Consider the following 106,164-nt stretch of genomic DNA (forward strand, 5'->3'; position numbering starts at 1 on the left):
TCCCACATTTGTAAGTGGCGTCCATTGGCAAACTTCCCTCCCCTTGAGGGGTGTGTGAGCTGTGATGCTGCAACAAACACATTGAAAAAGTTCCTGAGCGCAATTGCAGAACCATCTCAAAGTCACCAGAGTAGCATATTTGGCACACAGAATAAGCTTTTAAAATTCCATAGTGGGTGGAGCGAAACCCTTTTTAGTCTATACAGAAGGTTTAAAAAACAAGATGTGATGAAAGAGACAAATGACTTCTATAACTGGCATCTTGAGTCTGATGATCTTCCTTCACAATTTGTTCATGAGCCAGTATTCTTAAGCTTTGTAGGGAACAGATGATATATCAGCTTGCACAAAAGAGGCCAGCTGTAGATTCTGAAGTCAAAGACGCAATTATGTATACTTCAAATGCACTAGGGATCATTACTATACGGTTCACGAGAGGCCCCTTGTATAACATTTTCAAGAAATCTGGTAATTTAAAAGTTCTGTATACTCCAAAGGGGAAAAAAATAGATAGCAGCAGAGTTTAGTTGACAAAGTAGTTCTATTCTTTTCTTTTTTTCACATCTGTTGAGAAAGGCTTGCTTCATCTTTATCAGGCTGACCAAAGCTAGTAATTATTATCTTACCATTTTTTCTTCCTTTCCTCTCCCTTCTTGAACTGGCATAAATGCTCCCATTTAAATGAAATTCACTGTAGAATTTGTTTTGAAGCTGTAAAGCTACAAAATCATGATTTCTGAGAACAGTTCTATGGAGATGATGGCATAAATGTGAAGCACCAGTTATATCTTAACACAAACTATGATTCTCAGGGCAGGATGCCATTTTCTGATTCGCCTCAGGTGGCAAAATGTATTGGGCTGGCCCTGGGTGCAACCACCCTTCCTGACCATTGTCCATGCTTGCTGGGGTCTGATGCCTGGGGGGTGATGCTCAGAACATCCTGGGATCAAAGGGTGAGGAAAGCTGGTGTAGACAGACACATCACAAAGAAAAGAAAAAGATGAAATAATAATAATAATAATAATAATAATTTTGTTATTTATACCCTGTCCATCTGGCAGGGTGTCTCCAGCCACTCTGAAAAGACAAGGTTGTCCATTTTCTCCAAACATTGGGGGTGGAAGATGGGTAACAAAGAACTGGCAAAAAATGAGAAGAAACAGACAACCAGACAGTGTGTATTTGTTTATAGCTCTTCCTTTTTGCCAGGGCTTAGTGTCAAAACTAGTGCTTCACTTTCACTGAAAATGTATCTGTTGACTCATTTCTCCCCAGGCTTTGTTTAGATTTGTTACATAAGACATGCTAAATCAATTCTCTGTCATGAGATACATTAATCTGCTGGATGCATCTAACCTGCCGTTTTAAGAAGGACATGTAAACCGGCTAATCGCCATTGAGGAGCTAATGACTACGTGGAATCCTGCTTTCCATTAGTATGGATTCCAAAAGCAGCTTTTTGTTGTTGTCGTTGTCACAAAAAAAGTGGTTTCTCCCACAGCTACAAAATTGCTGAACGGCAAAAGGCTGCATTTTCTGTCCTCTTATGACACTGTCTGAAGGATCAGCCATGCCGGTTTCATTTTGCATTTCCAGAAATGGAAATGCTAGCTCAGCTCCCCACAGGAAAATCTTTCCAATCCTTGCTGGTAAAACTGCTTAATATATTCAAATTTACAACTAAAGCAAGATTTTCAACATGCAGCCTAAATCTCTCCCTGCTCCCACCACAGCCACCCCCACCACTCTGTTGGAAAAACAACCTCAGCTGATTCCCTTTACTATCTATAACAAGAAGCACAGGATACCTTCACTGCAGAAATATTGTTCTTTGTTCACATGTAGTCTGAGACTTTTTTAAAAAAAAATACATTTTAAAAATACTGAAAATTGGATATTAACACTGTTGCTGTCTTTGGTTTTTATGTGATTGGTGACTTAGTCAGTATCCTAAACCAATTCAGCTTGGCCACATATTCTGGCAACCAGGTGTAAGTTAAGCTAGAAAAAGGGACAATGTGTACCTCAAACTCTATTTTAAAACCTTATTTTCCCCTCCCAGGCTTAGTCTGACTCAGCCTGAACTGGTGTGCTTTACCCTAGCTTAATTTAAGGCAGCATAATTTATGTTCCAAGGGACGCGGGTGGTGCTGTGGGTTAAACCACAGAGCCTAGGACTTGCCGATCAGAAGGTCGGCGGTTCGAATCCCCGCGACGGGGTGAGCTCCCGTTGCTCGGTCCCAGCTCCTGTCAACCTAGCAGTTCGAAAGCACATCAAAGTGCAAGTAGATAAATAGGTACCGCTCCAGCGGGAAGGTAAACAGCGTTTCTGTGCACTGCTCTGGCCACATGACCTGGAAGCTGTACACTGGCTCCCTCAGCCAATAAAGCGAGATGAGCGCTGCAACCCCAGGGTCGGTCACGACTGGACCTAATCGTCAGGGGTCCCTTTACCTTTAATTTATGTTAGTTTCCCATTCTTAGGATTTCTCCCTTAGTGTGCACCCATAGTGCGCACATTGAAATCAATGGGCATTACTAACTTAATTAATTTGAACAAATCTACTATGAATACAACTTAGTTGAATACTAACCCCATATCTGGAAAAGGCTAATGTGCAAATCACTCTGTTCTGCCAGGGGGAGTTGTCCTTATGCGTCTGGAGGTAATAAGCACACTTTGCGGCAAAATTTTACAAGTTCTCTTAGCTACACAGCAAATATTGGACATAAAATGTTCATACACAATAACTAAGACAAACTACTAAACATTTATCGGAACATAACCCTTCTCAGATTATTTCATTCGTAGGTTCCATCACCTACTAGAGAAGTTCTATCACTCTCCATCACAAGATTTTGTCAGGACCTCCATCTATGATGAAATCGTTACATGTCTCTGGTCTCTGATCGCTTCGGTGCTCCAGTCTCCTGAATTTATATTATTTGGGCATGAGAATTTGGCAGGCAGCCATCTCCCTGTGGTCAGCCAGGCTAGGTACCAATGGCATCATCCCAGGTACATCAAAGGCTTGGCAAACTGCCCTCCCCACTATCAGCATGAAAATCAGTGGCTCCTGTCATTCCCATGGGCTTGATCCTGCAAACCCATGAATTAATCATCAGTCTTGGCATTCATCCCAGATTGACCTCATGTACTAATAATTCAGGTTATGCCACCACCTTATCTTTAAAAATAAGCTCACTTTCCATTATACGGCACTTTATACACTGTTATAATTAACCCCTTAAATGATGCAGCCTAAAAGGTCCAACGTGACTAGTAAGCAGATTCAAGGTCTTTCACAGCTCCTAAATAAAGCCTCAAAGAGATAATTGTTGGATATCACATTATCACAGTATCCTACTGGTTATTTCCATACAGCTCTTGCATCATTCAGAAGATGTTTGTGAATTGACTCTGTGAACACATTCATAGTATAGGGTGATGTTATGTTATTGCAGTGGTGGTGATGATACTGAGCCTTATTAGGAACGGTAGTTCTGTTCCAAAACTTATTATAATACTAGAGGTGTCTTTAGTCAGTTCCCTTAAGATAGGAGATTTCTGACTTCACTTGTATTCTAGACAAATAGCAGGCTCTTTTAAACAGGGACAGTATTAGATTCTTTAATAAGGCTAAGAATCTCATACCAAGGGAATAGCAAAGGAAAGTGTGAAAGAACTCTGAATAACAAGATGCACAAAACTGACCACCTGAGATTTCTTTTTCGTTTTTGGCTTGGATGTAAACAGAATAATCTTTGGGGGCCTCCAGCCTGTGGAACAAATTCCACACAGTAGACAGAGTTAATGACTCAGAAGCAGAACTGGGAAGCTCCAGCACCACTCCAAGTTTCAAAATTCACGCCAGTTTTCCAGAAACTTTGTGATGCCTGCAAACCAAGTGTCTGCATACGCATAATTTGCACCTGAAGGCAGCCTTGCCATAATTTACAGCCAACAGTGTAAATATCCCTGATCAAGAACACATCTGGCAGCCCAATGATGCCTATAAACAAAATGTCCTTAGCCAATTTTGCACAGAATCAGTATTTCACACAGAGGAATGTATATACCCCACAGAAACATAATCAAATGGCACGGAGACAATGGCTTATTCCAATTGCACCACGAACCACAGAAATTGGTTTCCAGCACTGGATCCAATCTATCCCTCAAATTTCTAAGAATCCTATTTTTTAAAAAGATTGTGCTATAGTTTCAGATTGAAACTGTGGCATCAATAACAATTCCAGACATTCAGTCCCCTCCCCCCCCCCAATTAGAATTGCATGAAGGAGAGAAAGGACAGGCTGGCTGTTTTGGTGCTCATGTTCCACACATGGTTTTAAATTGCATGCCATACCCAATGGAGGCCAGAGATGATAATGTAATGGAAGGGTGTGCAGCCACCCTCTTCTTCTCTGAACTCTCTCTATCACATAAAAATAATGCTTTAATAAATAATAATAATAATAATAATAATAATAATAATAATAATAATAATAATAATTTTATATCCCGCCCTCCCCAGTCAGGACTGGGCTCAGGGCAGCTAACATCAAAGTGTATAATACATTAATACATTAAAACATAAAGTCAAACAATCAATTAAAATACAGCTTAAAATCAAGTTAAGATCAGAATGAAATCAGATGGCAACCCATGAATTATATCTATGGGGTTGAGGCAATTAAGTGCTCACCAACACTTTTAGAGGATGGGGTTGAACTAGATGACCCTCTCAGTCCCTTCCAACTCTACAATTCTGTCACACACACACACACACACACACACACACACACACACACACACACACACTGTAGGAAAATGCAGTGGAGAAACCACTCTAACCTTAAAAAACTAATGAATATCAACATTGTTAAGTCCCTCTCTGTAAGTAAGACTCTTCTTGACCCAACATTTCAGTTGGGCAATGTACTTGTCAGGAGAAAGAGAACTGATGAGTACAATAGATCGAAAAACCAGATCTAGCCTATGACCTCCATCTCTCCTGCTGATACAAAATAGCCAGGGATTGTATGGTATGGTATGGAGTGAAATACAAAACATTCCAGTTTTGTTTTATAAGGGGCCTTCTCTGCACTCTTTCAAATATATGTATTGTGGCAGCACTACTCACTTAATTCCTGACTCTTTTTTCTTTTAAAAAGTTCAGCAGGGATGAATTGGGAAACATGCCAAAAACAATCCCAGTAAAACAGAAATTCTGTTTGAGCAACAGTTCAATTGATGGAGGCATGTACAATGAAATGAGCAACAGCCTCCAACTGAATATTCTCCAGTTGACTGGTGAAATTCCTGGAGAAAAGCTCTTTCTATAAGCCAGGTTGTAATTTGCAAAAGTGTCACTGACAAGAAGACATGGCCATGATGGTTTATTCCGCTGTTGCTGATATATTGTGAAAACTCTGGCACCTCCTAAAATGGGAAAGCATTGGACAGACAATGTACAATGTCTACTGAGGCAGTCTTCTCAATATATCAAGGCTTCTGTTATTTTCCAAAGCTAAATGTGGGCCAAAGACATGAATTTTATTCATGTAGTTCAGCCTTCCATGGGCAAGAGAGATGAAGGGAGAGTGAACCTTTTGCCCTGAGTCAAAACTGGGGCTCTCTGTGTCTTCCATGGATTAAGGAAGGGAAGAAGGCTCTCATTGGTACAATCCACTCATTGAGAAGAACAGTTGCACGGAGTCTCTGACTTGGATTGGGACAATGGCAGGAGCAAAGAGTTCAAGACTCCATCTTTCACGTCATGCTTTTGAACTGGGAGGCATCCTTGCTAGATATTTGTTGAAAATGAAAACATCAGCCATGCAAGGTCAGACAATAGGAGTAAAAGCACGCCTAGTTCGCCCTAGAACTGATGGTCTGTTTGCCTCTTCTTCCACCATCACCACCACTTCTTCCTCCCACTAATACTCAAGGAAGGCTGTAGTTCAGTGGTAGAGTACCAGTTTTCCATGCAAAAGATCCTGGGTTCAATCCCTGGCATCTCCAGGTAGGTTCTGGGAGAGAATGCCAGCATCCTGTTCTCACTGTGGCCGAAATGATGCTTGTGGGAAGACTGAAACTGGGACATGAATGCAACAGTGAATGCAATTTCTTAATACGCGGAAGTATTTTTAAAAAATGGATTGCAAGAAGATCAAACCTCTACATTCTTAAGGAAATCAGCCCTGAGTGCTCACTGGAAGGACAGATTGTGAAGCTGAGGCTCCAATACTTTGGCCACCTCATGAGAAGAGAAGACTCCCTGGAAAAGACCCTGATGTTGGGAAAGATGGAGGGCACAAGGAGAAGGGGACGACAGAGGATGAGATGGTTGGGCAGTGTTCCCGAAGCTACCAGCATGAGTTTGACCAAACTGCGGGAGGCAGTGGAAGACAGGAGTGCCTGGCATGTTCTGGTCCATGGGGTCATGAAGAGTTGGACATGACTAAACAACTAAACAACAACAACAATTTTTTTTAAAAAGCAATAAAAATACAATTAAAAACCGTACAGCATCTATTTGTGACCCATCTGATTTGTGACTAGTATGCTCATTTGCCTTCAGTAAATAATACTGGATGAAGCTGATTGCCTCTGAATTATTTTTTGGAACCCTGCACCATGTTTACTCTGCTAACTAAGTGTTGTGAGTTGCTCTGGATTGTTATGGAGCAAAACCACGACAGCCTCAGCCACTCTGGGCAGCTTTCCAACAAATATAAAAGCATAGTAAAACATCAAACATTAAAAACTTCCCTATTTATTTATTTTTTACAACAGGCAGAAAAAAATCATTAGGAGATCCACCAAGACCTCCAGCAATTTACAAGTGGTCTGTGGGGGCATTTGGGAACCACAGGACTACATGATCTTTGAGGTCCTTTCCCGATTTAGAATTGTAAGCATCTGGAATCCCAACCTCAGAACGTAGCTTGATGGGGTTCCTCTGCCAACAGAAGCTTTTTTAAAAAATAACAGTTTGCCAATTGCAGTTATCAAGATGAAGGAAAGAGCTTTCTAATGTTCTGTTTTTGAAACCGTGTTTTATGGCTCCAGTCAAAGAATTTTAAAAAGGTAATGGAAATCAGATGATCCACTGTTAACAGCAATTTCCAGGCATGACCCCAAAACTGATACTATTATTTGTTTTACATTGAGCATATTATCTTTGTTGTGGACAGGCTACAATTACTAGTTGTTTATTTTACACTTAACAGAGCTTTTCAGTGCTTGCCATGATAATTTTTTTAGCAACCACTAAATGAATTAAATTAAGACTATTATTGTGGCATGTTTTGCTTGACGGCTATACCCAGTTTGCATTCTTCCTGGCAAGTTCAAGCTAACCCAAAGGGGTACCAACATTGATTTTATTTTATTTTATCACACAGCTCAGTTTGATAAAAAGAACTTTGATGTATTTCTTCCCACTGTTAAAGTGATTCACATTAACAGTGGCCACACACACACACACACACACACACAGAGAGAGAGAAAGAGAGAGAGAGAGAGAGAGAGAGAGAGAGAGAGAGAGAAACTTTCGGCATGTCCAAGGGCTTAGTGAGCATAATTTTGACTATAAAATCCAGAACAGCTACAGAGGGAAATTTTTCAAGATAAAAATCAGTTCAACAGAATATTAAATGTGCACTTCTTTGCATTTGTGCTTAAAAAGACAAATAAACAATGTTGGGAAGTCACTGAAGAAAGACCCAGGCATTTTCTTTGGAAAATTAGATGGACTTTGCCTATGGAACACTGGTTAGAAGACTTCTAGGTCAAGAAGACAGTGGTAGCACACATGTCTAGTGATGAGGAAGGACTCTTCTTTTCCTCAGATTCTGGTCACATCTACACTATACATTTAAAGCACTCTTACATCACTTTAATAGCCAAAACTTCTCCCAAAGAATCTGTAGTTTGTTAAGGGTGCTAAGAGTTGTTGAGAGATCTTTCACAAACTACAGTTGCCAGGGTTTGGAGCTATTTCAATTTTTACCTGTGCTGGACATGCACATGATATTACACAACTATTTGGTCATTATTTGTTTTATGTTCTATTTTGAAGAAAGTTCTGTGAGCAAAGCTTTTGGAACGTATTTATGGATCTGGGCAATTTTTGTTCCAAGAGGAGTCAGCTTTTATTCATCCAATTGCTTCAAGCTACACGTTTTTAATATCTGAAATAGTTTTATCCTCATGGAATAAGACCTTCTCTTGGTTTATTTCAATGCATCTTAACCTTTAATCCAGAAGCTACCATTTCCTTGATTTGAGCATCTCTGGGCACATGCTTAAAAAAATGCCTTAAGTCAAAGCTTTCATATCCTAAAGGTTGTTAAATAGCCAGCTGCCCTAATCTGGTGAATGTAGAGTTTGTCTTTTGGAGGTGTTTCACAAAGTGTAGTTGGAAAAAGATTTGCTGGGGTCATACAGAATGCTGTGCTTTGAAGCAGATGGTTAGACTAGATGGTCTATTGGGCAAAGATCTGGGTTAAAGGAACAACCCATCATCAAATGTTAAAAGAAAAAACCTCTGACAATTATCTGCAGATCTGAAGTGGACAGAGGGTTACTCTTGTCAACCCAACATGCAGAGCAATTGAAAGCAGCGGGCCTAACGTATAAAAAAGACTAATGCCTGTTAAATACTGCAGTCAATGAAATAAGATTATCAAATAGAAAGCAAATGAAAGAGAAATTCCAGTGGAGTTGATTTTAAGCATCAATGACAAATCCGAAGAAGTGTGCTCAAGCCTGGGGAGAAGGAGTTGCTGGCAATAAGCCTGGGAAAATGAGATTAACAAAGAAATTTCTCAAACAGTTGTTAACAAATTTAGCAAGTGAGCCGAAATGCAACTAGACTGAAAATACAGTGTGTTGTATTCAGAATGAGAGCAGTTACTTAGTTCTAAATGGAACCCTAGCCAGTAATCTGGCTGCTTCAATTTGGATCAGTTGATGTTTCCGAGGTGTCTTCAAGGTCAGCCCTTTATAGAGTGTGTCGCTATAATGCAATGTGGAGCACAAGGAGTACAGTGGACAAGTCACCTCTGTCCAAAGGGGACTCTAGCTGGTGAACCAGGCATAGCTGAAAATAGGCACTCCCAACTACTTAGGACACTTTGGTCTCCAGGACTGTGCTGCATCTGGGACTACCAATAGTAATAATAATAATAATAATTCATTTATATCCCGCCCTCCCCAGCCGAAGCCGGGCTCATGGCGGGTAACAACAATAAAATAATACAACATTCTAAAATCATTTCATTATAAAATTAATTCAAATCAAATTAATGGCAACCATTGGGCTAGAGTTCTGTGAAGATTGCCAAAGGAGGGAGTCAGGCTGTGCCCTGGCCAAAGGCCAGGCAAAACAGCTCTGTCTTGCAGGCCCTGCGGAAAGATGTCAAGTACCACAGGGCCCTAGTCTCTTGTGACAGAGCGTTCCACCAGATCGGAGCCACAGCCGAAAAAGCCCTGGCTCTGGTTGAGGCCAGCCTAACCTCTCTGTGGCCTGGGACCTCCAAGATGTTTTTGTTTGAAGACCGTAAGTTCCTCTGTGGGACATACTAGGAGAGGCGGTCCCGTAGGTACAAGGGTCCTAGGCCGTATAGGGCTTTAAAGGTTAAAACCAGCACCTTAAACCTGATCCTGTACTCCACTGGGAGCCAGTGCAGCTGGTAGAGCACCGGGTGAATGTGATCTCGCAAGCTACAGACCTGCACATTCAAGGATAGTACTACACTATCCAAAACACACTTGTGTTCCCAACTCATAGACCTGAGAATTTGGAACACACAACACCTCTGCTTTTCAGGATTCAGCTTCAGTTAATTGACCCACAGCCAGCCCTTCACTGCCCCCAAATCCCGGTCTAGCACCTCACTTGCTTCAGATGGAACAGAAAGATGGTTGAACCTGCGTCCCTCAATAGTCATTTATGGTTACATTCATGATATAGTCATGTTCTTGCTAATGCTCCAGTTACATTTAGCATTCATGTTTATATTTAGTGCGCGGCTTGTTAAAATAGTTTGCCATACATATTGCACTGATCTATCTGCAGACTGAAAATGTATGTGTAACTTTTCCTGCATCCCTAGAAAGGGTTACAGCGCTGCCTCCTCCACAGAAACAGCATCAGGAAGGAAAGTTCCACTCCTACTAATAGATTCAGCAAAATGAATAAGAATCATGCATTTAATTATTTGGTTCTCTGGATCTATCCTCTGTAATAATGAGCTGAAAAAAAATCTCATTACACCGAGCACTGCATTTTACTACAGGATTTTAATTACTGCAAATCAACATGCAGAGAAAATCTTTAAATATGTAGAAAAAATTGATTGCAATTTCAATATTGTGCTTTTCCCCTCCAGGCTTAGGAAGCCATGCCAAGTCTCAATTGAATTTTAATATATTCTCTCCACTAAAATCATTTGCACAGTTAATTATTGGAAGGAAATCTTTTCAGATGACTACAAACTTTGCCCAATCACCCTATCCAGCAAGAGTGATCAATACATGTAGACTGGATTCTCGCTGAGTGCAGTTCCATAAAAGGGAAAATTGCTGAGTAAAAGAAGAAAGAAAAAAGAAACTTCCACTTACCACACCTCCCGAATTGTGTCCTCTCAGTGCAGTTTCGTGATGGTCTGGTGAAATCTGCTTTATGGACATGCCATGAACCTGTCCCTGTCCCTGGAGCCAATTGCTTGCACAGAGTGGCTTCTTGTTGGCAAGGCTTGGTGAAGACCTAGTGAAAGTTTGGTGCTTCTGGTCTGTACCGATATAGGCTAAGGCCCAGACTTATGCAGAAACATGGGAAGGGTACTTTCACAGCTATCTTGATGAGGAAACAAAGAGGTCAGTGTTAGTTCTGACAATATCAACAGGAATGGGAGCAACCTCAAGAACACTTTCCTTCTCCTCAGCACATGGCCAGCAGCATGGGAAGATCTTACAATGGAAGAACATGCAGTGGACAGCCTGTTCAGTTATTTTAGAAGAGGGCAACTTATTCCATGGGTGTTTTCAAAATTGAGGTGCTGTTTGTAGTGCCTTTGTTCAATAATTGCACTGCCTTACTTGGATAGGGACAGGCAATGTTGTACAGGGAATAGGGTGTTGGACTGGATCTGCAGAGGCCTAGATTCAAATATACACTCAGCCATAAAGCTCACAGAGTCACCTGTTACCCATTAATCCCCTTCAGAAGGATGAGTTTGGTTTTTTAAAAAAGGAAAATAACTTTCAGACCATGCAGAAATTTAAACTGGAGGCCAGTTTGTGTCTCCAGAAATTTGAGTAACAGATACTCATTACTCTCCTGTGGGAAAACTGGCAAATATTTTCAATACAAATATGTCCTATATAAATAATCTTGCTCTTGGAAAGCTCTCTCAAGAAAAAGTCTAATATAGGAAAGGGGTCAATGGAACTTTGTGGTGGCAAAATTCGGCAGCCTATGAAGAAACTCTATGCCCAAGAAATATATAGAGGATAAGATAGAGACTAGCTGACAGGACTTGATTTACATGTATCTCTTCTTCTAGATGTCAAAGCCATTCATTTATTTATGTTTGATATTTGCAGCCAGTTTCATACAGTTGACATTTAAAAAAGCACACACTCCAACAAGGAAGTTTGTTGCTTGTTGTGTGTGAGCTGCATGACAAAACAGAGCATCCCATTGGTCAACTTTTTGGATTTCACAGTCAACTTCCAACTCATAAGATCCCTGGCCTCAGCTAATCCTTATTTGGAGATTTTGTTTTTGTTGATCATCAGTAAACTAAAGGTCAGTCGGTTTTCATCTCCTCCTGTACTTGCATTTTACAACATTGCACTTGCATTGCTAGACAATTTCCTTAAAAATAAAGTTTGATTTAATTGGAGGAAGTGGAGTATGACCCTGGTTGTGCAAAGAAGAAAAGGCATGTGAATGATTTTCAGCAAGAGGAAAGCTGAGCTGTTTGTGATATACAACACTTTGAAATAATAAAAATAAAAAAAGTTTTACTTGTTATAGATGCACCCAGTGATGCTTATTGTGTTGGAAACAATTAAAAGGCAAGTCCTAGCCCAAGTGGGATGTGTTGTGTGTGTAAGTAAAACTAAATCCTAATGCAGACATTAAGGTTTAATCTGTAGCAGGTTGTAGAGTTGTGTGTTCCTTCTTGAAAAATTGTTCTACTTTACCTTCACATCATGTCTGACATTTCTTAACCCTGCTGAAAACGAAGGAGACTTCCAAACCCCTTTTCAAAACTGACTTTTTAACAGACAGTACAGTAAAGCCATGAAATATAACAAAAATATGGAAAAATAGTTTGGAAAAGCTTTTTTTGTAGTTATTGGGTTGAACACCTGACTCCTTGCTATTAAGTTTAAGCTTGTTTACTCAGAAAACTTCACCACAACGCAGACAAAGGCACACACTTTTAAATACTATTGATTTTATGAGAGAGTTAAGTGTGTATTTAACTTTCTCAGACTGAAAAACCAATGGAGCTGAAAACTCCCTTACTGTGGGTGGATCATGCCCTTGAATTTGTTCAAAATAAACCAAGCAGGAATAGGCAGGTAGCAAAAATAAACCTTGCAAAATTGATGTGGTTCTTCAACTATATTCCTTCCGTACCTTTTCTGGGCATTTGGTCATGCAATAGTTCCATTCATCTGTTCCTGTGGAAACTATGAAACTTTCACATTGGATCAGAAAATAACTTCTTTGAAGTTATGGGAGGATTCTGATTTTCTTCTCCTCAGGAGCCCTAAATAGAAATGCATTCTGCCCCACCTCCCCAATGCTGTGGCTTGGTTCCTTTTAGATTTAAAATAAATACAGAGGAATGATTTGCTTTTCGTTCACACAAAAATTCAAGAATTTATTTTGCTCACCCTATTCCTAAAGCTCAGATAAACCAACACTGTGTAAACTCAACCTCTATATTTTTAAAACTCTGTATAGGTGTAATGTCTGCTTATATTTTTATACATACTCATATTTAAATAGAAACGAAATGTACCAAACATAAATATGTACTGGGAATATAACTGCAGTCATTAAAATGAATTTTTCACATAAGCCATGGGGAACCTGCGGCCCTCCAAATGTTGTTGAACTACAACTTCCATCATCCCTGACCACTGTTTCCCTCTTGTCTTTCATCATGTCTGGAAGAAGTACAGAAGCAAAGGCTGATCTAGGGGAACACAACCAGTTTGGTTGCATCAGGCACAGCGCTTCTAGGGTGCTGCAGCGAGTGCTGCAACTACGAAGTTCACTGGACGGTGAGAGGCAGGGTGCAATGGATTTTGGCCTTGTGTAGGACATCACTGAAATTTGAGGTGCCAAGGTCCACCACTGACAAAAGTCTTGAGTTTAGAGAGTGGAGGCATCCATGATCCTTGCATCTGGAACCTTTCTAGAGCATGGTTTTGGTGCAGTTGCACAGACTTGAGTAATGATATGAAGGACTGGAAGCCAGCAAGGAGGTCAGCTTAGCCATTCACCATCCTCCCTGCCCCTCTTTTTCTGTTTGCTACTTACCTAGAAGCTGTGGAACAGATTAGACCAGATAAAGAGGTTTTCTAAGGAGCTTGCTGCAGAATAAATTTGACTTGAGGACTGCAGGTTAAAATGTCATATGTGGTGACCATGGAATTACAACTTTGTGTTTATTTTATTTTTAATTTTTTTAAAAAAATCAGGTTCACAGCATCCATTTGGAGTCAAGGCCAGAAAAGTGGCAGACCTAAGGCATCTGTGCCAGGAAAACATGAAGACTTTTCCTGCTCCTCACCTTCCATCCTAAGCCAGTGCAAGCAGCAGGGATCTGGATGTGGCAGCAGATCAGCCATTCTGCCAAGACTTGCGCCTCCCCACCAAGTATTAGGATGGCACCCTCAAAGTTATTTGTGAGGAAGTGATGCCAGGCAGGCCAATAGTTCCACCTTTTGACTACACTGGGGGATTTCTGTACATAGTTAAACCCAGGCACTTGGTCCCACAGGAGGCAGTCAATGACACCAACTTGGATGGATTTGAAAGAGGATTGGGCAAATTCATGGAGGATAGGCCTATAAATCGCTACTTACCATAATGGCTATGCTCTGCCACTGTGGTCAGAGGCAGTAATAATAATAATTTTTTATTTATATTGTGCCCTCCCTGGCCAGGGTGGCTAACACCAAATATAAATTACAATAAAATGTAATAGGAAAACAAACAAACAAAAACAGTTAATTAAAATACAGCTTAAAATGCAGCCTCATTTTATTAGTAGCCCATAAATAAAGACCACAAAGGGAGGAAACATCAGATACCATATTTTTCGCCCTATAGGACGCACTTTTCCCCCTCCAAAAATGAAGGGGAAATGTGTGTGCATCCTATGGGGGCAAATGCAGGCTTTCCAGGGCTTCCTGCAGCTCTGTGCCATCCTCCCGATCCTGGCGCGAAGCCACGCAGGGCTCCGGAGGGTGGCGCGGAGCTGCCTGCGCTCCAGGGCTTCCTGCAGCTCTGCACCACCTTCCCGATCCCGGCGTGAAGCCGCGCGGGGCTCCGGAAGGTGGCGCGGAGCTGCCTGCACTCAAGGGCTTCCTGCAGCTCTGCACCACCCTCTGGATCCTGGCGCGAAGCCACGCGGGGCTCCGGAGGGTAGTGCAGAGCTGCCTGCATTCCGAAGCCTGGTGCGCACTGAAGAGCGCCCCGGGCTTCGCGCACCTCTCCACAAGCCTGGGGAGACCGGCGCGGCTCCCTAGGCTTGCAGATAGCAGGCTGTTATGGGGGCTGGGGTCGGGGGAAGCTCGGGCTTCCCCCACGCCTGCCCCGTGCCTGGGGAGGGAAAAAATTTTCTATATCCCCCCCCAAAAAAAAAATTAGGTGTGTCCTATGGGGCGGTGCGTCCTATGGGGCGAAAAATACAGTATTCACCCGAGCCAGCTATCCATGCTGGTCCTACATGGGCCAGCAAAAAAGCCAAGGGAAAATTTCTATACCAAATCCCATATAAGGGGTCAAAGTGAGTCTAAGCCAGGTGGAACAGCTCCGTCTTGCAGGCCCTGCAGAAAGATGTCAAATCCCACAGGGCCCTAGTCTCTTGTGACAGAGCATTCCACTACATCGGGGCCAGTGCTGAAAAGGCCCTGGCTCTAGTTGAAACTCCTTGAAGCTTGGGACCTCCAAAGTGTTGCTATTTATGGACCTTAAGCTCCTCCGTGGGGCATACAAGCAGAGGTGGTCCCATAGGTATGAGGGTTCTAGTCCGTATAGGGCTTGACCCTGTACTCCACCAGAGTAATGCTTCTGAATTGCCGTAATGCTGGAAATCACAGGAGAGGAGAATATTCTTGTCCTTGAGTCCTTCTGGAGGGTTCCCCTCAGGAATCTGAGTGGTCCCTGTGAGTACAGGATGTTGGCTTGGATAGGCCACTGACCTTATTATTATTTATTAAATTTGTATACCACCCTTCATCCAAACATCACAGAGTGGTTTACAGCATAACAACACAAAATACATGATAAAACAAAGCAAAACCAATAAACCCTCCTCTCACAAACACATTTAAAATGCCATAGAATGTTAATCAGCCAAAGGCCTGGTTATAGACAAACATTTTCACATGGTAACTAAAGGTACCTAAGCTGATCCAGCAAGTTCTTATGTTCTAATGTTCAATTATTTTTCTTGAGCAAAACAAAACAACATCTGTGGAACATGATATATTGGAGCCCTGCCTGGAATGGTGATTGGCAGTGGTGACTTGAGTCTCTGTCAGGGAAAAAGGTAGGGAATAAATTATTAAATGATAATACAGTGGTACCTCGGGTTACCTACGCTTCAGGTTACAGACTCCGTTAACCCAGAAATAGTACCTCGGATTAAGAACTTTGCTTCAGGATGAGAACAGAAATCATGCTCCGGCGGGATGGCAGCAGCAGGAGGCCCCATTAGCTAAAGTGGTGCTTCAGGTTAAGAACAGTTTCAGGTTAAGAATGGACCTCTGGAACGAATTAAGTACTTAACCCGAGGTTCCACTGTACTGACTAAATGGCTGTTTGGTGGCTATGCAGACCATCATAGCCCACAGGGCTCTGAACTTTGGAACCATTATTATAAAAACAAATGTATTTAGAATGACTAAATGCAGAAGCAAAAGTATACACCATAAATCACTCATACTGGGGGTGGTGGTGGAATGAAAATAAAATTGTTCATTTTAATTTGGGAGCTCCAACAGTTATTCATTAGGGCCTGCTCAAACAGTCTGAAGCACTTTGCCTGGAGTTCAGTAGAGATTGTTTTAATAAATACAGTTCTTTTACGGTAACTCAGCTAGATGGGCCACCACAGGGTGCTGCGCTACCCCAACAGATCACAGTGTAATGCCAAAAATAACCTCATGGAAACAAAGATCACTTTCACGATCACACAGAGATGTTTGAGTTTCATAACTTGCAGCGTAAATCTTATTAAAAGAGGCCAGTCATTTGGTAGAGTTCACATTTAAAGGAATCTGGCCAGAGCTGAGAATCCACTAAACCAGTACTCTTTTGCAGTCTTTAGGAAATGGTAGAGTAGAAAACAACCAAGCTGCCCTGAAAAGTAGGCTAGGTTTCTTCTTACTGTAGCTTTCAGCAAGCTAGACTATTGCATCTTTTCCACAGTGGTGGCTTCTGATGTGGGGGATGCAAGACAAACAGCTTTTCTGAAAAGTAAAACGTTTGTTAAGATGTAAAACATTTGTCAATTTACCGAACACACTCCAAAATGTAATAAAAGTTATCATACTCTGCTTATAAAACAGAAACCAAACACTGCATATTTTTAAAAGCAGACACACCAAAAACTTTTCTTAATTTAAGACTTCTTTATTTTCCATAAAACATAGAAAATCTGTGCATTTTAGCACCTCAGGTTTCATGCTTCAACATTCTTTTTTTTTTTCAAGTGTAACCTTTAAATTACAAACAGTAGGCACAGCAGGAATAATTTTAAACTGATCCCTTAAAAAACAAAGGCAAGTCAAAACCCTGCACGTTTTATAAAAGAGCAACTTCAACTTCTTGATCTCCTGATACAAAATTCAAGTAAGAGTAGACAAATTTGGTTTCCCAAGACATCTTGGTATTAGAAAGTTTGCAAAAAGAGAGCTTGGATTTCCAGCACTGAACTGATGAAAAAAAAGTTGCAGAATAGTTCCCAGCCTGATCAAAGGACACTTGGTGAGAAGAAAAGATTTCCAAGTTGAGGATTTCTTCTTTTAAAGGCTTTTTTAAAAAAGTACCCATATGTGTATTTTTGCCAATGCTTTGCATTTATCTATCATTCACTTATTTCTTAGAAGAACATTCATAGATAGCTGGATATGCAAATATTTCTTTCTTTAATCAAGATATGTACAAAAGACATATTCATAATGTTATTGTAATGGATGGAAAACCCACGTGAAAAGTTTTATAGATCATTGGCATCAATGATTTTCATCTTTCCTTTTAGACTCCCTTTTCACAAGGGAGCAAAATTATAATTATTTAACTTTGCAACTCAAGGCTCAGATCAGATGCTTGAAGGTTTATATTATTTTTTAAGAGTTTGGGTTTCTTTTCCTGCTCATTCTTTTAGCCCAAAGCAAAGCAGCAATCTAGAAGAAGTTTCTTTTGTCACCATCTTTTGGGAGTAGAACTATAAATAAGAGTTTGTCATAGATTGCCAAACGTTGTCTGTAACAGGCCAGGGAAATAAGATTAAGGGTCAATAAATGATACTGCAATGTATCTTGTTCCTTTCAAAATGGGAAGTCCTTCATGTAAATGGGTAAGTCTTCCTGGATGCATGAAACTCCATCCTTTCCTGGGTGATTCTATGGAGCAGTTGTACCTCAGAAATTTGCATCCACCTCCCTATAAAAAATCAGAAACAAAAGTCTTTAAATCACCATCTGGCAGAACTCAATAGACACTGGGAGGGTTTTTTGGTATAAAGCCCAAGACAATAATCAGAAGTACAATCAATCCCAAGTGTATTAATTTACACCAGGAATATACTGCATTTGAACAACAACACACCTTAGCATTTCCCCATTCTAATTCATATATAGGTCAACATCATTGTGGAAATTGCATGATAGATGATACTGGCCCTGTTTGAATCAAATACTAAGTCAAACCATGCCTTAACATCTGTGATCCAGGAGCAAAGGTTGCAGCTACTACTACTCACCTGATCCTGAAGTTGTTCCACCCAGGCATAAGCCATGGTTTGGCTTAGTGTTGTATTCAAACCTGGGTGTGTAGTTTATCTATCGCAGAAAACCCTCAAGCAGTTAACCAAGAACAAACTTGGGTTACAACTCATGGTTTGTCCGGAGTGAAACAAATCATGAGCCCGGCTTTGGATGTAGCACTAACACAAACTATGACTTAGTGCTGGATAGCACAACAGCAGCAGCAGCAGCAGCTGTGATCTGCATGCCAAGAATCAACACATGTGCTTGTTTGTGCTAAGCCAGGCTTCCTCAACCTCGGTCCTCCATATGTTTTTGGCCTACAACTCCCATGGTCCCTAGCTAGCAGGACCAGTGGTCAGGGATGATGGGAATTGTAATCTCAAAACATCTGGAGGGCCGAGGCTGAGGGATGGAGTAGGCCTAGCGACCTCCCACTACTGATGTGTTACATGCCAACCAGGTCAATAGCTTTTCTAGTCTAGGCATCAGTAGTGGGAGGTCGCTAGGCCTACTCCATCCCTTCAAATGCTGTATCTGAAATCAGGTAACAACCTAGAGGAAAAAGATTGGAGGGGGTGGTTTCCAAGGCAACAAGTCATACCACTTGGAGAGACAAGGGAACTTTGCCTCTATTCCTTAAACTACCCTGTGCAAAACTGAGGGATGTGGTATCTACTTTGTTTTTACTGCTGCCATGTGCCAGCTACTGCAAATCATTCTGCAATCTACCTTCTGCTGGCCACTGTCTTAAACTATTTGTAACATGATCCTTCAAGAAAGCATTTTTTTTGGTGAGGGATCTTCTCCATCTCCTCCTCCAACAAGACACTCCTCAGAGGAAAATATTTCACCAGCCATACAAAATAATCCTATCACTGATTTCAATACTGAATACAGCTGTCTGCTTAAACTGCCGTATCACCGCAGCTTGATGCAATTATACTGTCACTGAAAGAAATGCTGTTCTAATACTTTAAAAGAACCAAGAATTATCATTGTGGTGTCATTTTCTTATTTGGGACTTCTAAGCAAGCTTAGTGGGAAATGAGTCAGAGAAGTTGAAAGTCATTGCTGGAATAAACAGATTTGCTCCAAACATACTTCAAAATCTCTTCCCACTTTGTTGAGAGCTATGTTGATAGTAAATGTTGAGGCGTCGTGATGAGGTCTGAGGGAACGTTGTCTCTCAGTAGTGTATTTCACAACAAAATTCAGCAAGGCATGGCCCTATAAAGAAATAACAGGACAGTTAAGAAAGGATAGCTCATGGGAATCCCTCAAGCCTACTCCCTGTGATGATAAATATCTGTGATTTACTGTCATGGATCTCCTCCCACCCACTGTTTATAATAACTCCTTCACTTCCAGATGTCCTCAACTTTTGTCTCTCTCTTCCTTTTTTAAAGATTCTGAGCCTGCAGACACAGAGTTCACCTAGCACATACTTCATAGGAAACTACTGATAAATGGAATAAATAATACTTAGCGTCTAATTTTGGCTCCTGAGCATGAGAACATAAGAAGAGCCTACTGGATCAGGCCAACAGCTCATCCTAGTCCAGCATCCTTTTTTCACAGCCGCTAACCTGATGCCTGTGTGAAACCTGCACACAGGACTCAAGCAAAAGAGTACTCTCCTCTCCTGTGCTTTTCAGAAATTAAATAATTTGCATGGTGCAGAAGCTGAAGTAGGGATAGGAGAGGCATGAATAGCTCTCCTAGTCTCTGCAATGCCCCCTCATGTTGCTTGAATGTTCTTGGTGCATCCACATTGGCAGAAGGACCTGTGGGGTGGACATACTTGGTCTGTCATGACTACTCTGTGTTTGGGTACTGCACCTGTTCTTGAGCCTTTAAGTCTTACTTTTTAATAACCATTTTAACCTACCTTTGTATAGTAGCCGGCAAACACTTTTAGTGTTACAGGCGCTATGTATTCTCTAATGAAATGTAGCCACACGCTATCCAGCCCAATTTGTTTCATGTGAATGTCGTCAGTTGGAACGTTTTCATATCCTCCAGAAATGCGGCTGTCCTAAAACAAGACATCACAGAGATGTTCAGATACATAGGGCATAAGGTTATGTTTTCAAATCATATGGGACACTTTGTAAAGTAGCACATGCCTGTCTAATTCTAAAGCTTTCATACTCCGGTACCTTGAGACACATCCCAGTGAACAAATATACTCGTCGTATGGCTTAGTTTATGGGACCAAAATGGCAATCTCTTCTTCCATCAAATGTATTGTGTAAGGAATTGGTACAACAATACATTGTTTTGTTCACCAGATAATTCAGTAGTGGCTGAATGCATCAATAGATGTTTCATTAAAAAAAAAACAGCACTTGAAACTACAGCTGATTATTAAAACCGTCTTAGATTAATGAAAAGGAGCTTTTTAATATACAGAAAGTGTAAACTGCCTTACAATTGAAGAAGATAGTACAGTTGAAGAAAATAGTAAAGATGTCCTTTCTTTTATCATTTGTTATAGTAACATAACTAGACCCACCCTGGGAACTCATGCTGAAGACTAAGTAAGAAACCTAATAAATAAAAAAATCACAATCTAACCCTTTAGATGGCGGTTAACAGATTGAGGTTGAATCCTGACAAGACAGAAGTACTGTTTTTGGGGGACAGGAGGCGGGCAGGTGTGCAGGATTCCCTGGTCCTGAATGGGGTAACTGTGCCCCTGAAGGACCAGGTGCGCAGCCTGGGAATCATTTTGGACTCACAGCTGTCCATGGAGGCACAGGTCAAATCTGTATCCAGGGCAGCTATTTACCAGCTCCATCTGGTACGCAGGCTGAGACCCTATCTGCCTGCGGACTGCCTCGCCAGAGTGGTGCATGCTCTGGTTATCTCCCGCTTGGATTACTGCAATGCGCTCTACGTGGGGCTACCTTTGAAGGTGACCCGGAAACTACAACTAATCCAGAACGCGGCAGCTAGACTGGTGACTGGGAATGGCCGCAGGGACCACATAACACCGGTCTTGAAAGACCTACATTGGCTCCCAGTACGTTTCCGAGCACAATTCAAAGTGTTGGTGCTGACTTTTAAAGCCCTAAACGGCCTTGGTCCAGTATATCTGAAGGAGCGTCTCCACCTCCATCGTTCTACCCGGACACTGAGGTCCAGCACCGAGGGCCTTTGGCAGTTCCCTCACTGCAAGAAGCCAAGTTACAGGGAACCAGGCAGAGGGCCTTCTCGGTAGTGTCGCCTTCCCTGTGGAACACCCTCCCACCAGATGTCAAAGAGAACAACAACTACCAGGCTTTTAGAAGACATCTGAAGGCAGCCCTGTTTCGGGAAGCTTTTAATGTTTGGTGTATTATAGTATTTTAATATTCTTTTGGAAGCTGCCCAGAGTGGCTGGGGAAGCCCAGCCAGATGGGCGAGGTATAAATTATTATTATTATTATTATTATTATTATTATTATTATTATTATTATCATTATTATCATTATTAATCAAATTTACAAAGTCAAAATGTCATATGGATTTGGATCTAAAGCTAATTGTGTACTTTGAGGTAGATGTATTATGAATGGACTTGTAACAAAAATAATACTGTATCTCCATTATTCCTATAATACTGTCATCATTGCATTGTGCTTGGTATTTTTTCCATAAATAAAAATAGTGACATAAAAGCAAAAGTGGTTTTTTTATAAGGTAGCCCAAAACTCTTAATATCACTGATTGAGCCCTAAGCTTTATTTGCCAATCTAAAATTACATTTTTCAGCCCTGATGGAAACATTGGGCACAATCCTGTCCCAACGAACTCCCCCTTAGATGAGTGTATGTGTGTACCTGCAATGACAGTCCCATGGGTGCCTCCCACAGGGGACATCTGCATATGCATTGTGCTCACCTTTTGTCAGCGGTCCATGCTTTATTTTCAAAAACACCCATATAAAAAATAAATTAAAAGAAGTTTCCAACTATTATGCTTACATGGTGTTTTCCACCTGACCAACGTCCATAATGTTCCATCTCCTGGACCAGTTCATCACAGGCTGTCTCAGAAAATATGGGGAACCAAAACACATCCGGGCATGGCTATAGGTGGGAAACATAAACCTGTGTGTTAGCATTTTGTGCTCCTTTGTGTGCCAGATAAAGCTGTTGCGTAGCTTATGCTTTACTTCTCTGAATCTAAGGTGGAGGAGGGCTGCAGGAATACTTGGTTCATCACTACAGCAACTAGTCTCACCCCTTTGATTTTGTTTTGTTTCTTAAATGTCATTTCTTGTCTTTTAGGTTGTGGATACAAGAGTTATGCAGCAGTTGCTCTGCATCATGCACTTGGCCAGCTACGTAAGAGAAAACACAGCGAAATCTCTAATTATCTGAAAGGAGAAACCATTTCAGTGGCTGCTTGGGTCAGTCACTGTAGAGCAGTTTCCTCTCATGTGCCCACAAATACCCACAGCAGAAGGTTACATTTGTACTGATCTACCCAGTGTTCCCATATTTGAGGAAGGGAACATTTTCGGCTGTGGTAATTTGGTTTCCCCTAGCAGGACTGGCACTACAATGTAGTGAAGAACAGCTGACCAGGCTTCCAGCAACTCCATTTCTCCAAGCTTATGGGACTCTTGATGCTAACCTGCTGATTCTTCCCACATACACATGAGAGAGAGAGCACAAATTGGCATGGCATGGAAAGCCAAGTCTGTTGAAGAAGAAATGGTTTTTCAGTGTCAAAGCAGAGAAGTATTGGGCCACCCCAATCCCAGGTGGTTTCCATTATTAGTGGTGCTGCTGCCAAGTTTCAGGTGGGTGTGGGAGTTACAGAAACACATACAGAGCCCATAAATAATTAGCTCACTCCAATCCAAGTTAAAACCCATTTGTATTTTAGTTCAGCTCATCAATGAAGTTCAGTCCCTTTGTGAGTCCCCAAATAGCGGTTTTCCTTACCTGTTCTACTATGCGCTCAGTGAAAATTTTTGAATAGTTGGGGTTTATGTAGGTTTCCTTCCAATCCTGAGAACAAAGATTTGTTTGTTAGATTAAAAATAGAAAGAGAGAACAACCCACACAGAAGTGCTTAGAATGTAGGGTTTCAGCAAAGGATAGTCCTACTCAAAGCAGACTCATTAAAATTGATGAACATGACGAACTTTGTTCCATTTCAGTGGGTTGGGTCTGAGTAGGGCTTAGCTGGATACAACCCATAGGATTATTATTTTTCAAATTGAACAATGAAGGTTAATGTTGAAAAATTAAATGGATTAAGATCCCCATGTAAGAAAGCATTTTGTGATTTGTTTGCTCACAAAAGAAAGAGGTTATGGGGGGGGGGTTTAAAGAGAGGAAAATAATTATATTGCATTCTTTGATACATACCACTGGATTTTCAAAGATCTGCCAAAGATCATTGTTGTAGTGAGATATATTGTAGTTGGCAGTTGATAGAAGTCTTCCAAATTCATGTCTGTTAGTGATGTACATAAAGACACCCTACCACCAGACAAAAAACATCCTTATGTTAGTTTACATTTAATATTTAGAAATACAGAAGAAACTATATTATCCAGTCTATATTAATACTCATCACCCAAACTCACTATCATCCCCATTCTGAATATACAAACTACAGTCCTCTTTATCTGAAATTCTAACTAAGCTGTACTGCCAACTGACCAGATATAGTCAGTAAACAAAGCATGGATTCTGATATGGGCTGAGGCAATTTGTTTCTTTTCTACATGCAGTCCATGCATACAGAGCATTCCCAATTCATGAAAATGTAGGGAGGAGAAGCCCTGAACAATCCATACCTGTATCAGAGACCCACACACAGCAATCTCGGTTATGTTCTTAATATCTATACATTTATATAACTGATGATGAGTGACCAGATTAATTTATGACGGAAAAGTGGGTATATTTTTGTCTACACATTTTTATGTAGTTGTCTTACATCCTAAATATTTAACTAATATTGATCTGTTGAATTCAGGTAAAGACATGAATAGAGAAGCAACTGTCAGAGCTCTATAGAGTGCCAATTTCAGCCCATTTCCTACCAGATCCTTTGACGAGTTGACCTGTAATGAAAAGGTTCCCCTTCAAATAGTTATTTTGATGAATATGATGAAAACAACAAACCACTGTGCAATGCTTGAAGAAGGATGAAAAGCAAAATGAACTGGAACAGTAGCAAAAGCCACACGATCCTTGTAGGACCGATTAACTTCATATTAAATTGAACAAATCAAATTAAGTAAATGGGGAAGGTATCTTGTTTTCCTTTTCAATATAAACAGGCCCACGTTTTCAAACTGATCAAAGATACTGTTGCGTTTGTCACAGCCCAATTGCTTGCCATTTTGAATAATGGTGCTTCAAGACATTTGCTGTTTCTGACACTTGTGGTTTTGTGAATGGCCAGCATGCTGGTCACCTACAAGCCAGACATCAGCCACACCAGTCCTCATGTTGATGATGATCTCTGTCCAAGCAGGCTAGTAGGACCAGCCAGGGGCAGCACCAATTGAACAAAATATGTAATAGTAACTTCAAACCTACATGGCAATACAGGCCTATCCTATAATGAGGTACTTCCTGGTTTGCTTCTGGGTCTGTGGCTACTGTCTCTAAGGAAGCAGATGTCTATGAGTTTCCTCAGTGATCAGGATAGGGCAGCCTTTCAGACCTGGAGCTGCTGTGATTGGCATTCCAAAACGTCTGAAGGCTACCAGGTAGACATAACAAATTCTGTCGCAGACCATGTTGTATAAGTAGTGAGGCAGATACACTATCTCAAGTACATAAGGGTTGGTTTTAAGTCTTTCGGGGGGATTCTTTTTTAATGTTGCAATGTTCTTTTTAAAAACACGAACATAATAAACATGTACTCAACCCATGGCTCTTATTAAACAATAAATACGAAAAGCTGAATCAAAAAAGCTCTGCCAAAAACAGTTAAGTGATGATTATGTAACACTTCCCTCTGCTACAAAAATACACCACACCACTGTCCAGTTTTATGCTCCATTACTTCCAATGGAGTTGCGTCAGCATAGAACTGTAGAAATACAGTGGTAAAGCATGCTTTTGCCAGTGGGTGTATTGAAAACCATGTTATTGCGTTAAAGACATAATTTCTCATGAGAAGTGTAGGGAAACCACAGTATGTTCTGTTTTTACAGCATGGGCGAGCTTCAGTTTTAATCATAACAAGATATTGAAAAATGTGCATTAGGGGAACAGGGAACAGCAAGCAACCCTTATTAAGCAATGGATTTTATGGTTCCTACAGCTACAGTGGATAACAGAGTGTGGGTAACTTTGTCTCAACAACAAAAAGCCATTGAATTACATCCAGTTTTAACTAGAAAGAGACCATTAAATTGTATGCAACTGTATGCAGTTTACGAATGACTGTTTGGTTCTTGACTTCAAGACTATTTCGGCATTATATTTCATTATTTTTTCTACTCTTCCATAAAAAAAAATCATTCTGAAATTTGACTTTATTATGCTGCTAACAGCTGTGGCTTCTTCTATTTGCTAATGGTGGGATTACCTCTCGAATGATGTGGAGTGGCCCCAATCATAGATTCATTCATTTATTAATTAATAGGGTCACATAATTTGGGTTCTACCAGCTGATTGTAAGGCTTCAGGGAATGAAAGAGTTTCCTGCAATTAATCCTCTCCCTGCAGCCTCTCTTCCCCTCTAAATCTGGGTTAAGAGTCCCTCTGGGGGTTTTGGAAAGTGGGACAGCGTGGGAAGGGAATTTCCAAAAATCCTTTCCCTCTCAATTCTGCCAGCAGAAGCTTTACTGTCAGCTGAGTGAAACCCATTGGATGCAGCCTTTTGACATCCAAAACAAGTGAAAGTGATATAGCTAAATGAAAGACAAAGAAAGTTCAAAAATGAAATCCTCAATCTCCATTAGTCTCAATGGAACATGAGCAGATGCCCACAATGAAATTAATGGAGACTGAATCTTAGAAGCAATGGTCAATGCTAAAATGAGTTGTTACTTAAGACGATACCACAAAATTTGTGATTCTCACATGTATATAACTAGGAAGCAGGGGCTTGTAGCACAAGAATGATTTGCATTAAAAAAATGAGGACAGGTTGATTTTTGGCGATTACACCACATCAGAATTTTGGGTGTATGTTTAAGTACACTAGCATATTGGTTTACAAACTCAACAATGTGGAAAACGTGCTACTGTTTGGGCTGAAACTTGCCCTCCTGCATGCCGAAGGCATCTTCTGCTCACTATTTTACGTGAAACACAGAAGAAGCAAAAAAGCATGTTCTTCCATTTGGACAAACGGCTTCACAAGGCTTTGGGCAACCTCCTATGCAAGCATAATAATGAAAACTGCCGATCAGCAGTGGTCACTGGAGTGGTGGCACTTACCTGACCTCCTGACAGCCCCATTGCTGGGGCATGCCACAGAGTAGGGACAAGGCAGAGGTGAAGTTGGTTTGGTGCACACCCACCAGTCAGAGAGTGCTAGATTGGCTTTGCCAGTATGTCTGCATCACAACGACCTTTCCTTTCCTAATACACTGTAGTGATGTGGGTGACAGGAGGTCAGGTAAATGCCGGCAGCCAATTGACCGTCATCTATAGAACCTACTCAACATATCCCTGTGTGAATTCTTGTACACAGGTTTGTGTGGGGCAGCACTGACAGCTGTTTTCCTTCCATTCGTGATTTAATCTTTTGAACGGCCACAGGAAAAAAACCAACAGATTGGTTTTTGCAAAAGTTGTATCCATGGGGCTAAAAGCTCAAGACAAAACAATGCCCAGTTATCACTGGGGTACAGGGAACGGAAGGAGATACCTCCCTCTAGGAGAGTAAAACCGCATTGTAATAAATGAGTAAAAAAATGAAAAGAAAGAAAAACCTTTGGGGGTCTGAGCATATGGAATGTTTCCGCAGAAGGGGAGTCTTTTTCCCTTTGTAAGGTCTAAAACGAAGGAGGAGAAGGACCACATCAGTTGACCTTTCATTGCTCTCTGTCGCACTGTTAGAGCTGCATTCGCTTTCTGCTTCCATGTTAGATAAACAAGATCCTTTAATCAAAAGATGGTATTCTGAAATACCATTTACGGACATCATGCAGCTCTAAGCAAAGCTTAAAACGTACGGGTTAAAAGCTTGAACTCTCAGCCTCTTATCTGCTGCAACAAATATATACATATATATGTATATGTATTTTTAAAAAAACATACACACAGAGACAAGCTCGTACCAGGCTGCTTCACAGCATAAGAATGAGAAAAAGAAGACTTTTTCTGATGAGCCACCAAGTCAGATTAGTTGAACGTGAGCACATGGTAAGCACAGATTGCAATAACTGATGCAGGAAAGGTTGAGAACAAGAGAATGTTGATTGGACTATTCTGCAGAACGAGTACAAACAAAAGAAAATCATGCCTTGTTAAAGGAGGGAATAAACTTCAATACTTGCCAACTTTTCTTGTTCAATTCAGCAAAATTATTTTTCAATGCTACATTGCCTGGAAATAGCTGTCATTTGATTCTGCTCTGGAACTAGTGTAGATATCAGTACAGATACAGATTTACATTTGTATTGCAATGATATTCATATATGTTCTCATAATGCTAGCATCCATTAAACACTAATAACGACAAGGAGCATTGGTCCTGTTTTGCAAAATTTAATCTGCCTTGAAATAACAAGATCAATCATTCCTGCCCTTGAAAAAGACAATTCTAAAATGCAATAATGTGACATAAGTTCTATTGTATCCTTCATACAATATATAGCATTTGCGATGGTTTATTAACTCAAGAACAAAATTTAGAAAAAATAGAAAATCAGTGCTGAGCTACAATTAACATTTGAAATAGGTATTGATTAAGTTCACAAGTCATTTTGCATTCAGAAACAGGCAGCACACAATATTTATGAGTGTTAGCCAAAAAGTTGTGATGTGAATTGGTTTAACTGCTGCCATTGTGAAGAGGTAACAAAGAGTCAGAAAAGTGATTGTAACTCACACAAAAAAATTGGCTAGTACTTTAAATTGGAAAGAAAGAACAACCAAAGTGTAGCGAGACATTTTCAAAGCTCATGCAACTCACCATTTCCCTGGCATTCCTGCAGAGGGCCATATCAGGATCCAATCTGTCCCTTGCAAAATAATTTCTCTCTTTCATCTCAGATCTGAGGGTTTGTCCTTTGATCAAATATATGTTAGCCACATAAGGGATGTTCCATACACCCCTGGGGGGAAATGGGAAAATGAGTTGGGTGTAAAATACACTTGGATGAATTTCATTCAAGTTTCATCATTTTTTCATCATTTGTTTCCTATGGTGAGAATTTTCCACTCATGAAACAGGATGAAAATACTATGGAGCATAATTCTTTTTTTTAATCATTTGTACTCTTGTTGCGGAGAAGCTCCACAAAGCTCCACTATACAGAACTGAGAGAACATTATCCATTTGTAAACAAGACTAAGGAGACCAATAAGTTACTGTGGAATATTTGCTAATGCAACCACATGGAGAAAGGCACAAACTGAACCATTCTAAAATTATATTTAACACCCAGCTGTAGAACCACATGTCCCAGAACGATACTTGACCCTGTGGCAGGTTTCTAAAGCTGGACAAACAATAAACAAGCAAAATCAATCATTTTTTGCTTGTTTTTCAGGTCAGGTTTCTCGCTCACAGACCCATATACAACAATAAAATCAGGAAATAGCTGAATTGAGAACATTCACTTTTAAATCTCCCTTCCATTTTTTATTCAATTAAAGCTATTGACAGAGCACATAGTCTTCAAAATCAGCTTATAAATTAAAATATATGGCAATTACAAGGAAACAGAATTAAAAGCAGCCTTTCCAAGAACCGTCTTTATATGTCACTTCTTTTATGGTTGTTTTTTTTCAAATAATTTTTTATTAGTTTTCCAATATTCCCCCAATAATAGCCAGCTTATACCAATATCAATTAATTCCTTCTTTTATGGTTTCTGGCTGAGGAAAAAGCCAGAACTGAAATATGTGGGAAGTATGGGGAAAGTAAATTGTTTGGGGTATGCTGAAGGAATTTACACAGTCAATGCAAGCAGTTCAAAGTAAGTGGGTCACACTATCAAGAGCCCCCCCCTTTTTTTGCAACCCAGGGTTATGCAGAACTTTACAAGTGTTAAATAAAGTCCTTCTTACTGGATTCTTCTTTGGTTTTTATTTTTTACTTTTATTGTGGGGCATGCATGGAGACGGGTTTTGAGGATATCCACAGGATATTTCAACATGTTACAGGGATTAGTTGGCCGAAAAAGGGCTGAAAACCACTCACAGCTGACTGTGTCTTAAAAATAACTCACTTTAAGAAATGTTCACTGAAGCAATAGTCAATACAGCCACCACAATTGTGTCCGTCCGTCCCCCAGAACCAACTTATTTAACACATACGTTGATGTGGCATGTTATGTATGTTTTATACCCCACCATTCCTCCAAAAAACTCAAGGAGGCATACATGGTTCTCTTCCTCCCCATTTCATCCTCACAACCACCATGTGAGGTAGGTTTGGTGGACTACAACTGGCCAAAGGTTACCCAGTGAGTTCTCTACTCAGCCACGAAGCAGCTCCTTGGAGCAAAGCTGGAATACAGTGGTACCTCAGGTTACAAACACTCCAGGTTATAGACTCCACTAACCCGGATGCAGTACCTGGGTTAAGAACTTTACCTCAGGATGAGAACAGAAATCGTGTGGCAGCAGCAGGAGGCCCCATTAGCTAAGGTTCCTCAGGTTAAGAATGGTTTCAGGTTAAGAACGGACCTCCAGAACAAATTAGGTTCGTAACCAGAGGTGCCACTGTATAGACATGATCAATACTTACATACGTGCCAAATCAAAAAAAGTATGAACAAGGTGGTTTTTCAACAACTACTATTGGGATAGCTATTGGATGTATGTGGAATTGCATGTGCCCGGGGTGTGCTCATGTGCAACTCTGGCACACTCGCGGTGTGCCAATGTCACTCCTGCACATCACAGGGGTGTGTCGATGTGACATAAACATGCTCCAGAGTATGCGCATGCCACCAAGTCGAATTGGAGGGGGGTAGCAGCCCCTTCATTTAAAATTTGTGGGTGCCTGGGCACCCACAGCCCCACATAGTCGGCACCTATGCAAAAGAGCAAACAGTTAACTTACACTCTGTTTCCTTGGACAATATCCACGTAGTCTTCAGACCGAGCATAATATCCATCAGGGCTCAGCGCCCCCCAAAAGTTTGACCAAAGCTTCCCATGGCGCAGTACAAGAGGGGCAATCATCTTTCTGTTTTAAAAACATGATTGCATTGAAAGTTAACAAAAAGATTGAAATGTGAGACAATCACAAGGAGACACTCTATAACTGGGGAAGAGACGGGTGTTAATAGCTGTCACTTATTCTAAATAGGCCTCTTTGCTTCCAGTCACTGCCTCTGGGATAGCGAGAAAAAACCAGTCTTTCTGAATTCTGAATTTGTAAAGCAACAACTGCAATGTGAAATTTCAAGGGCCATAGCTCAGCGAAGAGTATATGTTATGCATGCATGCATGCATACATAAAATCTTATATTCCATCATTCACATTCCCACTGAAAGGCTTCTGCTAGAATAGCGATGAAAGATCTCTGCCTGATGTCTAGGAAAGGGGCTGCCAATCAGGATAAAATGGATTAACGGTGTGAATGATAAAATAGCTCTTTAAAGCCTTAACTGACACATAGTGAAACTGAGTCTCTCTTGTAGACACATTGTCGTCAAAGTCAAGAAAGTTGACGTGATCAAAAAGCAAACATGCTGAAGGAAGTGCCTTTACTGCAATATGTGCAGAGAAGCATGGGGGAAAGGGTCTCCATCCCTGCAGCACATATCCACCAATGACAGAGCATTCACATGATTAAAAAGAGCCCCCTAAATCAGAATTTTAAAAAAAAGACTGGGAACCTTTTATCATGTATTTACAGAAATACTGTAAAGATATGGACTCCCTAGCAGGGTTTGATTAAACACTTACAAGTAAGAAAATAAGATCAACGGTTAAGGACAACATGGAATGAAATTGACTGTAAGATGTAATCATGAAAGAAAATTTGGTATACAACTGATAAGAAAATACAAATACTAAGGTATAAGATTATAAAAATAAGTTAATAAATACTCAGAAGTAGTAAATATTTAAAGAACCAGAAGGGGAAGTTGAGGGAAGTCACGGGGAGGGGGGGATTTCTTTTTCTTTTATATGCCAAATGTTATATTGTGCTGTTTTATTGAATATAAAACTGTAAAAATCCAATAAAATATATATTATTATTATTTTAAGAAAGAGCCCCCTAAATCATAGTGGAAGGCTAGTTTTCACATAAAGGAGTGCATTAATATTCTCCTCTGCCCGGACATAATGGCGCTATCCAGTGATGCAGAAGTAATTTTCCTCTCCTCCCCCGCTGCAGCTCTCCACAGTTTTTAGGTACAGAGATAGGAATGGGAAACACCACTGCGCAAATGGAAATCTACTCTACCGGCAGATGAACACCACTGGATGCCACCCGGTATATCTTCTTTCATGAGAAATATATTTCAAGGAATTACGAAACAAACCTGTAGTAGTAATAAAACAATCCAAAAATTGATAAGTTCCCCAACCCCTCCTGCCATAAGCGTACCGGTTCTGTTCTATCAAGAGTTTTAAAGTCCTGGGGTTCGTTAAAACAACATCCGCATCTATGCTGAAATAATAGTCGCATCCTTCGTTCTGCCGACAGATGTCCCTTGAAAAGGAAGATTCACACAAGGCATTAGCATTGCAAACATGTTCCATTCCAAAGAGATGATAATAGTTTTAAGCATACAGCTGCAGTGTGCATTTAAGAAGTTCCTTTGCTTAATAGCTACCTGAATTGGCAACTCGACTCCTGAAACAAGTCTACTTAAAGCAACTGTTAGTAGTTGAAAGTAATAGGTTTTATGGCTAATAATACAATCTGGGTTTCGCTTGATTTATCTATCCACCAGAAGGAAGTTTTTCAAAATACCAGTCTCACTCTTTGCACAGACGTCTTGGATTTTTGAAGGTGATGTTACTACCAATTTAGGGAAATTTGTCCATCTTCTGGAAGATTTGCATAGTGAAATTTCTCTGTTTCTCCCAGCTTTGGACAGCTACATTCCCAATATTTTCAAAACCCCAATTTTTTTCTAAATTCACTGTCATTAACTTGTCCCTTCCCAGTAAATGAAAAAAAAAATTTCTTAATAACAATGCTATCAGTTAATACAACTGCACACCTATATGTTGAAAATTAAATCTGACAATACAATAGCAATTTACGGATACCTATTTACCATACCTATTTCATACCTATTCCTGAATACATGAACGCAAATATAAATTACATATTAATACAACCATTGTCCTCTATGTACAGCTCTAATTTCTGTTCACAATATTATCCCCCACATGACAGACAGGTAGGTAAGTGGTAAACATAACCCTAGTTTACTGTTTTACTATTGGACTGGAGCCTCACCCAATAGCTCAGTTGTGAGGGCCATGGACTTGAGCCCCACTTTGGGCAAAATGATTCCTGCACTGCAGGGAATTAGACTAGATGACCCTATTGCAGTTAAGCTGTGGGTGTTAACAACATACTGACGTAGATAGCTGGCTGGTTTAATACCAGGGAATTCTGTTGGAAAATAAAATGTGATATTAAACTGCTGTGCTGCACTGTTAAAGTCAATGGCCAGTCCAGTGTGCATGTATGTGCGTGAGAGACAAAGAGATGTGATACCGGGATCTGATTATAAAAGCTATTGAACATAGATCATTCTGAAGGCTATGAACATTCTCGTTCCCAGAACTTTCATAATTTATAACAGCTGGATCTTTCCCCCCCCCCTGTGGTGCAACCTTTCAATGAAAGAGGAACCAGCTGTATGTATCCCAAACATATGTTGCAGGTCATACAATGATGAGGGAGCTATTCTGTTCAGTGGAAAGGTTGTTTGGGAGTGAAAGCCACATAGATTTTTTTTTCCAGGATGCAGCCCCACTCCACAGCAAAAAGACACTCTGTTGAGACGTGGCAGCGTCCACCTCTGCTAGAATTGCAACTAGCTTCTCACATTCCAGAGGCAAGTGTCTGGGCCTTGGGAGAGACAGTAAGAATTCACAGGATCAAGGTGTGCAGGCCAGTGAATGCTTGGAAATAACAAAACCACAGCTCACAAGCATGGTAACAGGCGCCTTCCTTATGAACATCTGAGCAGAGCAGCCCACACAACACTGTTAGAGATGGGTAGAGATTGGAGAGAGTAGTTTGGGGAGGGGGGTTGGTGGTGCGGACCAGTTCTGGACTAGTTTCCCTAGAGCAGGCACCCCCCAACTCAGTCCTCCAGCTGCTTTGGGACTACAACTCCCACCATCCCTAGCTAACAGGACCAGTGGTCCTAGGGATGATGGGAATTGTAGTCCCCAAACAGCTGAAGGGCCGGGTTTGGGGATGCCTGCCCTAGAGGCACACAGCTGCTGCCTTTGTTGTTAGTATCTTGGTGCAAGATCAAGACAGTTTTATCATCCTGAACTTCTAATAGATGATTTATTTTATACCTGTTGTTTCCCTATTTTTATTGCTAGTCTTTCTGCTTTTTAAATGCCTTTTACAACTGCTTTATTACTATTACTATTTTACATTACTTGAATGTAAATGCTAGATGTTGAATTTTAAAAGAAGTTAGCCAACCTTCTTAAAAAAAAACATACCTAAAAATAAAATAATGATCTTAACAGAGAGGCTGATGAATAATCTACAACATCTGCTGAGTTTCAACATGAACTATTAGTCTCAGCACTCTAAAAACATATGTTGGAAGTCTCAATGATGGATCATTAAATCTTTGCCAACAAGCAACAGCCCTACAAGAAAGCAGCAGGAATTGCTCATAAACACAATACATTGTTGGGGCCACTGCATCAATTATTTGGTTGTGTGTTCATTTTAATTAGACATCTTCCTGTCTAAATCTACACATTTCATTCCTGTCCATATATAGATCTGAGGAGATAAATCGTTAAAAATAAAATTACATTCCCATGTTCCTGGCATCAGCTTGACTCAGATATTCTTCAGGCCCCACAATTTGTATCGTTTTGAACATGTGCTTGGCTTTTTCCCAAAACGTCTTGATATGTCTTTCATGGTGAACTTCCTGAAAAAGTAATGAAATAATTAATAAATGAGAAATCGGTAATACCATGTAAAAATTAAACATGCAACAGAGCAGGCCAGTACTAGCCTGTGGTATAAGTTCTCCATCGAGGTGTAGCAGGTGCCTTCACTATACCTCCTGCAGAAGGGCATCCTTGACCTACGGACATTTGGTTCAAGGTCCAAAGTAAGGCTAGTTGCATAGACTTGCTTCGGACACTGAAACAGATGCATGCAGATTGGTGGTGGAGCCCCAGGCAGGAATGCCTCTCCTCCCAATACACAAGCTTGTTTCCACCAGGGACACCAGAAATCAGGAACAGTAAGAGAAAGAGACCCAGAGGAGAGGAAGATATACCATATTTTTCCATGTATAAGATGCCCCCTATTTTGGGGAGCTCCAAATTAAGAAAACACCCCTCAGCACAACCCATGTATAAGATGAGACCCAATTTCAAACCAAACTTTTTGGTAAAAAAAAACCAACCTAGTCTTATACACGAAAAAATACGGTATTTTCTTTAGCAAACAGAAAAAGAATCAGAAGAACACACAGACCAGCGACAGGAAAATACCAGACCTGAAAAAAGAAGGTGCTAGAGAAAATAATATTTTAAAATACTTTGTTTTAGCTGCAACACATCTATAACACAACTAAATCTCTGACAAGTGATTTTATATAGCTACTCATTTTTATAATGATGGTGAAAAAATAAGAAGAGCAACAATCATTCTAAAAAGTCAGTCCACCTTTACAGAGTTCCTCTTTAAATATTATTTCTCCTCAAATAAGTTCCACTTTGAACTTGGATGTTAGCACTTACTAAAAATATTATGATAATCAGCAGGAACCGTCACAGTAAAAAATAACACTGGAAATTTAGCAGCAGAATAAACAAGCCCAAGATCAACTACTATTTTAGGTCACTCTGGCTATTTTACAGATGTGTTAACTCCTTAGGCTCCAATCCTATAACAGCTCAACCTGAGTGTATGCCCCATTGAACACAATGGGAGTAAATCTGAGTAGACATGCATAACATTAAGCTGTTAATGTATTGGATTTTCTTATTCTTAAAAGAAGGTGGGTGGAAATGGAAGGTTGTAGCCAGTTTTTGTTAATTAATGTAGAATATATGGTTGTGATCTTTTTGCCCATGGCATTACCTTCTATACTATAGAGTGACACTACATATTAAATATTCCCTAACTGGGATTTATTATTCCTAGAGAGCAGTGGCGTAGCGTGGGTTGTCAGCACCCGGGGCAAGGCAAGTAATTTGCGCCCCCTAACCCGTGGAATTGTGCCCCCTAACCCTAACCCCCAGATGTTGCGGCCGGTGCGGCCGGCCCCCCCTGCACCCCCCACGCTACGCCACTGCTAGAGAGATATTATCTTTTTACACATCAATCAGAGTGGTTAAAAAGTGATAAAGGGATGGACCCATTGCTTGTGGAAATTCAGTTTCATTGGATAAGCTCTAAAATCTAGGTTTTTTGGGGGGGATAAAACTATTTCAGTACCTTCCCTGAACCACTAAATCCATACTAGTTAGCCAATAAAAAATATGTGAAATTGTGCCAGGTATAAATTTATAAAACTGTTTGTTTTCAGTTTTGTGACTTTATTTGAGTTGCAAGCCTCAGTATATATATATAATTGTTTGCATTTGTAAAAATGAATAGCAACGGTTCTCCATAATTCATTATTTGCTCATGAATAAATTGGGATGTAACCTAAGCAAGGTCTTTCACTGGACCAACCTTTTTTTAGGTGTGGCAACACGCAAACATCAATTCCACAGAACTAACTGCTCATCAGGGTGTGGTGGTGGACATTGCTGAGGTCAACCCTATGTAAGTGTGCTGTTGCCGGGTGGATAAACTGCCCCAGCATGGGTGCAGGTGCCAGAAGTCATCAGATGGGAGTATCCAGCCATACACTTGAATGGTGCAGTTGCAGCAACCCATTTCTCTACTTCTCAGCAATTACAGTGGTACCTCGGGTTAAGTACTTAATTCGTTCTGGAGGTCTGTTCTTAACCTGAAACTGTTCTTAACCTGAAGCACCACTTTAGATAATGGGGCCTCCTGCTGCCACCGCACCGCCGGAGCATGATTTCTGTTCTCATCCTGAAGCAAAGTTCTTAACCTGAAGCACTATTTCTGGGTTAGCGGAGTCTGTAACCTGAAGTGTATGTAACCTGAGGTAGCACTGTATACTTTCTATGAGGAATAGGTGACAGTGAAGTTAAATGGAAGGGATAAGCAAGAGATGAGGAACCTTTTTAACCCATTGGGCAGAGATCCTTGTCTTCTACTGAAAACATTTGGAAATGGACTTCAAAGTAAAGGTTGTGCCTTTACCTCCTTCCCATTGGACATCAAGGGTTGAAGAGGTGGGCGTGGTTTGTGGGAAATGGCCTCATAGGAAATTAGGCCTGTGGGCCATTGGTTTATGGTATAAAAAGAAGGGGGGCAGCAGAGAGAGAAAGAAAGAGGGAAACTTTCAGATCTGAAGGTAGAAAAGCATCTAGAGGCCACACAATGAGCAGACCAGATAAAGTGCTCTTTCACAAGTGAGGAGCTATACCCCCAACACACACCAACATTCCCCCCTCTCAGTGGCGTAGCGTGGGTTGTCAGCACCCGGGGCAAGGCAAGTAATTTGCGCCCCCTAACCCGTGGATTTGCGCCCCCTAACCCTAACCCCCAGATGTTGCGCCCGGTGCGGCCGGCCCCCCCTGCACCCCCCACGCTACGCCACTGCCCCCTCTGGTTATACTTATAGATGCCAAAACACAGGAGCTTTAACAGCTGCCCTTAAAAATTATTTGGAGGAGCTATTTAATATTTATTGGTAGATAGTGTAATTCCACCACTTTCAAGAACCAAAAGAACAAGTAGTTTAAGTCGTGGTGGCATAGCTGCATGTCTTATAAACAGTACTGAACTGAGGAAGAATGGAGAAGTTAACATGCTGTTGATGAAATTTTATTCTGAACGTGTGTGCATGTACATACATGTATGTGTATACATATATGTACACACACATTATTTTTCTGTAATAAGAGATCCATTTAAATGTTTAAGAACTTAACTTTGTTGTCAATCTACATAACTAGACCAACTTCATTAACTAATTTACAAATGTAACTGTTCAATTACCACCTAAAGTACTTACATTATTGTGAATGAAGAGGGTAATTTTTTCCTTTGCATAGTCCAGAGTCAACAATCTGTCTAGAAACTTAGGCAGGAAAGGAGTTGGTTGTTCAATGAAAACACCAATTGTTACTGTTGGAGTCTCCTAAAAAAAAAAAAGTGCGCAAAAATAAAAGAAAACCACAAAAAGCTTTTACTTTAAAGTTTAAAACAGTATGAACAATTTTACATTTAACCAAAATGATCCATATTATATATCTTGGGAAATAACCTCCAGTTTTACACAAGTTATAAGTCTGAATACACTTTTAATTGCTGTTTTGAGATACTAGTAGCTGAAATGAAATGATACAATAAGAATCCATGAAATTCCTCCTGATATAAGTGAGCAAAATGCTGTCTGAGAAATTAGTAAGTTTTATGCTGCATACCCATATTCCTGAAAACAAGCAGATGTTCTACCACTGAGCTCTGACCCTTCTCAGGCTGTATACAAGTGTATTAATCATGTAATCAGAATATATAATATAATAACTAAGGGGTAGGGTGTGAAGGATGGGGTGGGAAAACTCACTGAGAATTTTGAACAATGGAAATAGTTTCCTAGAGTTCTAAAGTTCTTATGGGATCAGGGTTTTTTCCTGAAGACTATGGTAGCCTGCCAAAGTAGCTGACCCAGATGGCATTCAGAAGTTATGTTACTCCTGACACTGATGGAAGAACTGCTGCCAGAAATTACAGTGGACTGCAAACGCATAGCCAATAAGCTTAACGATCCAATTAGCCAGTAAGAATCCTGACGGTTGCATATGTAGTGTAAGATTTGATGATGTCTATGAAATGTCAGCTAGCAGTTGTTTCTCTTTGAGTGAGTGCAAAAAAGCTTTGTCAGCTATTTCCCCCCCAAAATGATACTTTGAATCATGACTAGCTGTCAGTGCCAGGAAAAACATTTCGTACACTGTATTATCTGAATCAATGAAGACCAAGAATGTACTGTAACCTGCACAAAAATGTGCCAAAAAGAAAAAAAAAATGTTTCTACCGCTGTACCAGACACTTTATATAAACATCTGGAAACTGTGAAGCATTAAGTGATTCAGACCAAAACTAAATATGGGCATGAAGGGCCTGGAAGAAAACTGTGAAGATGAGGGAAGGGTAGGTGGTAGCAGGATGGGAAGGGTTGATAAAAGCAAGGAGGGAGAAGCTGGAGCAACATTCCAGGTGCACAAGGAGGTAGACAATGCCATGACGATCAATATGTAGCTCAACATTGAAAGATTTCAGCCGCATGCAACAGATACTTACATCAAGTGTGGTGAAGTCTAATAAATCTGTATCACAGGCACCACATCCAGTTTCACGGGTCCATCCATTAGGGATATAATTTCCAAAGTAATTGAGATTAAGCTACAATTGGGAGGTGGAGGGGGGGGGGAAACAGCCCAAATTAATTCAGCAATATAATAAAATCTTGTTTCTGTACCTTTCAATTAAAGGACAGTTCCACAAGGCTCTGCTGTCATGCTCACTCAACTTAAAGGAGTGGAAACCAGGGGTGAAACAGAATGCGATAATTCTGCCCTACTGCCACTGCCAACTCATTCTCAGTAGGCTGCTAGTATCGCAGTATCATTAAATAAATAAAAAACTTAGCTGAAACTAAGTCACCGTCACTCACTTTGGTTGGGCCGTTTCCATGGAGAGTGACTGGCAAAGTGTCATACAGTGAATTTCTCGCTCTGGCTCTTCCATCTTCAAATTTCAGGAGCACTTCATCTGCAGCCCACCAGGAAGTTAAAGATACATCATCTGTAGTTTACTCAAACAAGACTCTCACAGCATTCTTTGCATTTCCCCGAGCATCCTTTTTTTTTTAAAAAAAAGATCTCCATATTTCCTGTCATTTCAGCCTACGATCCACAGGCTGTTAATTTCTACGTTCACTAGGAACATTTCCAGTTGCCAAATAAGAACCACAATATTTTGTTTGTTTGTTTTACATATCATTATTATTCCTATCCCAAGATCATATTTATGACAATGGGACCCCCTGCTTCCTCAGAGGAACTGGGTTACCATTTCCCAACACTTGCTGTAAGTCAGGGCCTGTCCAGATACAATCTTTTCCCCTCAGGGCTGTTCTGGAAACAGTGGAGGCAGACTTTCTTCCTGCTACCTCTCTCCCTCTCCTTTGCCTACTTCTATTGTTGGGAGAAAAAGGCTGGGATATCTTTCTAGGTTTTATTTTTTCTGGGATGAGGAGTGATCCAACATTCAGATAACTGCATGATCTTCCAGTTGGTCAGTCAGTTCTCCCACTGGGAAGCCAATGAAAGAACACATAAGCCAGGGGGCCTGTAACCGATTGCCACTTGATGTTAATTCCATATGAAGTATAAATGTACAGAAAGCCCCTTGGATGTATTGTATTATATAATAGCTAATGCAGAAATGGCAAGGAAGAAATCTGAGAGGCATATCCTTCATCACTCAATAGACACTTCAAAATACATACCAACTGCTCCATTTAGAGTCTGGAAAATGTTGCACTTGTGATCCAACGTGATATTAATGTGTTCCTAAAATGTAAGTATATAAAATATGCTAAATGAGACATTATAAAATCAAGGGCAGTACAGTGGTACCTCGGGTTAAGTACTTAATTTGTTCCGGAGGTCTGTACTTAACCTGAAACTGTTCTTAACCTGAAGCACCACTTTAGCTAATGTGGCCTCCTACTGCTGCCACGCCGCTGGAGCACAATTTCTGTTCTCATCCTGAAGCAAAGTTCTTAACCTGAAGCAATATTTCTGGGTTAACGGAGTCTGTAACCTAAAACGTATGTAACCCGAGGTACCACTGTACAAACTGAATTCTAAACATCTTGACAAATGTAAACTATCTAAAAACATGACTGCATGTTTTCACTGACAATTCATTTTAATATCCTTAATTCTTATGCCAGATGTTTCCCAATCTCTCATATATCTTCATAGTTCAGCGTGTCATACAGATCTGTCCCTCGTCAAGAACATACGATTCATTTAGCCAACAGTTTCTATCATCCTACAAACAAAGGCTTGCTTTCTGTTTTGTAAGCCAAGCAAATTAAGTTCATGACTTCTCAAAGAATGATGAGTCAGCGGTATAGGAGAGGAGCTGCCAAATGACACTAATACATTAACAGCTTGAAATAAAGAAAAATTGGAAAGATACCAGGATATATACAGAATAATTTGGGTGACTTCAGATGCTGCTGCTATACATATTGACTTTCTTGTTTGTGCCTTGCTTTGAAAAAAGAGAACGAGCAGCAAGCCATGTTCTTCAAAGGGACCACTGCAATAGAATTCTCACCCAAAGATCTGCTAAAATCTCCACTAAAATCAATACAAAACCCATGTAATACTGGAATTGTGCAGGAGTTTATTTCCTGTACAGTGGTACCTGAGGTTACATACGCTTCAGGTTACATACGCTTCAGATTATAGACTCTGTTAACCCAGAAATAGTGCTTCAGGTTAAGAACTTTGCTTCAGGATGAGAACTGAAATTGTGCTCCGGTGGTGCGGCAGCAGCAGGAGGCCCCATTAGCTAAAGTGGTGCTTCAGGTTAAGAACAGTTTCAGGTTAAGTATGGACCTCCGGAACGAATTAAGTACTTAACCCGAGGTACCACTGTATGTCCAAAAGTCCTTAGAGAAACCACCTCTAATTTAGGAAGATAACAGCATGAAACTGAACACATCAAACCTACGACAAAATGTAACAGTGAAGAGAGTTCTTGTCCAGGTTCCCATTGACCAGGTCCTTTTCCAGAATACTCACATATGCAAAAACCCCACACATAACCTGCCAGTCATCATTGGAAAAAAGAAAAATCTTGAAATTTTGGGGTTCCAAAATTTTCCAAAACCCTGCATCGAAACCCTCTTGTTTGTAGATGCCATTTGAGCTAATATAGGATATTTATAGAAGATAGAATCATTCTTTCAAGTGACCTAAACATAGCCAGAATTTCAGCTTGGTTCATCACTCATTTTTCACAATTGTGTGCAAAGCTGATGAACTCCAGGAGTCATAAAAATGATTCATAAAGTGTTTCAACATACCCTCTTTAATTGGTCGATATAGATTTTTGTATAAAAAAGCTGATCGTCATCGTTATCTTGGAGGTTCCATTGTTGCACAATACTGTTTACAGCTGGAGAATATCCAATAAATCCTGAAAGAGACCATAGATTGAACTAAATAAAGACATCACTGTTTCCACTTGAAAATGAGCTGCCTGCACCTAACATCTGACTTCAGGAAGTCCCAGTAGATGAAACTACGCAAAGTTTCCCCATTCCTTTATGACCAGAGATTTGCCTTGGTACAAATTCTCTGAATCTCTGTGCTTTCTTTAGATTTCCTCCATATGCCTAGAAAAAAAGAGCTACAGTGGTGCCTCGCAAGACGAAATTAATCCGTTCCGCGAGTCTCTTCGTCTTGCGGTTTTTACATCTTGCGAAGCATGGCTATTAGCGGCTTAGCGGCTATTAGCGGCTTAGCGGCTATTAACGGCTTAGCGGCTTTAAGAAAAAGGAAACAAACTCGCAAGAACTCGCAAGATGTTTCGTCTTGCGAAGCAAGCCCATAGGGAAATTCATCTTGCGGAACGACTCAAAAAACAGAAAACTCTTTCGTCTAGCAAGTTTTTCATCTTGCGAGGCATTCGTCTTGCGGGGCACCACTGTATTCCAGGCGTGGATCTGATTTATTAATTTCTTCTGAGTGACAATTCAGACGGGGGGGGGGGGGAGAATGCGTGGATTCTTCCGTCTGTCATTGCATTTAAGATTTGGCTTTCATTTTGCAACAGATGCAATGCTATGCATCTTCACTCAGGGCCCCTCCTTTGTGGCTGCTTAGGCCTTCTAAGAAGTGTTGTCGATGAGCAAGTAAAATCCTCAATGATACACTGGGCAATAGATATCAGTCATAATATAGACATGGAAGCATGAGAACAATTGTGGAATATGGATATAAAATTTACAGCACGTAGATGATATAAAAATGATATATCATTGGTATCTAACACCGAGTAAACTAACAAAAATGTATACATCTAAATCAAACAAGTGTTGGAAATGTAAAGAGAAAGAAGGTTCTTTTTATCATATGTGGTGGTCTTGCAGTAAGGTTAAAGCATACTGGGAAATGATATATAATGAATTGAAAAGGATGTTCAAAATAACCTTTGTAAAAAACGACAACACCAGAAGCTTTCCTTTTGGGAACTATAGAGACAGAACTACCTAAATAGCATATTATATGTATGCTACTACAGCGGCAAGAATGCTACTCGCCCCAAAAATGGAAAGAAGCAGAAATCCCAGCAAAGAAAGAATGGATACAAAAACGTATGGAATATGCAGATATGGTGAAACTTACTGGAAGAATAAGAAATCCAGATAGCAAACTTTTTATAAAAGAATGGAAATGGTTTATTGAATATTTACAGATAAATTGCAAGCAGATAAAAACATTGGCAGGATTAATGTAATAACCTGCAGTTTCATAAGAGCATCCATTTAAAGTAGATAATCAAATGAGCAAATTAAATGTAGTTGGATATGCAGAAGGTATTAAAAAATAAATTTAAGGAACTGCAGAAAAAGAGGGAAGGAAGTCAAACTTTGAAATGTAAAAATGATTGTAAATTTAAAGAAATATATAAATTTGAAAATATAAATAAATTAAGGAGGAGGAGGAGGAGAAGTGGTGTGGAATCTGTGGTCTTCCAGATAATGTTAGGCTCCAACTCCCATAATCTCCAGCTAGCATGTCGAGTCAGGAGTGATGTGAGTTCTAGTCCAACATGACATGGAGAGCTTTAAGAATGGCATCAAAGTGTAAGAGTATGTCAGAGTTCATTAGCTGCTAGATAAGTCCTGCCCTGGATAAATAGAAAACATCTAGTTTTCAAAGTGGGTGGAATCTGGAATATAGAATCACAGAATTGTAGAGCTGGAAGGGACAACTAGGATCACCTAGTCCAACATCCTGCAAAGCGTGTTCTCCTTCATGGAAAGCACGTGTTGCAGTGGGGTCTAACAGGACACCCCCTCTTGGTTACTGGGTGGGACCATTTGGATGGCCATGACTGTGATTGGGCCAATTTGGGTTGTTGGGGAGATTTTGATGTTACCATTTAGAGGGTTGACCCGAAGGTTATATATTCTTGACATGCAGCTTTTTTCAGTCTCTTTTGCTGTGTGCATTGGATCGCCCACCCTCCCTAATTTAGGGCTGTTGCGTTTGACCTTGCTATGCCTGTCATGGGGTCGTCTGCTTCTGGGGCAGGGGCCTGGTAGGAATTTTGTCCATTTGGCAGATTGGCTGGTGCCATTTGGTTTTTGCCTACTGCGTAGCAAATCGTCACAACTTGTAAGGTTGTGGTTAGGCATTGGTTAATTTTTGGTTGGTGGAGGGGATGTGGTTGGCAGTGCCTGCCCCTCCAATGCTGCTGCTGCAAGGGAATTGTGTTAAAGGAATCCAGGGGCTCGCCATGCTTTTATCCGAATCCCCGGTCTGGGGCCGCACAAGCCCCTGGGAGCATGAAGAGAGGTGAAGGCCTGGGGCTCAGATCCATTTTCTCCCCGATATTGTTTTCCCTTACTGGCTTTTGCTGGAATCTGGGAGTCAGTTCTGTCCCTGGCTGGGGACAGATAGTCGGAACCAATGCCTAAACAACCACTCACGTTTATGTATTTTAATAAAGTTGTGGCCAAAATTATGCCAAAAACTTTAAACAAAAATTCTGTGTGAATTGTGATTTATTTATGGGGTGGCTTGGAGATCTCGACACGCAATGCAGGAATCTTTTTGCCCAATGTGGGAGTCAAACCCCCCACGATCTGGAGTCTCATGCTCTACCAACCGAACTCTGGGCTCAGCAGCTGCCACAGACTCTTCAGAAGCAGTAGGAACACCCTCAGCACTAAAGAAGAACCGTTTTTGAAGGTTCATTACGATCAAGCATTAAATAAATATTGTGAAATAAATCAAACAGTTTTTACAAAACTACCTACCTCCTGCATTAAGGTACCGTTTTCCACTGCGAACAACAGGGTACTTGTCTGCTAGTCGTTTATCAGGCCATATCAATCCATCTGCTGCAAACACTACCTTGTGATTAGCTTGCTGGAACTTCTTTAACAACTCTTCAGGCCCCCCAGCAAATATAACATCATAGCTGAAGTTTGGAGGGATAAAAGGATGACCATTAAGGGCATTTCTAGGCTTAACATAGACATTCAAAACAGGAGTGAGTGAGTGTACACACGCACAGACAGACACACACACACACACACACACACACACACACACACTTAGAATAAATCTCATTTTCAAAAAGTTATTTCATGTGCATATTTTATTATTTAGAAAAGATGATGCATGCAACCTCAAAGAGATGCATACAATTCATTTACTCCGAAAATCTGGCTAATTGTCACCATACCATTCACTTGGGCTGCATTCATACTGCAGTTTATTCCATTTTATTGACATGATATTTTGTGCATTATATTTGAGCTTTCACACAACATAAAATGTACTTCCAGAAAACCAATTTCCTCGTCATGTATCATTTCCCAGAATACCTGGATGCCCTTTCTTCAGTTCTTCCTTTCGCCACCACACAACAAAACCAGTTTGCTTCGACTTACACAAGGCACACTGAAGTATGCAAGTCTAGTTTCCTGCAGTGAGCACAGATGAGCCTCCACAAGAAGCAACATATTGGGATATAAATAATAAAATTATTATTGCTACTACTACCTATACACTACACCAGGAATAGCCAATGTGGTGCACCCTCTCTCTCTCTCATTAATCCTTGCCAGCTTCACCAATAGTCAGGGTCCTTGGAAGTTGTAGCACAAGAACATGTGGAGAACACCAGCTGTTTGTCTATGCCCTAAAAAGTAACAGCCAACTATTACCTCAGTCCTCTAGATGAGGTTTAGGGCAACCACAGGGACAGCCAGAAAGAACCAATTAGAAGCCATTTTTCTTCTTCCAAGTTTGTTTTAAATTAAGTGAGCTTTGTACTCTAGAAACTGGTTTCTATTCAAAAGATATGGTGAAGTGGAAAAAGAAAAATAGGCCAAATTATCTGTGTTCTCCACACCTGTACTTGACATAGTAGAAGTCCTAAGAAACATTTTTGGTCTTGTCTCACAAACAGTAAGGTTTTTTATTTTATTTTAAAACATTCGTTTTCTTGTAAGAATGCCTTGTAAATCTAGAAGACGGCAATAGGCAGCTGCAACAAATTTAGGAGAGCCACCCCTGTGTGCCTCTTTCCAAATTTTATGAAGGAACTTTTAAGAACTGATAAGCAAAATCATTCTAACAGAATGTTCTTTCACAGTCATTTTAACCTTAGGAGTCAGCATAACGGTCATTAATGTGATTAAGCTTAGCCCCAAACTTTTCCATCCATTTAACGATATTGTTTTGTTTTTACGTATTTGTCTTAAATGCAGGAGTGGGAAAGCATTATTTTCTGTTGAGCACCTCCTTTCATTATTTTCTGCAGCATCTCCTTTCTGCTAAGGCAATGTGGCTCTCAACAGAAAAGGCCAAGGCCCGTCGGAAGTGGTCTGGTCCACTCTTTCTCCTTCTCTGCCCCCTGCCACTTCCCTCCATTTTCTTTCTAACAGCCACTTCTCTCCCTTCCTTGTCTCCCTCCCTCCCACTCTTCCACCTTGCCTGTCAATCACTTGCAGAGAGCTATTGAAATTATGCAAAGCCTCAGGACTTCAGGTTCCCCACGCCTGTCTTAAAGCTATAGCTGCTAGGTTGATTTTAATAATATTTATTTATCACTGAAGAGAAATGAATTTCACTCTTCACCTTTGTATGAAGAGGATCTCAACTTAATGAGAGTGCATACCCCCACAGTAATGGTTGTTGTTAAATAATCTTCTTTGATCTTTCCCTGAACTTCTCACTTTCACCTATTTTCTTCTTCTTTGGTGATCACTTGTAGCCAAGTTAGATTGTCTTCCATAAACACGGTTTTAACAGTGAGTCCACAAGTGACTGTGGAGGCTGATTCTGGATCCACACATCCTTCCACGGTGGGGACATAGATTTCAGGACGGGAGTTGATCATGGTGAAGCTTTGCCAAACGTGCCTTTCTCTTAGCTCGTTTCGTTCCTGCTCTCATGTCAGTTTGTACACAAATGGGGTGCCTGAAAGGGGCTAGTGCAGGCTTCCTCAACCTCAGCCCTCCAGATGTTTTTGGCCTACAACTCCCATGATCCCTAGCTAGCAGCACCAGTGGTCAGGGATGATGGGAATTGTAGTCCCAAAACATCTGGAGGGCCGAGGTTGAGGAAGCCTCGGCTAGTGTTTGGGTTTTTTGTTTTGTTTTTTTGTATCAGATTGTTTGCTCTTTCAGTGCCTGCATAAAATACCACCGCCTTGTGAGTGATTACAAATTCCCAAATCTGTCTGCTCTATCATGGTTGTACTTTTACACACCAGTTCCAAACATCAGTGATAATATTCACAGCTGGCAATACCCGTTCACAAACAGTTTTTCAGAGACTGAGGCTCACCGCGGATTCCTCTGCAGAAATAGCTTGTTTAGGATGTAACATGCTGAATGTTGTACCGCATGATATCACAAACTATGGTATTTTTGCTGATGCTGCTGAGATTTTACAACTAACTGGAGACATATATTTGAGAAGCAATGTTTTAGCAGTGCAGCATTCAGTATATACAAAGCAATTACTATGGTCCTTTGACAAGGATTGATACCAATACAAAAGGGCAGCAGAGTGCAAAATGGGCTGCTTTCATTAAGGTGGTTTATAACAATCACTTGTTGTGTTCTTCCTTTGCCAACGCATGTTCCCTGGAAGAAAACCGATATGTTGGCTTTGGCATGCCAACTTTCAGTAGAACAAGGTTATTATAGACGCTACCGCAGGTCTTAAGACACAGGGCTCTGTCACAACACACACGGTTTGCAAAAAGAAACCCCTGCTTTCTGTATAAAACCATGAAAAGGGCTAACAATGAATGAGCCCCTGTTGGAATCATTGCACTGCAAATTCATTAACTCAAGGAGGCCTTTGTCTAGGAACCGGAGCAATTATTGACTTGATTCCACTCAGGCAAATCTCTATTCTGCCATCACCATGCCCTTTTCATCCAGTGTCTACCTTCTTTGCAAACACAGTTAATAAAACTCACTAGTCAATAAAACACAGACTACTTGCCTCTCTGAAAGTTACTTAGCTCAGTCATTACATCCAATGCTACTGGATTACATGTTCAGCTGCACCTATTTTAATGGCCTTTGGAAAGCTTAAGAGAACAGAATTGCTCTTTTGGATTTTAATAACACTGTTTTACAGCTTGGTGTTACATGTGCGCATCTGCACTCTCTTATTACAGGGTCCCCCTCCCCCCAAAAATAAGTTTCATTCCAGGTTGTCTCTAGTTCTCCCTATACAGCACTTCAAATATTTTCTGGACACACGGATCCATTACCAGGGAATAAAGAAGACTTATGCCTCCTTTCATTTTCCTCTCCCCGACCACAAGCTTGCCAAACTGTATTCTCCTGCATCTGGTAATTCAGCAGTCCAAGATCTTGGCTGCTTCTATCCTTCCCCTCCTTGTCTCCCCAGCTCCCTTTCTCCTCCAGTCTCTCTCCAGAGAGTGACTACCACAAATGCATAAGCTGTAGAGGTCCTTGTCATTTGGCAGTTTTAAACCACATGAGGGGAAGAAAAAGAATGCCTTGTTCTTTTCGTTCTTTTTGCAGTCATGAATATGCACTCAAACAGGTTTCTTCTCTACTAAACTTTCAAACGTAATCTGTTCCAGAAGACCATTTGACTTCTGAAACATTTGAAAACCGAGGCACAAAGGGCAGTCTGCAAATTTACAGAGAAAATTGAGAAAAATACAATGCCCGTTCGACTTCCAAGACACATTCAAAAACGGAAACATTTACTTCTGGGTTTTTGGCGTTCGAGTTCTGAAATGTTCGTCAACGGAGACTTTAGAAAACTGAGGTACCACTGTACAGTATTCTTCATTTTATGTTCTGCTTGTCATCTTCTCCACAACCCTATAATTTCTTGCTGCTGCCATACCTTGGTTTCCTCCATCATCAGCCTGGTGCTTGCCAGATGTTTTGCACTGTAACTCCCATCAGCCCCAGTGAACATAGCCACTGGTTACAGACTATGAGAGTTGGAAACCAAAACATCTGAAGAACACAAGGTGTGCTTTTTTTTTTTTTTTTTGCTTTCTTCTATATAGACTTCCCAGACAGCTAGTCCAACAGAGGCAAGAGAAGGAAACCTCATCCATGGGGCCAACTCAGCCTAGGGAGGGAGAGACCTATACTTTCTAGGACAGCAACTAATTATTTATTTATTTATTTATTTATTTATTTATTTATTTATTTATTTTTATCCCACCCTCCCCAGCCAAAGCCGGGCTCAGAGCGGCTAACAACAGTAAAATAATACAGCATTCTAAAATCAATTCATTATAAAACTATATAAAAGTGCTGGCAATGTTTGTTGAATCCACAACCAGCTCTGATGGTAGAGAAGGAGCCAGGAAGCATTTCTCCAGGAAATGAGACATTCTAGGCATCACAAAGGAAAACAATACCTCTTCAATGGGGCTTTCCCAAGAACAGGAGAGGAGGACTGAGCAAGAAAAGGATTTGAAATGAGCATGTCAAATTATGTTTAAAGACAGGTTATGTGAAAAACAGCAGGCAAAGGATCATGGTCTGGCTGCATTTCAGTGACAGAAGCTGTACAGCAGCGTCAGGCAGAACATTGCATTACAAAATATTATTTTTTTCTCCTCATACTACCAGACTGCTTTTTTAAATTATGAAGTCCTCTTACTTTTTGTTAACTCCTTTTATGTTTAAGCTGGAAGTATTGCCGATCTGCATAAAAGGATGATGTCATTGTACCAAAGTAGGTAGAGTTACATTTCAGACATCTGTGAGCTACATATGCAAGTTATGTTTGTCCTTTGGCTACAACTGCATGTTATTCTGTCTAGTTCTGGCCAAGCTCTCTCTCCTGGGGACGGGGTGGGGGGGTGGGGGGACATTGAACTGCCACTGGAGGAATAGAAACACTCCAGCAGCACTTAGGAAAGGCTTAAGGGCCCTACTTCCCCTTGGCAGTGCTACAACACCTGAGGGCCATTAACACAGTGCTGATCTAACAAGTCCAACAACATCTAAGTGAGCAGAGCATTCAAGGAGACAGAACCAATGCAAGACAGCAAGGCCACCCCTCACGGTGTGGGGCCCTTCCACCAGACATTATGCTTGGATATCAATCTGCTTACTATAGAATCAGATGGTGATGGGTTCTGTTAAGTTGTGGGTGAACATATCACATGACACAGCGATTCTTCAAACACCTCTTGTTTATTCACAGGCCAGAACAGAACTGAACTGAAGGGTTCAGCCAGCCTGCTTATACAGAGCTCCACTACAACGCAACTGTAACACTTTCTGTAACTATCCAATCACTGAATGTCACTTTCAATCCCTTATTTGCATATGTGGACCTGAGTGAAAACTATCTACAGTATCCCCCTGCTGGCCCAGGGTGAGAACTTCAGTACATAACAGGTTCAAAAGAGGATGGGGGACCTTGGATCACAGAACAAGGGGCCTATGTCTGAACATCTGTGCCTCACATTTAAAGGACCACTTTATACCACTTTGACAGTCATGGCTCCCCCGAAAGTCTAATGTGGCCTGAAAAGAACAAAGAAAAACAATGTGATGTGGGCAGGGGTGTCAGACTAGACCCGAGGAAACCCTCATTTGAATGGCTACACAACCATAAAGCCTAACTTGAGCAAGTCACTATTTTTATCCCAACCTGTCTAAAAAGGTAGTTTTGAAATGGGTGAAGGTACCCAAGCATGCAGCCTTCTGCTTTTGGAGAAAACTGGGATAAAAATCTGATAGACAGGTGCAGAATTGGGCCTGTAGGAAATGTATAATATGATCCTTCAGAAGGTTTACAACTGTTGAAGCAAATAAATGCTTAGCAAAACATAGCAGACCTAAAAAAATGTCCCAAGGAGCACTAGCATTCTCTGAAGAGTTGAAAGATATAAAGAAAAGGAATACCTCTGGTTACGAACTTAATGCATTCTGGAGGTCCATTCTTAACCTGAAACCGTTCTAAACCTGAGGTACCACTTTAGCTAATGGGGCCTCCTGCTGCCACCGTGTGATTTCTGTTCTCATCCTGAGGTAAAGTTCTTAACTTCAGGGTTAGCAGAGTCTGTAACCCGAAGTGTTTGTAACCTGAGGCACCACTGTACTGTAAATGCAATGTATTTCCTGAAGGGTGGGGGAAACCAAAAATTCATTCCAATCAAGTCAAAGAAGTACTGTATAATGAAGCCCTGTAAGAGCAATTTGTGAAGAAAAGTTTTTCAGGGTTACCTAATCTGAATTAAAACCACTGGCAGCATGACAGTAGTGGATCATATAAAAAAGCCACACTGGCCATGGTAAAGTTCCACTGCCAAAGGAATGCCTTGCTCAGAAGTTATGATGTGATTTGGCGATGTATTTTCTGGCCTTTACACTTTTTTTTTAAAAAAAAGAAATCCTTTGTTGGTAGGAGAAGAGGGAAGCTTAGCTAGCAAAACAATATTGATTTCACTCATAGACTTGAAACATGATATTTTAGTTTGAAAATCTATCCTTCTTTCAGCTGCAATACTGGTGTCATCTGCAAACTCAGGAACACATTTCTGAAATGGTGTACTTGAAGTCCTTTATATAGAGCCAGACTGTCAGAATTCAGTATTGTAGTGGAATAAAATATTGCTGTAGCCGGTCTCCATTTCCCTGACAGGACTGAAACCTGTGTGAAAATGCACAGAACCCTTTTACATAGAAAGATAAAGCTTTTACAAGTTTTCCCTGCTATTTTATTGTATATCACCTTGGAACGATTATAGAGATGAACAACAACAACAGCAACAATCTCCACGCTTAGGTTTTAAATATTGTGAATCAGGGATGAGGAACTCAGCACCTGGTATTGAAAAATATTGTCTAGATTGGTGCCTCAAAATGTTATTGCACTGCAACTCCCATTGCCCTTGAGAATTTGCTTTCCTGGCTGATGGGAGCTGGAGTCCACAATATCTGGAGCGCAACAGGTTACCCAATCCTGCTGGAAACCATAGCAAGCTATTTTTCACAGAAAAACAACAACAACAATGCCTTCTCTGAAGGCGAAGGTATGTTCAAGATAGAGGGCACTGACTTTTGAGCTGCATCTGCACACATTGGATTGATCCAGAACGTGTTATAGTTATGCCATTCTTTGCTGAATTTATTGTCCTCTTGGTGCCTCAAATCAACAGATTTGAGGCACCAAAAGGACAATAAATTCAGCACAGAATGGCATAACTTTATAGACTATATTAAAGATCACTATAAACATTTAAAAACGTTAGCAGGATTGATATAGCACTTGCAATTTAAAACGATAAAGGATAAAAATGGAAATGTAATAAGTTAGATAAATGCAATTAGATGCAGCAAAAAAGGAAGGAAAATTTTGGAAGCCATGGGAGGGGTAGAAAGAAGTACAGGGGTTCAGGGAACCCCATAAATGTATTGACATGCATTATGGTTTTAATGTAAACAAGTGTATGTGTGTGTAAAAAATGTTATTTCAAAATTTGAAAATTAAAAAGAAAAAGAAAAAAAGAATGCTGATTTGAGATTTGGGACACATACATATTTATGTATGTATATACATATACATAATTACATATGCATGTATAGAATTACATACATAATTCTATCTATATATATATATAGAATTCAGAAGTGAAGTGTTATTTCTGTCTCTATAGCAAGGAACTGACATACCATCAATCAAGTATACAAGGCTATATTGATTATTTGCTTCAGAATCAAAGTCAGAAATAATTCATCAATTGATTTATTACAATGTATACCCTGCCTTTGGTTGCTCCAAAAATATACTACAAATAGCATCTTCTTGCTTAAAAACAGAACAGAAAATAAAGCACAAGAAAGAATATAAATTGGCAGGTGGGTGCCAAGTGAGCCTCTCTGGAGACTATGTTCTAGAGTGGAGGCACAATCAATGGAAAAGGACCTTTCCCTGGTAACTACCTCCCCCACTCCCATATGATGGCAGGGGCTATGGTCTCTCATGCAGTTCTCAGAAAGCTTAAACACATGGGAAAATAGGTAGCTATTACACATGTAAGGTTGACTGACATGCTGTGTTTTTCGTAGAGGCAAATAATCTCACTGCAAAAGAAAGCTGAAACAAAAAGTTGCTGATTTACAGGAGGAAAGGGGGAAAGGCAAAAACTCATCTTTTGCTCCAAGCGGAACGGCAGGTATTTAGGAACTTTGCAGGGAAGGAAGCCTATTAAGTAAGCTGTATAATGTTACCCAGTGGGTTTTATGAAGACTCCCACTGTTTTGCTTTCCCCCAAAGTTTGGCAGAATAAATGTGAAAAGTGTGCTTTGGAGTTTCTCCAGCTCTCAACAAAAAATATAAAATGAATAAATGAAAATGGCTGGCTTGTACTCCAGACAACCCTCCATTCAAGCTGGCTAACCCCAGAGTTGGACCTAAAGCACAGTGTGAAACAGGGGATGCTCTGAGAGGAGAAAGTGGTGCCTGGCTCAGAGCGGCATTTTCCCTTTTTGCAAAGTTGTAGCAGGAACTTTCAGTCACTGACAGGAACCAGATGCTCTCTAGAGTATGATCTCCCAGACAACATTTTTCCACCACAAGACGGAATGACCTCATGTTATTCCTTTGCTTTTCTGTGTCCCAGAGTGGCAGCATATTAAGGCATTCAGACAACTTTTGAAGTGGTAACAGTAGCAGCCATATGACAGAGTGGAAGGGCTTAAATATTTAAAGTATGTTTACAAATTCCAATTCCAGATTTGTTATCAATCATAAATAGCTATATCAACCATGGCGTTTAATAGCTTTGAAATTCTGCCTGTTCCAAAGTGGCCAAAGTGAGTATTTTTCCTATCATGAAAACATTTGTCTCATGGCAAAACACAATTTACCAGGCTATACTTTTTGTGTCATGAGCTACTGGGAGAATCTGCAAGTCATCTGAGGTTTTTTTCTACAATCAAGGGGTATATAAATTTTTTTAAATAAAATAAAAAATAAATTATTGTTATTATTGTTGTTGTTGCTAATTCATGTGTTGCCTTATACTCAAAGATCTCAAGGTGACATACATAGTAAATATTGAAAATATACAACGACATCTAAAAATGATCACAGTAAACAGCCCCCACAAAGTACACATTTCCTGCCACAACTCACTCTCTCTCTCTCTCTCTCTCTCTCTCTCTCTCTCTCTCTCTCACACACACACACACACACACACACACAGCAATAAAACAGAAAGCAGCTAAAAAAGACCAGATATCAACATTCAAATGCTTGAGGTGTATAAAAGGTCTTTAGCCTGAATGTACCTAACAATATAAGCAAGACTCGAATAGGTTTTTAAAAAGTAAGAATATGCATCTAATTCTTATGGACAGAAATTGAAACTCTAACAGCATGAAAGTTTCAGAAGAAATGTGCGGCTCATTACATTGCGCATCAAGTCTTCCACTTCCTTATTATTTGGGTTTCTTGTCTTGAGAATATCTTAAAGCCTGTTTTGAAGTCTTGGAGAAGCTGCTCTCCTAGCTTATTGTGGGAAGCGGAGAATGCTGAGCTGCGGTGTTAAGTTCAGCCAGAGGACCTGCCATTTCTCCCATAGGAAGGAAGTTAGATTGGCAGGCTTCCACAGGCCATGTGTAAGTGACTGAAGCCGAGTCCAGACAGTTATTCCCCATACAGCTAGATATTCAGGGTGGGGAGGGCATTACCAACTAGGCTGGCTCATTCATGGTGCCCAGCCTCAATGCTTTGGAGGCGATGTCACACACTTGAAAAATGAAGGTTACACAAGGGGCTTTTTTGAAGAGGGAACTCACAGGAACTCATTTCTGGCATCTCTCAGGTGGGTGCCATTGCCATTCTAAGGGAGGTGTTCATGGTGAGTTCCGACACCTCTTTTTCTAGAAAAATAGCACTGGATATTCATCATTAAGAATCCACACCTGCTGACATGTAAATGCCTAGACACTTTTGTGCAAATGTCATCTTCAACATGTGAAGGACTGGTGCAATAAGTGAGCCAGAAGGCAGGATTCAGACCTTTCCCTTCCACACTCACTACTGTAGCACAAATACCACATGCAAAGGGTCTGAATCTTTATGCTAGTAAACCAAACAGAACAGACCGGGAACTGGCCAGCTGTCCCATGCTGTTAAGACCATTACTCCCATCATCCATGACTATTGGTTGGTACTGGCTGGGGTTGATGGGAGTTGTAGTCCAACATCATATGGAGGGATTAGACTTCACTGTGATAGTCTTTATTGCAACTCTAATTCCATTAAACATTTCCTTGGGATTATTTGCCTCTGATTCTCTACTCGCAAACTTCAAGCTGGGTGAAATTCCCACTTTAGCTATAAACCTGTACAGAATACAGGGGGAAATACATGTGTGTGTGTGTGTGTGTGCACGCACACACACAATACAAAAGAATGTCTAAAATATTTTTGAAAGGCGACACCAATTAATTATAAAACATGCACCCTAAGAGTTAGGGCTCCAAAATAACAGCTTCTACTTGTGAGACACATATGAATTATGGGTCACCAGGCTCAGCCCTGCAATTTTCTTCAATAGGAGGGCCTGGAAAACATGGGGCTGGGGAGAAGATCTAGGAGATTGTATGAAGGGCATCATTGAATAACTTCAGCCAGTTCCAACACAAAACATCTGAGACTGGTGGAGGAAGTCTCCCAAGTCAGAAAGAATTACAACATCAGGAAAGCTTGCATCCCAGCACTGGACCTCTGAATTTTAGAAATTAGCCAATATGCTGTCTTCCAGATGTTGCTGGACTTCAGCTCCCATAAACCCCTGCCAGCATGACCACTGGTCAGGGAAAAGAGCTGGAGGGCACCAGGTTGAAGGAATCTGCTGTAAGTTTAACATGAATTTGCTGCTACCGCTCACTGTGCATTCTTTATAAGTGTGGCATCTGAATATAGACTGCATTTTTAATCAAGGCTTATATTGGCTTATATCTTGATCAGGTTCCTAAATTAAATGGGCTTAGATTTTCAAATGTTTCATGCCAGGCAGAAGACCAGCTGCTTAGAGAACCTTGGCAATGTTTTCCTCCTAGACAAGGGGCCCCTTGATTTATAGCAGAAAACAATTCTCAAAGTCGTAAAAAGGGGGAATTACAGGCTGAGAGTGAGGACACTGACCCTACATGTTACAGAAGATAAAAAAGGCAGAGATAAACATAATTAGGAATGAGTAAATAGTAAAATAATACCAATGTGCCTCCCAGTAAAATGAGCCAGATCTTCTTTACAAGGTTAAAAGGCCAAGAGCAATGGAGAAGCATCTAGCTGGCAGAAAGAGAGCATTTTTGGGAGAGCATTTTTGGGAAGTCTTTTTAAAGCTGTTTCTTTCTTAAACTGAGAGAGTTAAAGGGCAATAAATGTTGGGAAGAGCTAATGGGAAAAGCAGCTGGCTGAAGGGGGGGGTGTAAACTGAAGAGGCTTCTTTTGAAGCTGTTTTTTACTGAGTTCCTTACTTTACAAAGGCCTTATTTCTTTTAAAAGGCTACCTATGTTATGTATTAAATATATTGGCTTAAATGTAATTATGCAAAGGATTTAAGAAATGCTAGATTCTTATTTCATATAGTTGTAAGAGTTGTATTTATCCTGAAATTAAGTCAGCCACCAGCCTAGCCCCCCTGCCAGACAGGAGACGCCATCCAAGCAGTCCTGATATATAGTTGTCAGGCATTTGTTTAGAAACCTTCAAATGAAGGAGATCTTTCAATGTTGATGTGAACTCAAGATCCTTGACATATGTTTAAGATAAAAATTTAAGATTAACCATTTGTTTTGGAGGGCAATAGGGCAAGGAGGGCAAGAGGTGAGCTGGTAATTAAGATTCCTTGTTGAGACACATGTAAGATATATTACTACTTATTTGTCATTTATAGATGTAACAATATATAGCTCTTTGTGTTCCATATAAGGACAGGAGGATATGGGTGTATCTTTTAGGATTGGTTATAGCAATCAGCCAATAGGAAATTCAACCAGGCTGATTGGACAGAGGCAGCCAAAGGAGGAGCAAAGGGGGCTGGATTAAGGGAATATAAGTGCTGGCCATAATGGCAGGAGGCCAGGCCAGAGCTTGGTAACCATATACCACTGTGCCTCTCATTTATTTGTCTGACAAATAAATTATTATTTTAAATTCTCTATTGCTGCGTTGAATATTTCATTCCAGCTAAGCGTTAACCACAAGCAGGGTGTACATAAGAACACTTTCTTATTTAACTGCCAATTGTGCAGGTCATTTACCCATTTACTTCTGACAGGAACTTCTAACTCATAAAGCAGGAATGTTTATTTTAGGCTGCGTGTCTCACAGCTTCTCAAAGCTAGATAACATCCACTCCCCCCCTCCTCCCTTCAAGGAACACAACATGCCCTGCTGACAGTTTCTGAATCTGTAAATCTGTTAAACAAACAAAGCCTGCTTCTTATACAGCCTAAAATCTCTGGAAGTGGAAAGAAGCACTAGCTTTCCCCATTTAAAAACTAGGACACAGGGAAATATATGCATGTTAACCAGCAGCATGTCACAACAAAACTGATTTTCCCCCACAGTCCAAAGTACAGGATACAAAATAAATAAGTTCTCTTACCAGTCAACATACATAACCACCAAATCCTCTTGATCAGCATACGATTCCAATGCAGACTTCAACAGGCGTACTTTCTGACCTCCTCCGATAGAGTTTAGAATATCTCCTCCTTTCCACTCTTCACCTTTACCCAGCACCTAAGATAAATAATGAAGGGTCTTAAGCAGAGTGTGCTGTCACAACTTGGACCATTATTGATAGGCCGTGAGACAGTATTTGGTCTTCATCCCATAAATTAGTGTCAGCTCCAGGGGGACTGGCTAATGTGTCCTCTGATGGGCTTCTTCCTCTGCCGGTGGGTCTTGGTATCTCCTGGTATTCTCCTGATGGACATCTGCTCCAACTGCAGACATCTCCAAGCAAAAACACAAGCAACTGTCAATGGCAAAAGCCACTGACAAGGGCAGTCCATAACTTCAACTTGCTTGTTACAGGTACCAGAGAATACCTTCACCCAGTGAACTGGCTGTTTGTGCATCAATGACTTTGACTTTGGCCAACCCCCCCCCCCCCCCAAAAAAAAAACCCAATACCTGCTGCTGGAACTAAAGGCACTGGTTGCAGCAAATCATCACAAGCCCTACTGTCAGCAGAGGAGGCTGTTGGTGGTATTGCTTCTGTCTCCTGCCTTTTTGGCACTGACCCATGACCCATGAGTCTTCTTAGTGGTAGTTCACCATTGGTGGAATGCCTCCATGGTGAGCTATGTCTGTCTCCCTCCTTATCAACTTTCCAGAGAAATATAAAGACATTCCTGTTTACCCAGGCATTAGTAACTGTGAGGGTCTGTGGTAGCTTTTAAATGTTTTTAGGTGTTTTAGATGTTTTTAAAGGTAAAGGTAAAGGACCCCTGACAGTTAAGTCCAGTTGCGAATGACTCTGGGGCTGCAGCGCTCATCTCGCTTTACTGGCCAAGGAAGCCAGCGTTTGTCCACAGACATTTTTCCAGGTCATGTGGCCAGCATGACTAAGCTGCTTCTGGCAAAACTAGAGCAGTGCATGGAAACACTGTTTACCTTCCCGCAGGAGCAGTACCTATTTATCTACTTGCATTTTGACGTGCTTTCGAACTGCTAGGTTGGCAGGAGCGGGAACTGAGCAACGGGAGCTCACCCCGTCATGGGGATTCGAACCGCCGACCTTCCGATGGGCAAGCCCAAGTGGCCCAGTGGTTTAGACCACAGCACCACCTGCATCCCCCTTAGATGTTTTAAGGTGGTATTTAATTGGATTTAAATAGGGTTTTTTATTTTAAATTGAATTGTTTGCCACCCTGGCCTCCTTTGGGAAGAAGAGTGGGGTACAAACACAATCAGTCAATCAATAAACCACACAAGAAAGAGCTGCAAGTAGATTATGGAGGATTAGTAAAAAGACAGCTATCATTTTATCAGCCAGTTTCTCAGGTCTTATGGGGCCTGTCAAATGCTCAACCCTTTCTAAATCAGACTTTTTCTTAACTATGATTACTGTTGTCCTATCTAGTGGATTGGGGGGGGGGGGGTCCTCAATCCACTTCCAAAGAAGAAACACTGTTTTCCTATGACATTTTAATTCTCGGTGCATTTTCTGTAAGTCGGTGAGTATCAAAGAAACTTATTTTGAAGTGAACATGTTTAGGCTGAAAACAAGTTACAACAAAGCTCAACGCACACCTCCCATGCCTTCCAACAGTTTAGGCATATTAAAGACAGCATTTCACTGCCCATAAATTTTCCATGTCCCAAGCAGTCCTGAGCACTATGACATCACTCTAGAAATATGAGAAGCGATTCCTAACCAAACAGTAACCCAGCAATTACTTTCCACCACATAAGTCGCTCAAAGCACCAACTTGCTGAGAAAGAGAGGGGAAAGCTTTTGATTCTTAAACTAGATAAGTAGAGTATTTCCAAGGATAAATCACGACTGGACTAGGACACTGTGGACAATGGAGACGAACACCACTAATCTGCATGTTGGAGGAGTTTCGTTGGGCAGTGGTAATTGTCAATTTTTGCCTCATTTGCAAAAAGGAATCCTGCACAGCTTGTGTTTCATTCCTGGCCATCACAGTGGGATAAACACTCATGCTATCACAGCTAAAGCACCTTCATAGTGTTGAGGTGCCAGAACAGATGGTACATTCAGGATGGAATAGTATTTGTTTAGTTGGTTGGCTGGGATTTCTTTTTAATCTATTTTAGCTGAAGAAAAGGGATAAAGGCTCTGAGAACTGAATTAAGAGAACTGCATGTTGCCTACACCAGCCTCTTCCTTCCATGCACAAAATAAATTGTGCATGTATAGGCAATGTCCACACAACTGGAAATTACCTTTTTGGGGGGTTGCTGAATCCTGATTATGTGGAGAGACCTTACATACACAAAAGTTCTTAGCCCTGCTCACAAAACAGCATGCAGAGCCTGATTGCGATGGCAGGCATGGCCCAGCTTCTTTGTCACATATTAAGTAGCAACCAAATACTGATGGTTTTAAACAGGGCTTTTAAAAGGAGGCAGGGCCATATCTCAGTGGTACAATAAGTCCCAGGTTCAATCCCTGGTTGGACTGGGATCTAAAATGCAGTGTAGACTGCATTGAATTAGATGGACCATAGGACTGACACGGTGAAATGCAGTTTCCTAAATTTCTTACATTCACTGGCAGAGAACAGGCATTGAATGCAGAAAGTTCAAAGTTCAGTTGCCAATGTTTCCAAGTAGGAGTGAGAAAATCTCCTGTCCAAAACCCCTGAGAGCTGCTACTGGTCACTGTAGCAATAATAAACTTAGATTAGCCAGTAGTCTGGCTCAGTACAAGTCATATCTCTATGCCTTGCAGTCAGGCCCATGGGAATCTGCTAAGCAAAATATTTTTTATTGACCTCCATTGCCCTGGACCTCTCTGATAGGAAATTCCCTTTCAAGTTGAAGTGCTAAGTCCTTTACAGCCTATTTCAGTTATCAGTGTTTTCCTACAGAACCAAGTGGAGAGCACACATTCCTCGCAGAAGTAACTTTTTTAAAGCAGCAGTTGGGATAATAAGGCCAAAAATAAGGAGGAGATATAAATTCCAAGAAATGGATGCATTTTATTCTGAAAATGCAGAATATAAGGGGGATGCTTTCGGATGAAAATAGTTACCAAGCATAAGCATAAGTTAACTGGAAAGGAAAAGAGATAATATTTACACAGACTGTGGATAAAACCTTGCCAGCCCTTAAATCTATAAGCCTGTGGAATAGCCTCCTGAGCTAAGTAGAAAACTCCACCATCTGGAATATTAAGAGGTAGACTAGGTGAAAGATTACTAAGCCTACAGTAGGGAGTAATTCTGAATTGGCAAAGGTATGCAGCAAATGACCGAAGTGGTATTTTCCATGACTTCATTCTACAGTGGTTTATTTTATGAGTGTGTGTGTGTGAATTCACACACAGAGAGAAACTATTTTCCATATTCTGAAAGAGCAGGAGGGTTCACAATACCTTTATAGTGTAGTTGAAATGCTTTGCTGATTGCATGAATCTGTGAAAGCCATCCGTCTCCTTTGTTGCAACAGTTAGAATTAGTAGCTTATCTAGGGAAAAGGGGGAAAGAAAGAGAGAGGTGTGAGTTCTTCACAGATGAAATAACAACAACAATAATTCATGGATTTCTAGCCTGCCTTATCTGACATATTGGAAACATTGGACTGCCCAATTCAATATAAGGCAGCTTCATACATGGCATGCATATGGCATGAATAAAAAAGTAGAGCTAATTCTCTTCTGATTTACAAATAAATATTCTTCCCTTCTCACCAGGAGGCAGTTATTGCCATAGGCAATGAGCTAGGTAGCTATTTACAAGTGACTACCATCTTTCCATTTTGTGACAAGGGCCGCATCCCTGTGGTAGAGCATCTGCTTTGCAGAAAGTACCATGTTCAATCTCTGGCATCCGCAGGAAGTGCTGAGAGTTCCCTGCCTGAAACTCCGGAAAGCTGCAGCCAGTCAGTGTAGACAGCACTGAGCTACTTGGAGCAATGATCGGATTTGGGATAAGGTAGCTTTCTGTGTTCCAGATTAAACCTATCCAGAGCAGTCAAGAAAGCCAAGCTTGTGTCTTTCTTTTGCCCTGAAAAGTGGCATACAAACATTAGGAATTATAGAGGGAAATTCACTGGGGAGCTCAGAGCTACCCACCCTGTGTGGTAGGTTAGTCTGACAGATAAATCCTTGGCCACTCAGGAAGCTCAGCTGAACGGGAATTTGAAATTGAATTGGCTACTAACCGCTGCACCACATTGGCTCTGTGGTTACACCATTAACTTTCTCTTTGATTCAAACTGGATACAATAGAACTAAGCATTTCAACAGCTCACTAGAGAAAGTGCAGCCATTCAAGCTCATGAACAACTTTCACTTTAAATAATGTACTGAAAAGCAAGTTGTCAAAACCACATGGCAAGAAGGGGCCCCTGAATGATGGTTTTGGAAATAAAGTTGTCTAAATGAATGTCTGTGTCCTATTATTCAGGATGCAAGGAGTCACAAGCCCAGGCCAAAATCATAATTTGCTATCCCTAATGTGCCACTGCTGACATAAAGACTTGGAAATGAAGCCATTTGGAAACCCTTCAAACTCATGGAAAATTATACATTTTCAATAAGCTAGATTTTATAGCGCAAAAGAGAAAATCCAGTTTGTGCAATCAAAGTCTGTTGTTTCAAGCTATTATGTCACCAGCTTGAACATTATTGGGGATTAGTTAGTTAAAAATGCATCTCTGTTTTCAAGCAGTATTTTAAAATAGGATTGCTACTAATAGTGGGTATATTTCAGCAGCAGGAACAAATTAGGTTCACAACAGCATCCTATAAACATGATAAGAAAAATCAGTATTCTGTCTAACAGGTATGGTTGGAAGTTACAAAGCAGCTATTGGCAGTTTCCCCCTACCTTTCCCTTGTCCTCTTGGCTCTGAGAAGGCTGAGCAAAAAAAAAGTAGCAACTATGAGAAACAAACTTGCGACCAGACCACCACCCCACTTTGATTTATGGAGCTTTTGGAAAGAAAGCACCAGCAATAGAGTATACTGGAAAATGTGATCATAGAAGACTAAGTAAGCCAAATGAATTCCTTATTACATTTCCCTGTGTGAACTATTTTGATTTGAGAGCAATTTCAGGTTTGGATTTGGGAAGATATACCATATTTTACAGCTACACTTGCCAGCAAGTTGGAACAAATGTCAAGACACTTTATAATCACTCCAAAGGAAATGATCATAGGCATAGTAGCCAACATATAAACACTCAGTAGGCACCTCTTGTGACAGAGATGGGGAAACTGTGGCCTTCCAGATACAGTGGTACCTCGGGTTAAGTACTTAATTTGTTCCAGAGGTTCGTTCTTAACCTGAAACTGTTCTTAACCTGAAGCACCACCTTAGCTAATGGAGCCTCCTGCTTCTGGCATCAGAAGGAAGGCATTTTGTACAATTTCATATTTGTGTGAAGGTTATTACCTCTCAGTAGGTTCATTTCAGCTTTAAAACTAATAAAATGTTTATGTTACAGTACTTCAGCTGTCATCGACCAGCTCTATTATGTAGCAGAGAATGTTCATGAATACACAGTTCTAAACTTTGGAAGAAATTATTCTGAGGGTGCTTAAAAACTGAATGAGTTTACAGGAACTCTCTCCTTAGACAGATACAGAGCAGACAGAAAATGCCGTCATCCCGTCTATTATGTGTCTGGAATAACACTGTAATAAAGAATTAAGTTGCAGTTACATTCCCTCCCCCAGAGTGCATTACTAACCCTCTGAAACAGGGAACTGGTTCTCCAAATAAGCTGTAGAAAAAACACTTTGCAAATTTCATGTTCCTCATCCATGGACTTCCTTTACTTTCATACTGATTTTCCAGCACACAATTCTAACTGCAACTAATACCATTAAAGGCAGATCAAAATATAGAGTGCGCTTTTCTTTACAAATATGGAAGCAAGCTGATATTTGCAGTTTTCTCCCAGCCTGAAATTTGATAAATCTCGATGGCATCCCTGCAGCTTTTTCCAAACATTTACCATGTGTGCGTAGACAGGAAGCAAGCAGAAGAGCCATAAATTAACAAATCAACCATTTTGCCTGATTTGGGCACAGCAAAACTCTATACCTTTACTGAAAAAACTCCTGCTTCTGTGCCTAACGAAAACAAGGCTCTTCCAACATTTGATTCTAATGTGCCACCACACAGTCCTTGGGACTAACAAAGCATTGTTCCATATGCAACGCTCTTCCATCACATAAGGGAGAGATGGGAGCCCATGGTTGAAGGTTGCATGAGACCATTGGCCTAATTTCATGCAGGTGCTGAGAACCCAGAGAAAAAGGAGAGAAGATGAGAGGATGATCAAGCAATATCTCACATATTGTGCATTTTAAAGGCATGTTTACTTAGGCCTTTCACAGGTGCTGTAGACTGGTATCAGTGGGCACCACATTGGTGACCCCTGTAAGGGTTTCCCCCCAGACACAGCTAACTTCTAAAGAAAACAGATTCTTCCCTAATAGTCCATTTCTCAAGGTGTTTAAAGAAATTTTATGTGGTTCTGTACATTGGCATCCCAAATCCATTTAAAAAAAAAAACAAAACGATAATCTAAATGGGGGAAAAAACAATGATAAAATCTGACTGATTTATTCCAATCTAATTTTCATTTTATTTAAGACAGACAGACAACTGGCAACATTTTCCTTAATTATGGCTTGTTCAAAGGAAGACCTTTATCCTTCCCTTTGATGACATTTCCATTGACATGGAAGCTGAAAGCAGAAGCATGCCCCTGAAATAAATACAAGATGTGACTCATTTATTCTGTTTAGAACTGGCAATTTGTGTGCCCACAGAACTTCGAATTACAAAGCTCTCCCTACTGCAGATTTAGGGATGAGAGAAGATTAGCCAGAGGCTTTGCTCTTGCATTCCCTACCCCCAACATATTCATTTTCTAGAAACAGGAAGACTGATATTGTCATGGAAAAGCATCTCTCCCAGGGAAACACACTTGCACTCTGAGATGACACATGTCTGCAATGGTTGTACTATATCCATATGTATTTACTGCTCATTTGAATTCACTGCTGCAGATTTCCATGCTTGAGGTAGGAAGGAACTGACAAACCCGAGGATTCATGGTCATTGTACAATTGATTTAATTTTCCTTTGTACTATGCCTTATTTGCTTGATTTCTTTCACTGAGGTGCTGCTTGAATTTGCAGATTGTTCTGGTCTGCTGCATTCATTTCTGCCTAAAAGATCCTTTGAACCTAGTATGCTGTTTGTATTTCAGTCCCACCCACAAAAGGGATGCAGGTGGCACCGTGGTCTAAACCGCCGAGCCTCTTGGGCTTGCTGATCAGAAGGTCAGCAGTTCAAATCCGGGTGAGTTCCCATTGCTCTGTTCCAGTTTCTGCCAACCTAGTAGTTCAAAAGTATACCAGTGCAAGTAAATAAATAGGTACCCTTGCGGCAGGAAGGTAAATGGCATTTCTGTGTGCTCTGGCTTCAGTCATGGTGTTCCATGTGCCTGAAGAAGTTTAGTCATGCTGGCCACATGCTCTGGAAAGCCAGCTCCTTCGGCCTGAAAGTGAGATGAGCGCCACATCCCATAGTTGTCTTTGACCAGACTTAACCATCCAGGGGTCCTTTAGCTTTACCCCATCCACAAAGCAGTATGATCACAAATTACACGACATCTATCTCAGCTCTGAAGGTTCAATTGTACTTAGCTTGAACCTTGGGTGCATCCTATCATTAAAATTCGATTCATACAGATTAAGCCTGGTTGACACATCACGCTAAACCAAACCATGGTTTAGCAAGCCCTCACAAGCATTGGAAGAAGAAATCATTGCTGCTTTGCTACTCTCAGGTCATTCTGCTGCTGTGAGGTTTGATTTAGCAAGTCATGGTTTGATTTAGCAAGTCATGGTTTGATTTAGCAAGTCTTCAGAACACAGCTCTCCCAGACAAACCATAAACTACAAACCACAAGTTCAGGCAGCGTGCTAAGCTTGTTCTGGTTCAAGCAGGATGCTAAGTCAAGCTATGGTTTAGCGCAGGACAGTGTAACAGCAGAATGACCAGAAGAGGAGGAAAGTTGCCATTTTTGGGAAAGTGACAATCCAGACACAAAAGTTGTTGAGCTATGGCTTGCCATAGGTCTGGATTTTCCTGGACATTTAAGCAATTTCTGCCCGGACACTGCTCCTGAAGGCTGAACCAGGCCTAAAAAATGGCCATAAATTCATCTGTAGCAGGGGAAGGGGAATGGTTTAGCAGCAATGCATACACTGCATGGTCTGGCTTGCATAAAGTCTTTGTTTCATTCCCTGCCATTTCCAGTTAAAAGGCCCTCTGGTAGCAGAGATGTGAAATATATCTTTCTACATTCCTCTGTGGATGCAAAGAGAGGATTCCGCTTCAAGTCTGGCTCGGGATTTTAATTTTATGTGCCATTAAATCCAGAGCAATTCTGGCAGGCAACCAAGTACTGATTCTTGAATGGTGCAGCGGCTAAACTGAATTTAAAGTTCATAAGTTAGGATCACACTCCATATCTGCATGCAATGTGAGGTCACTTTTTGGAACCCAACCAGGAAAGCCAATATGCCTCATGGTATTTCATATACATCAAGCTAAATAATCAGGATTTTAATAAAGGACAGATTTAATATATCCTGGGTATTGCTTTTCTTACTATTTAAAGGGGGTATGGAGTGAACATTTGCTTTTTCTTTAGCATGAATTCCATCTAGGTTCACCTTTGCCTGTGTATTTCATGGAATATCTGTTACATATTTGTACATCAAAATCTAAAGAGGGAAATCTAAAGCCATTCCTGTAATGTGCTCTGAAACAAAGGTAGAAAGGGCATTCCAACATTTCTATAAAGCAGGAGTTGGGAACCTCAGGACCAGGGGCTGGCTTCTCAATCCTTTCCCTGGCACTCTCCCCAGGCCATGCCACTCTCCAGGCCACAGCCCTCAATGGCCAGCTCTGTGCCCTCCTTGAGTGCCTACATTGGCTCCCAGTACGTTTCCGAGCACAATTCAAAGTGTTGGTGCTGACCTTTAAAGCCCTACGCGGCCTCGGCCCAGTATATCTGAAGGAGTGTCTCCACCCCCATCGTCCAGCCCAGACACTGAGGTCCGGCGCGAGGGCCTTCTGGTGGTTCCCTCACTGCAAGAAGCAAAGTTACAGGGAACCAGACAGAGGCCCTTCTTGGTAGTGGCACCCGCCCTGTGGATCACTCTCCCATCAGATGTCAATGAAATAAACAACTATCCGACTTTTAGAATGCATCTGAAGGCAGCCCTGTTTAGGGAAGTTTTTAATGTTTGATGTTTTATTCTGTTTTTTAATCTTTTGTTGGAAGCCGCCCAGAGTGGCTGGGGAAACCCGGTCAGATGGGCAGGGTATTGTATGTATGTATAAATAATTATTATTATGCTTGGGTGGAATGTGTCCTAGAGCTGTAATCATGCTTTTTGCTTGCCTGTATGGAGGACTGAGAGTTTTGTGTATGCAGGTGTGGGGGGGGGGTGGAAACACCAGGCATTTGTATGGATGCAAAGTAACCCACTGCAAAAATGTAAAGAGACACTCTCTTTTTTTTGCTCCACCCACTATGCACCTCTGGCATGAGGCTACACTGGAAAAGAATGAGGCCCCCATTGAAAAGGGGTTCCAGCCACTGATGTACTGAGCAAGGTGCTTAAGGATTTGCCCAAAAGTGCACATACCTATTAAGAACTAACAGACATGCCACCATGTCTTTTAGTGGAGAAAATGGGAAGGAATGCAAAACAGACCTTACATGGTCATCCCACAGCCAGTACTTTCATGGGTTTATGTGTCCATAAACATGCAAGTTGTTTACTCAGATCTGTCTACGTGTATATAGCAAGACTGACGAATGTGAGCTACTTCTGCACTGACTAACAAACGAAACAGAAAATGTTCAAATCAAATGCAGGGCTCATAAGGCTGAGCATGGAAAAACACTCTACCAGAACATATTCTTTCCCTGGCAGGAATCTGAAGCCAACGGTGTATATATTTATGCTCCTAAGTGATCAACGGCCAAACATGGTGCCTTCTTCCTTCTCTGTCCTGAAACCTGGCTAGAATTCTATAACTCATCCCACATATCTAGTATGGAGTGCTGATAGCTTATTCAGGACTATACCTTTGGATATGAATAAATTAGGAAAGAGACAAGGCTGTTTATAATGCCTTGGAATCCAACTTATAGATAAAATGGAAAGGGGAAATCAGGTTCATTACCTTGAGCTTCTTTGAGGAAAAGTGGGATATATTGTAAAAATGAATGAATACTACATAACAATTCAAATTTGTTATAACATAAAATGTGGCCGTGTTTTCTTTTGGAACAGAATTATAGTGACCACTAGGTCTATCTTGCATTTAAAGCACCATTATACCACTTTGAACAGACAGAGCTTGCCACAAAATAATCCTGGGATGTTCAGAGTGCTGAGAATTGTTTGGCGACCCCTATCCCATTCACTCGGGGACGCGGGTGGCGCTGTGGGTTGAACCACAGCGCCTAGGACTTGCCGATCAGAAGGTTGGCGGTTCGAATCCCCATGACGGGGTGAGCTCCCATTGCTCGGTCCCTGCTCCTGCCAACCTAGCAGTTCGAAAGCACGTCAAAGTGCAAGTAGATAAATAGGTACCGCTCCGGCGGGAAGGTAAACGGCATTTCCGTGTGCTGCTCTGGTTTGCCAGAAGCAGCTTGGTCATCCTGGCCACATGACCTGGAAGCTGTCTGCGGACAAACGCCGGCTCCTTCGGCCAATAAAGCGAGATGAGCGCCGCAACCCCAGAGTCGGTCACCTATCCCATTCACAGAGCTACAATTCCTGGTTTAACAATCAATTCCTCTACCCAGGAAGCTCTGGAAACAGTAGCTCTGTGAGGAAAGTAGGGGTCTCTTAACACCTTTTAGCATCCTTAACAAACTTGGAGTTCCTTTTAATTTTTTGTGGGGAGCCATGACTGGTGCCATAGTGCTTTAAATGTATGGTGCACAGATGGCCTTAGTGGTGGGAGACCTCTAAGTTAGTCATTCTTAGATTTACACAAGGAAGGCCACGTCTCTGCAGTACAATGATTTAACTATTTTGTTTCGTGTTAAACATGTGGATCACTGATGTTAGACAAGCTTTAAATCTGTCAGGATTTTAAATCAAGCCAGCTTAACAAGGAGCATATTATCTGAAAAATGTACATTTTAGCAGCTTACTGGGTTGGAAATAAATTGCTGGCACACAGCTGCATTCCAAATATTAAAATATGGCCTTCAATTTCCTACCCACTCCCATGTTTACAGAACTGCCTTGTGAAGTGTGAGTCCCAAAAGGTGGGCAAGAAATTCATTTGGGTTTGTACCCAATGGGTTGTGTGCATGGGATACAGCTCACACAACTGATTTCTCTTTTCCCCGTCTCTCCCTATCACCATGGCACTATCCCAAAATCTTCAGAGGGTTGATGAGGGGTTCCCCGAGAGAATAAGGGGTTGTGTCACATGGGGCTGCAATGGAAGGGAACAATTGACTGGAGAGGTTTGCAGCAAAATCCTTTCAACCATATTCAGGTGATTCCTCTCTCCCACCTCAGAATTTTCCGGTAGGAATTTTCCCATTGGCTGATTGGCTGGTGCCACTTGGGTCACAAATCGTCACAACTTTGTAAGGTTTCGCAGTGAGACATTGGTTCAAGGTGTGGTGGAGGGGAGGTTGTCACACCTGCCCCTCCCAATGTGCGATAGGGTATTCCATTAAAGGAATCCAGGTGCTCGCCATGCTTTTGTCTGATCCCCTTCCAGGGGTTAGGGTCAGGCCAGAGCACCTGGGATCATTTTGGGGTGAGGTTGTGTCTGCAGTAGGACCAATGCTCCCCCAGTATGTTTACCCTTATTGACTTCTGCCAGTGTCCAGTTGTCAGTGCTGCCCTGCCAGAGATGTAGGTGCAGCTAGTCGAACCAATGCCTAAGCAAACCACTCACATGGTGACAACTGTGTCTTTCTTTGGGAGGTCTTGGGGGGTCTTCACAAGCAATGAACATTTCAAGTAACCAACCAAACAGCTTCTGCTCTACTCAGGGCCAAGGCAGCGCCAGCATTACAAGCTATGCCTGGAATAACCCTCAGTTACACGTATGCTCAAGCACTAATCTTAATTCTTCTAGGATGCAATGTCTGAGGCAACAGATAATTTTAGGTAAGCACGTCATTTGCTGCTACTTCTTATTGCAGTTGCAGCTCCACAGTGTATCAATGAAACATCTACTGCATTGCTGAGAAAGTTCAATCCCGGGTGCTGAAAGTGGCCCTCCAAAAATCATTATCTGGCCCTTGGGACTCTCCCCATGTCACATCCTTTGCCAGCCTTGCTCTGCGCTCTTTTTGAATGCTTTTCCCTAGCTGGAATAAGTCTTTGAACTGAGATCATGTCTCTTATTTGCCTGGATGCCTGAAAATTCAGTTTGACTTTTGTGTGGCTGTAATGTAGCCTACTAGACAAAGAAAAGAGGTAATGAGTCACATCTGTTGTGCCACCCACTTCTGCCTCTGGGTTTGCTGACCACTGTCCTGCTACCACTGCCACAACCACAAAGGTTGCCACAAGGAAATGGAGACTGAAAAAGGTTTCCCACCTTTTAGTTACAGTGTAAGTGGCGAACATCCTTGAAATGTGGGTTGATATGATTAATGGTTATCCCTGATATAGCTTCCAAAGCTAGCTCAAATACCATGCACATGCCAGCATTGGCACAATAGTTCTTTGTATTGGCTCTGCATTGATCAGAAGCATGACCGGAAACACCCAAAATTATCAGTGTCAGGCACTTAGCATCAATTATATTCTGCAGCTAGCATTGGAGACAAATAGCTCCAAAAGGAGCGAGAGGCCTTGCCAAACCACGTCTTGCTTTCCCTTTCCCCGCTTAGGCATGCTGAAGTCATGGTGCTGAGTTAAAGTAAATAAGCTACAGTTCTCTGGTGAACACTGCAATTACACACTGGCAATTTAGAGCCCACATATATTGCATCATAAGCCCGGTACATACTACCCCGACAGGAAATTGAATAAATCCATGTATGCAATAGCCAAATGCGTGTTTTCATAACCTTTTGTGCTTTCGAAAGCTACATCCGTAAAGTCGCAAAAATACCATACGAATGTAAGGCTGTTATATGGAGTCAGACTACTGACCCATCTAGCCAATGTTGTGTGCCCTGACTGGCAGCGGGTTTCCAAGGACTAAGTTTTATGAATAAGTGCTCCTTTTAACTGAAGATGCCAGGACTGGACTTGTGACCTTCTACATGCAAGCCTTACATTCTTACCTTGTGAGCTCCCCTAACTAAATCTGAAGCCAGATATTTCAGTCACATTTCCAAGCACAGAAAAATGAACCACCAGGAAATGACTGGTTTGGCCCAAGTGTCTGTTCGGGTCTGGAGTGGGTGGATAAGACTGGAACTGTCAGACAACCGGTTCCAGCACCAACACATGGTTTGTTTGGCCTAGTGAGGTACAAAGACCTTGACTTCAACTTTGCTGCCTCTGCTCAAAAGCCAACAGAACAAGACTAACATCGCTACTGCATTCTTAGTTTAACATACTGTTCTGTGTTTGTTTTTTAAACAATCAATATGACTACAGTTTCAGCAACTGGCATCACTTTTACAAAGTGAGAAGAGTTTACTGGCACAGAAAGCTTTGTGCCCTCAAGGTATTTTCTTCTCCTTTTTACAGGGCCAGCTGTTTAAACAGCAGCTGTAAAGCAAGATCCCCAGAACACTTCAAATTACTCTTTTAGCACCCAGTTTATTGACTTTTTGACCGGGAGTATTTTTGTCTGCTTCCACATTGATACTTGATCACTCACCCAGCCAGACTTTTTCCTTTTCACTCTCTTCCTCGTCTCTCACACTTCACTCTAATGTCACACATATTGGCTAAATCATAGTTAAGATGTGAATGGAGCACTCACAGAATCATGCAGCAACCAGATGCATAAGAAGCCACCTCAGACCTTAGTCAGAACATTGATCCATTGAGCCCAGTATTGTCTACACAGACTGGCAGCACCCCTTCACAGTTTCAGGAGTCTTTCCCCTGGAGAACCCGGGACCTACCACTGAGTTATTATAGATGCAGATCTATGGAAGCAGTAACTTTTGAAGAATACAGAAGCACTACAGTTCTCCTGTATATCAGTGTGTCGGTGGTGTATTAGAAGTGCAAAGGTTTTTTCTTCCTATAGTAGATGACATAAAAGGGGTCTCTTCTCGCATGCTCCCTGCAGCTTGGAAACCACTTCTGAGCTCCAGGAGTGTTATACCTGTATATTAATTCAATCTCAATCTCAAACCTTTATTGGCATATAGACAAAATTCCAAAAGGTTCAGTATGATAAAGTCACTCTGCAAAATCTGCATCTAACAATTAAAATACTGTAAATGGGACTGGCAATGTGTTATGGCCCAATCCATGCCATACATGCTCTTTGTACATGCTCTTGGACCAGAGTTCAAAACCCCACTCAGCTATGAAGCTTGGACCAATCACTGTCTATCAGCCAAACCTACCTCACAGAGTTCTTGTAAATATAAAAGGGAGAGAGACAGCTACTTGGAGGAAAGTTAAGATATAGATGTAAAATAATAAAATCACAGTAACCAATCTGTCTGCCAACTACTGCCATCTGTAGGGCAATAGGCCCTTCCTATGACTTATTCATGCCACTCATATTGTCAAAGTTCTGGTGAATCTACATGGTTTAATTGTATTCTGTGCTCTTTGCTTATATTTTGGTAAATTGTCTCACTGTTATTGTTAACAACCTTGAGTACAGGAAAAGTAAGCTACAAAATACTTTAATTAATAGTTATCTAAATGAAAATGGGCTGCTTTCAGTTACAAATTGCCACATTACCCACAGTTGCAAAACCAAATAAGACATTCTTAGTCATATTAAATTGGCTCATGACTTTTAAAGTGTCCAGTATTAAACATTTATCTAACAAATTCTACTTTTTTTAAAAAAAGAGAGCTGCACACATATTCTATACTTGTTCCAACTCTATTATGAATATTCAAAGCCATTTAAAATGCAATGAACACAAAAAACCCCAATGTAGGTATTTTATAGAAGTGGCAATTATAGTTTTCTGGAAGAAGAAGGAAAACTAAGAGCCTGGTGTGCGTCCAGTCAAGAATCTAAGTCTCTGGAATATAATAGGACTGTTAGTTTCGGTTCACAGGCTTCAGCAAAACTTTTTGTGGGTCAGATTGGCACCTGTGCAAGCAACTAGAATAGATGACTGAATTTTGCCATTTCAAAGAGGCAGAATGCAAATCTACTGAAGACACACCAGCTTTCAAGTTCCACTCAATTTTGATCATGTCGAGAGACAGGTATAAGAGACAGCAAGAGAGAAGGAGGTGTAGCTATGCATATAATTGCGGTTTTATCAATAACCACAAATTATTCCATGTCAGAAATAGATGTGAAGTTTACAAAGGAGACTTTGTAACTCAGTTTTTGCTCTGTTTCTGGGTAGCTTTTCAGGACCAATAAGGTCTCTTCTAACAAACTCTAGCTTTCATAGACTCAATAGAACTTTTGTCACATAAATCAAAAGTTACACCGTAATCCCTGAATGTTACGTATCTCTTTTTAATGAATAACACACTTCCCGTAGGTTTTCACATCAATCAAACAAGCTCATTTGTTTTAATTACTATAAGATGAGCAAGAACAGTTTCCAGGCTTATACAGAAACCTTTATTATTATGGCTACGTCAACATCGAAGGGCCTTGTCAATTTGGGATTCACCTCACAATTCATTTCTCCTGAACCATACAATTAAGGGTGTGTGTGGGTGTGGGTGTGTGGGTGTGTGTGTGGAAAGTTATTTGCAGCTTAAACACTGCTCAAATCAGACTTAGAAGCATTTTATTAAGTATGAATAGGATATAAATTATGCAGAATAAAACAGAACGTACATCAAGGTCAGTCTCATTAGATTTTGAAACATCTGATCGATGGCAAAGAAGTGTATGTGAAACAACTCAGAAAATTAAACAAGGATTAAAACTGGAGTCTGTTGTTAACAATCCCTGCAATGTCTGGGGTCCTGGCAGAAGTGGAGTTTGCACATCAGGAGAGTCTGCTATACATCAGTGAAGATTTTCTTACTGTTTATGTTAACCAGAATCCACTATTATTATTTTTACTCTGTAACATGCATTTTATTAGCACTGCTTCAGCATTCTAGATCATTGCCTCTTCATTAAGATGGCTTGAACAGTGCCATTCCATAATAATTTACAAATAATAAACTTATTTGGGATTAAGTTATTTAATCCTGTTCTGTTTATTAGCCTGGGATGGACTCCAGGGAGTTACAAAACAATGTCCTGTTCACACAACAGTTCCTTCTGCCATGGGGGGGGGGGACATGTGTTGGGGGGGGGTTATTAACAAATCTCATGCACAACTCCCCCCACATACAGAATCTGCCTGTATATGTGTACAGCCCTAAAATCTGTAAACTTAGGTAAAGGGAATGGGCAAATGATGCATCCATGAGACATCTGGATATCTGCACATAGAAGGCAGATTGCAAGCCATGTTGTACATCTGTGCCTGCAGAGATAAGGAGATAGAAGCTGCACACAAGAGTCACTGTTCTGTATTGTCTTCCAAAAAGGGGACTGTGTGAACCAGTGTTTCCACTAAAAGTCACATTTTGATTTGAAGAAGCGATGTGATGTGGCTTTTATGATATGTGGGTACCTTGGTTCTCAAACTTAATCTGTTCCAGAAGTCCGCTCCAAAACCAAAGCGTTCCAAAACCAAGGTGCACTTTCCCATAGAAAGTAATGCAAAATGGATTAATCCGTTCCAGACTTTTAAAAACAACCCCTATAACAGCAATTTAAAATGAATTTTACTATCTAACAAGACCATTGATCCATAAAATGAAAGCAATAAACAATGTACTGCAGTCACACAATCAATCAATCAATCAATCAGTAGTTGAACTGGGTTCCACAAAGTCTCACACAAAAAAAGCTGCAAAAGCAAAATAAAAAAGCCGCAAAAACAAAAATGCTAAATACATAGCAAAAACAGACCGACCTCAGTGTAGCACTCAAAATGGAAATGTGGCACTCAAATCGGAAGCATAACACACAAAACAGAGCACGTTCAGCTTCCAAAAAAGTTCACAAACCAGAACATTTACCTCCGGGTATGTGGTGTTTGGGCTCCAAGTTGTTTGAGTACCAAGGCGTTTGAGAACCAAGGTACCACTGTACTTATATAAGCCCTTATACAAGTTATGTAGTTGAGCAGAGAAGTGATTGCCCTAAAAGTATTTTAAAGAAGAAATAAAGCTTACAAGTGCTATTATTCCTTATAAGACACTAACCAATAAGTGAGTAATCAGACAAACTACATTACATGCAATCAGGCACAGCAATTCTATGGGGATGAGGCCTCCACAGCCCACAGCCCCCAATTCCACAGGGATGGGGCTCAGTCCCAATCTTGAGGGGGCAGAGGAGATCTGGCGGGAAGTCACCCCATGCCATATATCATCAGGAGGTGCAGCACAGCCTGGCCAGAATCACCCCAGGCCGCACAGCACTGGGAGGCGTCATGCAGACCAGCACGGCCTTGAGTGCAAATGTTGCATCAGGAAGAGGGTCTTCAACCAAGCAATGGGTACAAAAAAATGCATATGCTGAAGTAAAGTGTGCCTAAAAAGTCATATATTGGTGAAAATAAAATTTTGAAAATGCATCATATTAGGAGAAATTGTTTTGCAAAAAATGGGTATATTAGGCAAAATTGCATATCAATATGTGTATATGTGCACAAAAATACTGGTGAATTTTCATGAAGACTTAAAAAAACACACACACATAAACTGATGTGGAAATGTGAAGTTAAGATTGGGGGGAAATGAAAAACTGAAAGAAGCAACAGTGTTCCATCTGTGTGGCAAAACAATCACGGCAGAGTTTTGAAGCGAGCCATTTACTACCTCAAAGGTGTGAATCAAAACTCTGAGCTCTTTTTATTACCATGTGAAAAATATAAATCACAGATTATGGTTGATTTCCCAGGACTGATGCGAGTGAGAGCTGGGAACGCAATCAAAGGCCTGCTCAGGATCCAAGCAAGAAGCAGTGTATGGCAAGCAACATGATGTGTATTTAAAACCAATTGTCTCTTTTGACTGGAAGCACTCGAACACATTATGGGCCCTTTTCTTTAAACAGATTTTATGCATGTCTTTCCTCTTCTGTTTTGCACATTGAGGATTGAATTTCTTCCTGCCTTCCAGCTCCCTGGAACAAGCACTTTACACGACCCAAGGAGCAGAATGCGAACAAGGATGGGAAGGAAACTGGTTGAAAATCTGACCAGAAGAAAATGGGGACAGGGTCACAGAGTAACACCTTTCATGTTTGAGAGACTATTGAATGGAATAATCATGTCTTCCAGGTGCCAGGTCTCTTCTGCCAAGCATTATGGCTAACAGTGCAGTTGTATATTGTCTACTCAGGAGGAAGCCTTGCTATGTTCGATGGGGCAAACAGGCAATGGTGTCCCTATGGCGTAAACTCCATTACACACAGTGGGATTTACTTCTTAACCTGAAACTGTTCTTAACCTGAAGCACCACTTTAGCTAATGGGGCCTCCCACTGCCACTGCGATGCCGCCGCACGATTTTTGTTCTCTTCCTGAAGCAAAGTTCTTAACCCGAGGTAATATTTCTGGGTAAGCGGAGTATGTAACCTGAAGCGTATATAACCTGAGGTACCACTGTACTGGAAATGAGAGAAGTTTCTTGCAGGGCAAAGAATCAGGATTGTATTTAAGGCTTAGCAGGGAAATAGAAGTTTCCCCGCAATGCCCAGCTCAGAATTTGCATTTCCATATTGCTTGCCTTCTCAAATGCATCCTAAATATTGATCATCGCCAGTATGAAAGTCATGATTCAACTCTTCACCACAGACAGGAAAAGACAGCTCATAAGGTTACAAGGTGCTTAGAAGTAAGGACTCTTTTAAAGGATTGTTGAGATATCACAAGGATCGTTGGGAACAGGTTTTTCAAGCTTATCGCCCACCCCACCCCCAGTAAATTCGGATTAAATTAAGGGGGTACAAGCTGGAATTCGGATGGCAACAGCATTGTGTGTAAATGCTGCAAAGAAAGAAATGAGGAGCGCAAAACTCACCCATCTCCCTTTGCTAACTCTCTCTGCATTTTCCATGTTAAGGAAATTGCCAGCCTACATGAGAATGCACACCTAGTGAAAATGGACCTAAGCATCTCGGAGAAACTGTTTCCCTCTTGAAACTTGGAAACTTTGTTTTTGACGTTACTGTATCTCAAACGGACTCCTTTTAAAAGACTCAACGTGGAACGCTGCTTGCTGCCTGTAACTTGTGTCTGGGTGGGCGGCCAAGGAAACCTTCGCCAGACGTTGATGTTCCACATGAATGTTACAAGGAAAGTGACAGCGAGAAGGGAAAGAAAGAAACACACACAAAGCATGTGCAACAAATTCAGCGCTCAAGAGGCAAGCCAGACCCGCCTGAGAGCTGGGGAAATCAGCGGCAGTTTGAACAACGGGGCTTTTGTCTGAAGATCCCGAAGCGGGGTCTGAATGAGAAGGTATTTTTTTTCGGGGGGGGGAGGGTCTCACTCCCTGTCTCTCAGAAAGTAACGGACTGGCAAAACTCGCCTTGCAGCAAAAGAAACTCATTTCCCCTAGGGATATTTCCTCTCTCTTCACGAACCCAAGCTAAAGAGAATCCACTTTCAGATTAAAGGGGTGGGGGTAGCGTCACCTTTTAATTTTAATGTAAGAAAATCAGGATTTTCACCAGCAATCCATTCATTTACTCGGTCATAACGTGGACCTAATCAAATGTTAAAGTGTGTGGGGGGGGGTTGGGGGGGGAAGGGTGGATTTCATATAAAAGTACCAGGGCGCAAATCCACACCCCAGCCCCTCCCTTCTAGAAGTGAACCCGTCTCAGAAATCAGCTTGGTCTATGCAACAACTCTGCACATGGCAAGGAACCCTCTCGCCTTCTGCCCTGCTCACCGCACGCGCGCTAAGGTTAAGCTTCGCAAAAAAAATAATAATGGAGGAGGCCCGGCTCAAATGAAAACGTGGGGGCGTCGGGGAAGCAGGAGCGGGGGCGTCAAGTTACCGGTGGGAATGGGCGATCTCTCGGCCTCGGGCTCGGCGGGGTGGGTCGGCTGCAGGAGATGGATAGCGAAAGCCAAGAGAAGGGCGAGGGGTCCAGCGCTGCTGCTACTGCTGCTGCTGGCCATCTTCGGCGCTTCAGCCAAGCCAGGAAACGAAGCAGAGCCCAGCAGAAGACCCGGAGAGGCTCTTTCCCTTCTTCCCTCCCTCGCCTGCTCTCCCACCCGCGACAAGAGTCCTGCGAGGCGCTCGGCCGGCCGGTTTCCCCGTTCCCTTGTTCGAAGCGCGTGGGGCCGCCGTGAACTCCAGAAGGGAATTGCTTCGCGGGAGTGGGGATCCTCCAGAAGAAGGGTCGTGATGAAAAAGTGCCGGGAGGAGAAAGAAAGAAAAAGATCCGCTCGATCCACTCGCCGAAGGAGCAGCGGGGAAGCGTTCCGGAAGATGCGATCAGGTGGAGGCAGCGCCGCGGGTCCCGCCGCCGTCTGGCCCTCGCTTAAGGGCACCAGGCAAAGGGAGCCGTCGGTGCGCGCTGGAGCCTTTATAAGGCGAGCGGGAGGGGTGGCCGTCGGGGAGCCCCGGGCGCGGCCAGAGGAGAGCAGCTACCCAAATTGCTGCCGGGTCCTCCCAGCTATTGGCCGGGGGGCTGGCAGGGGAGGGGGAGCAAGCCCGAGGGGTGGGTGGGGTGGGGAAAGGGGTGTCTCCCTCCTTGCGCGTCCCCCAGGCGCGCCTGGACCCTGCCGGTGCGAGGACATCCTCTGGCGCCCTCGCAGGAGCAAATGGGAAGCCTTCGCACATGCTCGGTAGAGACGTGAAGCCCTTGCCCAGACCCGGACTTGGACTTTTGGCAAGCGCCGTCGGTCCTCTGGCGCCGGGCTGCTTTTGCCATCCTAAGAGGTGCTCTTCTCGGTCTCTGCAGCTTTAAGGGGGCAGGAATGGCGGCGAGCTAACAAGGTACAGCTGCTGCCTACGGCGGCGTTGGGACGGAACCGGTGGCCGTGGGATGCTTTAACCGTCGGTTGATGCAGTTACGATGGTGTTACTTTAGAGGAGCAAAGTAGCGCGTGGAGTAGAATATTAGAATTGCAGAACTGGAAGGGACTCTGAGGATAATCTAGTGCAATGCGGTTGCCCCGTAGGAGAATCGAACCCGCAGCCTTGGCATTATCAGTACCAGGCTCTAACCAAATGAGCTATCCGAGTAGGATGCCTGTATTGCAGAATAAGTACTATTCACGTAAAATGTGTTGCAAATGATAAGCAGTTGTTACTAGTTATTGTTGCCTCCCGCCCCCCCATGGTAGTTCTAACAGTCCCAAGGATCTCCGACGTTAGTCATACTAAGAGTAGACCCATTGAAATCAGCGCATTGATTTCTGTGGTTCTAATACAGTGTGACCTGTGTGCACACCATACATTACACATTTAAAGCACACACTAGAATCCTGGGAACTGTAGTTTAAGGGTGATGGGAATAGTAGCTCTGTGAATTCCAAGAATTCTTTTGGCGTAGGGGGTGTGTTTTAAATGTACAGTGTACACGGGGTTTTAGATACCACCCCCAAGTCTCTTCCTGTAAAGAGTTTCGATATTTGTTTAGGGATTTCCTGGCGTTAATTGTTACTGTCGCCAATGCATTTATTTATTTGTCGGTTTGATACCCCGCCCTTCCGCCAGAATTTAAAAACATTCCAAAACAGTTGAAACATTCTAAAAACATGTACAATTAAAACATTTAAAAGCAGTTACAGTTTACCCAAGGCTTGCAAATCCAAACATTGTGATATCTGTGCACAGTCCCTCAATTTCAGAAAATTCTTACAGCCTAGCACTCCACAGAACAGCCACTTCCAAAATTAATCCCATTTTACAAGTGACGCTCAGGGCACTTTCTGTTTACTTGTATGCTTTTCTGCATTTTCCATATCTGAAAATGGAATGCAAAACCTTTTGGGTAGAACACACATTCTCACAGTGTGAATAGCGGTGTCTGGATTTGCAAGCCTTTGGCTAGCTTTCTCAATAAAGCTGAACTGGGACTGTGGGGCATACTTGAGTTTTTTTGTGCAGTAAGTTTGTCTTGTGCGTGAATTTGCTTGTTTGAGGGATCACTTTTTACTCTGTCCTTCTGTAAAATCCCCAGGTTCAATTGTACCTGGGTAAGACCGTACAAATGGCTTCAAAATGGCTCACTCCTATTCTGTTTGGCACTGAATCACATGTTTACTGTTTTCACATGGCATGAGAAATCTATGACCACTCAAAGCAAATGTGGGGCTCCTGATTTGGATAGGAGACATAGATTCCCCCTCTGTTTTTGACATCTGTCTGTCTTGAGCAGGCTTCCTCAGACTCGGCCCTCCAGATGTTTTGAGACTACAATTCCCATCATCCCTGACCACTGGTCCTGCTAGCTAGGGATCATGGGAGTTGTAGGCCAAAAAAACCTCTGGAGGGTCGAGTTTGAGGAAGCCTGGGCTTTAGAGACAATGGAGTGTGCTCCGGGGGGGGGGGAATCCAAACGGCAGTGTTTGCAGCACCGAAGTGACCTCCCCATGGTGCAAACTGGGGCAGTGTGTATGAGGGTCCTGGGCTACCCAGACGACAGGACCCCACTCTCAGCCTTGCTCTGCCAAAGGAAAGCAGAGCAATACGTTTGGCACCAGCTTGGCTGATGGAGTTGCCCGCATGAGGTGTATTGCCACCCAACTGTGATAGGGACTCCACTGCAGATTTGTGAAGAGTTTGCTCTTTAGCCTTTTCTCCTAACAAATATATCCTGCAAGGCAGTGGTGGTTTAGGATCAGAGTTTTCCTTCTCCTAGATGGGCTACCTTCCCAAGTTGACAATCCCCTCACTTCCCTACTGCACATGCAGAAACCACCTTCTTGATCAATTGTTGGACCCCCTATTGTCCCACTCAGTGCGCCAGAGCCTGTGTGTGTGTGTGTGTGTGTGTGTGTGTGAGAGAGAGAGAGAGAGAGAGAGAGAGAGAGAGAGAGAGAGAGAGAGAGACTGGGGTACCATATTATGGCCCTCTGGTAATAGCAACATTGAGCTAGGACTTAAATTGAGCAAATGATCCAAGGGGGAAGGGTTAAACAGTCTCTCCTTGTGCCATGGCCCTAATAAAAATGACTTTTTGAGGAAGTAAAAGATATTGAGAGATTGAACTGTGGGAAAAAAGTGTGTCTTATAGAGCGAAAAATACGGTGCCATACATATAACAAGATAGGCTGCCACTGTGCTCATTTGTAAAACTGCTCATCTATAGAGCAGCGCATTCCAGAAATTATTTATTTTTTAATCACCTGTGTCTGCTTGCCACATCCCCATGATGTACATTACTTTATGTTAAATATTTCATAGTGCAAAAATATTTACACAATATATAGTTTGAAATTTGCTTCGTGGCATCTTGGAAAATTTCATAAAAATCCAACACAAATTAACGCTGGTGATTGCTGTTGGCTTTTTGTATTGTTTTTACAATGTAGGCTTTACATCTGAATGCAACTGCTTCTGTTTAGCTTCCATCTGCCTTTCATTATGACATATAATTGTATTAATTTTGTGCTTCTGAATGATGTGATGATGACATTTATTTAACTGATTTCAGAATGCAGCCCAGAGTGTTATTTTGTTGTTGTTTTCTCTCAAAGCAAGCAATGGTGTCCTAATAGGTTATGGCATGGTGCACAACGTCCAGAACCTTATTGTCTATTTTAAAAGAATAAACACATTGCATGCTTTTCTTTCTCCTTCTCCTCTTGCTTTCCCACACCAGGAAGGCTACCGGTATTTCTCCTCCAGAATATAAACCATTGCAGAATTTGGCTGGTGGGTATAAAAAGAAGCTCTGCTTTGCTTTCTGGCAGCATCTTTCGATATAAATGCTTATTTTGCATAATTGTATCAGATTAAATACAAAACCCTAACATGTACACATGGCAAAGGTTTTTGGCTCTGTGCATCATACTGGCCCAAGCACCATGGAGCCAAGATTGCTATGGCTCCCTGCCACATGATTACACAATGGCAGATGTGTTGTCCAACATGGAATAGTTAATATAGCTGTCAGAATACGAAAAACCTGCAAAAAAAAACAAAACCCTATCAGCCTTGGAAACTAAATAGAACCTCCTTGCTCAGAGATGGTGGGCCTGTGAATACCAATTTCAGGCAAAGCGAACAGAAGCGAGGAGCCCCTATCTTCATGCCCTGCTTATAGGTTTCCTGGAGGTCTCTAGCAGGCTGCTGTTTTTCCTTGTTACAGCTGGCAGAGCATGAGACTTAATCTCAAGGCCAAGGGTTTGAGCCCCACATAGGGCAAAAGATTCCTGCATTGCAGGGGACTGGACTAGATGATCTTGTGGTCCTTTTCCAACTCTATGGTTCTGTGATCAACTATGTTATGTATCTTGGTGTTTTATATTGTAAACCTCCCTGTGATGCTTGGATGAAGGGTAATACAGTGGTACCTCAGGTTACATATGCTTCAGGTTACATACGCTTCAGGTTACAGACTCCGCTAACCCAGAAATAGTGCTTCAGGTTAAGAACTTTGCTTCAGGATGAGAACAGAAATCGTCCTCCGGCGGCGCAGTGGCAGCAGGAGGCCCCATTAGCTAAAGTGGTGCTTCAGGTTAAGAACAGTTTCAGGTCAAGAACAGACCTCCAGAACGAATTAAGTACTTAACCCGAGGTACCACTGTATATGCAAAAAATCAATCAATCAATCAATCAATCATTTGGACTTCAGTTGTGTGTGTAGAGTATTGCAACCTTAGCCTTGTCCATATGACAGCTCTAGCAAAAATTAAAATTAAAAACATGGTGCTAGAATCAACCATTCCTGGTCGAAACAGACATAAATCTATTATTATTATTATTATTATTATTATTATTATTATTATTATTATTATTAGAAGAAGAAGAAGAGTTTGGATTTGATATCCCGCCTTTCACTCCCCTTCAGGAGTCTCAAAGCGGCTAACAATCTCCTTTCCCTTCCTCCCCCACAACAAACACTCTGTGAGGTGAGTGGGGCTGAGAGACTTCAAAGAAGTGTGACTGGCCCAAGGTCACCCAGCAGCTGCATGTGGAGGAGCGGAGACGCGAACCCGGTTCCCCAGATTACGAGACTACCACTCTTAACCACTACACCACACTATTGTTATTATTATTAAACATCTTTATTGAAAATTCAAAAAGTTCCTAATTATATGTGCACTATACATGGTGAGATGTAAATAAAAGAGAAAAAGAGAAACAGAACCTGTGTTGAAGGGAAAATATGGGGGGGGGAGGAACCCAAAACTGTATATTTTACAAATATTATTGTACTTCACCAGATCTTAACCTATTACAGTATTTGTAAGAATGGATTCCACACATCATTGAATTCGTCCATGGCAAGTCTGTGAACATGCAAGTTGTTCATATGCTGCAAGTTTGTATGTCTTCAATCCGATCATAGAGGGAGCCTCGTTTTTATTTTTCCAATTCATCAGTATCAGTCTTTTTGCTGTGGTAAGGGCACTGAGAGTCCACTTATATTGTCCTTTTGTAAGGTTCCATGTGCTGGGTATATAATTCAAGAGGTTATTTCGCTCTGTAAATGTAAGCTACAGTGGTACCTCGGGTTACAAACACTTCGGGTTACAGACTCCGCTAACCCGGAAGTAGTACCTTGGGTTTAGAACTTCGCCACAGGATGAGAACAGAAATCATGCAGCAGCGGCAAAGTGGCAGCGGGAGGCCCCATTAGCTAAATTGGTACCTCAGATTAAGAACGGACCTCCGGAATGAATGAAGTTCGTAACCAGAGGTACCACTGTATAAAGCTTTACCACAGTTGGTGGATGGGACAGGGAGAGTCAACAGTGTTGCTTTTCTGTCCTACCACCCTTACCATACCACCAGAACTTTCTTCACCACCCTCACTTCTCATTTCATCTGATATGACTAGTGGAGACAGTCTGAGATATGTGCTGTGTGGAGGGAAGATTCAGTGTGTGTAAACAGCTAAGGAGAGAATAATTAAATTTCACAAATAATTGGTGCTGCCCTCAAGGAAGCTTGTTCTAGATGGACATCTTTACGGTCTGGTGATCCTAAGCCTGTTTACTCAAAAGTAAGCCTCGCTGAATTAAATGGGACTTCCTTCCCAGGCAGTATGCCTAGAATTGCAGCATTATATTAGTGGAAGCAAAGGCTGAGTCAGCCCTACTGAGATTTGAACCTGTGGTTCTGGGGAAATGTAGAGAGGTTCCATAATTGAAGCTTAGGCCACCAAAGAAGCCTACAGGAAGTTGGCAGTTTAGATTAATCTTGGAAGATTAAGAGTTGTATATATAATACACTACTGTGCTGCGCAACTCAGACATGACAATGCCAAGAGCAGTCTCTGTGCAGATCCCCTGAGAAAAAAATACTGGATGCAAACCAGGTGGTCTGGGTAGAGGGGAATGGAGGGCAAAATTTGGGTCTGAGGCTCCCCACCCCTGTTTAATGTTTCCCCCATTAACATAGCAAGAACATCACCCCTACTTGTTTCTTACCAGGCTGTCATAGCCAAGATAATATCCAACCTTCCTTTCCAGTTTTTGTTATTTACGTTGTAAGCAGTAGGAAGTTAACCATTCATGCTAGAGTTGCCAGCTGACCTGTATTTGAAAGAGTCGTGTCCTTTGCCCATTCAGGGCTGGCCCAAACATCTTTTCTGCCCCAAAGGATACAGTTTCCTATGTACAGAAATAAACTGGACCGGCAGGTGACTCTCCCTTCAGCACTGGCAACAGCAGCGCTCACCACTACATCGGAGGGCATCAGGCTAGCTGAAGAGGTTCAGGGGAAGCTGCGTGGTGCAAAATGGCTGTTTCCTCCAACAACTCACTCACTGCCACCCTCTGCCTAGCACCTGCTTGCTAACGAAAGAAATGGTGCAATAGCCTTAGTGCATGAGCTGAGCTAGCTACCTCTCTTCCTGTTTGCAATTGTGTGTGTCACTTTCAGTAATATATGCATTTCTGTGCACACTTTACCCCAACGTATGCATTTTTAAACACGTTACGTGACTGAAGAACTAATTTGGAGAATTGTACATTTTGAAGGGTTTCAGTTCTCTTATTGTTTTGGAAAATGTGAATTACAGTGGTACCTCGGGTTAAGAATTTAATTCGTTCTGGAGGTCCATTCTTAACCTAAAACTGTTCTTAACCTGAGGCACCACTTTAGCTAATGGGGCCTCCCACTGCCGCTGCGTCGCCACCATGCGATTTCTGTTCTCTTTCTGAAGCAAAGTTCTTAACCCGAGGGACTATTTCTGGGTTAGTGGACTCTGTAACCTGTAGCATGTGTAACCTGAGGCACCACTGAACATAGGTTCTGTTAATGTGAACAGAATCTGATTTTTTCTCCATCCTTTCAATCCAGAGCCCCATACACAACCCAATGCTTGAAAATGCAACCTCGAGGTCACATGAAGTGGTTTCTCCCATTCTCTTCACTGTAGGAGGAATTCTTTGTCTACAGATCTGCTGGAACTCTGACACCAACAAATGGTCAGTGGAGTGGGATGAAGATTTCTCAGCACAGATTTCTCTGGGGGAACATAAATCTAGTTGTGGTTTGGCCTTATCTGTTGGGATCTTTGAAAACCAGCTTCCTGTGTCCAGCCCAGATTGATATACTTTGTCCTTTGCTTACCCTCTTCTTTGGATGAACTTTTAAAGAGCTGCTAAATATCTGTTTAAATGTTTTAAAATTAACACATTACATTTTTTAAAAAACTGACTAAATATTTTATGAGCAAAGCAGGCCTGCCTTTGAGGCAAAAAAAAAAAATTGAGTTTCTGTTTTGGCACACTTCTGACAGTGAAGAGCTTTTTTTATCATTTCACTCCCTTTCCCCAGCAGTGCCCTTATAAAATATTCAATATACAAAAATCTTAATTTGGCAGAGATTTAAATCCACAGAAAGGCACTGCTTGCAGGCCTGCCGCTAAATACCATGAGATTGATGGAGGGCAGGGAGAAGCCTTTAATGGTAGACCTTCATCTTTGCAATCCTTTCCCCCAGGAGGTGGACGTGGTACCCTCACTGATGGTTTTTAAGTGGATGGATGGGTGGGTGGATTCATTCATTCATTCATTCATTCATTTAAAATCACCTTTGAATTTCATCCAGCTTTTTACTGCTGGCTTTATTTCGCTTCATGTTTAATTGCTTATAATTGTTTAATTTCCTAGTTTAGGAGCAATCCTATACCCATGAGGCTGGCGTAAAGCAAGTTTGATGTAAATTAAGCTGGTACACCAAATCCAAACTCCATTCAGGAGCAGGGCTACCACCGGCTGTGTTGGCCTAAACAAGCCTTTAAAATAGTGTCTGAGCTGCACCACCGTTTTTGCTGACTTAACTTATTCCAGGTGGCCAGGTCATGTGACTGAGTTGAATGGACTTAGGATCCAGCCTAAGTTCTCCCTCTCTGGTCCCACCCCCAGCTTGAGCTCCACCAGACCTGGCTTAGCTGGCAGCAGCCCAGTTGAGCTGGGATGGGGAAGATACACTGGGAAACTCTCAGCTCAGCTAGATGTTTGATTAATTTGAACCCCACTCATCCTAACACGGGATGCGGGTGGTGCTGTGGGTTAAACCACAGAGCCTAGGACTTGCTGATCAGAAGGTCAGCAGTTCGAATTCCCACGACGGGGTAAGCTCCCGTTGCTCGGTCCCTGCTCCTGCCAACCTAGCAGTTCGAAAGCACATCAAAGTGCAAGTAGATAAATAGGTACCACTCCGGCGGGAAGGTAAACGGCGTTTCCGTGTACTGCTCTGGTTCACCAGAAGCGGCTTAGTCATGCTGGCCACATGACCCGGAAGCTGTCTGCGGACAAACGCCGGCTCCCTGGGCCGATAAAGTAAGATGAGTGCCACAACCCCAGAGTCGTCCACGACTGGACCTAATGGTCAGGGGTCCCTTTAACTTTTACATCCTAGCATATCTTGCTATAGGACTGCCTCTTTAGCTTTTAAGCCTTCTATCTGTCTACTGATTTATTTCATTTAAACCCCACCTTCCACCCAAGGTGCTCAAGGTGGTGTCCATAGTTCTCCACATTTTATCCTTCTCATCAACCCAGGGAAGTAGGTTAGGCAGAGGGACAGTGAGTGGCTCGAGGTCATCTAGTGTCACAGAGCGAGCTGGCAGTAAATCATACTGTTCAACGTTGGAGTTAACAATTTACTAGCAAAAATATCTTCACAGGCTTGTCAGGCCTAATGAGAACAGCAGCTCATCTCCAGTAGGTCTTACCCCATGAATCAGTTGCCGAGACTGAAAGTCCCCCTTCCCCACAGCCATCTAAGTCGCCTCCTCTTCAGCGTTTTCCCCAAGCAATCTGAGACTGTGCCAGCATGCCATCTTTTGGTCCCCCTGCTTCCTGCATCTCCTGGCCCTGGAAGATCAGAGGGGAGAGAAGCTTGTCAAAGCAGGAGAGGGTGACCCCCTGTGCTTCTTCACCAGCCTGACTCATCTCTGCCTCTTGGCCTCCTTCCTCCCACTTGCCTACTTTGGCTTCATGCCTCTCATTCTGAACTTCTCTCTGCCACAGACTCTCCCAGCTCACTAAGACTTGTTACCTCCTCAGCTTCCAGTACCTCCACTTCCCAGTCTTCTCTCTCTTCTCCCTCAGACCACTCATCATCATACCACCACCACTCCACAGTCTCTGGGCCTTCTTCCCTTGGGGGTTCCTCAGCTGGTTCCTCCCACCATTCCTGTGCATCCAACCCATCCATGACATCGAGTGAGGTTTAGAGCTAAGTAGAGATTGGAACCCTGCCTCCCAGTTCCCAGTCCAACACCACACTAGTTCTAGATACTGTACAGTGGTACCTCGGGTTAAGAACTTAATTCGTTCGGGAGGTCTGTTCTTAACCTGCAACTGTTCTTAACTTGAAGCACCATTTTAGCTAATGGGGCCTGCTGCTGCCACCGCGCCACTGCTGCGCAATTTCTGTTCTCATCCTGAAGCAAAGTTCTTAACCTGAGGTACTATTTCTGGGTTAGTGGAGCCTGTAACCTGAAGCGTCTGTAACCCGAGGTATCACTGTATTTACTAATTATTGCCAGCCACCTTGTGAGGGTTTTATCTTTTAAAGGTAGGATATAAATAAATATGCAGTACTTTTTGGGGGGGATGCAGGGGTACCATACCTCTAAACATTTTGTGAATCTAATGGGAGAAGAAACTAAAAAAATTAGTTACCTCTCTAGCATGGTGAATTAGAATCATAGAATCATAGAATCATAGAATCATAGAATCATAGAGTTGGAAGAGACCACAAGGGCCATCGAGTCCAACCCCCTGCCAAGCAGGAAACACCATCAGAGCACTCCTGACATATGGTTGTCAAGCCTCTGCTTAAAGACCTCCAAAGTAGGAGACTCCACCACACTCCTTGGCAGCAAATTCCACTGTCGAACAGCTCTCACTGTCAGGAAGTTCTTCCTAATGTTTAGGTGGAATCTTCTTTCTTGTAGTTTGGATCCATTGCTCCGTGTCCGCTTCTCCGGAGCAGCAGAAAACAACCTTTCTCCCTCCTCCATGTGACATCCTTTTATATATTTGAACATGGCTATCATATCACCCCTTAACCTCCTCTTCTCCAGGCTAAACATGCCCAGCTCCCTTAGCCGTTCCTCATAAGGCATCGTTTCCAGGCCTTTGACCATTTTGGTTGCCCTCCTCTGGACACGTTCCAGTTTGTCAGTGTCCTTCTTGAATTGTGGTGCCCAGAACTGGACACAGTACTCCAGGTGTGGTCTGACCAGAGCAGAATACAGTGGCACTATTACTTCCCTTGATCTAGATGCTATACTCCTATTGATGCAGCCCAGAATTGCATTGGCTTTTTTAGCTGCCACGTCACACTGTTGGCTCATGTCAAGTTTGTGGTCAACCAAGACTCCTAGATCCTTTTCACATGTACTGCTCTCAAGCCAGGTGTCACCCATCTTGTATTTGTGCCTCTCATTTTTTTTGCCCAAGTGCAATACTTTACATTTCTCCCTGTTAAAATTCATCTTGTTTATTTTTGCCCAGTTCTCTAATCTGTCAAGGTCGTTTTGAAGTGTGATCCTGTCCTCTGGGGTGTTAGCCACCCCTCCCAGTTTGGTGTCATCTGCAAATTTGATCAGGATGCCCTTGAGTCCATCATCCAAGTCATTGATAAAGATGTTGAATAAGACCGGGCCCAAGACAGAACCCTGTGGCACCCCACTAGTCACTCTTCTCCAGGATGAAGAGGAGCCATTGATGAGCACCCTTTGGGTTCGGTCAGTCAGCCAGTTACAAATCCACTGAGTGGTAGCATAGTCAAGACCACATTTTACCAGCTTCTTTACAAGAATATCATGGGGCACCTTGTCAAATGCCTTGCTGAAATCAAGGTAGGCTACATCCACTGCGTTCCCTTCATCTACCAGGCTTGTAATTCTGTCAAAAAACGAGATCAGGTTAGTCTGACATGACTTATTTTTCAGAAATCCATGCTGACTATTGGTGATCACAGCATTCCTTTCTAGGTGCTCACAGACTGTTTGCTTAATGATCTGCTCCAGAATCTTCCCTGGTATTGATGTCAGACTGACTGGGCGGTAATTATTTGGGTCCTCTCTTTTCCCCTTTTTGAAAATAGGGACAACATTTGCCCTCCTCCAGTCTGCCGGGACTTCGCCTGTTCTCCAGGAATTCTCAAAGATGACTGCCAGTGGTTCTGAGATCACATCTGCCAGTTATTTTAATACTCTTGGATGCAGTTCATCTGGCCCTGGAGACTTGAATACATCTAAACTAGCCAAATATTCTTGTACTATCTCCTTAGTTATTCTGGGCTGTGTTTCCTTTGCTGAATCATTTGCTCCAAATTCTTCAGGTCGGGCATTGTTTTCTTTATCGGAGAAGACTGAGGCAAAGAAGGCATTGAGTAGTTCAGCCCTTTCTGTGTCCCCTGTTTGCATTTCACCATCTTCTCCTCTGAGTGACCCCATTGTTTCTTTGTTCTTCCTTTTGCTACGAACATACCCATAAAAGCCTTTTTTGTTGCTTTTAACCTCTCTAGCAAGCCTGAGTTCATTCTGTGCTTTAGCTTTTCTGACTTTGTGTCTACACGTGCTGGCTATTTGTTTGAATTCCTCTTTGGTGGTTTCCCCCCTTTTCCATTTTTTGTACACATCCTTTTTTAATCTTAATTCAGTTAAAAGTTCTTTAGATAGCCATCCTGGCTTCTTTAGGCACCTTCCATGTTTCTGTCTCATTGGTATTGCCTGACGTTGTGCTTTTAGTATCTCCCTCTTAACAAACTCCCAGCCATCATGAACTCCCTTTCCTTTTAGTATTGTTGTCCATGGGATCTCACCCAGCACTTCCCTAAGTTTTATGAAGTCGGCTTTCTTAAAGTCAAGAAATTGAGTCCTAGTATGCTCCTTTCCGCTGTATAGTAAACTTCAGAAGAGCATGATCACTCGCGCCTAATGATCCTTCCACTTCTACCCCACTAACCAGGTCATCAACATTGGTTAGGACCAGATCTAAAATGGCTGTTCCTCTTGTTGCTTCTCCCACTTTCTGGACAATGAAGTTGTCTGCAAGGCCAGTGAGGAATCTGTTTGACCTTATGCTCTTGGCTGAGTTTGACGTCCAACAAATATCCAGGTAATTGAAGTCCCCCATTACTACTACCCATTACTACTATCTCCCTTCCTTTTGCATGCTTGGCCATCTGTTCCAGGAAGGCATCATCTATGTCCTCCGTTTGGCAGTTCTATTGCTACCCCCAATGGTGGCCTCATTTCCTTTCCCTGTGTTTCTTGAGTCTCAGATGGAAGCAAGCATTTAATGTGTGAAGCAGTGTGAAATGTGGATGTGTGGTGTTTTACTGATGAAAGTCGGGAAGATGTTAGTGGACACAACCCCATGCCAGTGTGGAAATTACTGTGAGGTGTCAGCTGTGTAACATGAGATAATGCATATTCTTTGTAATTTTGTCCATTTACTGTATTTATTTTCCCCGATTTGAACTGTAAAATGGTGATTTTCTTGAGTCAAAATGAGAGTACCCCTTAACATTTTTTAAGCTCTATAAATATATAGATTGTATACCCTCATGCCCTATATTAGCATAGCATAGCACCTAGCTTGGTTCCCAGTCTCCCCCAGTTTGTTTTCCTTTGAGGTGGAGATGGAACTGGAATCTTCCATTCTAACAGCATGTGCTCTGCCACTGACTGATGTCATGGACCAAGACATCTGAAAGCCAAACATCAGCAAAAGTGGAGTGACTAGGGTGGCTTCATCTGAGCTTAGCCTCTCAATAACTGCACATATTTGAATTAAACTAGCATCACAAACAAACAATGCTACTCTTTTCCCTTGGTCAAGTTGGGAGGTCCAGTTTGGAATGCATGGACAAGGGTCAACAGAAGATGGATGAAGTCAATGACTGAGGTCAGTGCTGGGAGCTCTGGCACACAGCCCAGAATGAAACCAGGAAGTGCCGGAGCAGCAGGGATGAGGTGTGTGATAATGTATGCAATATAAAGCATGCATTCTCTATTTAGTACTGCAGGATTATAATCAAAAGAAGTGTACTTTCAAGTACTGTACAGTCAGCAAAAGGTCATGTGACATCATTGCCACCCTCCCATTGAATATGGCCGCAATTCAACCCGTGTAGAGTTGGCAATGTCTCTTGGCCCGGAGTTATGTGTGGATAGGATTTCCCTGCCCATCTATGTGTGACTAAGAGCAATACTTCTGGGGTGAAAGTTTTGTTTTCTTTGCTTTTAAAGGATCAATATCCATGTCATCGCAGGCAGCATCTAAGAAGACGCATGCCTGTCCTGTCTGTAAGAAAGCGGACAGCACTTCTTCTTAGATGGCATGTGGAACCCGCAGGTTTAGAAGCATTTCTATAATGCTACCACTTTTCAGTCAACGGTCAGATTCATCAAGGACAACTTTTTAATAAATGCAAAGGTGTTAAGTAATTGACGAAACCTTTTGGCCCTACATTTTGGATGTCAGCGGGGGACCTTTTCATGTATTACTACAGTGGCACAGGAATCACTTTTCTCACTCTGTGGTAATAATATTTGAAAGCCCAGCTCCACAGTGACAGGAAAGCACAGGTAATTTCCACTCGACCACAGCCAAGAGGGGGAAGTCAACAAGTGTCTAGAGAGGAGTCATACAATTGGCCCTGTCTGTGTAGTGCTGGGACTTGAAACATTATCACAGTAACCCCATCTTTCCTCCAAAGGGACAGCAAGCATGGTTCTCCTTCACATTTTATCACCATAACAACCCTGAGAAGTAGGCTGATCTGAGAGTGGCCCAAGATCACCCAGTAATCTTCATGGCTGAGTGGAGATTTGAACCTGGATTTCCCCAGTCCTAGTCTGAGACTCTAGCCACTCTACCCTATTGACCAGAGAGTAAGCCCACACCACTATGAGGACATAGAAAGGGGCTCCAAGTCACATAAAACTCTGAAGACAATCAAACAGTGTCTGTATAAAGATCTGAAAAGGTACAAATGCTTCCTTAGCAGGAACATGAAGTGGGGCGGAGGTCAGAACCATAGGAAAACATCTCTCATGATGGCAAACTACATCACCTCTGTGCTATGAAGATTCTTTGAACAGATGGGGAATCTGACATGTCTGGTAGAAGTCAACAGGCCTTGTGTTGTCTGGGCGGTGAATCATTCTTCATTCATCTCCATTAGTCTGATCTTTAATGGCTTTTATGGAATGACGCAGCTCATTCTTTTTCTCCTGCAATTCAGCCCACATTTTCTGTTCCCCCCACTCAGTGAAAAATTACCCCCCACCTTTCTATTAATGTTTGAAAAGTTAGTACAATGAACCCATGATATCATTAGTTGGCTGCACTGAAAGTGTGGAATTTTGTCAAGACTGGGTGTAAATGTAGTTATTTCAGGAACCTAGTTTGACTCTTTATTCTTTTCTTTTTGTTTTAATATGACCCAAGAGGCATTTATTACAGGATATGTATTTGGCTATTGCTTTCAGTTAACATGCCATGCCTGATATCTGAGTTATTAAAACACTTCCTCAGCAGGGCAGCTGAAAATAAGATTTCCCAATTTTAGAATGAGAAATGGATTTCGCACATGCAAAGGTTGACATTGGTCAGTAGAAACATCAAGCTGGAGTTTGGCCATGGGTTTGAGAAGGATGTGGATTGCATCAATTATAACAACTCTCTCATTCAGAATCAGGCAAATAAAAGTGAACATACTGAAATAATGGAAAGTTCAGAACATTCTCTGTTTCTCCCGGTCGCATGGAAAAAAAACCCTTCAAATATTATTCAAAAATATTTCATTATGGCGCTTTTAACCTTCTCCTCAACATGCCTTGGAAACACATTATTAACGTGTCTAGCACTAAAGAGATTTCTGTTTTTTGTGTTCAGACTCAAAAGTCAAAGGCATATCAGAAAGAACAAAAGCCATAGGAGGCACACCATGATTTAGGAAACTGTGTGACTACACAAATGTGCAACCTCTAATAAACTTGTCTTAAGTAGCTGAGATTACAGCCTCCTGAGAAATGAAGTGCTAGACTGCTCATTTTAAGTCTGATTATAACTGCTGCCGTAATTGTGAGCTTGCCATCTAAAAATAGATTTCTTCTTGTTACATTCCTTTAATCTTAAACTTCAGTCAACCATTTCCTCTTAACTGATGGCTAGAAATGCTATTACGGGATTTATTTATTTATATTTTTTTAAAAAAATCTTTGTTTGTGTATGGTATTCAAAACCTTTTGCTGATAACTGCTAGCACCGACTCCTTATGCCAACAATACCCTTCAACATTCTACATAGGACAATCAAGCCTATCCCAACACAAAAGAATAAATGGGAACAGATCTGACATCAAAAAGCTCAGTATGCAGAAGCCAGAGGAAATGAATCCCAGCCTTAAGTGGCCATTCTTGAACAAAGGAACTTTGAAAAGAGACACTAGTGTGAAACTACTAAGTTTGATTCTATCATCTGTAGCCAGAATCAAGATAATGGACTTTTATCCCTCTACAGGTGTGAATTAGCTTACCAGTTCCAGGATGTTTGTGTTATGGTCACTGCTGTGTGAATGGTCACTGTAATAAAGTTACACACACTTAAGTTTTAATATAATTGTCTGAACTGTCTGCATTTTATTTGCCTCTAGCCCAGTGGCGTAGCGTGGGGGTGCAGGGGGGGCCAGCCGCACTGGGCGCAACATCTGGGGGGGGGGCTCGCACTCTCAGCTCTCTGCCCCTACCTGGCTCACTCACTCTCTCTCACTGCAGTGCTGGCTGTGCGAATCCGATCCGAGCCGCTGGGTCGCCGCCCACTGTGTGTGGGGGGGTGCCAGGCGTGCAGTGCGGAGAGAGAGTGAGGGACTATCTGGGGGAGGGACAGTGCAGCAGCCACCCAGCACAGCGCTGAGCGCGGGAGAGAACCACACCAGACCAGACCAGGCAGCAGCAAGAAGAAGCTGGCAGCGGCGGCAGGTTAGGGGTTAGGGGGTGCAAATTACTTGCCTTGCCCCGGGTGCTGACAACCCATGCTACGCCACTGCTCTAGCCTTATCTATACATGCCAATTTAGGATTGCATCCAATAAAATGGACTGTGTCCCATGAAAGCTTATATCACATTCATTTTAAAAAACTAAAACCTTAAGGTGCCACTTCCTTGTTTTTCTACAGACATTGAAGTATGTGTTCAGGATCTTACGTAACAGGAGGCTCTGTCTACAATCCATTATACTTGCCCATTTACAACAGACCAGTCATAAGTAGCTGTAAATTGAAGCTGGTGTGATATTTTCCTTGTTGTTTAATTTCTGAAGGTGCAATTTGAAAGCACATAGCTTGTCCAGCCCACTTTTAGCCTGATTAACAACAATGTTAAACCAAAACAGCTTAAATGCCGCTCTAGCTATTTGTTATCTCCACTTAATTCATAGACTCTCGGGTATAATTGGTGCTTAAGGAATGCTAGATTAATGGCATGTGTTCTCAAGCAGCTAAGGGTAGTGTCAGCTGAAATTTGATAACAGCATAAAAATGGTTTCAGGAATCTGATGGGAATATACTTTCCTTCACTCTATTCTGGAGCCAGTGTAACACGATGCTGAGGCTGAGAAAAGGCAGCATACTTTCACCCCTTGCTAATCCTTTGTTTGAAATACATCATTATAGAGTTTAGCCTCTACTCCCTAAAAGTCTTATAGAAAAGCTCACCAAATCTGATATGGGACTGCCTACATATTTCAATTAACAAAGAATCATAGAATTCATTTTGTCCAATTCCTGCAATGCAGGAATCACAGCTGACAGATGGCTGTCCAATCTCTGTTTAAAAACTGCCAGTGAAGGACAGTCCACCACTTTCAAAGGTAGTTCATTCGACTGTGGACCAGCTCTTACTGCCAGAAAGTTCTTCCTATTGGGATAGCTCACTCTGGGGTAGCTCAGTTGGTAGAGCATGAGACTCTTAATCTCAGGATCAGGGGTTCGAGCCCCACACTGAGCAAAAGATTCCTGCATCCCAGGGGGTTGGATTAGATGACCCTCATGGTCCCTTCCAACTCTACAGTTCTATGTTTCCAATGTTTAGCCAGAATCTCCTTTCTTGTAATTTGAATCCATTGGTTTGGGTCCTACTCTCCAGAGCTGGAGGAAACAAGCTTGCTCCATCCTCCATGAGATATTTGAAGATAGCTATCATATCACCTCTCAGTCTTCTCCTCTCCAAGCGAAACATGCCCAACTCCCTCAACCATTCTTCATAAGGCTTTGTTTCCAGATTCTTTACCATGAGGGCATCACCCTCCTTTGCACATGTTCCAGCTTCATTATCTTCTGAAAAGCATTTACGATGTGCATTAGTGGTAGGGGGTATGGGTAGGGCTGCAGTGTGGACCTGGTATCCCTATTTCAGGCATTGTTCCTGGTTAGAGAGGGGGGGGCAAGGTGGCGGGAAAACAGTATAGTCACAGCAGCAGAGCCAAACTGATGCTCTTGCAGTGTCCTCACCACACCAAGCTCCCTGGTGCTTCGCCCCTCTCCAGGTCAGCCATGCAACCCCACCCACAGCGCATTTTATTATCAACTGTCTTCACTGTTTTATTTTAATTATTTTTATCTGTTGTGTTTTATCAAATCAAGTCACTCTGAGACTATTTTTTTTAAAGCAACTCACAAATATGATGATAATCGACATCTTTCCCTTCTGGATTTCCATAGGCACTGCTTTGTAAGATAATGAAATGGTCTTGCCCACTCCATGTTTTTGTTTCTCTAGTGCCAGAACAGTTTGAGAGAGCTACTGCTTTTCTCGTGTGTGGTGTAGGAGTAGATGCCTAGAAAGAGGGTCTCTCAGGAGAAGTGAATAAATCTGCAAACCACACAGGTCCCTAGATAGAACATCTGGCCATCTGGAATGCATCTGGAGGTGGGAAAAATATCCCATCGTTGGAAGCTGAGGTGAACCTTAACAGACATAAATTAATCATTATTGCTTACACAAGGAAGCATATTTTGTATGCAGCATGGAGTTAAAGATGGTTATTTCTTAATCAGGCAGTGCTGAAAATTGTGCTGCAAAACTCCAGTCAGGATGTTGGTCTTGAGAGCTGAATGCAGTCTTCCTGAGAGAAATGTTGTACAGTTGACCTCTTGCACGTACACCATCCACACATATTTTCCATGCTGGCTGCTTTCCCTTCAGCCAGTTTGGGTTGTGTATTTGGAGTTGACTCAGCTTGAGCTTACTTCATACTTTCATGAGGGAAACCTGCTGGTCTGCAAGCCTGTGATTTCCAGTCAGACTTCCAGAGGCCTCAGGTTGGGTTCAATCTTTTTCTTTCTTTCTTTCTAATCTATCACTTATGCCCACTGAGACATCTGTATTAAGTTAGTCTCCTTCACACTACTGAATAAATGTACTGCTGAATTTAAAGCTCCTGCAACTGTGTGACCAAGGGATCAGGGGATCTTGGAACCAGTTACTCCCCCGCCCTTTCCCAAAGAGATTACACATCTGTTCAGTGGGACCTACTCCTAAGTGAGTATGCATAGAATTGCTACCTGAATTTGGGGACAAATCACACAGGAACAAAATTCATCTGTTCAGTTACTAGCTATGCTTTCAGATGGTTAAGGCTGTAATCCATTTACCTGGTAAGAAATCTCAATGAATTCATTGACATTTTTTTCTGAGTAGGCATGTATACTGTTCATCAGAAATCTTCTCCGGACAGCGGTGTTATCTTATATATCATAGAACCATAGATCAGAGTTGGAAGGGACCCTGAGGACTATCGGGTTCAACTCCCTGCAATGCAGGAATATGCAGTTGTCCCTTAGGGGGATTGAACCTGTGACCTTGGTCTTATCAGCACCAAGCTCTAACCAACTGAGCTGTCTGCTCAGAAGTGCATTCCACTGAGTTCAATGAGTCTTACTTCTGGGTAAGTGTGCATGGTAAAGGTAAAGGTAAAGGGACCCCTGACCATTAGGTCCAGTTGTGACTGACTCTGGGGTTGCGGCGCTCATCTCGCTTTATTGGCCAAGGGAGCCGGCGTACAGCTTCCATGTCATGTGGCCAGCATGACTAAGCCGCTTCTGGCGAACCAGAGCAGCACACGGAAACGCCGTTTACCTTCCCGCTGGAGCGTACCTATTTATCTACTTTCACTTTGATGTGCTTTCGAACTGCTAGGTTGGCAGGAGCAGGGACCGAGCAACGGGAGCTCACCCCATAGTGGGGATTCAAACCGCTGACCTTCTGATTGGCAAGTCCTAGGCTCTGTGGTTTAACCCACAGCACCACCGCGTCCCTAGTGTGCATGGTATTGCAGCCCAAAAGGTGTGGGGGTTTGCTTTTGGGGGTGGGTGGGTAAGTGGGAAAGATAAATTATCTGTCATTCAGTTTGTCTTGTCTTTTTGCCTGTCTCCACTGTCATAAATTTGTTTGTTTACATATTTAAACCCCACTTTTCTTGGTCTTTATTTTTTTCTTTATCAAATAAACTTAAAGCATCTTACAGCCAGCACCTGGATCATCACAAAGCACAATGAAACAATCCAAGCAACAGTAAAAATAGGTCACACTTTAGTAAGCATTTCAAACATTTTATACATGGAAACCAAGAGGAAGGTATAACAGTGCAGGGTAGAAATATCAACTCCATTGAAAAACTTGGTGAAATAAAAAGATCTTAGCAGTTCACCTGAAGCTTAAAAGAGAAGGGAACAACTGAGGCTCCCTGGGAAGGGGCACAACACGAAAGGCCAATATTTTGATAGTCTGAAGTACAAAATGCATCCATACAATGGTAGATATTGTACAAATAGCCTTCTGTTTCTCTCTCCCCTCCCATTCTCAATGATGAGAAGAACTTGGTGCATAACACGGGTTGGTAGGTTTCAAAACAAACTGACTTCCAGCAATAGGTTAATGGAAGCTGGTTTGTTTGGCGAAGCAAAGTTAGTGGTAAGCCAAGATTCCTGGTTCATACCTCACAAGCTGACATTCTTTGAAGGTAAAACTGACCTCCAGTGAAGTCTTCCTCTGTAGTTATGGGAAGACAGGAGGGGAGGGAAAAGCCTGCAAGCCTGCACTTAAGATTCATTGCAGATTGGGCACAGAGCACTAAACTGTAGTTCAGCATTGGGGAGGGGGAACCAAGCTATTGTGTTGTTGTTATCTTTTTTCCCTATCTCACCTGACTATACTATTTAAGGGTGACAATAGACTAAAGGAGAAAAGGTTAGGCTGACAACTGCATAGCTTGCTAAATGAGGTAGGAGGCCCTGATGGACTTCTTGTTGGGTTTAATGAGGGTTCGGATTTTCATACTTTCCAAGTTCTGAGATGGAATTAGGTGAAGAGTAATATATTGAAAATGACTCAAATAATTCACTCAAATTGGACTTGGGTCCTGCTTTGGGGTTACCCATTGGCATCTGATTGACCACTAGAAGAACAGAATGCTGGACTTGATAGATCTGTGGCCTGATTTTGTTAAAAAGCAGAGAACACAGGTCTTGTAAGATACAGGTATGTTGTGTTACGATATAGAAGCAATGTGGCCGCGGGCTACTGCTAGCATGAAAGCAAAACATAATGGGAATGTTGGGACTGTTCCGTGGGAGACAGAGGGACAGTCTATTCACAGTGTGAAGCACCGGAATTAGCTCAGAGTGTAATATGAGCTGTACAGGAAGTACAGGAGGAGTTTGTCTCTCGGCTGTTGGAGTTTGAAGAGAGCAGACGTGTTTTTCTGTAACACTGCAAAGACAGAAATAAAGGCATGTAAATACGTTTCTGTCTATCTCTTTCCCCTGCCTGGGGGGGGGGGCAGGAAAGAGGGGGTGTGTGTTCTTCTTACGTTGAGAAGGATCGCCTATCGCGACCTTGCCTGTATCCTGCCGGGAAATGCAGACAGGGAGGTCAACCGGAGATCAAGCCGGGTGCCTGGAGAGTGGCCAGTTTCTCCTGATAAAGGCTTGATTCCCAACATGTTGTTCTCTGTTCCACCTTTCAAATAGAAGTGCCTGTATTTTTTAAAGCGCTTTCAGTGTACAGTTTCTATGTTCACACTATCTGAGTTCCCTGAATTTCTCTGACATTTAGATTTCAGGGATTAAGCTTCAGAGTCCTCAGTAATTTTCTGGCTCTCTTTAAATCAGGGATGACCAGACTGTGGCCCTTATATACACTCCCATCATCCCTGACCACTGCCCATGCTGGAAAAGGCTGATGGGAGTTGGAGTCCTACAAATCAGTAGAAGCACAGATTCTCCATCCCTGGTTTACATCTTTAAAGCTGCAATCCTATTCCTGGAGTAAGTCCCATTAAACTTAATAGAACTCTGACTTAGGAATCTTAAGGTGAACATGTGTTTATTCCAGTGGGAGTCCTCCAGTGTACTACTGGTTTGTTTGTTTTAGAGTTTTGTGTTTTGTTTTGCGTGTTTTTTGAACATTTGCTCACTGCTGTCCTTGTCTCCCTACAGTTTGTTCAGTGGAAAAGGCAGACACAAGGCACACTGAGCTCTTGTCTGCATCTAGCAGCCCAGCTTGTATTTATTTTTCCAAGTTGGCAACAGGTAGACTAGGCATAATCTTAACGCAGGGCTTGAAGTTGTTGCCCTAGTGTAACAGTTTCATGAAGCCATGCATTTTGTATGCTTTAGGCTTGGAAGTGTATTTACTGAGGCCCTTGAGAAATGTGGTATCCAGTGCATACTGCAAACTTAGGTAGATTTTGGTAGCCTGAGCTTTGAAGGCTCTGAATTTCAATCCCCCCTTACTCTCCTTCCCGAAGCTCCACTGTGCATTATGTTCAAACAGTATGGTATATAGAGAAACGTTGCCCATGGAGAAAAACGATGGAACAGTCTTATTTTGGAGATTTGATAAAACGTGAAGAAATGCATATTCCAAAGTTTGCTTTTCCTTATGTGAGAAAGCAGATTGATTTCAACTGATTCAGTTTAGCTCATCCTGATTTAGTCTAACACATCTGATACAGAGTTTTGAACTGCACAGAGTATTCACTTATTCTTTCTTTCCATTTCCAAGTTGGCCCATAACTATAATTCTGGATGCATTAGTCTTGTTGAATCTGATGCTGAGGAACCATATAGTACAAACCCTCAGAGACCTGCACTGACTGCCAATCAACTGCTGAGCCCAATTCAAGGTGCTGTTGACTAGAAATGGGCAAATTTCAATTTCAGTTTCTCTCCGTTTCTGATTTTTCCAGTTCTCTCCACATTCAGATCTCTCCACATTTCCACATCACCTTGCTTTTTTTTTTAAAGGCCTCATAATATCTCATCAGTAGTTTAGTGCAGACTTTTCCAAATAAACTCATTTTTGTATATTTTTTGCCTAACATACACATTTTTGCAAAGCAAATTTCTCCAATATAATGCATTTGTGTATGTTATTTTCACTAGTGTATACATTCTTATATACACTTTGCTACAGTATATGTATTTTTGTACACAATCCTTGGCTGAAGAACTGTATTGCAAAATTCAGAGAAGTGTGACTTTTATTTTTATTTTTAAGGATGGCATATCATTTTGGGCATGGTGGGAGGAAGGTTGCAGGATGGAGCCAATCCAATCTCATTTTGTTTATTTGTTTAAAATATTTTAAAGCCCTTCATCAAAAAGATATCACAGTGGTGTACAACATGTATGAAACCATAATGCAGAACAGTAAGTTAAATATGAAACCATCAATAAGATTTAACAAGGTTGAGCATAATCTATTTTTAAATACCATTTTAAAAAATGTGCAGCAGCAGCCTTTACAATAAACATTCCAATTAAAGGACAAATAAAACAGATAAGTTAAAGCCTTCTTTAAAACTGGAGCAGACAGAACTTTTGAAAGAGAATTCCATTGGGTAGGAGTCACCACTGAGAAGACAACCACCCACACAACTAATCAGGAGTTAGTACAGTCTCCGACTCAAGCCTGTACAGCTTAAAAGGACCTACGTTGGCTCCCAGTACATTTCTGAGCACAATTCAAAGTGTTGGTACTGACCTTTAAAGCCTAAACGGCCTCGGTCCTGTATACCTGAAGGAGCATCTCCACCCCCCATCGTTCAGCCCCACTGAAGTTCAGCTCTGAGGGCCTTCTGGTGGATCCCTCACTGCGAGAAGTGAAGCAACATAGAACCAGGCAGAGGGCCTTCTCGGTAGTGGCACCCACCCTGTGAAACACCCTCCCTTCAGATGTCAAATTTATTTACAGTGGTGCCTCGCAAGACGAAATTAATTCGTTCCGCGAGTTTTGCCATCTAGCGAATTTTTCGTCTTGCGAAGCAAGCCCATAGGGAAATTCGTCTTGCGAGGCAAATCGAAAACGGAAAAACCTTTCGTCTAGCGAGTTTTTTGTCTTGCGAGGCATTCGTCTTGCGAGGTACCACTGTATCTGAAGGCAACCCTGTTCAGGGAAGTTTTTAATAACTGATGTTTTAATGTATTTTTAATCTTTTGTTGGAAGCCACCCAGAGTGGCTGGGGAAACCTAGCCGGATAGGTGGGGTATCTATAAATAATAATAATTGTTATTACACCCACCTTACCCCCACAACATAAAGCCTACTAGCCATTTTTGTATGGGAGCCCATTAGAAATTGAACTCCTCCTGTGTTTTCTTGTTTTGTTTTTTTAAAAGAAACAGCAGCCACCAAGGATCAAGTACCTTGTGGGCCATGAAACATGGATTATGGGCATCAGATTGATGGATCCTTGCATTTGTGGAAACCTACTCCAATGGGATTTAGATTAGCTGAATATAGGATTGCAGCTTCAACAACCACATATCTAAAACACACAAAGCTTAACAGAGCTCTGACAGCTTCTAGAATAACAGTGAACAACCTCCCCTGCCCTAATACCCTCTTATGAAAATTTAGACCACACATGAGCCTATAGCCGGTAAGTTCTGTGTTTGGTTGGTTTATTTATTTATTTCAAAATGAGGTTTTGGACCACACATTACCAAGCACCACAAGGAGGGAAAACTCACTCTGAGTGCCACAAACTACATCAATTAATCCTTAAGACAGCAAATATGAAGAAAGTGAATATGTCAATCGATTAAAGCAGCTGAGACTAAAACTAACAGAGTAAATAGATGAGAATTTTTAGGAAAACTGAGCTGGAAATGGAAGGATTCACTTCCCCCATGACTTCTGGCTATATTCATTCTTCTGAGACTTTGATGCTGTCTCTCTCCCCCCCCCCTTTATCCATGTTTTGGAGGTTTAGCAAAAAATAAGAACATATGAAGTATCCTGCTGGATCAGACCTACGAACCATCTAGTCTAGTTCTCACTATGGCCAGAAAGAAACCTATGTGAAATTCAAGGTTCTTCTCTCTTGTGAATAAAAATGTAAGATTAGACACAACGCTGGCTGACCATGACTGTGGGGCAGACTCAGGATTCAGTGGCCCCCAGGCTGCCTCAGCCCTGCCCCCCCTTGGAACGCCCCATTTGGGCTGATAGGGAATCCCACACGGTGGGTTTAATGCTGCTGGCCTTCACATCACATTTGCAGACATCTTTATGACGCAAGTTGGTTTGCCAACAGGCCTGGTGCCTGAAGCCAGCTCCCTGTAAGGCAAGTCCTTGGGGCACAGAAATACACACACATAAACAAACAAACAAATGGGATGGGCAGCAGTCCAGATTTTTGCCCCCTGTGGCAAAATGTGTAGACCTGGCTCTGGTCAGCACCATTCAAGTGATGCTGGAATAAGTCTTTTGGTGGCAACCAGCAGCAGTTTAGCTCAGCCAGGGTTGTTGAGTGGAGAAATGGCTCTGGTTAATAGAAACTTCACCCACAACCTGGCCTAAGGGTTTGTGGTTTTTTCAAGTTCTGTCTACTTCTGTAAGCTGCTGTGAGCATTATGTAAAAGAAGTGTTGAAATTCCTTTTATTTTTTTCTCTTTTGACTGGTGAACAACACTGTTTCCTAAGCTTCAGCTTTATCACATCATTGTGATACACTGTGGCTGTGATGCAAGCTGGCACTATTTTGTCATTGTTGTTGTTTAGTCGTTTAGTTGTGTCCAACTCTTTGTGACCCCATGGACCAGAGCACGCCAGGCACTCCTGTCTTCCACTGCCTCCCGCAGTTTGGTCAAGCTAATGCTGGTAGCTTTGAGAACACTCTCCAACCATCTCGTCCTCTGTCGTCCCCTTCTCCTTGTGCCCTCCATCTTTCCCAACATCAGGATCTTTTCCAGGGAGTCTTCTCTTCTCATGAGGTGGCCAAAGTATTGGAGCCTCAGCTTCAGGATCTGGCCTTCCAGTGAGCACTCAGGGCTGATTTCCTTAAGAATGGATACGTTTGATCTTCTTGCAGTCCATGGAACTCTCAAGAGTCTCCTCCAGCACCATAATTCAAAAGCATCAATTCTTTGGTGATCAGCCTTCTTTATGGTCCAGCTCTCACTTCCATACATCACTACTGGGAAAACCATAGCTTTAACTATACAGACCTTTGTCGGCAAGGTGATGTCTCTGCTTTTTAAGATGCTGTCTAGGTTTGTCATTGATTTTGTCATAGTGTTTGCTATTTGTTAAAGCACAAAAAAAATTATCACACTGTTTTCTTATGTACCTTAAAGGTAAACAGAGGCAACTGTTGCCACTATGCCAGTCTGATTTGTAAAATCCCTCTACTGCAGTGGAATTCTATTTGATTTGTTTAGTTGAGTGTTTGGGGCACAGGTTTCTAAATGTTTCCAAAGAGCTTCAGCACCTAGAGATGTTAACTTTGTTGCTCCATTGGGAAGAACGCTTCTTCGTATCATGCCACTCGAGAAATACAGCCTGTTTGTTAAAGAGCACAGATTCTGTAACTCTCTCAGTGAGGAGAGGGGAAGGACAGGCCAGTGGTTCAAAGAAGCTGGAAAGGTACCGGTATATGCATATGGAAATAAACTATGGTGTTACTGCCCTCTGTTGTTCACTTTGGTGAATAGTAAAGCAGTACAGCATTTGAGTTTTAAGTATATTTGAATCCATGTCTGAATTAAGTTTTCTACAATAGTATTGAAGTTTTTTTGGGGGGGGGTGTTGTTGTTGTCACTTCATTATCCTTCCTTACCAGTACTGTATATTTAATTTGTAAAGTTAATTTTGCTAATTAACCAGGCTGAAACGTTCCTGTTTAACCACAATCCTTTAGCTGATTTGATTTCTGATGCCCTTTTAAAATGTTACAGGAGGGGGGAGGCGTATTGGGTTGCTCTTGTTTCTGTTTTGATTGTGTATTCTGTGTTTTTTATATTGTGATTTTGTGCTGTGAACTGCCCTGGGACTTGTAGGTATAGGGCAGTATACAAATTTAATAAATAAGAAAACAATAATCGTTGTTATATTAAGTTTGTATACTGATCTTTACCCACAGACCTCAGGACACTACACAATCTAAAATTACAATATAAAAACACAAAATGCATAGTAAAAAAATATGCCACCTTTTTATACTTCTACAAATTCGGGGGCTCTTCCAAGCTTGCCATCACTTCTGTCATGTGGATGGTGGCATTTGGGCTACATAAGGATTGATGTGGAAAGATTAAGGCTACACAGCAGTTTATTCCATTCCCTGATGTTCCCCTGTTAATTTCTACATTCCACTTGATTTTTTACATGACATGAAATATAGTGGAATATAGCACAATTTTAGCACTTATATCTGTGTTATTTGCTTCCAGAAAATAATTCGGTTTGAACATCATGCAGAAATGAATGCTAAACTTATGTTATATTCCTCTATATTTCTGGAAGTGGCTTTTACATCATGTGAAAGCTCAATATGTGGAAATTCACCGTTAGGGAAACATTGGGAAAGTAGAATGAACTGTCATGTGAATGTAGCCTTTGTGCTATCAGTAAATGTAGCAGATAACCACTCCTAATAAAGAGGATGACTAATGGGCCCTAGATAGGCATAGGCAAACTCAGCCCTCCAGATGTTTTGGGACCACAACTCCCATCATCCCTAGCTAACAGGACCAGTGGTCATGGATGATGGGAATTGTCTCAAAAACATCTGGAAAGCTGAGTTTGCCTATGCCTGATCTAACAGATGGGCATAGACTGTGTTAGGCCGGGGAGCAAGGCTCACTGCAGAGGCATACTATGGATAGTTTCTCTGCACATTGAATGATAATAATGATAATGATAATGATAATGATAATAATAATAATAATAATAATAATAATAATAATAATAATAATAATAATAGATTTGCTTGAAACATACAAAGCATTTGCCTCTTAGACCATAAACCATTTATGGTACCTGTAACCAAGGCCACAATGTATGAGCGAAGGACTATGATATTTTAATAGGTCACAAGGCATGCAGGTCTGGTGTACATCCTACCTGTATGAATGTTTCAATTGGCTTTAAAACAATCTTCTGTTGTATTGGAGATGATTTATGAATTCGCAAACAGCAGCTACTGCCAGCCCATACTAAGCTGTCTGAACAAATGGACCTTTATTTACCGTAGTTGTATTAGGTTGTTTGGTTTTGGCAAACACTTCAGGAATATATCGGATCAGTCAAGTTTATTTTCAGGTCCTATAGAG

At 41.8% G+C, this 106,164-nt stretch overlaps 1 protein-coding gene across 2 annotated transcripts; it reads right to left on the reverse strand.

Moving 5' to 3' along the window:
• Nucleotides 1–16,886: 16,886 nt before the first annotated feature.
• Nucleotides 16,887–78,728, reverse strand: PLOD2 (procollagen-lysine,2-oxoglutarate 5-dioxygenase 2). 2 transcript variants are annotated; one of them, XM_083504094.1, is made up of 20 exons: nt 77,938–78,728; nt 61,084–61,175; nt 57,616–57,752; nt 44,767–44,930; nt 41,803–41,915; nt 40,207–40,270; nt 39,370–39,467; nt 38,997–39,098; nt 37,705–37,830; nt 34,400–34,521; nt 31,977–32,081; nt 30,476–30,601; nt 28,376–28,517; nt 27,171–27,233; nt 23,632–23,745; nt 23,203–23,268; nt 22,234–22,338; nt 20,154–20,300; nt 19,367–19,492; nt 16,887–17,939 (listed from the first exon to the last, which is right to left on the reverse strand). In XM_083504094.1, the coding sequence occupies exons 1-20, from the start codon at nt 78,059–78,061 to the stop codon at nt 17,784–17,786; spliced, it is 2,292 nt and encodes a 763-aa protein (XP_083360220.1). In that variant the 5' UTR covers nt 78,062–78,728; the 3' UTR covers nt 16,887–17,783. The 2 variants fall into 2 exon arrangements, with proteins under 2 accessions (XP_083360220.1, XP_083360221.1); XM_083504095.1 differs by lacking the exon at nt 27,171–27,233 and having other exon boundaries at nt 77,938–78,699.
• Between the last annotated feature and the right edge of the window lie 27,436 nt (nt 78,729–106,164).

Source organism: Podarcis liolepis, assembly GCF_965112155.1.
Source record: "Podarcis liolepis genome assembly, chromosome: 5".
NCBI lineage: Eukaryota > Metazoa > Chordata > Lepidosauria > Squamata > Lacertidae > Podarcis > Podarcis liolepis.

What these genes read in the sequence shown, in the direction of transcription:
- PLOD2 (XM_083504094.1), bottom strand. Translation starts at nt 78,061, where the DNA reads ATGGCCAGCAGCAGCAGTAGCAGCAGCGCTGGACCCCTCGCCCTTCTC. An exon ending in ATGGAAACGGCCCAACCAAA is followed by an intron (nt 39,099 to 39,369) that starts GTGAGTGACGGT and finishes TCCCAATTGTAG; the next exon opens with CTTAATCTCAATTACTTTGG. An exon ending in CTCTTGATAGAACAGAACCG is followed by an intron (nt 30,602 to 31,976) that starts GTACGCTTATGG and finishes TTTTTAAAACAG; the next exon opens with AAAGATGATTGCCCCTCTTG.